We start from the raw sequence: 144,179 nt of genomic DNA, 5'->3' as shown, positions 1-144,179 counted from the left end.
AATATGGGCATTGAAGAAACTGCATATGGAGTTAACTTTCGTGGTGGCAAAAGTTAGCCACTGGACAACAAAGTATCCTCGAATCAACTGCTGACAAACAGGACAGACAGGACAGGAAACCAAGGACTACCAATTCTTGCCAAAACAAGTGTGGTTGTGGCTTTAACAAAAGGCATCTTCTGAAGCAAGGACAATATGGCACCATCCCTGAAGTGAGTGGCCTTTGCAATCTGTAAAAGGTACCGTGCCCTTTTCTTTGAAGGCAGCTGAACAGGGAGTGGGCCAATGGCTTCTGATTCGCAATGGAACAGCAGATGAAACAGTTATTCTTGAAGAATAACTAAGCTCACTCCTCTCAATAGTAGACTGGCATTTAATAGAGGGATGTGGAGAAAAACGGGATGCCGAGATTAAGCCACATATACACAGCCAAGAAAAATGGACAGCTGAATCGAAAAAAAAACATCAATAATTTCCAGAATTTAAAATCCTGAATCATGACATGACACTAATGGAATTCAGGTGTTTCTGGTACATGGACTGCTCTCACCAAATGTGAGGTAAAACTGTTGATCTTGTATACATCCTAGCTCACAAATGAGTCTGTCAGATACGCTAAGCCTATAGGATTAAGATGATGCCCCAACACTGCAGATAAACCTCAGGTGACTGTCCAGGCAGCTGGCTGTTTCTGTCAACTCACTTTTTTTTTTGGAAGCTGCTTGCATGTACTTCCTGTTTTTATTTTTTATTAGGTCGTATTATTTCCTTCTTGGGTCTCTGAGGGAGTTCAAGATCAGTTAATTATAATTATCTTTGTTAAGGATTTCAGAAAAACTCACTAAGACCTGTAAGTGTATAAATTTGAAAGACATTATAAGACAGTTCTGTTAGTAATAAAAGTTAGGATAGAAAGTGAATCAGGTACATTTTAGACTTACCAAAATAGGATAAATAATGGAATTATGTTCTGTCCAATGCAAATGGACTAGACATTGTTTAGGTATTTATTGTTTGTATATATGGTATATATAGTTATTGTACTTTTGTATATAGTTTTTCTTATATTAGTTATAAATTTTTTCCTTTTTTTCTTTTTATTAAAATAAAAAAGGGGAAATATAGTGATATTTTATTTGTATTGAAATGTGATTTTATTTGTATGTTAATAAAGTTGTCTTGAGGTCAGAGCAAGCCAGAGTGGAAGCTGGGTGGTAGTGGTACACACCTTTAATCCCAGCACTTGGGAGGCAAAGCTAGGTAGATCTCTGTTTGTTCAAGGACACAGCCAGCATGGCAGACACACACCTTTAATCTCAATACCAACCATAAAAGACCTGGAGGTCTGTACAAACCGACAGTGACGAGGAGGAGGTCTTATGGCTAGGTTTACAACCAATGAGAAAACAGAACAAAAAGTCTATAAAAAAGACAGGACACACAGAGGTAGGTCGCTTTCAGAGAGGAAGGATAGCAGAAGCAGTGAAGGGTAAGGTTTTCCGCTCTTGTTCTGACATCATGGTTTTTAACTCTGCAATTGGCTCTGTGTTTCTTATTTAACAAGACAGTTATATCTACAAAGTACCTTAAATGAGAGTATATATATATATATATATATATATATATATATATATATATACACAAAATCAACTCTAAATTTGTATAAATAAACTAAAATCCATAGCAATGTAAAACATTTCAAAGTTGTTGCTCATTACAAGTAGATTCAATAATCTACACTTTCATTCTATCATATCTATATCCTAGGTTTCTATATCACATCCTCCTTTTTTCTTTTAGAAAGAGATTGACTATGACCAATAACAATTTTTAACCAATAGTCTAAACAAAAACAAACATCCATAATCTCATTTTGGGGAATGTGGGCATAGTTTTCTAGGCAACTTTCTGCTGATTAAGGACACTGTATTCTTATGGGGCTCCTGAGCAAATTAAAAATTATGGTCAAGTCCTGACTGGTATAGTCTGTGAGGCTGCATTGTCTGAGCCAGTTGCCTTGAAACTGTTCTGGATGTTGGATCATTTGGGCCATGATGTCATTGGAGACCTTTCAGGGGATCCTGGCTGGTCAAACCATATTATCCTGGATGCAATCCAAGGTTCTCACCTTCTATGGAAACAAAAAGCAGAACCTCATTTCCAAAGCAACATATCCTTAGACATAAATTTTTAAATCAAGATATCTTTAAAATATACATATTGATTTAACTCAGTAGCTTTTATGATCAAATGTCTCTCTGTAGTTAAAAATCCCAAAGACAATATAATACAGACTCTCTTTGTGATTTCCAATGTTATGTGGAAATTTCTTTATTTTTTATTACTGTCTCTTTAAAAACTTCATTGTTTAAAACTATACTCATTTTCCTCTCTCTTCCAAGCCTATGTACATTTTTACACACACTGTAAAACAATTATTGTCTTATTCCATCTGAAGTTTCCTTGGTCCTACCCAGTACATAGCCACTCAGACCCAAGTACAAACACAGAGGCTTATATTAATTAAAACTGCTCAGCCATTATCTCAGGCCTATCACTGACTAGCTTCTACACTTAAACTCAGCCCATTTCTACTAATCTATATATCATCACATTTTCCATGGCTTTAACTGTGTGCCATTACATGCTGCTCCCTGGACAGCAGGCTGGCATCTCCTGACCCAGCCTTCTCCTCCCAGAATTCTCCTCATCTCCTAGTCACACCTATACTTCCTGCCTGGCCAATCAGAGCAACACATATTCACAGCATACAAAACAACCCACAGCACACTTTTATGCTGCAGAGGCCTATAAACTGCTTATTTAACTGAATTCTGTCATCTTGCAGTCAATCTTTTTCTATTCCCACTCCCCCAACTCTTATAAGCCTTTATTAACACCACTTTTCTGTCCCCTCCTCCAATGGGATCAACATCTTGGCTTTCATATTAATGACAACATATGCCATTTGGGTCTCTGTATCTAGCTTAAAATTTTCTATTTTAGATACTGATCATATAACCCATTTATAGCTATCGAATGCTTTAGCTTCATTTCCTATATAACTTGATCCAAAAGGTGAAATCCATACCTAAAACTAAAGTTTATAAAGTTGCTCCTAATCTCAAAACTGAAGAGGTCTTAGTTCCTGGAGGAACCTAAGTCTACTGCTTGCTGAATGGACATTGCCTCAATCCTCCCTCAATATCTTCATTTATAGTCACATACAAAGGTTATCCCCAGCCTTAAACAAAGAAGTTTCTCATTGAAATGACTGTAGATAAATTCAAAGTCGTATCTGTACAAGATTCTGAGAATGAAGGATGACTGAGGGTTGAACTATAGAAACGACACTCCTAACAACCCTTAAGTACACTGGAAAATTTGTAGAAGGGGCAGAAAGAATTTAAGAGCCAGAAAAGAATGAAGTGGTTACAAAATGACATCCACGCATGATATAGCCATGGCAACCACCAGTTCATAGCAATGTATGTACTGCATGGAAGTGATGCCCTATTAACAATCATCTAGGAAAGGGAACAGATATACTGGGCCTTACCACATACTGATGATCTGTTGTCAACCAACAGATCCTGGGAGAGAGGGAGGTATGGTATTCAGTTGTGAGCCAATTAGACTATAACTGCTATTTCTAAACCCCAAATCACATAGAGAGCCTCAGCCTGGTCTCTGACCACTGCCCAGCAGAAACACTAACCACAATGAACCCATTGGTAACAATAGCTAAATTTGTAAGTGCAGGGTATATTATCCTAAGTGCTACCCATGTGTAGACAATGCAAGCTTAATATATAGAGTGACTTAGTATAATGTAGCCATAGACTCTGTTTTTCATTTGGTCATCAAATTATTAATTATCAGAAAATATTTAAATGTGCCACATTGTGAAATTGTGTTAAGTTGTTAAAGGTAGAGTGCTCTTGTAAACAAGGCATGAAAATATCTACATCCACACAAAATTATTCTCAAATAGGAAAAACAATAATAAATTAAACAATTATATACTCAATGATTTGTAAATTTTAAATAAATTTAAACAAGTAAATAGTAGCATTGTGACAAAGAAAGTGTTAGAGAATAAAGGTATGACTTATAAAAATTAAATAAAAGTTTAAAAGTACAGAAAAGAGTATATAAAATTTTAAATTAGGTGTAAGCCAAAAAAAATACTTTATATCACATAAATGCTCTTCTGAAACAATGTCAAGCTTATAAAGAACATATAGAAAGAATGCAAATGGAGCTTATAGACCTCACCCCCTTCTCTAAAACTTCAGGGATTATTGTGCAAGAGAAGGCAGAAAGAGTATAAGAGCCGTAAGCAGTGGATGACTAGAAGGAAACTATCTTGTGAACACAGCAGGACAAATGCACATATGAACTCACAGTGGTTATGACAGCATGCACAAGAGCTGTGCAAGCCCAAGCTGAAAAAAAATCCCTCGTCTGCAGAAGAGAGTTGGGCATAAAACTCCACCTCTAGCTGAGGAGCTATTGGCAAGTCTTTGCTGCTGGGAGAAGAAAAGTGAATTTTCTCTAAAAGTATAGACCCTGGTAAGTCCACTCCACTGCAGTGGGAGGGCACACAACCACAAAGGTTTAGACAGGATGAACTGGCCTGGAGAGTGCTGGTAAAAAGATACACAGTTGGGTGAGAATTGAAGGAGGGTGGATGTGGGGAGATGTGGGGGAGAGAGGGTGAATACAATCAAAACACATGCAAAATTCCCTAAAAACTTAAAAAGGGCGGCATTTGTGCCTTTTCTTCAGAGTTCCCAATTGTTCGTTTGCTGCCATTTGACAATTTCTCCTCTTTTCTTTCTTTCCCCTTTCCAAGCCTCTCTTCTCTCCCTCTCCATTTCCCTCCCCCTTTCTCTTCCTCTTCCTCTGTTTATCCTTTCCCCTTATGTTCAAAGAATCTCCAGTGATTATCTCAGATTTCTTTTTGTGACTTTCCCTTGTTTTAGATAACTTCCACTTGGTCTATCTGACCCTGCTGTCCACTTCTGCTGACACCTCAGGACATAGCCTTGACACTACAGCATCTGCATTTAATGCCCTCTATCTCAATACTCCACAGGGTGCAGCCACCAAAGGAAGGGGAAGAAAAGAGAGGGAGAATATTAAAGAGTGTTTGGATTTTAAGGGCAGACATCGACATTGAAATGAAGGATTAACTTCTGCATTGTTTATCCCGTGGGTTGTGGAACTTCATTTCCAATGTGAGGAACACAAGTAGTTCTGGAATATTGTCCAGATCCTTCTCATCTAGTCATAGAAAGACTAAGGATTGGAAATAAGAAATTCTGCTTCTTTTGTTCTGCCCCAGAAAATACCTAAGTCCGCAACAGCTATTGCTCTTGTATAAAATGCTTCTGATAGTTCCTGGAATGGGTCAGATTGTACATCAAACCTTTCTCCTTTGGTTTGCTTTTGAATTTTAGCTCCATCAACTAATATATTTCATGATCTTCACTAGTGTGCTGCAGCTCATGTCCACCCCCCTTGTACCTGGTCCTAAAAAGCAGTGAGAATCATCTGTGCATTCAGAGCCTGCCCTAGAGAAGTTCTGAAGAAATGGTTACATGATAAACAGAATAATTTAAAAGCCTTTCTATTTCCCTTCCACAAAATAGTTTTTCTTTTCTTGTTTTTAAACTTTATTTTATAATTTAATTTATTTTACATATCAGCCATGGATTCCCCTGTCCTCCCTTCTCCAACCCTGTCCTGCCCTCCCCTGAGCCCACCTCCCTTTCCCATCTCTTCCAGGGCAAGGACTCCCCTGGGAATTCAGCTCAGCCTGGAGGATTCAAGTGGAGGCAGGTCAAGTCCCCTTCTCCCTTCACCCAGGCTGAAAGTGTCCCTGCATAGGCCCCAGGCTCCAAATAGCCAGCTCATGCACTAAGGACAGGTTCCGGTCCCACTGCCTGGATGCCTCCCAAACAGTTCAAGCTAATCAACTGTCTCATTTATCCAGGGAGCCTGATCCAATTGGGGGCTCCCCAGCTATTGGTTCATAGTTCATGTGTTTCCACTAGTTTGGCTATTTGTCCCTGTGCTTTTTCCAATCATGGTCTCAACAACTCTTGCTCACAAAATCCCTCCTCTTTCTTGCTGATTGGACTCCTGGAGCTCCACCTAGGGCCTGGCTGAGGATCTCTGCATCCACTTCCATCAGTCACTGGATGAGAGTTCTACGTTAGAGTATTTGGCCATTTGATCACCAGAGTAGGTCAGCTCCGGCTTTCTTGTGACCATTACAAGTAGTCTATTGTGGAGATATCTTTGTGGATTTCTGGGGAGCTCCCAGGGACTTTGCTTCTTCCTATTTCCATGGGCGTCTTCATTTATCATCGTCTCTCTTTCTTTGTTTTCTCTCTCTCTGTTCTTGATCCAGCTGGGATCTCCTTGCTCCCCTAAGCTCTCTTTCCCTCGACCTTTGCCCTTCATTACCCCCCTCAGGACAGTTTGCTCATGTTAGATCTCATCCATTTCTCTGTTGTTGGGCAATCTCTGTGTCTTTCTTAGTGTCTTCTTTTCTAGGTAGCCTCCCTGGGGTTGTGAGTTGCAGGCTAGTCATCCTTTGTTTTATATCTAGTATTCACCTATGAGTTAGTACATGCCATATTTGTTTTTCTGAGTCTGGGTTACCTCACTCAGGATGATTTTTTTTTTCTAGATCCATCAATTTTCCTACAAACCTCATGATGTCATTGTTTTTCTCTGCTGAGTAGTACTCCATTGTGTATATGTGCCATATTTTCTTTATCCATTCTTCAGTTGAAGGGCATCTAGGTTGTTTCCAGGTTCTGGCTATTACAAATAATGCTTCTATGAACATAGCTGAGCATGTGCCCTTGTGGTATGATTGAGCATTCCTTGGGAATATGCCCAAGAGTGGTATAGCTGGGTCTTGAAGGAGACTGATTCCCAATTTTTTAAGAAAGTGCCATATTGATTTCCAAAGTGGCTGTTTTAAGCTTGCATTCCCAACAGTGAAGGAGAGTTCCCCTTGCTCCACATCCTCTCCTGCATAAGCTCTCTTCAGTGTTTTTGATCTGAGCCATTCTGACAGATATAAAGTGGTATCTCAGAGTCATTTTTATTTGCATTTCCCTGATAATTAGGGATGTTGAGCAATTCCTTAAATGTCTTTCAGCCATTTGAGCTTCCTCTGTTGAGAATTCTCTGTTTAGTTCTATAGTCCATTTCTTAATTGGACTGTTGGGCATTTTAATGTCTAATTTCCTGAGTTCTTTATATATTCTGGATATCATCCCTCTGTCAGATGTGGGGTTGGTGAAGATCTTTTTCCATTCTGTAGGCTGTCTGTTTATCTTGTTGACCGTGTCCTTTGCTCTACAAAAGCTTTTCAGTTTCAAGAGGTCCCATTGATTGATTGCTTCTCTCAGTGTTTGTGCTGTTGGTGTTATATTTAGGAAGTGATCTCCTGTGTCATTGTGTTCAACACTACTTCCTACTTTCTCTTCTATCAGGTTCAGAATAACTGGATTTATGTTGAAGTCTTTGATCCACTTGGACTTAAGTTTTGTGCACAGTGATAGATATGGATCTATTTGCAGCCTTCTACATGTTGACATCCCATTATACCAGCACCATTTGTTGAAGATGCTTTCTTTTTTTCCATTGTACAGTTTTGGCTTCTTTGTCAAAAATTTGATTTTATTTGATTCCATTGTTCCACATGTCATTTTTTATGCCAGTACCAAGCTGTTTTTACATTTAATATTAAATAGTATATAGTATTTATGGACTTTTTAATATAATATTTTTGCACTGGTAACCTCCTTTGGAGCACTTAAAATTAGATTTTAAGTTTTTAAGCAAAACTTGATGTTTTAAGCACAGGAGTGTACAAATTAATGTGTAAAGAAGATAAATGTTTAAAATGCTCTCACACTTTGGAAATAAGGAACAAGGGAAGGACCATTGCCATGCTCAGCAACCCAACACACCAGGTGGCCTGGGAAGCAATGACCTACCTGCTCCCCTATAAAACTGCCAGCTTCAAAGTCTGGCCTTCATGCAGGGAATGGACATAGGACCACAGTCTACTCCTTAGAATATATGGCTCCATGCCTGCTTCTAAAGAATAACTCTTGCCTTATTTTAGTCTCCATGTGAGCCTTTTTAGGTCATGGTACAGCATTTACAACCTTCACTAACATCCAAATATTACAGAAAGCACACTGATATTTATTTTATACACAAATGATTATGAACATTCTTTATATCCACATTCTGCATATGAGAACCCCCACCCACCCAGGGACATCTTAGCTGCACCTTATTAATAATGGAGATTCCGTATTCATACTGCTGTGGTTTGAATCCAAATCTGCCACTTTACAAGTCTTTATGGTACTTGAGGTCATCCTGGAAATTTCAAGGTCTCCTCTTCAAGTCTAGGAATGTAGAAACTGAGAATTGGCACGGTTGCAGGTTGAGTCCATCAATCTCTGCCATTTTGCAATGCTAAATTGCTGGCTGAGGACCTTGTTTGTGGCTTAGACCCCTTACTCTTTGTCATATAATTTTTGTATCATTTTCCTAATGCTGAACTATAATTCTGATAGGCTAGTATTTCATAATGAGCATAGATGAAATTAATGTGCCTCCCCTAGAATCATACCTCAGGAAAATTTGTTATAATGAAGGATGGTATAAGTGTGCTATTATGAAAAATATACGTGGTTATTATGAATACCTCAAAATGACTTCCCAAAATTTTATCATTGTATTATAATGGATGTTCAATTCCTATTTCTGATATTCCTGTAGTCTATTCCTTAAATACCACATTAATATAGTATTAAGTGTAATAATGTTAAACTTAAGAAAAATAACTACAATTATAAGACGTATTGTTGGGAACTTTATTTCCATCAGCATTTCCCATATAACCTTATTCCCTTTATCTTAGTCTTTTTCCTATTAATATCACAAAATACCTAATTCAGGGTATTTTATAATGGAAACAAGTTTAAGTTAGCTTAAAGTCTTGCAGCTGAGGTTCCAAGGTCAGGTAGCCATATGATTTTAGTCTCTGGTAAAATACTTATCATTAATGACAACGTATAAGAGGAAGCAAATATAGAAGACATCTCACAGGAGTAAGGGCACCCAAAGGGTTCAGAGGTCAGCTATTCTTGGTTTTAATGATGTCTTGTTCTTGGAGGATGAACTGTATTAATACCATCTGAGGGCAATGCTTCAAATGATCTAATCATTTTTCTTTTTTCGACATTTTATTTTATAAAGAAAAAATTTTTGTTCATTTTACGTACCAATCGATGACCCCCCTCTTCCCTCCTCCCATGCCTCCAGCCTCCCCCTCCCAACCCACCCCCCACATTCCCTCCTACAAGAAGGTAAGGCCTCCCATGGGGAGGCACATTTAGTAGAGGGAGATCCAAGCCCCTCCCCCTACCTCAAGGCTATGCCAGGTGTCTCATCATAGGTAGTGAGCTCCAAAATCTATGCTCATGCACCAGGGGGGCCCTAAGCAGATCAAGCTACACAACTATCTCACTATGCAGAGGGACTGAACTCATGAAATTTAGAACAACAGCTGTGGATCCTGCATGGGACTGGACTAATCACTTTTCTTGAGTTGCCAACTATCAATGATTCCATCACTCTTCAACATTTCCAGTTGAGGATCCAGTTTCCTACACATGGACCTCTGAGGAACACACTCATACATAGTAAAACCATTGTATTATCTTTACACCTTTACACACACACATACAGACACACACACACACACACACACACACACACACACACACACACACACACACAGGATACTGTAGTGGGTAGTCATCCCAGCTTTGATCTGGAGGTTCCAACCCCCACTGAGACTTACTATCATGCCTACAAGGCAGGGCAAAGGGAGGACCCTGAAGACCCAGGCCAGATGCGCCTGCTCTCTTGGTTCCTGAACCCTGGAAGCTGGAGATAGACAGAGCAGAGTTTTCCAGAGAACACTGCTGGACTGTGCTATACCTATCCCAGACCCTGTAAACTATCCCTTCACTTGTAAGTTACCCCACAACATAAACATCCCTTTTAACTATGTGGAGTAGCCTTAATAATTTCACCAATATGATACCTCAACAGCTTTCCCTATAATTGAGTTAGAAATGACAGCGATTTACAATCTGTTACTTCAGGAAATCACTATTTCTACGTGATTTTATTTGTATTATATTGACTTAACCTTAACAATAATCTGAGTACTTTTCAACTTAGACATCAGTGTAAAAGTTAAATTAACTTTTGAAGTATTAGGCAATGAACTCATTTATCATTGATTTGACTTTAATTAACACTATTTCACTTGTTCACTTATTTGGGATATTCTTTTTGTCCCCTGTCAGAGGCTTTGAAAGGGTGTAAAATGCATTAATTGGTTTTTACTAATTCGTTATACTGGTTGCAGAACACAGTAGTAAATTTGAAAATTATAGGCATCTAATACCTATATTTGAAAAAGATGTGATACTCTAGAGAATATTGATACCTAGATGATAATTGAAAACTGCAGGGAGAGTGTACCATAATGGGACATGTAATGATTTCTTTTAATAAATTTTGGAAATGAGATAAACAAATTCTTTAAAGGAAATATCTAACCTTGAGATCACATTAAATTTTAGCTAGTGGAAGAGTGTAAGTAAGGAGTTATGAATGGTAGAAAGAAATATAGAAATGGTAGAAGGAGAGAAATAAAGGACACTTAGCAAACCTGGAGTGGAGAGGGCAAGGAAATAGTTTGAACTGAAGTTCATGAAGTACTCAGGTAACTTACAGGAGATTTAGGAACTATTCAGCCATATGATATACTTTCCCCATTTGTTAAAGATCAGTCTTCACTCTAGAGGGACAATGGTTTGGAAGGGATGATTAGCACATAAGAGGGACGACTCATGTAAAACCTCTGCCCTAAGAGAAGAGAGCGGAGCCTCTGAGAAACTGTAGGCAAGAGTGATGTGGCTCACTTACCAGTGTCAGAAAATGCTGGCAATAAAAGAAAGTACATGTGAGAGAAATGTGCAAGTTTTCAGATTGTTTTAACTGTATGGAAGGAGCCACCATTTTTGCTGGTTGGAGACAGACACAAACCATTGGGAAATGATTATGTCCTATACCAGAAGAGTTGTATTATGAATTTTTAAGTTTTAATTTATTAACATTCTTCATTTATTTTATATACTGGCCAGTTTCCTTCCCCTCCTCTTCTTCTATTTCCTCCCCCTGACTGCCATCTACCCCCATCTACTCCTTCTTTGTCTTCATTCAGAAAGTGGCGGGCATTATTATTTATGAAACTGGACTAGGCCCTCTGGATATGGAAGATGGTTGTTTGGCTCGAATTGTTTGGGAGGTACCCATCCATGCAGGGGGATCGGAATCTGTTCCTAGTGCATGGGCAGGATTCTGTGAATCCGATGCCTGTAGAGTGACTACTTGCACAGCCTTGGTGCAGTGGGAAGGGACTTGGACCTGCCTAGGCTCAGTGTGCTGGGCTCTGCTGACTCCCCATGGGAGACCATGATTTGGGACATGTGGGGATGCTGGGTGGCTTGGGAAAGAGGGCTGGGGGTGGGAGGAGGGAAGAGGGGACATCTGTGGATAGTATGTGGAGTGAGTAGAAAATTTCTTAATAAAGAAAAATGAAAAAAAGAAAGTATTTTAAATGTGCAGATAAAGAGTTTTGAGTAAATTTCTATACTTAGAATATACATTTCAGAAAAGAATACAAAGAAAAATTTTAATTATCACAGTTTAGAATTTCTCAAAATGTTCCTTGGGATAGTTATATCAGAGGATCTGCATTTCTCCCAAGTCATCATGTGTGAGTTTTCAGGCTTTGCAATCTCTACAATCATCTAGGTGATGTGTAGTGAGGAACTGCTCATTGTATGTTTTGTTTTAACTTGAATTAGCTCTTATACTTTCCAGAATAAACTTAAACAAGTCACTGACTTTGGGTTCCTGTGTTTTCTTACTATTTTGTAAAATGGGAATAATAATACCTGTCTTGACAAATAGATAAGTCAATAGGAGTGTATACCAAGCAAGCTAATTTAAATAAAGCTTTGAGAAATCTTAGTAGCATTTAGTAAATACCCCTGTCCCTCAGAAAAAGTTATTGTAGTCATTATAACCTATAATAAGTTATTTAAAATACAAATCTATGGAATTTTCTGAAAAACCTTATGATTTGAATGCAAACATCAATCTACAAAACAACATGTATATGAGTTTGGTTGTTTTTTGGATTGTAGGTAGATAATTTATTAGAAATGAGTATTTCTGAGAATGATAATCCTGGACATTAGCAAACTATTAAATCAAAATCATTTGGAAATTTATTTATTTAAATAAATTTTCCAGATTCTGGTGATGCCATACTACCACCCGGCTTGAAAATTACTTCATTATGCAAACAAAGTCTTATGCATGGTGTTCTGAGAGGTGTCTTTGCCAGCAAAATGTGTAGTCTTATTTATATAAGAAAGATTATTTTTGAAGGGCAGTTGGCCAGTCAGTGGGTACAATGGTTATGAAGTGAACACATGTATGTTAGTCACCTATATGTTAATGAGAGAGATGCTTGTCAGTTCAAGGAAAATACCTACAGGAATAAGTCAATCCTGCCCATGGTTTCCATCAACAGATAAACACAAGTATTCCATGATTAATCAGGCATGAAATAAAAAGAATCTGATCACTAGATGTCTCTAGTTCCGTTTTTTATGTGACCCAGCAAAAGCTTACAAAAATGAGAAAAAGTTTCTAACATGTTACATTTAAAGTAATGTTGAAAATTTCTTATAGCAGAGTTATTTTTAAAATAGCTTTTATAAATACAACTTTCCAGAAAAATATTTTTCAGCTATTCATGGATTAATTAAAATCAATGTGCTGGATGGTTACCATGCAAGGACTCAGAGGGTCCTTTTTCCTTGGATATTGATACACAGCTATATGTCTGGACATTATCCATAATCCAATTGTTAATGTCAATTCTATTTTATGCTTTTGTTTATTCATGTCTTTATTTTTTCATACTTTACAAAAGTATACATTGGGAAAAAATCTCTCAAATTTTGTAAAATACAAGTAGTATAGATTAGTTAAATTTGGTAACATGGTTCTCTAAACACTGTTCTTTATTAGGCTAACAAAGCTTTTAGTGGTTTTGTATGTCCAAAAATAGATTAATATCTGGTATTTATCTCTTCATAAAAGTAAGTATCTGTTTTTGTAAAACAGAAGACTGTGCTTTGTATTTTGATCATCACTTAAAGTAAAGAAAATATTGCCAGGCTGTGTAAACATCAATACTCATGAAATATTGTTCCTTAAAAATGTTAGCAACATTTACATATAGATTAAACTTAAAATTTATGGAATGTGATTTTCTCTCTTTCTGATGGCTTAATGCCACCATATTTTATGAGTGAAGTTTCCATACAAATTTCTCTTTATTTTACCATGCAACCAAAGCCATGGGAGATACTATATTTGGCAGATACCATAATGTTAAATTGAAAATTGAATTTCAGATGGCAGAAAAGTGTGTGGTGATGTGTGACTCAGGCCTGCAAACCAGAACAAGATAGAACTAATGCATGTGGACTGTGTTTCATGTCAGCTTTATATCAGCACCAACCTTGCTAGTTGTCTGCAGGGAGAAAACTAATTTGCTTTTCTGGTACCTGTCACACACACACACACACACACACACACACACACACACACACACACACACACACATTTGATCTGCTTGTGAGTCAAAAAGAAACCACAGCTTCTCTTTTCAATTGACTTCTCTTCTCCACATTTTATATCCAGTGGTTCTACAATTGAAAGTTTGGATATAGCATGAATGTTAAAATGTCTTATTAATAAAAATCCCACAGTTAGATATTGGGGTAAGTGCTGAAAGATCAGAGAGACAAAGGAAAAAGCCACTTCCACGTCTCACCTCGCCAACTCCATGAATTCTCTGATTGAATGTCTCTGAAGCTCTCCAGCTGAAAAGCCTCTAGTTCCCGTCTCATGCCTTATATACCTTTCTCCACCCTGCCATCACTTCCTGGCATTAAAGACATTTTTGCTTCCTAAATGAGATCTCAAGTGTTAGAAATAAGGTGTAAGTCACCATTGCCTGGATCTGTTTCTCTTCTAGACTGAGTCAATCTCATTCCAAGGTGGCTTTGAACTCACAGTGAACCAGACAGATCTCTGCCTCTCTAGTGCTAGGATTAAAGGTGTGTGTCACTACTGCCTAGTTTCTATGTTTAATCTAGTGGCTTGTTCTATCTTCTGATCTTCAGGCAAATTTTATTAGGGTACACAATATATCACCACATTTGGAAATGAAACTTCATTTTTATTAACTGTAGCCCTTTAATATAAGACCACGTGATTTAATATGGCTAGTTTAATGATCATGAACACTTCAAGTAGTAAGTATCTGTAACAAGACATTCATGGAAACCTTCTTACAGTCTACTCACTCTTTGGTATTGGCCTATCTGCTGAACTCTACATATGATAATCTCATCTGTTGAGCAAAGTTTAAAATAGACAGCAAAATGGATATTTTCAAATGTTAGGATGGTTAAAATAGATCAGAAGATCTTTTCTGAACATCTGTGTCTTGTTGTTTATATGGTGGTCTCATAGTGAGAGGAAGAAGTAGGTAAAGATGACTTTAATATGGCTAAAAATCTTCAGTACAAAACCTGTCAAATATTCTAAAAGCAAAATTCTCCTAATGGTCAATAGAAGAAGATGAGAATGAGAATAAGTGGGTCAAAAAGAATTCCAATTGACTGGCATGCTATGAACAGAGATGTAGTGGGTAGCCATCCCAGCCTTGGCCTGGAAGTTCCAACCCCCATTGAGGCATGGGTAATGGTCATGCCCACAAGGCAGGGCTGAGAGAGGATGCTCAAGACCCAGGATCTAGAGGAGAGGCTTTTCTTGGTTCTGGGACCCTGGACGCTGGAGGTAGACAGAGGAGAGTTCTCCAGGGAACACCACTGGACTGCACCATACCTTTCCCAGACCCTGCAACCTATCCCTTCATTTGTAAGCTACCCCACAAAATAAACTTCCCTTTTAACTACGTGGAGTGGCCTTAATAATTTCACCAATACTGGACTGCTGGGGCTTAGTGGGACCTGGAGAAAAGCTCCCCAACTACACAGAATATATATAAATTCACTACAAATTTGATTGCTATTTCTCAAAATAGAAAATAAGTAGTCCACTAAAGCAGATTCATGTTTACAAGTGATTTCAGACTTTCTAGGGAAAAGCTCTGAACACCGAATGGAATCAGTAAGGTGTGTGAATATATAAATGTGGTGGTATTGTGTTCCCCAAAATATTGTGCACCCTAATAAATTTATCTGGGGTCAGAAAACAGACAGCTACTAGATACAGAAGCTAGAAAATGGTGGCACTCATGCCTTTAATCCTAGCATTCCAGAGACAGAAATCCCTGTGGATCTCTGTGATTTCAAGGCCATATTGGAAACAGCCAGGCATGGTGACACACACCTTTAATCCCAAGAAGTGAGCCTTTAATCCCAGGGAGTGATGGGAGAAAGTAGAAAGATATATAAGGCTTGTGAAGACCAGAAACTAGCAGAATTTGCCTGGTGAAGCTTTTAGGCTTTGGAGCAACAGTTCAGCTGAGATTCATTCTGGATGAGGACTCAGAGGCTTTCAGTCTGAAGAAACAGGATCATCTGAGGAACTGGCAAAGTGAGGAAGCTGTGGCTTGTTCTGACTCTCTGATCTTCCAGCATTCATTCCAATACCTGGCCTGAGTTTGATTTTATTACTAAGACTCTTTAAGATTTCTGCTACACACACACACACACACACACACACACACACACACACACACACACACAGAGGAAGATCAATAATAATTAAAGAAATGGTCATGAATTTGAGGTGGAGTCAGGGGCCCACAAAAGAAGTTGTAGAGGAGAGTGTGATAAAAAAAATGATTGAATGTAATGATCATGTATGAAATTCCTTTAAAAAAATCAATAAATAGAACAAAAAATATGTAAAAATAAAAAAGCATGACAGAGGTTGGGCTCATTGGCTCAATGGGTAACAGGTTCTGACTATTTTAATCCTGTTGCTGAAATCTACGTGGTGGGAGGAAATAACTAACATGTTTTTCTCAGACCTCCACAGGTGAGCTGTGGCATGAACATGGGCACATACAGAATCATGTGTACACACACACACACACACACACACACACACACACACACACACATTCTCTTTCTCTTTTCTGGGATTAGACTCTCAGCCTTGCTCTCTGAATGGGAACCCTAGGTGTACACACATGAATGTAAGAACCACTGGCTCCTATTTACCAACTTCACTGAGAGGTACAAATAGAATATAAGTATGAAAGCTACTCAGTCATGACTTTCCACTTTGATCTATTAACATATCAAAGGATGTAAATCCTTTCCCCATCATTTCATTACTCTTGTATCCAAAGATTTTTTTTTTTTCTATATCTAAACACAACTGCTTGAACTTTTCCTCTGGAGCTGAGACAGTGAGGAAACACAGCTATGACCAGCACAAAAGTAACTGTATTTTAAACCATAGTAAATTCTTCTTGTTAATAGAAAAGTAAAACTTAGGAACAAATAGGTTAAAAGACAACACCAACTTAGGGAACTCCACGAAGGGCCTCAGGCTTCACAGCAGCAAAGAACACTCACAAAGCCAGGCACTCAGTCTTTGCAGCCTGACTCGGGGGATCACCAACCCCACAAAATAAGTGTGCAATGACAACTGCAAGGGTGACTATTGTGCATTACTAGTTTCAAGCCAAAAGCCACAGCTCCAGCATCATATTGTTATCTTCAGGTCCACATGTGTTTTCAAAACTGTCCGATACGACTCTCTTTCAACTCAGTGCTAAGTACAGATGCAGTTTGTGTATTTTTTTTTCACTCATCAAAACCAGGAAGTTAAATTTGTTTTGTAGACATTTTTTTCACCCATGCAGAAAAATGAATCTAATTTAGAAAGGGAAGTATGTTACTCTGCATCATAAATCTCACTTGCTGATTGGTTCATTCTTTTTTTTTTCCATTTTTCTTTATTAAGAAATTTTCTAATCACTCCACATGCTATCCACAGACCCCCCTCCCTCCTCCCACCTCAGCCCTCTTTCCCAAGTCATCTTGCATCCCCACATTCCCCCAAATCAAGGTCTCCCATGGGGGTTCAGCAGAGCCCAGAACACTGAGCCTAGGCAGGTCCAAGCCCCTTTCTACTGCACAAAGGCCCATGCAAGATGTCATATCACAGGCACCAGATTCCAGAAGCCTGCCCATAGACTAGGGACAGATTCCCAATTCCCCTGCCTCAGTTCCCCCCAAACAGTTCACGCCAAACAACCATCTTCCTTGTCCAGAGGGCCTAGTCCAGTCCCATGGGGGCTCCACAGCCACCAGTCCATAGTTCATGGGATTCCACTAGTGTGGCCGGTCATCTCTGAATGTCCTCCCATCATGATCTTCATGTCCCTTGCCTGCAGTATCTCTTCTCTCTCTCATCAATTGGATTCCCAGAGCTCAGCCTGGTGCCTGCATCTGCCTCCATCTGTCACTGGAGAAAAGGCGCTATGATGACAGCTAGGTTATTTGCCAGGCTGGTCACCAGAGAAGACCAGTCCAGGCACCCTCGGTACCACTGCCAGAAGAGCAAGGTGGGGTCAACCTTGTGGATTCTTGAGAACTCCCCAGCACCCTGCCTCTTCCTATTCCCATGATGTCCTCATCTATCATAATATCTTCCTCTCTGCCCTACCACTCTGTCCCTGCTCCAGCTTGACCCTCCAATTTCCCTATGTTCTCATCCCCCACACCTCGCCCTCTGCCACCCCCCACACCCAGTCCACTCATGTAGATCTCATCCACTTCTCCTTCACAGGGTCATCCATGTGTCCCTCCTAGGGTCTTTTCCTGTTAGCTAGCCTCTCTGGAGTTATGGGTTGCAGTCTGGCCATCCCTTCCCTTCCATTTAATATCCACTTATGAGTGAGTACATACTATGTTTGTCCTTCTGAGTCTGTGTTACCTCACTCAAGATGACATTTTCTAGATCCATCCATTTGCCTTCAAATTTCATGATACCATTGTTTTTTACTGCTGACTAGTACTTCATTGTGTATATGTGCCACATTTTCTTTATCCATTCTTCAGTTGAGGGGCATCTAGGTTCTTTCCAGGTTCTTGCTATTATGAATAATGCTGATATGAACATAGTTGAGCATGTGTCCTTGTGGTAAGATTGAGCATTCCTTGTATATATGTCCAAGAGTAGTATAACTGGGTCTTGAGGGAAACTTATTTCCAATTTTCTGAGAAACTGCCATACTGATTTCCAGAGTAGCTGTACAAGTTTGCGTTCCCACCAACAGAGGAGGAGTGTTCCCCTTGCTCCACATCCTCTCCAACATAAGCTGCCTTCAGTGTTTTTGATCTTAGTCATTCTGACAGGTGTAAGATGGTATCTGGGAGATGTTTTGACTTGCATTTCCCTAATGACTAAAGATGTTAAGCAATTTCTTAAATGCCTTTCAGCCATTTGAGATTCTTCTGTTGAGAATTCTCTGTTAAGCTCTGTATCCCATTTTTTAATTGGATTGTTCAGTATTTTGATGTCTAGCTTTGTGAGTTCTCTATATATTTTGGAGATCAACCCTCTGTCAGATATGGGGTTGGTAAAGATCTTTTCCAATTCTGTACGCATTTATCAATGGTCACACTCAGTGTCTGTGCTGCTGGTGTTATATTTAGGAAGTGGTCTCCTGTGCCAATTTGTTCCAGACTACTTCTTACTTTCTCTTCTATCAAGTTCAGTATAACTGGATTTATGTGGAGGTCGTTGATCCACTTGGACTTAAGTTTTGTGCATGGTGACAGATATGGATCTATTTGCAATCTTCTGCATGTTGACATCCAGTTATGCCAGCACCATTTGGTGAAGATGCTTTTTTTTTCCCTTGGTACAGTTTTGGCTTCTTTGTTGTAAATCATATGTTCACAGGTCTGTGGATGAATGTCAGGGTCTTCAATTCAATTCCATTGGTCCACATTTTTTTTTTTTTATTTTAAAGACAGGGTTTCTCTGTGTAGCTTTGTGCCTTTCCAGGAACTCACTTGGTAGACCAGGCTGGCCTTGAATTCACAGAGATTCATCTGCCTCTGCCTCCTAAGTGCTAGGATTAAAGACAAGCACCACCACTTCCCAGCCCCACATGTCAGTTTTGATGCCAGTACAAAGCTGATTTTTATTACTATAGCTATATAGTAGAGCTTGAAGTCAGGGATCAGGATGCCTCCAGAGTTTGCTTTATTAAACAGGATTCTTTCAGCTATCCTAGGTTTTTTTGTTTTTCCATATAAAGTTAAGTATTTTTCTTTCCAAGTCTGTGAAGAATTTTGTTGGGATTTTGATGGGGATTGCTTTGAATCTGTAGATTGCTTTTGGTAAGATTGCCATTTTTACTATGTTGATTCTACCTATCCATGAGCATGGGAGATCTTTCCATTTTCTGATATCTTCTTCAATTTCTTCCTTCAGAGACTTAAAGTTCTTATCATACAAGTCTTTCACTTGCTTAGTTTGAGTTACCCCCAGGTATTTTATATTATTTTTGGCTATTATAAATGGTGATATTTCTTTGATTTCTTTCTCAGCCCCTTTTTCACTTGTATATAGGAGGGCTACTGATTTTTTTGTTAATCTTGTATCCTGCCACCTTACTGAAGGAGTTCATCAGCTGAAGGAGTTCCCTGGTAGAATTTTTGGGGTCACTTATGTATACTATCATATCATCTGCAAATAATGAAAGTTTGACTTCTTCCTTTCCAATTTGTATCCCCTTGATCTCCTTTTGTTGTCTTGTTGCTCTGGCTAGAACTTCAAGTACTGTAAAGTGTGGGGAGAGTGAACAGCCTTTTCTTGTTCCTGTTTTTAGTGGAATCATTTTTAGTTTCTCTCCATTTAATTTGATGTTGGCTCTTGGCTTGCTGTAACTTGACTTTATTATGTTTAGTTATGTTACCTTGTATTCCTGATATCTCTAGAACCTTTATCATGAAGGGGTGTTGGATTTTTGTCAAAGGCTTATTCAGCACCCAATGAGATGTTCATGTGTTTTTTTTTTTCTTTCAGTTTGTTTATATGGTGTATTACACTGACAGATTTTTCATATGTTGAACCATCCTTGCATTTCTGGGATGAAGATGAAGCCTACTTGGTCATGGTGGATAATTTCTTTGATGTGTTCCTGGATTTGGTTAGCCAGCATTTTATTGAGTATTTTTGCATCGATGTTCATGAGGGAGATTGGTCTGTAATTCTCTTTCTTTGTTGCATCTTTGTGTGTTTTGGGTATCAGGGTAACTGTAGCCTCATAAAACAAATTTGGTAATGATCCTTCTGTTTCTATGGTGTGGAAAAATTTAAAGAGTATTGATATTAGCTCTTCTTTGAAAATCTGGTAGAATTCTGTGCTGAAACCATCTGGTTCTGGGCTTCTTTTGGATGGGAGACTTTTATTGACAGTTTCTATTTTTAGGTGTTATTGGTCTATTTAAATAGTTTATCTGGTCTTGATTTAACTTTGGTTGGGCTATCTATCCAGAAAAATCATCCATTTTTTTCAGATTTTCCAATTTTGTAGAGTAGAGGTTTTTGAAGTATGACCTGATGGTTCTCTGTATTTCCTTATTGTCTGTTTTTATGTTCCTCTTTTCATTTCTGTTTTTTTTTAATATTGATGCTCTCTCTCTGATTTTTGGTTAATTTGGAAAACAGCTTATCTATCTTGTTGAGTTTCTCAAAGAACAAACTCTTTGTTTCATTGATTCTTTGTATTGTTTTTTTTGTTTCTATTTTGTTGATTTCAGCCCTCAATTTGATTAATTCTTGGCATCTGTTTCTCCTGGGTGAGTTTGCTTCTTCTTGTCTAGAGATATCAGTTGTGCTGTTAAGTCACTAGTGTGACATTTCTCCAACTTCTTTATGTGTGCATTTAGAGCTATGAATTTTCTTCTCAGCTCTGCTTTCATGGTGTACCATAAGTTTGGGTATGTAGTACATTCGTTTTCATTGAATTCTAGGAAATCTTTAATTTATTTCTTTATTTCTTCCTTGACCCATTGGTGATTCAATTGGGCATTATCCATTTTCCATGAGATTATAGGCTTTTTGTAATTTTTGTTGTTATTGAAGGCTAACTTCAAGCCATAGTTGTCTGATAAGACACAGGAGGTTGTTTCAATTTTTTTTTGTATCTGTTGAGATTTGCTTTGTGACAAAGCAGTTCCATGGAGTGCTGAAAAGAAGGTATATTCTTTTGTGTTAGGTTGGAATATTCTGTAGATAGCTATTAAATCTATTTGAGTCATAATGTCTGTTATTTCCCTTATTTCTCTGTTAAGTTTCTGTCAGGCAGTCCTGTCCATTGGTGAGAGTGGGATGTTGAAGTCTCCCACTACTAGTGTATGGGGTTTGATGTGCAATTTAAGCTTTAGTAATATTTCTTTTATGAATGTTGGTGCCCTTGTATTTGGGGCATAAATATTCAGGATAGAGATTTCATCTTGTCGGATTTTCCCTGTGATAAATATGTAGTGTCCGTCCCAATCTCTTTCAATTGATTTTAGTTTTAAGTCTATTTCATTAAATATTAGGATAGCTACACCAGCTTGATTCTTAAATCCATTTGGTTGGAATGTCTTTTCCCAGCTTTTTATTTTGAGATGGTATCTGTCTTTGAAGTTGAGGCGTGTTTCTTGTATGCAGCAAATGGATGGATATTGTTTTTATATCCATTCTGTTAGCCTGTGTCTTTTATAGGTGAATTTAGACCATTGATATTGATGGATATTAATGACAAGTTATTGTTAATTCCTGCTATTTTTTGGTGGTAGTGTTGTGTGTTTCTCTTCTTTCATATTTGTTAGTATGGACCTGTGTTTTTATGGGTGTATCTAACTTCCTTAGGTTGGATTTTTCCTTCAAGTGCTTTATGTAGGGCTGGATTTGTGGAGAAATATTGTTTAAATCTGGTTTTACCATAGGATATTTTGTTTATTCCAATTTTGCTGGGTATAATAGTCTGGGTTGGCATCCATGGTCTCTTAGTATCTGCATAACATCTGTCCAGGACCTTCTGGCTTTTAGAGTCTTCATTGAGAAGTCAGGTGTTATTCTTATGGGTCTGCCTTTATATGTTACTTGGCCTTTTTCCTTTGCAGCTATTAATATTTTTTCTGTATTCTGTAGGTTTAGTGGTTTGATTATTATGTGGCAAGGGTACTTTTCTTTTTGGATCCAGTCTATTTGGTGTTATGTAACCTTCTTGTATTTTTATAGGCATTTCCTATAAAAGGTGGTAGTCTGTCCTGTGTGCAAGAGTTCTGCCTGACAACTGGCCTGAAACTGGAACTGCAATGGGTGGGTGTATAGGGGTGCAGTGTTGTGCCCCTGGGCCCAAATCCTAGGGGCTAGGGAGCTACGATATGAGGATAAAGACTCACTTCTTAGGCCAGTTGGGTGCTGGCAGGCTCTGCTGGTTCATTCTTTCAATGACATTATTTCAAGTCAACTACCATAGGCTACCATAGTTTCTTCAAGAATGTAGCAGTTAATTGACTAGACACACTCAATCCCATGCAAAGGAATTTTTGAAAATGAACTATGATGCTATGGAAGAATGCAAAACATGTTGGAAACTTTAAATAAAGATTGCTAGTTTATATAGTGTTATTTCAGTTTAGGTGATCAGAGAAAATGACTGCAACATGAATTGAAGAGCTGAATGGTGGGGATAAATGGATCATGCGTGTATTTGGAGAATATTAGGAAACTAAAGGTTACTGGTGAATATTTATACAATCAGTCTCCAGTTATTCCTCTGTATCAGATGTTTCTGTGACTGCTCTCTACTCTATAACTCCTTGCCTCTTGTGAGGTATGGATTCATAGTTTAGAATATTTACTATGCCACTCATTTTATTTTTCTGTTATAATTATTTCTGTACTTGTTCTTTGTGGCTATTTTCTTCTTCTAAATCACAGGAAACAATTGGTCCTAGTAGTACTACCAATTCCACATGTTGGTACTTTTCTTCCCCATATTTTCTATTAATTGCCAAGACCCAAGAAATTAGTTATATATCCATAATAATTGAAAATAGGATCTCAATTGAATGCTTCCACACCAATAATTGCAGTAACATTTTCACAGTTTCTAAAAGATGAATGTATGGAACAATGCAGTATGTGCAGATAGTATAAGAATATTTGGCCATTAAAAGAAAAGTAGTTTTAATATGTGCCCCATTATGGGTTAACCCTGAAAATACTATGAGAGAAAATTACTTTGAAAATAAAACATATGGGATTCAAAAGGCCAGACATTTATGATTTCACTTATATAAAGCAAAATTCACAGAAGCAGAAAATTGTGTTAAGATTGCCAGGGTTCTGAAAGAAGGCAAGGAGATAAGTTTAATGAGTCCATGGTTTGTGCTTGGGAAGATGGAACCATTTTGCAATTTGACACTACTGGTAGTTACATACTACTGTCACTGCACTTCCCACCACAGAATTATGTTCATGAAATGGTCCTAGTGGTAGCATATTTGAAACACAGAATGCATTTTTAATGAAGGAAAAAGTACTCAGAGTGAAGGTTTCTTTGTCCTTTCTGTCCCCAGAACTTTGCACTGTGGTGGTACAAAACGTAAGTGCGTAACATGCAGTTTTTTCATGACTGAGTTAGTTTTAAATCCAATGCCAGTCTATAGTTCATCCCTGTTGTTAACCACTGCATGACCACTACCTAAGTGCACAGTGTAGGCTCTTATGCAGTTTCAGGGGGATTGGAAACAGTAGCACACAACTCAGTCATAACTCCATCAGATTATAACTCAATACTGTTTATATACAGAGAGAGTTTACTTCTAATTATTCTACTTATTACTACTTCAAATATTTCTGAGATTTATATTGAGGGTCTCATTCTGTTGTAATATCTCCAACACTCTGGTAATATGTACTAATTACTAGGTCATCCACACCATGGGATGGAAGAAAAATGATAATTTTATATGAGACTATCTTATGAGAGGAGATTATTGCTGTGATAGATCCCTGACTAGAAATTCACTACTACTTTCTGTAGTTAGCACCTCTTGCTTTTACCAAAACCCACCAGATTTTTTTGTTAGTTTTCTTAAATTTTAGGGTTTGTTCCAATTAGTGATGCTAAGAATATTTATTAAAACACAAGGAGGTGACAATTTGTGTCTGAGAGAGGATACTGTTTCCTCGAAATGCATTTCTTAGCTTCAATCCTTGTATTTGTTCCCTAACCTCAAGAGGCCTGTATGGGGACATTTCAGCTTTTGAAGTCTTATTTCTTTCTGACCCTGCCTACATACTTTCCATAACTATACATGGCCTGTTACCACTTAATACACAATTTTGTATATACAATTTTGTTTGGGTGTTAGAAAGTAATTATCCATGGTTGGTTTTTGTTTTTTTTGTTGTTTTTTTTTTTTTTTTTTTATAAAATATGACATAGAAGTAGAAACAGAAAAACATGGTTTTGCACAGAAATAAAGGAGAATAAGTAACACAGAGACACATTCTGAATTGACCTCCAAGGAAAAGGCATTTGGTCATCACTAAAGAAATCTACAAGAGACTTTATATCTCAAGGAAATCAAAACATCCAGAAAAGCCCCCAAAGAAGCAAGTGTCCTCCTCTCTGCTTCTTCATTCTAGGAGCTGAGATAAATGATGGTATAGTGGTCCAGACTGGCAGGGTCAGTTCCTGCTATTTACCTATCAACATCATTTCACCTGTCAGCATCATCCTTACTCTTTACCTCTGACCTCACTTTACTGAGACAAATAAAAAAAGGCAGCATCAGACACTGAACCTAGTTTACAGTGTACTAGTTACAGTGTTCTGTTTATTTTAGCAAAAATAAACATCATATTTATTATCCTTACCATGTTAGAATGTCATGCCCTAGTGCTATGTAGTGCAGCTTGAGTGTTATGACACAACATCTCACTTCTATAGGATTTACAACAATTTTGAATTATTTTCTCTTTTGACCCTGCTTCAAATGTTTCAATAGTATTTTCATAGTAAGAAGTCTTTTCTTGTTGTTCTATTTGCCTTAAAATTGTTTAGCCCTTTAGTAGTTCTAAGTAATCTCAGACAAATGACTAAATCTTTGAATTTCACTATTTTCATTTGATAACTGTATAACAATAAATATTGACCTCCCCATATTATTGCTATCATGAGGTTCCTTTTAGGAGACAAGTGTTGAAATAGATATTAATCCATAATTAATATCCTTTATAAATTTGTTTTTTAAAATTGTAGCCTCATTTTATTTATGAACTGCTTGTATCAAATTTCTGCCTGGCATAGTTAAAATTGATTTATGTAGCTACAGTGGAAAACATCAATTGCTCACTCCATTCCTGCTTGTCTACAAAACTCAGTCTCCAAGCTATTATTTTAATAGCTGATTTGTAATTTTGCTAATTTCTGTATTGCAATATTTTATTTGTTTACTCATAAGTCTTAATGATCTTTAAATAGTGCATCATAACTTTGAATAGATACTTACATCAATGTATTAGCTATATTTGCAAACCCATCTTCTCAAGATATTCTAATGGTTTCTTATGCCAAATTTCTACCTTAAAGAGAAAACTAGAGAAAGCAAAAGGAGGTCTTTCTGCATTCCCCTTCTGCAACCAAGGCCTTACTGGGTAGTTTGCCACTGCTCAGAGCTCAAGCTGCCTCAGAACAAAACTTGCAGACAACACCCTAGGAAAAGGATTGCAGTGCAAATGTCTGGTTTTGTGAGACAGTGCATAGGGGGATTTAAGTTACTCAATGGCCATATGGGCTCTGGAAAATTTAGAAAACTCTTTCTTACTAAAGTTTGCCAAGATTAGAGAAAGTAACTTGGTGACTTTCTAATCATTTCTGCTGAAAACAAGGATTGCTTTGACAATAACATGACTTCTCTTTGTTTGCAGCCTGTGCCTATGACTGTAATAGTGATGTGATTGGACTTGGATTTCTGCAACTGTCAAAATGAATGAAATGAAGTGTGAATCCCATTGTTTTTTATTCTGCTGCATTTGGGTTTGTTTTCTAAAGTAATTGCTTGCAGGAGTAGTGCTTCTTTTGTTTTTCTGAAGCAAATAATGGAAGGCTTGCAATGAATCAATGCTCTGTTCTTATCTAGAATTCCAAAGCAAGCAGCTCTGAAGATGACTGGAGATGTTCAAGAATAAGTGGGGATTTCTTACAAAGAAAAATGGACAGGACTTTTTAGTTACTGCAGAAAGTGATCAAGAGAAAGAGGGCAATGATGTAAAGTGAGAATCAATATGGACAAAGCCAATGTAGTGGACATTTACTGAAGATTAATACTTTAAAAATATGTTTATGATTTAATGTCAATGAAAGTAAATCTTTTTGTTTGGTTCAATACTTTGCCAGTTCCTTCATTAAACATACATGGCACAAAGTTAGGGCTTGCCTTTCTGCATGTCTTCTAGGGACATTTCTGTCCCTAGACAGATTGCCATTTTATTCTTGTTTTCTATGCATTATGAACTTCCACTGTTTAGTTGCTGAAAACTTTCCCTTGGGATTTTGTTTGGTGTGGTTATTATTATTATTATTATTATTATTATTATCATTATTATTATTTTGCTGCCACCACCAGCTGGTGCAAGTTTTATTGAGACAATGTACAAACAGGCCATGGAAATAAGGGCTTTGATGCTGGGACCAGTAACATAAAATGGAATACAAAAATAAAAAGGCACTAATCTGTTAAGAAAAGACACTCAATGTATTCTAAGAATAAAAGTCATTTAATACTGTTAATTTTATAGCACAAAATAAAACAAGCTATGATCCCCAAAAATAATTTTAAAAGCTTACACAGAAAATATTATTTGTAATTTAAATCATTCTCAGAAAACACTCAGAGTGTCATTAAACCCTAGTCCACATTTCAGCCAGTTCTGTGGGCTGTTACTCACTACCTTCTCTTCAGTGTTTCATGTTAGCAACCAACCCTCCCAGGTAGAATATGATACAGGAAGAGTTAAAGGCCTTTCCTCCCAGTCAGATCAATCAGAGGCTTCCTTTAGAGAGTAATTTAAATGCTATCTGAGATGATCCAGCTACACACACACTCTCGTTCATTAACACACATTACCACCATCTCACTATGCTTTCCTATCATGCATGAAAGCCACAAAATTGCACACTTATACACATTCACATCACAAACACACCAAACATGTGCACACAAAAACACATACTCACTCAATAACACTTGATTACACACACAACTGCACTAACTCAGTCATACATATTCATCATACTCATGCTCACACACCTATACATATTTACATGCTATCATACAAACAAAATGTGCTCACTCTCCCACTCATATTTACATACCCATTTAATATACAGTCACACACATCTAGTTACAAAGTGACACAAACCCAAACTCTCACATGCTTTCAAATTCTCCCTCAAACACCAACACACATTCAAACCTAAAAACCACAAAATCACACTGTCATGTATGCTCACACACCTGCACTATGGTCTCATACACATTAGCAATGATAGTCTCATCTATTCATCTTCAATCCCAGTCAAACTGGCACTTTACTTCACTCTCAAAGTCACACTCATTCACATAACACAATCATACACTCATGCTCATGCACACTACTGTGGTGATATTGTATCCCCCAATATATTGTGCAATCTAATAAACTTACCTGGGGTCAGAGAACAGAACAGCCACTAGACAGACATAGAGGTCAGAAAATGGTGGCACACACAGCTTTAATTCTAGCATTCTGGAGCCAGAGATTCATCTGGATCTCTGTGAGTTTAAATCCACACTGGAAACATCCAGGCATGGTGACACACGCCTTTAATCCCAGGAAGTAATGGCAGCAGCAGAAAGGTATTTAAGGTGTGAGGACCAGGAACTAGAGTCTGTTAAGCTTTTGGCTTTTAGCAGCAGTTCAGCTGAGATCCATTCAGATGAGGACTCAGAGGCTTCAAGTTTGAGGAAACAAGATCAGCTGAGAAGTTGCAAGGGTGAGGTTGGATATGGTTTGTTCTGTTTCTCTGATCTTTCAGCGTTCACCCCAATACCTGGCTCGATGTTTGTTTTTTATTAATAAGACACTTTAAGATTTGTGCCACCTACTACTCACATGCTTTCATGCCCAACACTTTATCACTCACATCCTCTCACACAGCACTGCAGTTATATAATATTATACTTTTATAATACTATTTGCACATGCCCACATACTCTACCCCTTACACACATGATAACACACCCTCAGTCATGTAGTTATATAAAGACACATATACATTCACACATACATGTTCTCTCTCACATACCAAATTTACCCATTCATACTCACACAGTCTCATGGACTCACATTGACATGCTTTTAAACGGTCAGTCACACACCCGTACACTTTCATACTCACAAAACCCCTCAAGCACTCCTAAAATCACATACACATTCACACACACACACACACACACACACACACACACACACACACAAATGCTTGTAAACATGCTTACCAAAATTCACATATTCATGCTTATACCCTTACCTCCACACACATAAACTACACATTCATACTACATTCACAAATGAACACTTATGAATAAGTTTACTCACATTCACATGCACACATACACAAATACATGTCTTTTTAATTTTATTCTTTTTTATTCATCTATTTATTTTACATCCCAGCCACAGCCTATCCCCCAATCCTCCCCTTCCAAGCCCTTTCTCCATTCCCCGCTTCCATCTTCCAATTCTCTCCTTTTCTATCTCCATCCTGGAAAGGGCAAGTCTCCTGCAAGTATCAATAAAACATTGAGTATCAAGTTGCAGTAAGACTAATCACCTCCCCATGTATTAAGGCTGGGCAAGGTGACCCAGTACAAGAAGTAGGGTCCTAGAATCCAGTAAAAGTGTTGGAGATAGCCCCTGTTGCCCACTGTTAGGAGTCCCACAAGAAGACCAAGCTACACAACAGTCACATATTATCAGAGTACCTATGTCAGTTCCATGCAGACTCTGGTTTTTGGTTCAGTCTCTGTGAGCCCCTATGAGCCCAGGTTAGTTGATTGTGTAAGCCTTCCCATGGTGTCATTGATCCCTCTGACTCCTACAATCCTTTCTCCTTCTCCTCTGCAGGATTCCCAAACTCTGCCTAATGTTTGGCTATGGGTCTCTGCATCTGCCTCCATCAGTTGCAATTGGGCTAGGTACCAATATGGTCACAGGAAGTGGCCAGTTCAGGCTACTTATCCACTATTGGTAGGAGTCTAATCTGGGGTTCTCCCCATAGACTCCTGAGAGATTCCCCTGAACTAGGCTTCCATCCAGCTCCCCCAAAGCACCCCTCAACAGTTTACCTTAGCACTCTCTTGCTCCATGTCCCCCCCACAACCTGATCACTCATGTTCACATCCCTACCTGCCCTTAGTCCACTCAGGAAATCCCTTCTGTTTCCCCTTCTCAAAGACATCTGGGTGTATCCCTATGAACTTTCTTTCTGGGGTCTGTAGATTATAGCATAGTTATCATTTATTTTACAGTTAATATCTACTTATGAGTGAATAAATATGTGTTTGTCTTTATTGGTCTGGGTTACCTCACACAATTGTTTTTCTAGTTCCCTCCATTTGCCTTCAAAATTTCTGGTGTCCTTGTTTTTAACAGCTTAAACGTACTACATTTTCTTTATCCACTCCTCTATAGAGGAATATCTAGGTCATTTTCAGGTTCTAACTATTACAAATAAAGTTGCTATGAGCATAGTTGATCAAGTGTTCTTGTGTATGATTGAGCATCCTTTGGGCATATGCCCAAGAGCAGTATAGCTGAGTCTTGTGGTAGGTTGATTCCCAGTTTTCTGAGAAGCCAACACTGATTTTCAAAGTGGCTCTACAAGTTTGTACTTCCACCAACAATGGAGGAGTGTTCCCCTTGCTCCACATCCTTTCCAGGATGAGCTGTCAAAAATATGTGTCTTTAGCAATATGATTAAACTATGTTTTATTCTTCAACAACCTTGGTATCAGGTTTCCAGTTCTAAATGAAAAATGTTGTATCATTAAAATACAAATATCAACATTTTGGCATATTTTGACATTTAAATTCTTCTGTATGTAATAATATTTAAAATCTATTATTATTAAAGATTTTCTAAATATGAATGCCAGTTATTTGAAAATATATCAAGGATTTCCCTTTAATATCAGAAATTACTTTGATAGATGTTTCATCATAGTCTGCCCTAACACAGGTGTAGTTTTTCTGTCCCACCAGCTTTTTACCAATTAACTGCTCAGAAAACTTATTATTAATTATAAATGATCAGCCAATAGCTCAGGCTTGTTACTAGCTAACTCTTACATTTATATTATTCCCATATTGCTTATCTATGTTTTGCCACATAGCTTGGTATCTTTTCTCAGTATGGCATGCACATCTTGTTTTTCTCTGCATCTTCTAACAATTCTTCTGACTCTGCCCTTCTTCCTAGCATTATTTGTTTTGCTCTCCCCCAACCTTATCCCTTCAAGCTATTGGCCAGTCAACATCTTTATTAAACCAATCAGAGTAACATGTATTTACACAATGTAAAGGAATATTCCACAGCCATGTGTTTTTATTTAATGTGACAGTGTTAAATGCAATGGTTGTCTTGCATGTTTATATCTGTATGAATGTGTATGTTTACCCATGTGCTCTGAAACAATGACATAAAATCTTCTATAGGAGCTGTATAACTGTTTCTATAAGTTCATAGCTATATTGCTAGATGACTTCAGAAAAATAATGTTTTTTCTTTACCAAAAATAAAATGGCCAACCTTAACTCATAATGCTATAAAGATAGGCAAACAGAAAACTTCCACCAAAGTTGCATAACTTTAGTGCAACTATGAAAGGAAATAATTTTGTAAAGTGCTACCTCATGAACACTGAATAGTTCCATATCTTAATCAATTTGTGAGATGAACACTAGGTTAAAATGTATGGATGACATACTATAAGTCAATGAATAAGATTACTTCAGGGTAAGTGACTAGAGAGTATTTGCATACACATATAAAAATATATGAATTTTCAGAGTCACTGAAGTTTAATTGTGTGTACACATCTGCTGTGGATATCGCTCTATGTAAATAAAGTTGATTGGCCAGTGCCAGGCAGGAAGTACAGGCGGGACAAGAGAAAAGAAAATTCTGGGAAGTAGAAGGCTGGAGAGACACCGCCAGCCGCCGCCATGAAAAGCAACATGTAAAGACACTGGTAAGCCATAAGCCATGTGACAAAGAATAGACTAACAGAAATGGGTTAATTTAAGAGAAAAGAAGTAGATAACAAACAGCCTGCCACGGCCATACAGTTTCTAAACAATGTAAGTTTCTGTGTACTTTCTTGGTTGGGTCTGAGTGACTGTGGGACTGGCGGGTAAGAGAGATTTGTCCAAACTGGGAAAGATAGGAAAACTCTAACTACAAATGGCGCCCAACGTGGGGCAAGAGTTTCCACCTAAAACCTGAGAAAAAAGATTCTAAAACAGAGCTAAAAACAACTTCCTAATTGTCTCTCTCAAGTTAGCAGCAGCCTGCCGGTTTTAGCTACTATGGCGGGTTTCTGGCGTGTGCATCTCATCTACAGTGTGGTGGGAATAAAAAAATCTACAAGCAACACTTTACTCTGCTACATGGTGGATTTAGCCTTTGCTAGTTAAAAAAAAGGGGGGGGGTTTCTGGGCTATGCGCTACTTTGATAGAACTGCTTCTGATAGTTGATGGTACACATGGCTCCAGACCCAGAACTGGCAGTAAACTGTACCACCACCATGTTGGGAAGCTGAGGTGGGTAGAGCCAGCAGCCACAGCAGTGTTTCAGTCTTACAAAGATGGATATTACACAGAGAATCTGGTTTGTCTTGTCTTTGCGTTTTTTAACTACAGAAAAAGATTTGATTGTAAAAGCTGTTGAGTTAAACAAATATGTAAATTTTAAAGGTAACTTGAGTTCAAAATTTGGATATAAGGATATGTTGCTTTAAAAAAGAGTCTCTGCTTTTGTTTCCACAAAAAGCCAGAGGCCTTGGATTTGTTACATATTAAGATACATCAGGTTTGATCAGCCAAGACCACCTGAAAGGTCTCCAATGACACCATGGCCCAGATGATCCAACATCCAAAATGCTTTCAAGGCAACTGACTCAGAGGTTCACCCTAATGGACTACTCCATAATCCTAAAATTTTCTTTATGTCCCCATAAGAAACAGCACCCCCCTCCAACAGGAAGTAGTAAGAGAAACTACGCCCACATTCCCAAAATTATCAAGCTGACTTTGGAGATGGAATTGGCTCACTCCTTCTCTAAACCCAGACATATTACTAAAAACAAGGTTAAGAGATTCTTATGTCCCAAATCAAAAGAGCCCTCTGGTGTGGGACAGAAAAAAACCAATATTTTTCTTTAAAACAGTTTGATTATAAATGAGATCTCTTTCTAAAGAAGAAAGGGGGATATGATACAGATATAATAGGATGAAAGGGTAGATTAAGGAACTTCTAAAAAGCAACAACTTGTTTAAAATGATTTTCATTGGTATAGATTTTAGTCTATTGATACAAACTTAAAGTTAATTTTATTATACTGTGTGCATATTTCTACTCATGTTTAAGGTATTATGTTTGTATAGCTCATTTTAAATTGTAATAAATAATTAAAAATAGATTAATAATTAGTCATCTATGATAATCATACTCTTAGCCATGTTACTTAAGTCTTCTATATATACATAGAGATATTTCAGATAGATAGGTAATCTTCAAATACTTCAAAGACCTACAGAATATGGCATTTAAAATATTTTTAAAATTTAGACTTTGTGAACAGTGAGGAATGTCTGCTCCTGGCAGCACCGATTTACTTCAGAGAGGAGGATGAGCATTGAAGACACTTTTATTTTCACCTTGGCAAAAATAGCCATTTGGACAAGAAACTGTTCTTGCCTGGACTGCTTGATCGGACTGTACATGCAGGACCCATAGAAAGGTGACCACTAAACTTTGCTTGACAAAATGGTCCTTCAGGTTTCTGCTTCGCAGAGGAAACTGCCAGACATTCTACAGGACACTGAGAGAAGTGACCAAGAGACTCTAGCCCTGTGGGCTGAAGACAAATGCCCCAACTTTACAAAGGAACATTAGGTGACTGTCCAGGCTGCCAGCTGTCTCTGTCTACTCTTGCAAGACTCCTAAAAAATGCTTACATCCTTCTCCCGGTTCTCAGGTAATATTATATCCTTCTGAGGTCTTTGATGTGGTTAAAGACTAGATAGTTATAATTTCCTCAGTTATGATAAAAGATACATTAAATATAAAACCTTAGACTCATAAATATAAGATAGATAAGATATCTTCTTTAATATTGTAACTATAATTCTTGCTTGATAATTGTTTTGTTATATGTAATTGTACTATGTAAAAGTTAAAACCTTCCTTTAAAAAAAAAAAAGAAAAGGGGTATAGTGATATTTTATTTGTATTGAAATGTGATTTTATTTGTATGTCAATAAAATTGCCTTGAGGTCAGAGCAAGCCAGAGCAGAAGCCGAGCAGTAGTGGGGCATGCCTTTAATCCCAGCACTTGGGAGGCAGAGCTAGGCAGATCTCTGTGTGTTCAAGGACACAGCCAGCATGGCAGACACACGCCTTTAATCTCAATACCAACCATAGATGACCTGGAGGTCTGTACAAACAGGCAGTGACAAGGAGATCATGTGGCTGGGTTTACAACCAATGAGAAAACAGAACAGAAAGTCTTTAAATAGACAGGACACACAGAAGTAGGTCTCTTGCGGAGAGGAGGAACCGCAGAAGCAGTGAAGGGTAAGGTTTTCCGCTTTTGCTCTGACCTCCTGGTTTTTAACTCTGCAATTGGTTCTGTGTTTCTTATTTAACAAGCAGGATACATCTACAAAGGGGAAGTGCTGTGGATATTGCTCTATGTAAATAAAGTTTGATTGGCCAGTGGCCAGGCAGGAAGTATATGCGGGACAAGAGAAAAGAAAATTCTGGGAAGTAGAAGGCTGGAGAGACACTGCCAGCCGCCGCCATAAAAAGCAACATGTAAAGACACTGGTAAGCCACAAGCCATGTGACAAAGTATAGACTAACAGAAATGGGTTAATTTAAGAGAAAAGAAGTAGATAACAAACAGCCTGCCTCGGCCATACAGTTTCTAAACAATGTAAGTTTCTGTGTACTTTCTTGGTTGGGTCTGAGCGACTGTGGGACTGGCGGGTAAGAGAGATTTGTCCTAACTGGGACAGACAGGAAAACTCTAACTACATACATCCATATGATCATATATAAATATAAATAGTCATGGAGGAGAAGTTAATGTACACACTCATATGATACATGTACAGAACCATTTTAAGGAGACCCCAGGAAATCCAATCAGCTTGAATCCTATATTCCATGAGACGTCAGAGAAAATAGTTGAAGTCTGAGTGGAATGAAAGAGAAGCATCTGGAAAGCCATCAATGAGCACCTCATCTTTTATGATGTGTAGTAAATATATCTGCAAGACATTCTTGGGAAATGTTTAGTATATGCCAAGAAGTAGGACTCCTAAATAAAACAATAAATATATGTAATACCTAATTTACCACAGTGCAAGATTTTTTTTTCTTTTTTCTTAAGGAATTTTATATTCATTTTACATATACCACAGATACCCCTCTCTTCTCTACATCTGTCCCTCCATCCTTCCTCACCCAACCCACCCCCCATTCCCTCCTCTAAAAAGGAATGGCCTCTATGGTGGGACACCTTGCACAGCTTTGATGCAGGGAGAGGGGCTTTGACCTGCCTCTATTGAATGTACCAGGTTCTGCTGACTCCTCATGAGAGGCTTGTTCTTTTCCTATAGCTGTTTCAGAGCTAAGGTATGTCCAAGAGCTCTAATGTAGACAAACCTGCTTCATTCATTCTTAACAACAGTCAGACCTACCAGTATATTTGCTTCTTGAGAGTGTGAAGGACTTTAGATATCTTTAAGCACACAAGAACACAGGAAAATCAAGATTTATACCTGGTCAAACAGATGAAGTGTGAGGAAGGCAAGTACAAGTGGCATAGATGTAGAAAATAGAATTTGAAAGCCATTGTCTCCACAAAGGAATATAAAACAATGACATAGCACTGGCATGCATTCCCAAAGCCCTGGGTTTGATTCCCAGCACTTCAGAAAGCCAACATTCCCATTATTCTTATAACATAAGTGAGTTTAGGGCAAATGCTAACTGATCTCTGAAAAATGGTTCATTCTTTGCTAACTTATCTGTAGCCTTCTTATTTGCTTACCCTTGTATTTCCTCTGGTATCTGTTATTGAAATGATATAAATGTTCATGGAGTGGGGGAATGAAAGATTTCTCCAAAGGCATGTGATAGAGGTAATGAAAATTAACATCAGGTTTTCACCTGCAACTTGAGATTTCCACTTTGAAAAGATGTGTGACAAGTACAGACTACAGCATATTATTTCTTGTTACATCATGTTTTAGTCTATTTCTGGGAGGAGCTTTCCACCTTCAAATCTACCTGTATCTCTGATAGAGTTATAGGAAAAGAAAATAGTATCAAGAAAAACCACACATCTGTTTAACTGTTTTCAGCAGGCTTCTGATTCAGGGGAAACACAGAGCAGCAGCCTTGCCCCTAATTCATGTCAAAGCAGCCTTTTGCTTGCTCAACAAAATATTTAAAGCTTTTAAAATAGTTTATCTAAAATTTAGTACAAGCTATTTAGTTTAATTTAAAATATAACTTCCATCACAATTGAGATGATCTGGCATGCTTCAAATTGAATTTCTGATCACCCTTGGGTGACCATATATTCTCCAGCATTCCATAATCTTCTTTGATTATACATAAGCTGCTAGATTCGATTCTTTATCATTAGCTCTAGACCCTTGATATTGCAATGACCAGAAGAAAGTAACTGATAGGAACCCCATCAAATGAGGTATCAAATCAGAATCACATTAATAACTTTTTCAAAAATTTTTCCCATTTTTCAGTGTATAGAAATGATAGTTTTTCAGAAATACAAGCCTTCACAAAGGGAAAATAAGATAAAATATTGCTTAAATGCATTATAAAAATGATTCATTCTTTGCTAACTTATCTGTAGACTTCTTGTTTGCTTTACTTTGTATTTCCCCTGGTATCTGTTATTGAAATGATAAAAATGTTCATGGAGTGGGAGAATGAAAGATTACTCTAAAGGCATATGACAGGGGTAATGAAAATTAACATCAGGTTTTCACCTGCAACTTGAGATTTCCACTTTGAAAAAATGTGTGACAAGTACAGAAATGTGCATTATCAGTCTTTTCTTCCCCTGTGTTGAGATAAATAAAGCTGTTTTATGAACTGAAGGAGAGTATCAATATGCCTCTGGCATCTTATATCACCTGCTGTCTTCTGTTTCTGCCTCATGGGGGAGAAAGTACTGCTTGTTATATAGTTCTTCATATCTTACAGAGAACAGAATATGTTCTTTACACTAATGATAGCTAAGCACAAGAACAACCAGAAACAGTGGAGGTATTAACAAAAAAACATGCCCCCAAGAGTCCTGAGTATTTAACAAGTTTCTTAGTGGAAATGCAAAGTAATAGGAGGCTCTCTGATCACAAGCTAATGTACATAATTAATTCATGGGATGTTGCTGTTCTTTCTGTCTTACTTTTAATGAAAAACTCACTGTGGATTCTATTTTAAGGTTTTCCAATCCAAACTACAGCATCTGTACCTCCTTGAGAATGTATTGAGTTTTTCAGTTGGAAATTTGTGATTTTGTATGAGGAAAATAATGGTTAATGAAGATGACTTTGTGTTTTAGTCACACTCATGACTAAAAATCTGCAAAGAAAGCAGGACAGAAATATCAAGTAGACCCCTAAAAGACTGCTATGATTGATAGAAAAATAGTCAGTTATAGGAGGAAAAACTATGTTTCCATGCTCAGAATATGGGCAGGATTCTTTACCTGGAAAGGACATACTAAAACTTATTTACCAAGATAAAAGCTCTACCTATAGGGAGACTTCTCAACCTGCAGTAGACCTATTGTTTTTGGATGTGTGGTTCCATGTCATACACATCCATAAAACAAGATTTTTCTCCATACATTTAAATTAATCAAAAGTTCAGAGAATACTTTTGCTCCTAGAGAACATGACAATGACCTTCAAAAGTAACAAAAACAATTGTAGACTTCCATCATCATGTCATTAACATGTCATCATGTTCTAAGGTCCTTAAACATGTTCCTACTTTTCAAAGACTGACTGAATATTGTATTCCATATTATTTCATAGTTCTCTTTTCAATTTGTTTTTTGTTACTTGCATTTGTTTTTTGGTTACATGTTTTCAGAACAAACAACCTTAATTATGCCAGACTACATCTTTTTCAATATTTGGTGAGAATTTGAATCCAGATCTGTCTTCCTTGCAAGATAGGGACTTCCTTCTCACTCTCAACACTATCAGTGATAAAGTCCTTTAGTCAATGCCAATGTTCTGTAGATTATTGATTTGAAGAATAATACCGACTTAAGACATGTTTATTCATTTATTTTCTGCTTAAAAACAATATGTTCAGTTCATTTTGTATTTTAAGTGTGAAAAAAATATCAATCACTTTGACTGTTTTCTCTTTATTTATAATATCAGCACCTCTCAAAGTGCTTGTTGAAAGCTTGGAAACAGATTTCTTCTTTCCTGGGTTAAGTGATCCAAACAGCACAAGTAAGTTCAAGATATAATTATTCCCTCTCAAGTCATGAGAGTAGAGCTAGCTCTCACACCCAGTTAGTTGTGCAGTAGACAGGGATTCTGCCAGGGTGGCTAAGAACACTGGGTTCATTTTCTTCCCAAAGATCATTTTCCTCCCAGAATTAAAATCACTGATCCCAGTTGACCAGCAAATACCTGCTGTTCATTGATAACACCTTCAGATTCTCACTCTGTCTCCTTCCTCTGCTGTAAAAACAGCAGTCAGATTTTGTTTCAGATTGTGTTTACTCTTTAACAACATGCTTGAAGGACAGACTCAGTTTTCCATTTCTCTGTATTTGAATGAACTCTTCTGATGATTTTACCTGTTCATAGACAAAGTATATTTGTTTACTATGTAAGATGTGTATTGTTGTGTTTACTGAGCTGTGTAGAAAAAAATGTGGTCATCACTCTTTTTATTTGAGATATATAGACATAGAATAGCTAATCTGAATAATTTATTTGGAGGAACAGTCAGACAAGGTGGGTTAGGTTGAGACAGTCACAGGACCTTTGGTAGTCTTTCAAAGAGTATTTTTCATACATCCATAAATTCTGACTGATTCAATTAGAAGCTCCCTGAATTATTGATCAGACTCTTAAAATCTCTGAAGTGACTTGATGCCTCAGCCATGTAGAAAGAGCTTAATTAGAGTGGTGTAATCAAAATAACACTGGCTAGATAATTAACTAGGTAATGACCTTCAGTAGTAAGTCACTTGATCACACTAAGCCTTACTGTTTTAGTCACAAATAAAATAACTTTTTCCACCCTACCTCTTGGTTATTGCAATACTTAAATGAGATAATATATTATTTTTTCTAATGGGTTACATGTATAACTATTATTCACTGTATATACCTTTTATTTTCACCACAACTTGTGGAAACACAGTGGGATACTATAAAATTAGAGCATATTGGTTATGTAACTTTGGTATTTATTTTATGAATGAATTGTCTCATTTTAGTTCATCTTAGCTAATTACCATGTAAAAGCAAGTGTATCATTTAAAAGCAGAAGTCTTTATAATTTTAGTTTCATGAATGCCAAAGGGTTTTGTGGATAGAGCAGTTACTTCAGGGGGTTTGATAGTGAGTCCTTTATGAACCTAAAGCATGCTGTCTTTTCCTCCTTTATGACAAGAAAAGAAATGGAATCTTTTCAGTTTGTGCATAATAAATATTTAGATTATGTGAGAGAAAAACTACAGATTTATTGTGGTCTTCATTTTGAATATCTTTAAAAGTGCTGAATTGCAGTGATAGTACACACTGAGTTTGTAGGTGATACTAAGGACACCATTCATTTCTAAGACAAAAAGCTTTTTATATGATAAACTCATCATGAAGTCAAAGTACTCACCTATCTCATTAAAATATATTTCAACAGAGTCATTTCTTTGGGTTCAACCATGAGTATAGTTATCATAGAAATGTGTGATGTATAGTGTCTGCTAGTGAATGTTACAACAGAGGAGCCCAGGCCTATAAAATATCCTTCACTAGAATGTGGTAGAAGTATTATAGCTTTGAGAACAGGAATTTTATTTATATTTTTTTAAATGAGCAGTCACAGAGGAGTAGCCTAAAACCCTGAGTTCATTCACTTCAACACCAAAGATGTTAATGATGGTTGAGACTGAGGAGAAAAGATAATCAAACTTAAACTCTGGGACCCAAAGCTCTTTCCTGCTCCAAGAGAAATAGCCTAAATGTAATTCAAATTCATTAAAATAAGTAAAGATGAACAGGAAAAGTCAGATCTATTTCAATGATTTTCCATCTACCTCCATTTTTATATTAAAACCTAGGCACAGCTGATCTCCAGGGAGTGGAGGGACTAAAGGCAAGGAAAGCAAGGTGGGAGGGGGTGAAACTATTGACTAAATGAGCAGCATGGAGGTGTGTATTCTAAAAAGGTTGACAGGAGCAATGTAAACAGATTGAGGTAGTCATGACCATATGAAGCCAAGACAGCTCTGTAACAAGCTTTCTTATTAGTCTGTCTTTGGACCACTAGCCTGCAAATAATGACCCAGAGACTTACTATTAATTATGAAAGCTTTACCTTAGCTTAGCATTTTCCCCAGCTAGCTCTTATACCTTAGTTAACTTGTATTTTTTTTTAAATATATGTTCTGCCATCTGGCTTGGTTACCTCTTCTTAGCATGGCACTTGCTTTAACTCTGCTGCTGAAATCACACACTTAGTTTCCCCCTACCAGTTTTTCTCTCTCTTCCTGGAAGTCTCATCTACTCTTTCCTGTCTAGCTTGAGAATCACCTAGTCTACATGTCTTCATTGATGTCTGCTTTTTTTTTCCCTGAAAACACACAAAATTTTAAAGGTAACATATATATCTGTATTAACACAAGTATAGAATATATAGTGCGCACAGGTCAGCTAAAGACAATTTTTTGTTTTATGTTTAAGGATGTAAAAGGTATCAGTAAGCTTTATAAGTCTTTTTAGATTGTATAACTAAACTGTAATGAAGACTCTAGCCAACAAGATTTATCATGTCTCATCCAGTCTCAAAACTGTTCTCATATAAAGGGATCAGGTTATATGTAACCTGTTTTGCAGTTTTTCTAATTTTTTCTTCATGTCTGTAGCCAGGATTTTTTGGATGTCTTCCTCAGTCAAATATGGTCCTTATCAATTTTTGAAGAAATCCATACCAATGTAGTGGTATTTGCTCTGCCCATGACCTTGGCCTTTTGGGCCAAAAGGAGACAGTGTTTCCTGCCCTTGTAAGTGACCTCTTAAAAGGATAGGCAGAAGGGTCACATAACTCTCTTCCCTGCTTCTGCCTGAGCGGTGTATTCACCCTACAAGCCCCCACATTGAACATGGTCTAAACATTTCCAGGCACTGTAGAGGAAATTCCTTTCTAGCACAATTAAATAATCCAGTATGTAATGAAGAATGATATTGCATTGGATGATAGAACAACTTTGATAGTTTGATCAAAAATTCCCCCCAAAACCATAAAATCAATATTTTGGGAGAATCCCATAAATGAACAAAGACCAAAGCTTAAAGTGTGAATTAATAACATTGTCCTTGAAGGGCTAGTAGACATAGGTATGGATGTAACTATAATAACACCAAAATCACAGCATCCAAATTGGCCTCTTCAAAAAGTAAATGTCCAGTTTCTAGGGATTGGAACTCTATCTCAGTTAAAACAAAGTTTGAGATGGGTTGAATGCATAGGGCCAGAAGGAAAAAGGGAAAGGCTGAAACCATATTTAGCAAATTTAGCAGTGACTCTTTAGGGCTGAGATCTGTTATTGCTGGGGACTGCATATAAGATGGCTGACTTGCTGCCAGAAGAAAATGGAGAAAAGGGAACCTGAGATTGTGGACCATCAACCTCTGTGAATTCCCTTTTGGATCTTCTGCTTAGCATGCCTCTAGAGGGCCAAAACAGAAATGTCTACATGTCCTAAGGTCATGCTTTATGGCATGCACATGTCATGTCCTCCTCCATATACATATTTCTTGTAATACTAGTCTTTTTCTTCTACCTGACCTTCATGTTCTATGTTCCCAGATCAATGGTGATTTCTGTGATACAGGAAAGGAGTGAAGTAAATTTCACAGGAAGTTACACAGAGATAATCATTCAGGCTGTGGGTAAGGCAGTTATGCAGTTCATGGGAAAGAACCTGCAGCCTAGGGAAGCTTTTTAGGCTTGGATAAACTGTACCGAATATGTGGTCAACTATAGCGCATGGTATGATTGTGTATCAACACACTAGACTTAAATTGGCCATGATGAATAATTCAGCTTCTGAGGATATTCCAAGGACATTGTGTAAAACTTGAGTCTCTAAAGGGATGGAGTAACATATAGATGGGATGACAAACTAAATGTGTGGGAACCTAGAATAGGAGGAAAATGGTGGCCTCCACCAAAAGAGGGAGATGGCAACTTTAATTCAGATATTTTTTATTCCACCTGAAGGAGTGTGGAGATAATGTGACAATTGATGGAGTGATTGCTACAAGCTTTATTGGGTTCCTAGATTAAAAGAAGCTGCCAGAAAAGGTGAGCTTCCTTTCATAGAATCTCAGAAAATTAGATTAAGTCTTCTTTGGAATTGTTGGATACAGAAGGACAGAATTTTCTGACTTGCAGGGACAGATTTCTTGTCTGAGGTCATTGTAGCCCACCAGTCATGGGGCTTAGTGTTTGCAGAGGACTGAGGAGGAACTTAGGTGGCTGTAGGGGTCTTGAGGTTGGAGCAGGCTGCATGAGAAGGAAATGACTGTCTGGTACATTGACAACTGTTCTTATTTTTACCTTTTTTGAGAAATTGCATGTTGCTAGCCTTTGGGTCAAGTGCTCAAAAGATTATATAATCATTAATAATAAAAATAGATTATGCTTGCTTTGGTGTTAAGTCTGTGATAGTTCTTGTGTTTATTAAGAGATAATGAAAAATATTGGTGATTCTCTAAGAATAACCTTTGGAATCATGAGAACATTTTGTATTGGGTGATTTCCCCTTTTCTTTCTGTTCCCTCTTTACTTATGATAATAAAAGACTGAGGTTACCAGAGCAAAAGCAAAAGCCAAAGAAGCTATATCAAAAGCTAAGAGAAGTAAGAGAAGCTAAGAGAAGCTAGGGAAGCAAAAGAAACTTAGCAACTGCAGAAACCTGGAGTGACCTGTCATCTTGCATGAACATTGTCTCTAAGTCATTATTGCACCTTCCAGAAAATGGTGAGGCTGGTCCATGGCATGTTATAGCAATGGAATACCCAGATTAAAATTCCTCTCATCTCAAGGAGTGGAACATTGACCAATATTTCTTTGGTCCATATTCTGGTACCAATATTATAAGATACTGGAAATAATATAAGATACTATAAAATATCTGTGAATAATATTATGAGATACTACAAAAAATAACCACCAACCATTCAGGCTGTATATACCCAGAGCACAACTGCTGTTAAACTCTCAGAAGTACCAACAGCCTTACCTTTAAAATGGCTATTGGATAAACCTGTCTGGATTGGACAATGGCTTATGACACAGGAGAAACTACAAGCTTTAGAACAGTTGGTTCAGGAGCAGTTAAGTGCTCAACACATTGAAGAATCTACCAATCCTTGGAATTCTCCTGTATTTGTTATTAAAAAGAAATCTGGTAAATGGAGGATGCTGTCAGATCTAAGAGCCATAAATGAAGTACTTCAGCCTCTGGGCTCCTTACTGAATGAGATGCCCTTGCCTTCTCTGTTACCTAAGGAATGACCTATTATAGTTATTGACTTAAAAGACTATTTCTTTATCATACTTCTATAAGAAAAGGATAGAGAAAATTTTTTCTTCTTAGTACCTACTTGTAATAATTCTCAGCCAGTCAAGAGATATCAATGGAAGATTCTTTCTCAGGAAATGTTAAATAGTCCTAGCTGTACCAATACTTTGTGCAAAAGAAATGTTGGGAATAATTCATGCAAAATTTTCACAATCTATAATCCACCATTATATGGATGATGTATTTTTAGTTGATCCAAAGTTAGACACCTTGGAAAACATATTTGAAGAAGTAAAGAAAGTTTTGTCTCAGTGTGGATTACAAATTGCTCCTGAAAGAATTCAAAGAGGAAATTGTATTAATTACTTAGTATATAAGATAAATTTCCAAAAAAATTAGAGCCCAAAAGGTGTTTTTTTTTTTTTCTTCTCAAGACAGGGTTTCTCTTTATAGCTTTGTGCCTTTCCTAGATCTTGCTCTGTAGACCAGGCTGGCCTTGAACTCACAAAGATCCACCTGCCTCTGCCTTCCAAGTGCTGGGATTAAAGGCATGTGCCACAACCACCCAGCTAAGGTACAACACTTAATTATTTTCAAAAATTGTTAGGAAGCATTTCCAAATTATAGATCATCATTGGAATCCCTAAATATGGACTAGTAAATTTGCCCAATACCCTAAAAGGGGACAAGGACTTAAATAGTCCACGAGAATTATAAGCTGTAGCTGACAAGGAATTGGCTCTAATAGAAGAGAAAATATGAGAGGCACATGTGGATCATGTGAATTCAGAACTTAACTGCATTCTGGTCATACTCCTCTACAGACTCTCTCCCACAGGGATTTTGGTGCAGAGGGAAGATACTATATTGAAATGGATATTTCTACCATGTAAACTGAATAAGAACTTAAAGACTTATGTAGAAAAGATCTCTGATTTGAATCTAAATGGAATATTAAGACTTTATTAGTTCACAAAAATGTACCCAGCAGAAGTTGTAATACCTCTAACTAATGAAGAAATTTCCTCTTTATGAAAAGATAATGGATACTGGCAAAGAGCCTACAGTAAGTAAATTTTTTGGAGATATTAACAATTGCTATCCCAAAAGTAAGAGAATAGAATTCATAAAAAGAACCAAATGGGTCCTTCCTCACATTGTACAGCAAAAACGAATCTCTAAAGTCTTCACATTGTATACTGATGCAAATATACCAGGAAAGGCAGGATATAAATCAAAGACTTAAGTAAAGTGGTTCGAAGCCTCTACAATTCTATACAAAAGGCAGAACTGTATGCCAATCTTATGGTACTAATGGACTTCATGGATCCACTGAATGTAGTTTCTAACTCTCAATATGCAGAGAGAGTTGTTTTACATATTGAAATTGCTGAATTTATTTCTGATAATACAGAATTAACTTCACAATTTTTGTCAATACAGGAAATCATGAGAAATATGGAACATCCTGTGCTGTAGTTAGAGTTTTCCTGCCTGGCCCAGTCAGGACAAATCTCTCTTACCCGCCAGTCCCACAGTCACTTAGATCCAACCAAGTAAACACACAGAAACTTACATTGCTTACAAAATGTATGGCCATGGCAGGCTTCTTGTTATCTACTTTTTCTATCTTAAATTAACCCATTTCTGGCTTACCGGTGTCTTTACATGTTGCTTCTCATGGCAGCAGCTGGCAGTTTCTGTTCCCAGCCTTCCTGTTCCCAGCCTTCTCCTCTTCCTTGTCCCACATACCCTATCAATCCTGCCTGGCTACTGGCCAATCAGCACTTTATTTATTTTAACCAATTAGAGCAACACATTTGACATACAGAACATTCCACAGCACTGTAAGTATAAAACACATCAGATCCCATACAGGTTGCCAGGTCCTCTAGCACAAGATAATGATGAGATTAATCAGTTATTATTAGGTATTCTGGTAGAAGCCTCAGAATTTCACATAAAAACACCATGTAAGTAGCAAAGGTTTGAAAAAGGACTTTCCATCACTTGACAACAAGCCAAAAATTTGCAAAAAAAAAAGTCCTAACTCCATTATCTGCAGGAAATAATTTTAAAGGTATGCAAATAAATGAAATTTGGCAGATAGTTGTGTTTTACTTTTCAGAATCTGGAAGATTAAAATATGTACACCATACCACTGACACCTACTCGTGAATCACATGGGCAACTCCTATGAGTTCTGAAGAGGCTGACTCTGTGATTACATACCTATTAAAATGTATGGCCATCATGGGAATACATGTACAAATTAAGACTGACAATGCTCCAGCATATGTCTAAAAAAATTAGACAGTTTTTTTTTGCTTATTATAATATAATGCATGTTACAGGTATACCACAAAATCCTACAGGCCAAGCAGTGATAGAAAGATTCACTCAAACTTTAAAGGATATGCTAAATAAATAGAAAGAGGTGACAATTACTCCTAAATATAGACAACATAATGCTTTATTAACATTGAATTTTTTCAATGCTGATGAGAAAGAAACAACAGCTGCAGAGATACTTTAAACAACAGAAAGAACTTCTGAGCTAACCCAATGGGTTTACTTCAAAGATGTGTTCACTTCAGAATGGAAGCCAAGATACATTCTATGTTGGGGAAGGGGTTTTGCTTTTGCTTCTGCAGGAGAAAAAAAAAGCTATGGAAACAAACAAAATTAATAAAAATGTGCTTCAAACAGGAGCAACCCCTTGATGAGGAGAAGTAATAGCTCATCTACCAATATGACAACTCTACAAGTTGTAAGAAAACTTAACAAACAAGGGATGGGGCAGGGTTATGTTTTTTGTCTTTACAGGATAATAGGAATACCCATCTTCAAGCAATCATAAAGCCTTGAACACCCAGATAACTACAGCAGAAGAGAAGAATTGATTGGTACCAATATACTATACAGGGTATTATCTCACTTCCTAGCATCAATATCTCTTTAGCTCTAGAATAGTTGTGATCCTGATTCAATTTTAAATCAAGCTTACTTTGGAGTTGGAGTGTGGCTATATCCTTCTCTAAACCCAAGCATGTTGCTAAAAGAAATGTTAAGAGCCAATTGATGTGAAATAGAAGACAACCATTAATCTAAGGACCATTGTTATCTAGATTCTGTTTCTCACCATACTTTTCCTTGATTTCTCAGAAATCATGTCATGTCATCTTAAGATTCAAACTTTTTGTTTTGATATTAATCATGTTCAAGTTTTCCATAGGGAAAATAAATCTGCCCAATAGTAACCTCTGAACTCTCCAGAAAGAAGATGGGGCCCCACAACACGAACAACTCTACTCAGATCAGAAAGATGTCATTGTACCTAAGAACATTACTCAATGATCAGATTTGGACTGAAAACTCTTCAGGACAGTCCTAAGATGAGATAGTCCATCATACCACACTTCCAGATAGAATATCAGACAATCTTATCCATTACTCTGAGACTGGCTGCAGACTCTATGGCTATCCACATTGAGACCTAACTATCTAATCTTTCTTTCAGGATTCCACAGAGATACCATTGCATCCTAAACAGCAGGAAGCCATTCTCACACCTCCCAAAGTCTTCATTTTTCTCAGGTTGTGGATGGATGGTTATAGGTTTTGGGGTTGAACAATAAAATTTACACCTAGTATTCTGTAGAAAAGAAGAAGGGGAATGGATAGGTATAGTATATTTTGTTAGATTATTGAAAAACTAGTAAACAGTTTTAGCAAAGTATCAGCCTTGGATAATTTGCCCTGATATGGATTTTTTGGTATAAATGTAAACTGTTCTTATATTCCTATTTAAGATAATTTGTATATTGATACAAATACAAAACTATATTTGCTGTATTGTACATATATTTCTACTCTGTTTGAAATATTTTGTATATTGATACATATTAAGGATATTTTGTCATATTACATATTGCACTATACATTTCTATCTCTGTTTAAGACATTTTGTGTATTGTCATGATTTTGAGGTCATTGTCCTTATACAGTATACCTGACTGAAGACTATTTATCTTGTTAATGTGAAGTCTTAGTTCTTAGGTTATTTAGGTAGATAAGATTTACTGAACTATAGTCACCTGTGCTTCTCATTTCTATAGTTATTTTAGTTAGGTTCTCCATATTTACAGAAACATAAGGAAGTATAGGCGGGACAAGAGAGAAGAGAATTCAGAAAAGTAGAAGGCTAAAAGGGGAGACCTGCCAGCTGCCGCCATGACAAGCAAGATGTAAGTTACCAGTAAGCCATGGGCCATGTGACAAAGTATAGATTAATAGAAATGGGTTAATTTAAGATAATAGAAGTAGACAGCAAGAAGACTGAGCCATTAGGCCAAACAGTTTAAATAATATAAACATCTGTGTGTTTACTTTATAAGTGGGCTACTGGACTGCCAGAGTTTGGTGGGACCTGGAGAAAAGCTCTCCAGCTACATATGTCAGATGGGTAAGTAATATTCAAATATTACATAGACCTAGAGAATATGGCATTTAAATGTTTTGGTAACTTATAATTCTATTGATGTGAGATATGATTGCTCTTGGCAGCACCAATTTAATTTAAAGAGGAAGATGGGCATCTAAGACACTCCATATGGATTTTATCTTCTTTTTGGCCATACTGCATATCATTCTGTATAAATAAAATGCTGATTGGCCAGTAGCCAGGCAGGAAGTATAGGCGGGACAAGCAAAGAAGAGAATTCTGGGAAGTGGAAGGCAGAGAGAGAGAGAGAGAGAGAGAGAGAGAGAGAGAGAGAGAGAGAGAGAGACATACATGGCCAGCCAGTGCCATGACAAGAAAGAAATAAGTTACTGGTAAGCCATGAGCCACGTGGCAAAGTATAGATTAATAGAACTGGGTTAATTTAAGATAGAAGAAGTAGATAACAAGAAACCTGCCATGGCCATACAGTTTGTAAACAATGTAAGTTTCTCTGTGTTTACTTGGTTGGTCTATGGGCCTGGCAGATGAGAAAGATTTGTCCTGACTGTGGGCCAAGAAGGAAAGCTCTAACTACAAATGGTGCCCAATGTGTTGGTAAAGTTTCCACCTAAAACCTGAGAAAAAAAAAGATTCTAAAATGGAGCTAAAAACAGCTTCCAAATTGTCTCTCTCAAGTTAGCAGCAGCCTGCCAGTTTGAGCTACTATGGAGGGTTCCTGGCTTGTGTGTCTGACCTGCAGTGTGGCGGGAATGAGGAGTCTACAAGCAGCACTTTACTCTGCTGCGTGGTAGGTTTAGCCTTTGCTAGTTAAAAAAAAAAAGTTTCTGGGCTATGAACTGCTTTGATAGAACTGCTTCTGATAGTTGATGGTACACATGGCTCCAGACCCAGAGCTGATGGTAAACTGTACAACTGCCATGTTGAGAAGCTGAGGTGGGCTGAGCCAGAAGCCACTGTGGTGTTTTAGTCTTACAAATATGGATATTACACAGAGAATCTGGTTTGTGTTGTCTTTGGGATTTTGAACTACAGAAAAAGATTTGATTGTAAAAGCTGCTAAATTAGATGAATATGTAAATTTTAAAGGTAACTTGACTTCAAAATTTGGATATAAGGATATGTTGCTATGGAAAAGAATCTCTGCTTTTGTTTTCACAGAAAGCCAGAGGCTGTGGATTTGTTCTAGATTAAGATACATCAGGTTTGTTCAGCCAAGACCACCTGAAAGGTCTCTGATAACACCATGGCCTAGATAATCCAACATCCATAATGGCTTCAAGGCAACTAGCTCAGAGGTTCACCCTCATGGACTACTCCATAATCCTAAAATTTTCTTTATGTCCCTATAAGATACAGCACCCCCTTCCAGCAGGAAGTAGTAAGAGAATCTATGCCTAATTTCCCAAAATTATCAAGCTGGCTTTGGAGATGAAATTGGCTCACTTCTTCTCTAAACCCAGACATACTGCTAAAAGAGAAGGTTAAGAGATTTTTATGTCCCAAATCAGAAGAGCCCTCTGATTTTTATTTAAAGCAGGTTGATTATACATGTGATCTCTTTCTAAAGAAGAAAAGGGGATATGATATAGATATAATAGGATGAAAGGGTAGATTAAAGAACTTACTTCTAAAGAGCAACAACTTGTTTAAAATGATTTACATTGGTATAGATTTTAGTCTATTGATACAAACTTGAAGTTAATTTTGTTATACTGAGTGTATATTTCTACTTGTGTTTAAGGCATTATGTTTGTATAGCTCATTTTAAATTATAATGGATAATTAAAAATAGATTAATAATTATTCATCTATGATAATCATACTCGTAGCCATGTTAGTTAAGTCTTCTAGGTATACACAGAGATATTTCAGATAGATAGGTAATCTTCAAATACTTCAAAGACCTACAGAATATGGCATTTAAAATATTTTTAAAATTTAGACTTTCTGGACAATGAGACATGTCTGCTCCTGGCAACACCGATTTACTTCAGAGAGGAAGATGGGCATTGACGACACTCCATATCTTATCTTCACCTTGACAAAAATAGCCATTGGGCATGAAACTGTTCTTGCCTGGACTGCTTGATCGACTGGACATGCAGGACCCATAGAAAGGTGACCACTAAACTTTGCCTGACAAAAAGGTCCTTCAGGTTTCTGCTCCACAGAGGAAATTGTCAGACATTCTACAGGACACTGAGTAAATTGACTGAGTTACTCTAGCCCTGTGGGCTGAAGACAAATGCTCCAACTTTACAAAGGAACATTAAGTGACTGTCCAGGCTGCCAGCTGTCTGTCTACCCTGCAAGACTGCCAAAAGTTGCTTACATCCTTCTCCCAGTTCTCAGGTAATATATCCTTCTGAGGTCTTTGATGTGGTTGAAGACTAGATAGTTATAATTTTCTCAGTTATGATAAAAGATAAGTTAGATATAAAACCTTAAACTCACAAATATAAGATAGATAGGATATCTTCTTTAATATTGTAACTGTAATTCTTGCTTGATAATTGTTTTGTTATCTGTAATTTTACTATGTGAAAGTTAACCTTCCTTTTTAACAAAAAAGAAAAGGGGAAGTGCTGTGGATATCATTCTGTATAAATAAAATGCTGATTGGCCAGGAGCCAGGCAGGAAGTATAGGCGGGACAAGCAAAGAAGAGAATTCTGGGAAGTGGAAGGCAGAGAGAGACACAGCCAGCCACTGCCATGACAAGAAAGAAATAAGTTACTGGTAAGCCATGAGCCACGTGGCAAAGTATAGATTAATAGAACTGGGTTAATTTAAGATAGAAGAAGTAGATAACAAGAAGCCTGCCATGGCCATATAGTTTGTAAACAATGTAAGTTTCTGTGTGTTTACTTGGTTGGGTCTGAGCGACTATGGGACTGGCAGATGAGAGAGATTTGTCCTGACTGTGGGCCAGGCAGGAAAACTCTAACTACACACTGGTTCTAGCAGAATTATGATGGGATCATACTTCCTGGCAAATAAATTTGATCCAGAAGGCCAATAATTTTTTTCAGAAATGCAAAAAGGTCCTCTGTAGACTACAAGCACTGAGTATACTGCAGTTTCTTTTCCTGCTTTCTCAGGCCCTAAGTGGATTTGCATGCTGACACTGGGCACAAAATGTAGCAAGCTGTCTTGTCAGATTATCGTTGGATCATCAGTTCACAAATAATAACCCAGAGACTTATTATTTATGAAAGCCTTGCTTTAGTGTAGGCTTTTCCCAACTAGCTCTTATAACATAATTAAGCCATATTTTAAAAATCTATATTCTACCACATGGCTCAGAAACCTCTTCTTAATACAGTACATCTGACTTTCTCTGAGTCTGCTAGCAAAATTTGCACACCTAGATTCTTCCTCCAAGTTACTCTATCTCAGCCTGAAAGTCCCACCTATACTCTCCTGCCTAATGACTGGCCATTGAATTCTTTATTAAGTCAATCAGAAGGTGCCTTAGGCAGAGACACATCTTTACTCTGTAAACATATATTCCACAATAGAGTTCATATTTCTGAGATAGCTCTTTAGATGATCCTTAAAATGCATGGAAGATAAAGCCACATGAGTCAGGGACAGAGGCAGCATTGTGATACCCTGAAGGTCACTGTCCTATAGCACCACTAGCAGCTTAGAAGACAAGACAACACTTGTACAAACATAGAGATGCTACTATGTGAGTATGAGAAAAAAACATAGATTAGGAAGTGTTAGAAGACATTGGTGTTATAGCTAAACCAAAACAATCATGTAGTGGTATTTGCTCAGCCCATGACTTGGGGCTATAAGGACCATAGGAGGCAGTGCTTCTTGCCCCTCATATGTGACCTCTTGAAAAGAAAAGGAGAGGTGTCAGGAGGCCCCTTACCCTTTGATGATGGTTCCTGTCATGTACAGACTGCCAGGTGGATTCCCTCCAGGTCAAAAGAGAGGACGAGTTTAGCTCTTTACTTGGTTCTGTATCCATGAGTATATCTCCTCGATTTATATCCTAACAAATTCCCTAATACTCCTTAAGCAGACTCCTGTGGATTTCTCACTTTATCTGGGGCAAAGTTTTCATTTTCACAGGGTTATGCTTAAGTTGTTATAAAGTTGGGAAGGAAACAATAAAACTTTGACCCAGAATTCTTTTTTAGAAAAGAAAAAAGGGAGATGGATGGGTATAGTATATTAAGATAGATTATTGTATATACTAGTAAACTATTTAGCAAACTGTCAGCCTTAGATAATTTGCATTGATATAGATTCTTGTATATAGATACAAATGTAAATTATTTTTCTACTCCTACATAAGATAACTTGTGTGTTGATACAAATCCAAAACAATAATTCAAAACATATTGTACACATAATCTTACTCCTATTTGAAATATTTTATATATTGATACAAATGTAAAATTATATTTGTCATAATGTATGAATGTTCTACCTGTTTGTGATGTTTTGAATATTGATAGATATTAAGGATATTATTATCATACTGTACTATACATTTCTACCTCTATTTAAGATATTTTGTGTATTGTCACAATTTTGAGGTCATTGTCTTTATGCTGTACATCTGTCCACAGACTGTTTACCTTTGTGAAACTTTAGTCCTTAGGTTATTTAGGTAGATAAGACTTACAGATTAATAGGCACCCATGCTTGCCATATTTATAGTTATGTTAGTTTTCCAGAAACACATATCAGATGGATAGATAACCTTCAAACATTTTATAGGCATCAAGAATATGGCATTTAAATGTTTTGATAACTTAAAATTCTAATGATGTGACACATAATTGCTCCTGGAAACATCCATCTACTCCAGAGAAAATGTTAGGATTCAAAGACACTCAGTATGGAAGTTTGTTGTCTTCTTGGCACAAAATGTCCTGTTGGGCAAAGAACTGCACTTGCCATGACTACTGATATCATGAATGTTGTCTTTTCTGGACAAACAGAACAGAAGAAAAAGTGACTACTAAACCTTGCCAAGACAGGGTTCGATGGTCTTTCAAAATTCTTGCTTCTGAAAATGGTCTGTCAGATATTGTGGTGATATTGTGTTCCTCAATATATTGAAAATGCTAATAAACTTATCTGGGATCAGAGAACAGAACAGCCACTAGATATAGAGGCCAGAAAATTCTTGACTGTAACCTTTTATTATTTTAGACAAAAAAGGGCCAGGTCCAAGCTGCAAACAATTACTGTTCTTTTCTCTGATCCCAGATAAGTTTATTAGTGTTCACAATATATTGGGGAAAACAATATCACCACAAGGCATTCTAGGCCTGTAGCCAAAATGGATGCCTCAACAGTGCTACGAATCTTTAGGTGATTGTCCAGGCTGCCAGCTGTCTCTGTCTACTCTCACAACTTTTGGAAATTGCTTGTTAGTTCTCCCTGTTTTCTCAGGTAATATTATTTTCCTGCTTAGATCTTTGATGGTGTTGAAGACTATATAGTTAGTGACAATCTTTTTGTATCTTAGCTAAGAACATATTTGGTACTAGAGTTAGATTCTTCAAGATAGGACAGCTATTGGAGTAATCTCAGTAATTTGCCATTTACCTATGTTTTGGATATTTCTGGACATTTAGTATGTGTTTCTTGTTTGATGTTGTTCTTGTTGGTTGTAGTTCCATTTTTGTTTATTAGCTTTTTTTGTCCTGGACCATACTTGATAATCATTCTTATTGTATATAGTTTGTATATTAGGTTTAGAACCTTCTCATTTAGACAAAAAGGGGAAACACAGTGGTATTTGCTCTGCCCATGACCTTGGGCTATATGGCACAAAGGAGGCAGTGCTTCTTGCTGTCATATGTGACCTCTTGAAAGGAAAAGGAGTGGGGTTACAAGGCCTCTTCTCCTTCCTTCCTGGTTCCTGGCCTGAGCTGACTGCCAGGTAGATTCACTCAAGGTCAGAAGAGAAGATGACTTCAGTGGTTTATTCATTTCTGTATTTGTGAGTGTATTTCCTCAATTTATATTCTAATAAGTTAGCTAATATTCCTTAAGCAGACTCCCATGTATTTTTTACTTTACAAACATACTTCTCTAATCACCATATTTAGTTAACACTCTGGGAAGTCCAATAGAGAGGCCAAGAATAAGGAAAATGATACAGAATTTGTACCTGAAGAAGAGTTGCCATCATAAGCATAAGAAAGAATAAAAGAAAAAAAAACCATAAACAGCTATAAAGAACTGCAACAGCTGCTATTAATTCAACAATGGCCAAATTGTGTTTAACACTTGATAGAAGATAATAAAGTTCAGATTTCATAGAGTATTATATATAAATGAATGTAATGCAATAAAAACTACTGTAGCTGGGAAGATGCAAGAGTATAACTGTTTCCTGCTGTAAATAATATAATAGATTAGAAAAAAACAAAAATAAATTTCATTATAAACAGATGACCAGATCTTTGAAGCATCTGTTGAAATAATTTTGAGGCTTTAAAGAAAATATTATAATAATAAACTAATACACAGGGAACCTCAGAGGAAAAAAACAGCCAATTAATTGAATTCTTGAATTCCCCAAAAATGTATAATTTCTTAAAGGAACAAAGGAAGTAACACCACTGGTGAATAATAAAAGATGTAAAACAATAAAATAGGAGAAACTCAAGCAAAGCAAAGCAAACAATACCAAAGAGACAAACAAACAAAAAACAAAGGCTCACCTAGGTCAGTAGTAAAGGAACTTGGAACCAAGCCTGACAAACTGCATTAATCCCAAAGATCTACATTGCTGCAGAAGAGATCCAACATGGGCAAGTTGTCCTCTGACCTCCTGTAAGTGTGACAATACTCACAGACACATTGATCAATCAATATAATTGAAACTGTGCAAGATTACCATCGAATCGATCAGTTCATACTGTGAAAGACAATAGACATTTTACAAATTATGATGTAATATTACGTAATGTAATGTGTAAAATAAGTGGGAATTCAGGATGTTGGGGAGAATCATCAGATTAGAAAAAGTTTTGAAATGGTTGGAAAAAATTGCCTCAAATTGGTGGGAACTTCAACTAAGTATTGTACATCCACTTAGTCAAAAGGATTAGAACAAATACAAACAAAATTTGTATAGGCACATTGTAAAATTACTAATGAAATTAATGATTGTAGATGAATTTCTAAATGATCTTATTACAAAACACAAAGCTGAATATAGGGGTGAGAGCCTTAGGAAGATCAGGGAAATAGGGAAAGCCACCAGCCAACCTTTCCTCACCAACTCTCCAGCTTCCAAATTCGAGTTACTTCCTGTCTACCCATGTCTATATGCCTTGCTCTTCTGCCATTTGATTTGCTCTCTCCATTAACCTACAAAACTCTGTCACTTCCTTTCTGTCTGTACATACCTCCAATCCTCTATGGTTAACTAGTTTTGCAATTTAAGGCATGTGCCACCACACCTGTCTCAGTGTGGCCTTGAACCCACAGAGATACTGCCTGCCAAGTGACAGTATTAAGGGTTTGTACTACCATTGCCTGACTTCTTTTTTTACTTAAAATGGCTTGGTATTCCCTCTGATCTCCAAGTAAGCTTTATTTATTAAAGCACAAATAAAACATCACCACAAATGATAGAATAAAAAATAGAAATAACAAGAAAAATATAAATAAATGTGTTTTGACCTTTCAGTGAAAAAAATAAACAAAAATGACACAAACATAAAACACACCATAAATGTGCACTGGAGACATCCACCAAATACTTTAATAGTAACACTTACATTACACCAAACTTTTCTGAAAATAAAGGGGAAATATCTCCCCACTTCCCTAATGAAGATAGCATAGTCCACCAACAAATCCAGAGAGAAAATGTTCATAATAAGGAAATTCATTGTCAAGTATCTTTTATGATTTTAGTTATAATTTTAAAAATAATTCTAATAGATTTTTAAAAAGTATAAATCAGTTTCTTTTTTAAAAAAACAAAGAATTTTCATCATTTGAACAAAATTAAAATTGTACGATCACTTGACTATATGTATCAAAGAGTAAAGTTAATATAAGGATGGAGAAAGGAGATGTTCATGGGCAAATTATGAACAAATGTAGCAAAGTATTAAAGGTGTAATCTATTTAGTAGTTTCATGGCTTCCCACTCAATAGTTGTTTCAAATTCTGCTGTTTCAGATTATTTTTTGCAATAAATTGTCAGGAAAAGAGCACTGTAAGAATTTGGAGATATGCTTTTTTTAGAACTACTTTATAGTTACAAATGTAAATTAATTGTATTGCTAAGTCAAAAGGTCAAATAATAAATAAGAATTTATAAACTGATAGACTTTTTCCCATAAACATTTGTTTTAGATATTACTGATACCTCATGAACTGGGTTACATGCTATTTCCATTTTAATATTTATAGAACACTGCTTCCTAAGAGACATTATAATTAATAAATAGTATGTATTGGGATAAACCTATGGCAAAAAATCTTCTGATATCTGGAATTTTATGTGTATCACAAAATAAAAAGGGAAAATGTCTTTTCCATTTGTTTTAAATTCAGAATGGCTATATTCCATTATTATAACATTTTTATGTTCTTTAAAAGATATGAGGGAATATGTCAATAAAAAAGTGAGAAAATTTTTACTCACTGTCTTAAATGTATGTTGTTTAATTTTAATAAAAATGAAATATCATAGTATAAAACTATACATTTTAGAGAATTAATGCTCAGACTTCTAAGGACTTTTATGAATTGTATCATTTAATTCTAACTAAAATCATATAATATTTTCAGTAAAAGTTCTACTGAAAAAGAGCTTTAGAAAAGTCATATGACCTCCTACCTCATCTAACATCCACTGAGTCTGTTGTGTAATTAGAATTTAAAACTGTTTGTTAACAGTTTACAATGCAATCAAAACATTCCATGTTGGAGGAAGCTCTTCAAACATGAAGGTAAACAGAGCTTAAAATAGCTTCAGGAAGTCCCTAAAACTTAACAGATTTACTAGGCCCTTTCTTTGCCACAGAAAGCAATAAATGACTAGAGTTTGCCTCAGATGCTTCTGAGTCAAACTGCAAAGACTCTCAGACGAGACCAGCTCTCTGAAAGAAGTAGAAACCAGGTGAGATGCCTGGAAGAGGTTCAGACCAACTGAGGTACCTGGAAAGGACTCTCTCCAACTTCCCATAGACTGTGCAGTGTGTTCCAAGTTCCTACCTTTGTGACCTATCATCCATGCTGGGATGGACTTTAGTCATGCAGCTCTTTTGAGTCATATCTTCTCCTATTATAACTTCTCTCTCATATTCCTATAAGTAATCCTAACAAAAGTCACTGGTTCACCAGGTTGAGCTTTGGTGGTGTCAATACTTTCTTATGTCATGTGTTCCTTACTTGTTGTGAGTAGATGTGTGTGTTTTATCCCCCAGGAAAAGGTTTTTCTTTTTTTTCAAACAATGAATCTGTATAGTTTTACTTAACATGACATCAGATTTCAATCTACCTGTGACTAAAAACAATGTTGGAGGTTTAGAATATTCTAGAATTATTAGGACCACATTCTGCATTTGGATTTTAGTTTTCCTTTGTTTTGTTATCTCCCATAGTAACACACTCAGCCACATAACCAACTTTTCCGTAATCCAGATGAATTATCAGGGGTGGGCTAATAGCAAAATTTACCATATTTATCAGCATGTCAGTTCAGTGTCTCAAAGATATGAGAAATTTACCTAAGGCCCTTATCCATGCAAATGTTTGAGGTGGATTTTTCCTAAGATAAATGTGATCAGGACTCCCAGGTTGTGGCTCAGGTAACCAGTGTGGATGGATGCTCAGGCTGCTTTAGGGATGAATCACTGTGAGGCCATCAAGATTGAGATCAAGTAATCAGTGACACCTCTGTATAGAACTGTCCGTCTCCATAATAGTGGCACGGTTTGTCATGCCCTGTGACATACTACCTATTGAATTATCAGTTATACAAGAGATAAGAATTTGTTTTCAGCTTTGTGCTTCATCTTACATTCTAGATCAAGATGGCTTCTGTAATAAATAGGTTTATTGCCTTTATAGATGTTTGAGATGAATTTTAGGGTCCAAGACAATTATGGACTTCAGCAGCTAATGGAAGCAAACTTTGGAATTTGATTTCTCACTGTGAGGTAACAAGTAACTCACATATGTTAACTGTATGTTTTATAGAGCTAAAACCCAATGACTGTCTGTTAGTTTAAGGAATGTGTTGGTTACTAAGATATCAAAATTGAACTGATAATCTCTTTAATGACTGATTTATAAAAATTGAATTTACTAATCAATAATCAGAAATTTGCCTTTGTTTCCCAAAAATTTGTGAATGACATTGCATTCTTAGACCATTTCTCCACTATAAGTGTTTTCTCAACTTTATTCGGTGGTAATATAGACATGAAATATTACACCCTTGTTTCTAATAAATAAGAAAATGGTTTGAGAATTGATATAAAAACTTAAGTTTGCATAACTTTCTAATTAGGGAAGAACGCAGGTCTCACAACTGAATTCTAGGCTCATTTATTCTATGTAAAACTTCACCTCTTATATGTAGAACCCTGACTTGATATAAGGAAGTTGCTATCCTTTTCAAAACACATTCCTTTCACCATAAGTCATTAACAGTAAAGCATATGATTTCTTTGAAAGATTACTTCTCATATATTTTGACATAACTTACTTTCATGATGAAAGGCTGGGGAAATTCTGCCTTGCTGTGTTCTCAGAATTATAATTGGGATAAGTTCTAGAGATTTCCTGTAGTATGGGTATAGATTGAATGAATTCTTCCAAATTTATTGTACCAGATATCTGAACCTCTGAATTTAAGTAATAGAAACTTTAAGAGGCTTGGAACACTGGAAGTCAGTCATAGTAGGGGTAGGTAAACCCCATAGGTGGGATTAATACTGATCTCAGTGGTCAAGGTAGTTTTTCTGTGACTTAAGTTTTAATGTTAGTGCAGTTGCTCTTGCTTTGTTTGTTTCTTGTTTCGATATGGCTTTTTTTTTCCTCAGACCTCCCTGCCACTGGGGAGCCATCTATCATAAAGCCTTTGCCAGAGATGAGCATTTGCATATGCTTGTATGCTCCTGAACCTCCTGGTATGTGAGCTAAGTACATTTATTTGTTGTTTATAGAACACAGCACAACATCACACCACAGACTAAAGCTAGATCAATCCTCATTTCTGTTAGTGTTGGACTGACTCATAGAGTAGGCTAAGCATTCTTAGTTAACAGTATATTAGTTAACAGTTACATTGACAGTGTAAATGTCTGATTCACTTATAATAGTGACCTGAAGTAAATGAAGCCTCATAGCATGTATGTTCTGTGAAGACCTCTTCAATGTCTTCCCTTGACTGGTAGGACACTAGAAAATCTGGAACAGAGGCTGTATGGATATGTGTGTTATGTATCTATGAGAAAAAGAACTACATGAATTGAATAACTACAAATTACTGCATACACATGCATGTGCACACATACAGAGAAAGAGATATAGACAGAGACAGAGAGACAGAAACAGAGACAGAGAATATAGTCTCTTTCATCAACACCAAAGACCATAAAAATTTCTGAACATAATTTGGAATGAGTATGGCTATGACCATCTACACTATAGTTTCCATTTATATATTTTCAAGTTGCCTTTTATTTAACTTGTTTTATATTTCAGGTTAAGGGTCATTGAGTTAATTTTTATAGAACATATGAGATGGTGTTTTTTCAGAGATGTTTATGGTGGCTTTCAATCTCTCTATAGTTTAAACTTTCTCTAGTTAATTAAAAATTTATCTTGGAGCTCTTGTGATATTGTCTGTAATATTTCTTCACAACTTCTCTTTGCTTTTTTTGAATGTGTCAATATGCTCTTCAATAATGTTTATTTATATTTATTATTGTATTTTTATCTTTGTAAAACTTCATTTTATTTGTAACATTCTTTCTTGAAGATTCTCAGTGCTTCTTCATACATGGTATATTTTCCTTAGTTGATTTTTAAAACTTCTTACTTATCTATACAAATAGTTCTATTTTTTTTCTCCTGTGATTGCAGTTTCAGATATACTGAATATTTTTATTTTACCTCAAAAAATCCTGTTCTTCTGTCAGGATTTTATAAAGGGAGGAGTAATTATTACTTTCATTGTGATCTTTTGGAAAATAGTTAACTGATGAATAACCAAGTAAAGCTCCAACTTTGACAGTGTTAGGGAAATAAAAATGTTGCTTGATCATGATTGAATATTTGGCCATAGCTCATGGCATATTTTAAGAGTTTGAGGAAACTGTAGGATTCGGGGCTTTGTTATAGGAAATAGGTCTATGGGGGCCTCACTTTGAAGATTATACCTATTTTATTTTTGGGTTTTTTTTGTTTGTTTTTTCCTTTTCTTTACTTTCTGTTTCCCCTGTTCCTGAGGCAAACATCCCTCTCTACAATATGCTCCAATTGTTCTGCTCAAGGACATAAGGACTAGTAACCATGGACTGAATTCACTCAAACCATGAATTAAAACAAACATTTCCTATGTTAAATTGTTTCTGCCAAGTATTTTGTCTGAGTAATGAGGATACTAATTAATGTAATATTGTGTTCCCTAAAAAAATTTACCTGAAGATTAGAGGATGGAACAAGCCTGTAGATTAAACATACAGGGTAGGCAATGTTGGCACACATCTTTAACTCTAGCACTCAGGAGGCAGAGATCTGTCTGTATCTCTGTGAGTTCAAAGCCACCCTGGACTACATGAGATTGACTCAGTCTAGGAGAGAAACAAAGCCAGGCAGTTGTGGCACACACCTTTGCTGTGGAATGTCATTCTGTATGTTGTGAATGTGTGTTAATAAATAAAATGCTGATTTGCCAGTAGCCAGGCAGGAAGTATAGATGGGGTAAGCAGACAAGGAGAATTCTGGGAAGAGGAAGGTTGAGTCAGGAGTCGCCAGCCAGACACAAAGTAGACAAGAAGACAAGTTAGAACTGAGAAAAGGTACCAAGCCATGTGGCTAAACATAGATTAAAATTATGGGTTAAATGTAAGAGCAAGTCAGTAATAAGCCTGAGGTAATGGCCAAACAGTTGTAATTAATATAAGCCTCTGTGTGTTTACTTGGGTATGAACAGCTCCAGTATCCCAGGTGGGACACAGAAAAACTTCCAACTATATATCTCTAATCCCAGGACTTGGGATGGGCATATTTCATCCCAGAGAGTAATGGCTGGGTGGAGAAAGATATATAAGGTGTGAAGAGACCGGAGCTAAAGACTGTTTGGCAGAAGTGTTTCTCTCAGCTAGAGGCTTTTTTAGCTAGAGACTTTATGGCTGAGGAAGCTCATTTGGCTGTAGTTTTTCAGCTGAGGACACAAAGGCAAACAGAAGATTTGTGGAGTTGGTGAGGTGAGATGTGGCTGTGGCTTTTTCCTTTGTCTCTGACCTTTCAGCATTTACCCCAATATCTGGTATTGGGTTTTTATTATAAGACCATCTACCAGTAATACAACAAATTAACACACACACACACACACACACACACACACACACACACACACACACCAAAAATGGCATAAACTGAAGTGAAGCTTAGTTTTTTTTTAGAAAGAAATGAGGGAGTAATTTTTTTAAAGATTTTCATAAGAAAGAATGTAATTAAAAAATAGAAAAAGTTCAGCAAAAAGTTGCCATAATTATTTCTGAAAAATTTAAAATTTTATACTTCATATTTCTCAATGGAAAAAATACAGTAAATATTTTATACATTCACATTTCTTCCTATTGCATGATAATGTCATTGTTCCATGAATGGGTAGTATGTGTAGCAGTGTCTTATTAATTTCAGCCCCATTCATAGAATTAGCCCCATCTATGAAACCTGTTTCTTTTTTCTTTATTTTCTTTCTTTTATTTTTATTATAAATTTCTTGTTGGTATTACAGTTTGGGTAACTAGTGTTTCATAATCATCTTAGCTGCATCTTCCACACTGTATTCTTTTGGGGCTTTTACAAAATAATGTTGACAGATGTAAATTTTGAATAGTTTATAAATGTATGTAGAATATCTGAAATCTGATCTGCTTTTTTCATTTAACTGTTTTTGACTATACTCTTGCAATTAGTAATTCCTTCACAGTTTAATTTTTACTTGATGAAATGTTATTTAACATTCTTATATTCTGACATTTAGTAATAAAATAGTTTCTTATTGTGATTTGAACTTCTGCTTATGAAGATATCTCTTTATTCATATTTGGTCAAAATTTTGAATATATTCAAAATCTTTTTTTTGAAGCAAATTTTAAGGAAGAAAACACCAACACACTTATAATTATCAGGCTAATTTATAAACAATTTTGTCATGTCAAACATATGAATAATTGTTTAATCTTTTTCTTTTACTTTTCTATTGGCTCGTGGATTAAATTGTTAAGAGGCAACAAGAAGACCACTTCCCTTCCACATGCTGTCAATGTGATTTATTGTAAGGAAACACATACATATACCTACTTATATTCTAGTAATCAGGGAAAGGAATTTGGCAACTTATCCATTTGATATTTTTTTGATGACTACTAGAAAGACTACTGAGATTTTTTCCCCCTTAATATTTCTTTTGGTAATTTAAGTAATTTAAAAATACTTTATTTACTTTATTTATTCCTCAAAATTTTTGTATGCATATACAGTGTTTACTATAATACCCATCCTAATTTTTTTCTATTTCTGCCTATAATCTCAATCCACCGAGTCATTTTCAATCTTTGCAATCATAGACAATACTCTATGTTTTTCTGTGTTTAATTCTGTTAATGGTTTATATAATTGTTGAACTATTCTTGTATTTTAAGAAAAGATTCGCTAAGATCTTTCAATAATTCAATCACAACACATTTTCTTTGAATGACACTAAACAGGGACTAATAGCCTCTAAGAGTAATTGAGGATTATGCATTCATCCCTGGAGAGTGCCAAAGAATATCATGAAAGTAAGGTCAGAATGATGATTATTAGAGCTTGCAGACAGGGTGAAAATCTATTAAATGATATTTATCTGGTATGAAAACCATAGTAATAATGGTAGCAGAACAGTTATCACTCTCATCTCTGAGCCTACATAAAACTGGGCTTGGCAACAGTCAATTAAGGGTTAGATAGGGACTTGAGGACTCCTCCCTCTCCTTATTGAATTATTTATTGCTTTTGGATTCTATAGGCGGGACAATAATTTCTTCAGTTGTGTACCCATTGATAAGCTCCAACAAATATTTCCAAAATGATGGTCACACAGATACTCTTGATTAAATTCAATGAGTCACAAAGAATATCGAAAAAACAAACCATGAACAGGATGAGGCAGTAAAAAGTTATATTGTCTTGTTGCTTCTAAATTCTAATGCTCAAAAAGTTCTCCATTATCCTCCCCTGAGGATTCAGCTCAGGCTGGTAGATTCAGTCCATGCAGGTCCAATCCTCTTCTCCCAGGCTGAGCAAAGTGTCCCTGCATAAGCTCCAGGTTCCAAACAGCCAGCTCATGCACCAAGGAAGCCCTCTGGATAAGTGAGGCAGTTGAATATCTTGAACTGTTTGGGAGTCACCCAGGCAGTGGGACCCAGACCTGTCCTTAGAGTTTGGAATTTTAATCTAACAAAATTTAGTACTTTTCAGAGAATAACACATTTCAGAGAAATAATAAGAACCAAGAAAGTGTTATAGAAAAAAAAAGCAGATAACTTGTATAAATACTTTTTCAATCAGTAAATAAGGAATTGCCACTGTCAACAACAGAACAAAAATTGACACATACTTAAATATTTGGCAATATGAAAATGGTCTTGAGATTTAAGTTATTATATCTTAGTTTGCATAGAGTTAGACTTTCTCACTGTATGCTGTCTAGGGTGACATTAGAATAGATTATTTAATAGAGGAAGTGATAGGTAAATACACATAGGCTAGGACATGAATCAGGAGATAACCAAGTACAATCAGGAATGTTTCTGAAGCATGCTAGTCAGATTTCTGTCCTCAGGACAAAATACCAGAAAAAAAGCAACATCAAAGAAAGATAGATTGATTTTGCCTTATGGTTTGAAAGTTGTCAGATTATGGTTTTATGATTTTCAGTTTCATGGTTTTTGGTTTATGATCTCTTTGATCCACTATTGTGGGCTTGTGGTAAGGCAGAAGAAAGTGATGTAATCTACATGTATGAGCTCTGCTCACACTGATAAGGAGACCCAGGATATAGAGATAGAAGTGGAGTTGCAAATAGAAGTGAATTTGGAGGTGAATATGTGTGTGAGCATGTGTGGGGATGTAGAGGGGCATTGGTGGGAAGCACAGGAGAGGTTGAGAGAGATTGAGAGAGAAAGTAAGAATGATTCTACAGAGATACTCTGCAATGATTCATTTCCTACAGGCAGTCTCCATTTACTTACAGACCATTCAGATACAAACTCATCAGTCCATTAAGCTTCTGGTGAGTCTGGCAGACTTGTGATAAACCACCTTTAAATAGTGGTGCAGAAGCCTTCAATATGTTCAGGTTTTTTTTTTCTTTTTTTTGGGGGGGGGCGGTGTTTCATATACAAATGACAGAAGGGGAAATAAGCTTATGATCTCATGGGTAGGTTGAATAAATACTTTTTAAATCAGTGAATAAGGAATCACTACTGACAAGATTCTTATAGAACAAAAATTGTACATACTTAAATCTTTGGCACTATGAGGATGGCGTTGAGATTTAAGTCATTAAATCTTATTTTGCATAAAATTTCTTGACTCTATTTCACCATATGTCTGATTTCTGCTTCAAAAACTCACATAAGACTAAGAATATTTGCTAAGTTCTTGTGAATTTATCTCATACTTTAACATGCCTAGCTTCATATAAGGATTTGAATCATTGTTGTACTGAAAGATTTTTGATGCATTGGATGTATACATTTATAGCTTTTCAGTTGTCTTATGAATTTATTCCCAGAACATCCCTGAAGCCAAGCTTTAGCAGCAGAATTAAAGAAGTTCAGAGATGCTGATGATTTGACCAAAGTTACACATGCACACTCTCTGTAACATGCAGCTTGAATTACAGTGAAAGATCTAACAGTGTTGGGAGTAGAATTATCTGGAAAACTCTTGAATTATACATGCTCTATTTAACCATCCTGAATTAATATCACCTGCTTATCTCAGGAACAAATAAAATTTATAATGTGCAGAAAACTTCCTGGCCATTCTTGCTTCAATCCAGTTGAATTTCTTTACATTCCTACTAGACTGGGTAATAGACCTGTCCAAGGACACAGACTTAGAAAATAATAGAGCTAGGTCTCAGACTTAGAAGAACCCAGCATGCAAATATAGACACAATCACAAGCATGGTATACCCTTACTAGCAAAAATCATTGGCTAGTTGTAGATTTGCCAAGCATAATCCTGAGTTATGTGGTGAACAGAATTGCTGGGCTCTGGGCTCAGCAGTCAGAAAGGGCTTCTGTGTGATCAAAGTGCAAAAACAAAAACACTGTAGATCTTATCAGCAGCAATGTAAAGTCAACTTTGTTTGTAATAGCCAGAACCTGGAAACAACCTAGATGCCCTTCAACTGAAGAATGGATAAAGAAAATAGGGTACATATACACAATGGAGTACTACTCAGCAGAGAAAAACAATGGCATCGTGAGGTTTGCAGGCAAATGGATGGATCTAGAGAAACATCATCCTGAGTATGGACCTTGGTTTTATAGGATGCTTCATTTTTTTCCTCTCCATTTTCTCCAGTGCATTTCCTTCCAAATCTGTCTTCTAGGAAAAATATTTCTTGTTTAAATTCATTATTTTGAAGGTTTGCTATTAACCATTCTGAACTTCTTGTATTTGCCTTCTGTAAGCATTTTGGTTTATCTTTTCATATGCTGTTTTAATCTGTACATTTTTCCTCCTTTTTATTTATTATATTTGTGTTTTAATTTTACACATCAGCCATGGGTTCCCCCTGTCCTCCCCCCCACCTTCCCCCCAGCCCCTCCCCTCCATTCCCATCTCCTCCAGGGCCAAGACTCCCCTGGGGACTCATTTAAACCTGGTGGATTCAGTACAGGCAGGTCCAGTCCCCTCCTTCCAGGCTGAGCAAAGTGTCCCTGTGTAAGCCCGAGATTCCAAACAGCCAGCTCATGCACTAAGGACAGATCCTGGTCCCACAACCTGGGTGCCTCCTAAACAGTTCAAGCCACTCAATTGTCTCATTTATGCAGAGAGCCTGATCCAGTTGGGGCCTCCACAGCTTTTGGATCATAATTCATGTGTTTCCATTAGTTTGGCTATTTGTACCTGTGCATTTCCAATCTTGGTCTCAACAATTCACACTCTTACACTCCCTCCTCTTTCTCGACAATTGAAGTCCTGAAGCTCTACCTGGGTCCTGGCCTGTATCCATTAAGGCTTAATGCTGTTAGTAGATGTCATTAGCATTTTCTTGGAAAACACTTTTTATGTTCTATGGATGTCTAACTGGGAACTGCTGATAGAGATGGAACTAATTCTTCATATTTATGTGCTAAGTCTCAGTTTGTTCATCTCAAATAACTAAATAGCACCTTTTATTCTTTGCTGTTTCTTTAGCATTTCCTTGGTAGTTGCTGGCTATTAACAGCTACAGGTTGCTGCAATGATAGATAGTTTTATGTCAACTTGGGACAAGCTGTAATCATCTGCGAGAAGGTAACCTTAGTTGAGAAAACACCTCCATAAGATCATTCTGTGGGCAAGCCTATACTGCATTTTCTTAACTAGTGATTTATCTTGGAGGGCCCAGCCCAATGAAGATCATGCCACCCTGGTCCAGTACTTCTCTATTCTACACATAAAAACAAGCTGAGCAAAGCATGAGGAGCAAGCCAGTAGGAACAAGCCAGTAAGCAGTATTCTTCTGTGGCATCTGCATCAGCTTTGACTCCAGGTTCCTGCCATGTTTGGGTTTCAGTCTGACTTCCTTTGATGATGAACATAATGTGGAAGTATAAGTCAAAAAACCCTTCCTACCCAAACTGCTTTTGGTCATGGTGTTACATTGCAGCAATAATAACCCTAACTAAGACAGATTTCTAGAATGTTGCAATTTGGGCAAATGTCTGTTATGTTATAACACAACTGGAAAGTGTTCAACTGACTTCTATCAGCTCATATCAACTAGATATTAAAATTCCTGCAGGCATCAGAATTCCAGTAACCTCTGATGTTGTTTGTGGGCTGTTTGTCTTTCTTATAGATGGTCTGTGATGTCACAATCAGGGTACTACACAGTAAAATAAAATGTAGTTATAAGAATTGTTATGAGAGTTCTTCTGTGGTCGCTTTGAAATAGACTGACTTACACATCAGAGTCCCAGACAAGATGGTGTAGTTTCATAAATTTTAACTAAGTTTTTAAGAGCTTAAAAGATATTTAGAGGTCGTTAAAAATAAAGTGGCTATATTTCCCTATAAAACCATGTGGTGTTAGATATCTTAAGAAATTCAAATACTCTAAATTATTTAATGTTCTTTGTTTGACTTCATTCATTCAGAACCATAATAATATGGTCATGGCTTATATATACCAGGCCTTTTGCTGGTTTGAGGAAAAGGCAAACTGTGATTAAGAGGAACATTTTCCCTAAAAATATTCAGATTATTTACAGACATATTTTATAGAATTATGATATAATTTGTTTAGGATATTTTTGGTATAGATAGAGAGAATAAGAAAACAATATATTCAAGACCACATCTGGAGAAAAATGACAGGATGGTCTTAAACTAGTCTTTTAGCCACCAAACAAAGTATTTTGAAGTATATATGTGTGTTTGGCAAAGGTAAATAATTTTCATATCCCAGGTGCAGTTAAGGAGTAAGAATATAGTGTTACTGCATACTTTGTAGATCTAAATAAACACAAATATTCTAGAATTATTTATGTGAGAAAAATAATATTATAGAGATATTCTGCCTTCTGCAAATATAGTCATGACTTGCAATATATTCATTGAATGTATTTTTATATTGAAATAAAACATAGAATTCCAAAGTTAATTTTTCTCCCATTTTAAACAAATTGATTTTCCCTTTCTCAGCAAACTTGTTTACATAAATTTTAAACAAATAATTATCTGGAGGAGAATGAACAACTATCTTGTTCCAATAAAACTTAAGAAGGTTGATGCAGATTTATTCATCATGTCTTAGAGTAAAGTAGAAAATAAAATACTATCTTCTATCCCTGTCCACAATACTTTCTATTAGCAGCCAGTTACCCCAATATCCTGATGAACTGGGATTCCTTTGATTTCTCAAGCATGGTTTTGTTTGGAAATAAATTACAGAGTCAAGCAATTATCTTTCTCTTTACCAAACTTCTCTGAACCCAAAGTTTTAAAAAACATTCAGAGAAAGCAAGGTGTACCAATACATTCCAGGAAAAGATTTAACCAAGAAAAGAGTTTTGAAACAAGAGTAATTATCTCTATTCATTTTGACTATAATTAGATTTTTCTACTAGCACAGACACTTTCTTGTGTTCTTAAGCTTATGTAATAATACATTAGGAATAAGTGGAATTTGAATTCAATTCCTATAGAGAGGAATAAGTAGAATTTTAAATAAAAATATAATTAAATTAAGATAAAGCACACTGACATATTTCACAGAGTTTTTGTGACTCAGAACATCTGTTGTCCTGTTAATGGGTCACAGAATTGGTCAAGTGTTCAAAAAATAAAAAGTAAATTAAAAAGAACAACACACAGCAACTCTACTTTCAGGCTTTAGAAGTAAAGCTCTTTTTAGAGTGTAGAACACTCTAATTTCTTCCTCAAATAGGAGTATCCCTAGAGAACTGAAGCACTAATTTAATGGTGGAATAATACCAACAGAGTCACTTTAAATAGAAACAAAATCACAGAACAAACAACATCAACAACAAACTTGTTTGTATAAATCAGATAAGATGAAATTCAAAATGTCTGAAGAAGTGAAGAGAAAGAAAAAACAAAATTCAGATTTAGTGATGACCCCTGAAAAAGAGTTGAGAGGGCAGAGAAATGGCTCAGTGTTTAAGAGGACTGGCTGTTCTTGCAGAGGTCTGCTGTGGAATAATCCTTCTGTACACTGTGAATATATGTTACTCTCATTGGTCAATAAAATGCTAATAGGCCAGTAGCTGATCAGGACGTTAGATAGGAAAGCAAAACTGAGTATGACAGAAAGAAGGAGGGCAGAGTCAGTGGAGACACCAGCCATGTGCAGAGAGCGCAGGGAGATGAACACGCCATGATAATAAAGGTAACATCACCTGGCCATACCAACCGCTGGACCAGGGTGGCATGATCTTCAGTGGGCTGGGCCTTCCAAGATAAATCACTAGTTAAGAAAATGCTGTATAGGCTTGCCCACAGAATGATCTTATGGAGGTGTTTTCTCAACTGAGGTTACCTTCTCGCAGATGATTACAGCTTGTCCTAAGTTGACATAAAACCATCTTTATGTTATAAATAAGGAACATGGGTTAACTTAAGTGTAAGAGCTAGTTAGTAATAAGTCTGAGCTATCAGCCAGGCATTTACAATTAATATAAGCCTCTGTGTTGTAATTTGGAAGCAGCTTCTGGGAGCGGGAGCAGGAGGTCAGGACAGGAAAACTTCCAACTACAGAGGTCCTGGATTCAATTCCTAGCACCCACATGCTGGCCCAAAACCTTCTGTAACTCTAGGTCTGATTTCTTCAGTCACAAGGCACTCGTGGTGTACAGACATTCATGCAAGCTAATCACCTGTACATGTAAAATAAAACTAAATTTCATGAAAAAGAAGACTTTGGATAAAAGGAAATAAAGACAAATTAAGCAGGGTTGAGGGTAGCTCCATTGAAAAATTGTTTGTTTGCTCAGCATCTTGAAGCCCTAAGTTGTACCCCAATCTCAATATAACCAGATACAGTAATACACACCTAAAATTCAGGAGATAGAGGTAGGAGGACCAATAGTTCAAGGTTGTCATTGTCCACGCCAAGTTCATAGACAAGATGGAATCTATGAGACTGTCTTTAAAACCGGAAAGGAAAGAGGAGAAAGGAAGGAGAATGTTTATATATGAAAGTATAAACATTGAGAGAAATGTATGGTTTTTTAGGTTGGCAAGAAGTAAGTTTGGGCCAGTCACTTTTATTGTAATAAAGAAACAAGCTTATTTTTCACAGATAATTGAAAGTTTAGAATCTTTTTTCTTCATGAAGTCTGGTAGAATTCTTTTTCAAAGTTCAGGAACGTTAGTGTTTGTGTTATAAAAAGATTAATTTTTCAATACATGCAAAGGTGAGAGCCTGTGCATAGAAGTGGGTGTGATATCCAAGAAAATATCACTCCATGTCTTTCATCATAATATTGAATGATACCACAAATTAGAAAGTTATTTAAGCATGGTAATATAGGATTGTGATATGATTAGATGCCACGCTTATCTCCCTCCCTACAAATAGGACATTTCACAGTGCTAAGGATACTGGTCTATAAAGGGACTAAGGAAACACAGTCTTGTGAAAGAAATCTTTCTTTGATCCTTGGGTGCCATTGCACTCAGGAAACTGCAGCAACAACCAGAGCGCAATCCAAGCAGAGAAAATACTCCAGGGTCTGAGCAGGTGAAGACAAACAATAGGCTTTATTGGAGTGGCCTTTGAGGCAGATAAATGTATAAATACAAAGCTGATAAAAAGAAGTTTGCTGCAGCTATTAAATGGATCAATATCAACCCACTAGCTCTAGTCTTTGTATGATAAGTCTCATTATAAATCATGACCTGTACTTTTTACCAATACGTCATCAGAAGTCCAGCTTTAAGTGAACTTGTAGGGTTTACTCTTATATGTTGCTAATGTACTTGCCATTTTAAGCAAATTTGTTATTTCACACAAGGGTGTTTTAGCTTCATAGAGTTTGAAGATATTTGTATTTGAAGAATCCTGTTCAGCTTAAATCCATTGATAGTTTTTTTTTTTCTTAATTGGAGGAAACCGTATCAGAAATCCATAAACACCTTACAATGAACTTGCATGTGTTTCTTTATGAAAAAGAGCTTTTAAAACTAATTTTCACATTTATGTCAATATTTCATTCATATCCACCTACTGGGCATCTTGTAGAACAGGATCAATAAATATACAGATTTAAAAAGTCTCTCATGGAAATATAAATGTTTTAATAATATTTTATTCTAATGAACTTTGAAAAAACATAAAACAATAGAAATGGAAATTTCTACAAAAAGTAATTCGATTCATTCCTTTCTCAGAAGTTATTTTGTCTTCTGGTATCTTTCATCTGTATAGGGAGCAGTTGTCTAATTCATTTGTTGAGAGAAAAAAACATTTTTGTGTAAATAAAATTGGCTGGGAGAGCCAATTTCTTTGATAAGTTTCAAACAACAGTTTTGAAGCCACAGTTGTTTTACTTTCTCTGAGCTTTGAAGAAGTTTAGGGTGAAGATCTTTTCAACAGGAAGGAATACACGCTTAACCCCTAACACTGGGAAGCTTCAAGAAAAGAACTGAAATCCTAAGCATATTAGGCATACACAATAGAGACAAAAGGAAAGATGGATAATCATAAAGTAACACCAGAGACAGTCAAGGCTCCATTTTCAAAAATGAACATTATCATCTAGTCACAGAGGACAATGGAACAAAATAAAACAAACAAATGAACAAATCATAAAATGAAAAGCCAGGGCCACATGAATTTAACAGATAAATAGATGCAACAAAACCAAAGTAAAAGTAATGCAAGTAAAAATAATTCATTGTATAGTGATAAAGTAGTCAAGTTATCAACAGCATAAAAGAAATGTGAATGTATGTGTGCCCAATAACAGATCCCTTGACACATGTTTTTAAACCCAGGACAGTGTTCCATAAGTAGTAGAGAAAACAGATAAACAAACAAACAAAAACAAAACAATAAAGCCCTAATGTTCTAACATTGATTGAAATGCCTTGAACATATCCAGGAAGATTCTGGGATTTTGTATTCATCCTGGAAAACACTGATTTTCCCTCCCCATACTCATCACTGAATTACCTATAGCTTTCATCTATAGATGAAGGACTGTAAAATTATTCCCATCATGTTGACATGTCAGCTGAAGGTGTTGTTGGCCATTCTTGTTTAGGCAGCCATATTGTAGGATCCCTGTCATGTCTAGAAGATACTGTCTCTTGATTGGTTCTCTGATCCTCTGGCTATTACAGTCTTTATACCTCTTCTGTGGTTTTAGGTGAAGGGGCTGAATTGTAGATGAGAGGAGATGTCTATTGTGTACAAAGGTGGTTTCTTTCAGATACATTCCCATGAGTGGCATAGAAGGTATACTTTAAGGTATTTTTTGTTTAAAAAAATTCTATATTTATTTCCATAGTAGTTGTGTAAGAATTTCCTTTTATCTGTATCCTTGTTGGCATTTGTTGTTGTTTGCCATTTTAATACCAATTTTCAAACAGAAAAATAGAATCTCAAGGAATTTTAATTGACATTTTATAATTTCAAACATCTATATCATCAAATATGGTCAATTCTGCACTACAACATCTCCCTCCAACTCCTCCAGAAGCATCTCAAGTATATCCTTCTTCCAACATCATGTCCTCTGTATCATTTTTAAGCCCATATGTTCTCTCCCTCTCCACCTGATCTGCCATTACCCTCCAGCCCCCTGGCCGCTCTAGTCTACCAAAAAATATATCCTGTGTCCCCTTCTCAGGGAGATATGTGTCCCCCTTCCCCAGATGGCTATCTACTTCATTAAGGTATCTGATAAGAGTGAAAGATAATCTAGAATCTATACCCTTCTTCTATACCTAACTTCTCTGGATCTACAGATTGTAGCTTGATTATTATTTATTTAACAGATAATATCCACACTTAAGCAAATACATGCTATGGATATTGCTCTGTGTAAATAAAGTTCTGATTGGCCAGTGGCCAGGCAGGAAGTATAGGCGGGACAAGAGAGTAGAATTCTGGGAAGTAGAAGACTGGAGAGAGACACCGCCAGCCGCTGCCATGGAAAGCAACATGTAAAGACACTGGTAAGCCACAAGCCATGTGGCAAAGTATAGACTAACAGAAATGGGTTAATTTAAGATAGAAAAGGTAGATAACAAGCAGCCTGCCATGGCCATACATTTTGTAAACAATGTAAGTTTCTGTGTGCTTTCTTGGTTGGGTCTGAGCGACTATGGGACTGGCGGGTAAGAGAGATTTCTCCTGACTGGGCCAGGCAGGAAACTCTAACTACAAATGGCATCCAACGTGTTGGCAAGAATTTCCACCTAAAACCTGAGAAAAAAAGATTCTAAAACGGAGCTAAAAACAGCTTCCTAGTTGTCTTTCTCAAGGTAGCGGCAGCCTGCTGGTTTGAGCTACTATGGCAGTTCCTGGAGTGTTCATCTGACCTGCAGTGTGGCGGGAATGAGGAGTCTACAAGTGACACTTTACTCTGCTGCATGGTGGATTTAGCCTTTGCTAGTTTAAACAAACAAACAAACAAACAAAAAAAGGTTTCTGGGCTATGCACTGCTTTGATAGAACTGCTTCTGATAGTTGATGGTACACATGGCTCCAGACCCAGAGCTGGCAGTAAACTGTACCACCGCCATGTTGGGAAGCTGAGGTGGGCAGAGCCAGTAGCCAGAGCGGTGTTTCAGTCTTGCAAAAATGGATATTACACAGAGAATCTGGTTTATGTTGTCTTTGGGATTTTTAACTGCAGAAAAAGATTTGATCATAAAAGCTGCTGAGTTAAACAAATATGTAAATTTTAAAGGTACCTTGACTTCAAAATTTTGATATAAGTATATGTTGCTTTGGAAAAGAGGCTCTGCTTTTGTTTCCACAGAAAGCCAGAGGCTATGGATTTGTTCCATATTAAGATACATCAGGTTTGATCAGCCAAGACCACCTGAAAGGTCTCCAATGACACCATGGCACAGATGATCCGACATCCAGAATGGTTTCAAGGCAACTGGCTCAGAGGTTCACCCTAATACACTACTCCATAATCCTAAAATTTTCTTTGTGTCCCCATAAGATATAGCGGCCCCATCCAGCAGGAAGTAGTAAGAAAAACTACACCCACATTCCCAAAATTATCAATCTGGCTTTGGAGAAGGAATTGGCTCACTCCTTCTCTAAACCCAGACATATTGCTAAAAGAAAAGGTTAAGAGTTTCTTGTGTCCCAAATCAGAAGAGCCCTCTGATGTGGGACAGAGAAAAACCAATATTTTTCTTTAAAGTAGATTGATTATAAACACGATCTCTTTCTAAAGAAGAAAAGGGGATATGATATAGATATAATAGGATAAAAGGGTAGTTTAAGGAACTTACTTCTAAAGAGCAACAACTTGTTTGAAATGTTTTACATTGGTATAGACTTTAGTCTATTGATACAAACTTAAAGTTAATTTTGTTATACTGTGTGCATATTTCTACTCATGTTTAAGGTATTATGTTTGTATAGCTCATTTAAATTGTAATGGATAATTAAAAATAGATTAATAATTAGTCATCTATGATAATCATACTCGTAGCCATGTTAGTTAAGTCTTCTAGGTATACATAGAGATATTTCAGACAGATAAGTAATCTTCAAATACTTCAAAGACCTACAGAATATGGCATTTTTTACTTTTAAAATTTAGACTTTCTGGACAATGAGACATGTCTGCTCCTGGCAGCACCAATTTACTTCACAGAGGAGAATGGGCATTGAAGACACTTCATATCTTATCTTTACCTTGGCAAAAATAGCCATTTGGGTAAGAAACTGTTCTTGCCTGGACTGCTTGATCAACTGGACATGCAAGACCCATAGATAGGTGACCACTGAACTTTGTTTGACAAAATGGTCCTTCAGGTTCCTGCTTTGCAAAGGAAACTGCCAGACATTCTACAGGACACTGAGAGAAGTGACCAAGAGACTCTATCCCTGTGGGCTAAAAACAGATGCCCCAACTTTACAAAGGAACATAAGGTGACTGTCCAGGCTGCCAGCTGTCTCTGTCTACTCTTGCAAGACTCCTGAAAAATGTTTACATCCTTCTCCCGGTTCTCAGGTAATATTATATCCTTCTGAGGTCTTTGATGTGGTTGAAGACTAGATAGTTATAATTTCCTCAATTATGATAAAAGATAAGTTAGATATAAAACCTTAGACTCACAAATATAAGATAGATAGGATATCTTCTTTAATATAATAACTGTAATTCTTGCTTGATAATTGTTTTGTTATACATAATTGTACTATGTAAAAGTTAAAACCTTCCTTAAAAAAAAAGAAAAGGGGAAGTGCTGAGGATAGTGCTCTGTATAAATAAAGTTCTGACTGGCCAGTGGCCAGGCAGGAAGTATAGGCGGGACAAGAGAGTAGAGAATTCTGGGAAGTAGAAGACTGGAGAGAGACACCGCCAGCCGCTGCCATGGAAAGCAACATGTAAAGACACTGGTAAGCCACAAGCCATGTGGCAAAGTATAGACTAACAGAAATGGGTTAATTTAAGATAGAAAAAGTAGATAACAAGCAGCCTGTCATGGCCATACAGTTTGTAAACAATGTTTCTGTGTGCTTTCTTGGTTGGGTCTGAGCGACTATGGGACTGGCAGGTAAGAGAGATTTCTCCTGACTGGGCCAGGCAGGAAACTCTAACTACAAATACATCTTTTAAAATGTAGTTTTGATGTACATTTTCCTGATTGCTAAGAAAGTTTAACACTTCATCATACATTTATTGACTATTTTACACCATCTTTAGAGAAATGACATTTAATTCATTTGCATATTTATTGATTATGTTGCTTAATTGTGTGGTGTTACATGTTTTAGTTATTTATGTATTCTAGATAGCAGTGCTCCCTGAGATATCTAGTTAGTATAGACTTTGTCCTTTAGTACAGCCTGACTTTTTACATGGTCAATTGTTTCCTGTGCAGTAGCTTTTTAATTTTATACAACCCCAGTATCAATTCTTGATTTATTTTCTAAGCTCTTTGAGTTGTTCTCTGAAGATCTTATATATTTAAGTTCATTTATTTTCCTTTAAAGTTCTTTTTTTTAATTTTTTTCTTTATTATTATGTGTTTTAAATTTTATACACCAGCCATGGGTTCCCCTGTCCTCCCCGCTCCCTCCCCAACCCCCACCTCCCCCCCAGCCCCTCCCCTCCATTCCCTGTCCTCCAGGATCAAGGCACCCCTGGGGATTCATTTAAACCTGCTGGATTCAGTACAGGCAGTTCCTGTCATCTCCTTCCAGACTGAGCAAAGTGTCCCTGTGTAACCCCAAGGTTTCAAACAGCCAGCTCATGCACTAAGGACAGATCCTGGTCCCACTGACTGGGTGCCTCCCAAACAGTTCAAGCTATTCAATTGTCTCACTTATCCAGAGGGCCTGATCCAGCTGGGGGCTCCACAGCCTTTGGTTCATAATTCATGTGCTTCCATTCATTTGGCTATTTGTCCCTGTGCTTTTTGCAATCTTGGGTTCAACAATTCACACTCTTGCAGACCCTCCTCTTTCTTGACAGTTGGATACCTGGAGCTCTACCTGGGGCCTGGCTGAGGATCTCTGCATCCACTTCCATCAGTTATTGGATGAGAGTTCCAAGACGACTGCTAGGGTGTTTGTCCATCTGATCACCAGATTAGGTCAGATCAGGCTTTCTCTCAAGCATTGCCAGCAGACTACAGAGGCTATATCATTGTGGATTTCTGGGGACCTCTCCAGCACTCTGCCTATTCCTGTTCTCATGTGGTCTTCATTTATCATGGTCTGTTATTCCTAATTCTCCCTTTTTGTTCTTGATCCAGCTGTGATCTCCTTCTTCCCTAAGCTTTCTTTCCCTCAAATCTTGCCCTTCATTACTCCCACTGTCATCCAGGTTGTTCAAGTAGATCTCTTCCATTTCTCTGTCATTGGGTGATCCTTGGGTCTTTCCTAGGGTCCCATTTTCTGGGTAGCTTCCCTGAAGTTGTGAAGCAGTTTAGTCATCTTTGTTTTACATCTAGTATCCTCCTATGAGTGAGTACATAACGTGTTTGTCCTTCTGAGTCTGGGTTACCTCACTCAGGATGATTTTTTCTAGATCCATCCATTTGCCTGCAAACCTCATGATGTCATTGCTTTTCTCTGCTGAGTAGTACTCCATTGTGTATATGTACCCTATTTTCTTTATCCATTCTTCAGTTGAAGGGCATCTAGGTTGTTTCCAGGTTCTGGCTATTACAAACAAAGTTGATTACGAACATAGCTGAGCAAATGCCCTTGTGGTATGATTGAGCATTCCTTGGGTATATGCCCAAGAGTGCTATAGCTGGGTCTTTGGGTAGATGGATTCCCAATTTTCTAAGGAAGCGCCACATTGATCTCCAAAGTGGCTGTACAAGCTTGCATTCCCACCAGCAGTGGAAGAGAGTTCCCCTTGCTCCACATTCTCTCCAGCATAAGCTGTCTTCTGTGCTTTTGATCTTAGCCATTCTGACAGGTGTAAGGTGGTATCACAGAGTCATTTTGATTTGCATTTCTCAGATAATTAGGGATGTTGAGCAATTCCTTAAATGTCTTTCAGCCATTTGAACTTCCTCTGTGGAGAATTCTGTTTAGTTCTATAGCCCATTTCTTAATTGGACTGTTGGGCATTTTGATGTCTAGTTTCTTGAGTTCTTTATATATTCTGGATATCAGCCCTCTGTCAGATGTGGGGTTGTTCTCAGAATTTAGAACTTCATTAAAATATTTGACCTATTTCGAACTGAGCTTTGTACAGAATGATAGATATCTAGTTTCATTCTTCTATAAGTGTAGAAATAGATTTACCAACAAAATTTATTGAAAGTTATGCCTTGTTCAGCCTTGATACAGGGAGGTAGAGGCTTGGACCTGCCTCATCTGAATCTACCAGGCTTTCCTGATTCCCCAAGGGAGGCCTTATCCTTTGTGGGGAGATGATGGGGGTGGGTTGGGCAGTGGAAAAGGGGAGGCTGGGGTGAGTGGGAGGAGGGATGAGAGGGGGATCTGTGGTTGGTATGCAAATTGAATAAATTTTTTTAAATAAAAATACTAAAAATTATATACATGTATATGTGTGTATTGCCTGAATGTTTGTACAATATATGAGCAGTACAGAAGACAGCAGCAGATGCCCTGGAACTGGTGTTACAGACCGCAGTTAGCTACCATATGGATGCTAGAATCTAATATGAGGCCTCTGAAAGAGAGGAAGAGCAGGCAGTGCTGTTAACCACTGTGACATCTTTTTAGCCCGCAAGTATATTTTTTAAGATATGTTTTTGCCCTCTTATTAAAAAAAATAACAACAACAACAAAAAAAACAAAAAAAAAAAACCCACCAGTTAACTGTAGTGTTGCAAACTGGGTTCACATCTGGGTCTTCTATTCCACCAGACCACTAATCTGTTTTTGTATCACTGCTACTACTGTCCTCATTAATGTGGCTTTGTAGTCTAATGTGAAGTCTGGGTTATGACACTTCTAGTATCATTAGGGTTAATTAGAATTGCTTTAGCTTTTGGCTTTTTATATTGATAACATTTAGGATTAGAATTACAATGACTCTTTAATTATTTTTGGTAATAATACCAGTTTCATCTTTATTTGCCAATCAATAAACATGGAAGATCTTTGAGTATTCTAACATTTTCTTCAGTTTATTCTTTATTTTCTTAAGGTTTTCATTGTAGAGGTCTTTCTTCATGTAGGCTGAATTTGTTCCTAGGTATTCCTTATTTGAAGCTATTGTGAATAAGATCTATTTTGTAACTTCTTTTCTACAAATGTGTCTTGTTTAAACATTCTACTCATTTATCCTTTTCCTTCCTTCCCCCTTGAGATCCTGTAATTTGTACTTGATTTCTTTATTATGCTCCACAAGCCTTGTAGGATTTTTTCATGTCACCTTTATTGTTAATAATTTCAAATTACCTGTTTTGTAGTTTGTTGATGTTCTCTTTGCTGTTTTTTGCAGTTTGATCAACTTTTTCTCAAAATTTTTGTAGTATCTTTAATATTTTTTATTTTATTCTTTAACTCTTGGTTTTTTATTATTATTTTCTTCTTTAGTAAATTTTTCTTTGTGCCTTTTTCTTGATTTCATTGAGTTATCTTCTCCTATAGCTTGATAAATTTAAGGACTTTAAATTCTTTTTGCAGAATGATCAGACATTCATCTGCTTATTTATTGTTACCAGTCATTTGGATATTACTTTGCTTTCTTTTTTCTTAACTGCCTGTTTCTGTGGCTCCTGGTTCTCATCTGCACAATTGGACTACCAACTGTGCCTTGCCATATTGTACTGCGTGAGTTCAGTAGCTTGTCAGTGTAGCTGCTGTGGAGCATTGTTCCCGAGTCTGCTCAGATCCAGGAGCAGAAGCTGTTGCTGGCTCCAGGGACTGTGTTCATGTAATGGTTCTCAATTTGAAAATTTATTCATAATTCTACATCCCAGGTGTGCTGTGGTGATGCAGATTCTGAGAAATATATAGTGGTATGGATTCTCCCTCAGCTGAGTGCCATGTTGTCAAAACTGAGGTAATCCTCAGTGACAAAGGGTCCAGAGGTCATGGTAGTTTGGGTAGGATACCCAGTGCTTATGGCTACTTATAGTCTACCATGAAAGCGTGGATGTCAGGAGGGAAACCTGGAGGCAGAAACTGAAGTAAGTCCATAGACTGTGCTCATTGACTTGCTTAGTTCACTTTTTTATACAACCTAGGACCATGTGCCCTGGAGCAGAAGCACCACCCACTGCTGCAATCATTAATAAAGTGCTACAGATTTGCCTGCTGGCCACTCTGATGGAGGCCCTCTTTTTCAGTTGAGATTCCCTCTTCCCATATGAATCTGGCCTATGTGAAGTTGTCAAAAACCTAACCAGCACATAGTTCTATTTTACTTTGGAGCTCTCCAAAGCTTTATTCAGCTGTGGATAGTTGTTTAAACACTGTTTCTTAGATGGTAACAAGGAGAGGAAGATTCATTCTCCTCTCTGCCCTCTTGATGACATCACCCTCTTCTTGGAATTTTTTCAACATAGTTACTTTGAATTCTTTGCCAGGCAAATTTCAGATCTCCATTTCTTTAACTGCTGTGTACTAGAAATTTGCATGTTACTATATCTACTTTTTTCCTGAATTTTTCTCATAAATATTCAACATAGGTGACAAATATTTCTGCACTCCCAAATCTAGTTTTCAGTGAGTTATCATAAGGCTCAGAAGCATAGATATGCATTCCAAAGTCTTTATCTCAAAATTTAAAAATGTAAATTATCTACTTTTGGTAGCTATTGTCTGAACTGCTTATCACACATGATCAATGCTTGCTTGTCTTCATATTTCTTCTCTTTTTACATTCCTCCCTTGTGGATAATTAAAAACATGTGATAGACAGGTATCTATGAAGTTTTCGTGGTTCTTATACAAGTTGTGCTTAACATATTCTCTTTTAGAGTTACCATGAGTGAACATGAAGTAATGTTAAAAAGAATTAACAATGGGTCCATTACTCATTGCCAGCATTTAAAAATTAATGCAGGAAAACCCTGAACTAAGTATTGGTATTTTTACATATTCCTTCTTCAGGTTGATTTTCTTAATGACTGAATTTCTAATGTAAACTAGTTGTGAACTGGCTTGTGAGGATGAGTCAAATGTTCTCATCATATTCAGAAGCAAAATTGGGGAACATGGCACATTTAATTTCACTTCCTTCACAATGCAATTGGCCTTCTCCACACAGATAGCTCATTAGCAGGTGAATGTCTTTATAAGTCCAATGCTTTTTCACAGGATCAAAGGAATGCAGTGTTCCTTCACATAGACATTGCAAGCCATTTTTCAATTTCCTTGGAATTCTGCTTTTTGTTTCAAAAACTGTTAAATAAAACAAAAACCTGTGTATTTTGGAGGCAAAACTCTCTCTCTCTCTCTCTCTCTCTCTCTCTCTCTCTCTCTCTCTCTCCTTCCCTCCCTCCCTTCCTCTTTTTTCAGATTCAGCCTTTACCCAGCTTTAGCAAGGACTCCTGTGCTAATATTCTTTCATATTTAGCTTCTTAAAATACTGCTTTCTTTTTACTTATTAAGTGGAGAGAAAGGGCCCAGTATAATTATCATCACTGGTATGAGGAAACTGATTTCTGAGGCCATGAGACCTGAGTGTCTTCCAGGCTGGATGAAAACTTACAGATATTATTGTTGAGAATGATCCCACATTGTGTCATGGGATAAATCAGCCTTCTTTCCCTTGCATTCACTTCTTAGATCCTATTATGATGGAAATAGACTTCGAATGAGCTCCATCTGGGCCCAAGCCTGAAAAGCTATTTCATAACCACTTTTAATCTGACTATTTAAAGGTATAACCTCAAGATAAGTTTCTCAATCAATCTCCTATATAGAAATAGAAATTATTTAAAAGAAAAGAACAGTTATTTCCATATTCCTCTTGCCACATGGAATCAGGAAATCATGCTTCTTTCTCTTGGATATTTAATAAAGAGCATGTATGCCACTATAATTAGGGATATGCTCTTACCTTTTTAGTCTGACTAAAAAGTTATCCAAACGTTACACATTCATGACTAACAATCAAATGTTCAAATAATATGCTTAACAGAATGTTAAAATAGCTTTAATGCAGTCGCAATTCATTTCCATTTTAATATATATTAAAAGAATCTTTAATGGTGGCTACATTTAACGTATGCACCATGGAAAATGAAAGTGCACAGTAATACAATTCAAAAATCTATTGCTTCCTGCTAGTTTGATAGGACAGCTTAAAAGAGCAAAAACTTACACAGCAGAGACAATGAGAAGTGCTTTTCCTGAATATACTGACTATATCATTAGCCTCTAGTAAAACACTTTTTTCTTTTCCTACCAGTAGCTATTACTTCTCTGTTTATATGAATGTAAATTATCACTATGGAATCAATTTTGTTTGTTTACTTTCATGTTCAATTGCAAACTAGCTAAGACCATGAGCACATTGGTTCATTTTGTTAGTGTCTTACAATTTTATTGACCTAGTGATAATGATGATGATGGTTGTTATTAGTAAAGAAAAATATGAATCCTCCTAGACCTCAGGTTTACCTCTGAAGCATCCACAATGTAACTCTTTCCTTTCCAAGTCCCAAACTTTTCTCTCACTGGGCATGAGTGAATAATATAATGCACCAAAGAACAGTAAAAATAGGTACATTGATAAAAAAAAATTGCCAATTCCATTTGTCCACTTATCTAGTTGCTTTTTACTAGAATTTTGTAACTATGTCTAGTTTATCTACATAATATAAATATATTTTATAAATATCACTTAAACATCTTCATCTTGGCAGCTTATTTATAGATTCTTACTGCATTGTAAAACACTCTGGCTAATGAGCTTTTAAATAAAGAAAAAACTAAACGAAGATATTATCTTACCTTTCATTAAGAAATCACCATGATTTCTTATCATGCACTGATAATTAAAACCTAGTACAGAATATTCATGATAGTTATCATTTCCCCATTACCTTTCCCTCTGGACCTGTGAAAGCCTATTGCTATCCAAAGCTTAATTATTGAAATATTTCCATTAACAGTGCATTTCTTTAATTCTAAATGCATGAACTCTGTAACTATTCATGAATCATTTCCCATATGCCCAAGATACAACCCAAAAAGAACTACCCTGCTTCATTCTGTCAGACTTCATTTTAGTAATTACCCACTGTGCAGATAAAATAAGAGGAGCAGTGAAGCTTTCTCTGTGGATAAAAGCTGCAAGAGTTTTGATAACAGTTATTTTTGTCTAGTCTCCTTGAAGGAGTCTGTAATTCTGAATGGAATGTCTAGCATGTGGCAGAATAAAGTTCCAAAGGCTGCTTATGGTAGTAAATAACAGTACACTGATATATTTAAATCACAGTCCCATGTTTTAAGTTGTTTATGGGGGTTTTGGGTGGACCTTCTGTTACTTAATGAAAACTGTTTCCAGGATGAACAAAACTGAGCACCTTCCAAACAGGAAATGGGGGCATGTGAACAGATAATATAAAAATGAGAAAGAAAGGGGATTTTTAAATGCAGCAAGAGAGGAGAGTAGTGCTTGTTAACTGGAAAATTAGATAGAAATGAAACATTAGAATTCAGAAGAACATCCAGAACCAAGTAAATATTGCTATGAAAATCTGCATAAACACAAAAGAGCACAGTTTATCTCTCTGCAGCTCTGAGTCAAAAATTCTGTTTAAATTTGAGTTAGCTCAGTTTTGCTTGCTGCCAGATGTATAAAAAGCCATGACATTCCTGGTAAGGGTATAATTGAAGTGGTTTACTAGGTAGATTATGAGAAGCTGGTCACTGGAAACACTGGAGATTTTTTTCTATTATAAGAAGGCATTCTTTTTCCTTTTTTTAAACAGGGGAATTAATATGTCATAGCAAATGACAATTATTCTAATAATGGTACAATCAAAGTTATTCAGGGGTCAAGCTTGCTTTTGCTGTGCATCACAAATGAAGTGATGTTCTAAAGATTTCATTCTTTGCTATTTTCTGTTTCATTAATATTTTTATGACACCTGAAATTGTGACAAAAATTGCCTGTCTTGACTGGTTACATGATATACATATATCTATTGTCTGACAGGATTAGAATAACATGAATTGGGAGATACAGATTTTTAGATTCTATTTTTAGAATATAGCATCTTCTGTAGTTTCTTCCTTAAAAAGGAATTAAGTTTTCCTAATGATAAAAAATATCTGTTGAGAGCAGAGGGAATGCTGATGTCTTTGTTGGTCTATCTGACTGTCTATGTCATGCCTGAACCAGGCAATTAGTGCAGGAGGCATGGAGAACATGAAACACTACACTAATTATTAAGGCCCAATGTACATATATGTAGTTCTGGGACAGTGTGGGGAGAGTGCTTTTGGAGGTTGTTCCCACCTCTGCCTTCCAATCATTCCAAGATTTGTCTGTTGAGATACACCAAGGCTCTGCACTCAAAAACAGATAGGATACAGAGAGAAAGAAGTTAGGAGGGTCAAGGCTGTTGCTATTGTGGAGAATCAACTTTAAAATGAAATATAGATTAAGTAAAAAATCCCTAGCCAGGAGCACTCAGTCATTCCTTATAGCCATGTGAATGGATATACTTACTTTCTCTGCATTATTCTGTTTGCATAGCTGATTTCGAAACAACAACAACAATTATATACCCAAGAGTTATGCTAGATTTTAGGATTAGAGAAGAAGGGCAAATCAGTAGGCAGATAAGTCTCTTCACATACTCAACCACTAGCTCCTCCTGGGAGTTGGCATATATTATTATGCTTCTCTATCTCATTTCGCTTAAATAAATGAAAACAGAAATACCTTTTGGCAACACAATATATTCTATGTTAAGTAATTGAAATAAATATATTCTAAAGCATAATCAATAATAAATTTTGGCAAAAATTAAAATAGTTTCAATAGATATATGTTAAACAACAGACTAATCTCTAGTCTATAAAACTGGATTATATTCTTTTTATATGATTACTCGTGATATATTTTACATTAAAACTCAGTGTAAATTTTCCATACTGTACAACTGGTTGTACCTGTAGGATTTTCCTCTGGTAAAGGGCATCTGAGTTGAAAGGGCTCCATTGGTGGTAATCTTATTTGGTGTCTTGATCAAAAGGATACTCTTGCCTACTATCTGGGTGCTTTCAACTCATCTGTGTTCATGTAAGGCCTCATCCACTAACCCAATGAAGGATCTTGTCCTTAGTCAGGAGTTCAGTTGGTCAGACTATGGGGAAAGCAGGTTTATTTACTTTATTTTATTTTTGCATTTATTATTATTATATTTGTATTTTAATTTTACACATCAGCCATGGGTTCCTCTGCCCCCCCCCCCCCGCCCCCACCCTCAACTTCCCTCCAGCCCCTCCCCTCTATTCCCATGTCCTCCAGGGCCAAGACTCCCCTGGGGATTCATTTAAACCTGGTGGATTCAGGACAGGCAGGTCCTGTCACCTCCTTGCAGGCTGAGCAAAGTGTCCCTGTGTAAGCAAAAGGTTCCAAACAGCCAGCTCATGCACTAAGGACAGGTCCTGGTCCCACAGCCTGGGTGCCTCCCAAACAGTTCAAGCTATTCAATTGTCTCACTTATCCAGAGGGCCTGATCCAGCTGGGGGCTCCACAGCCTTTGGTTCATAATTCATGTGCTTCCATTCGTTTGGCTATTTGTCCCTGTGCTTTTCCAATCTTGGTCTCAACAATTCACGCTCTTACAATCCCTCCTCTTTCTTGACAATTAAACACCTGGAGCTCTATCTGGGGCCTGGCTGAGGATCTCTGCATTCACTTCCATCAGTTATTGGATGAGAGTTCAGGTTTAAATTCATCATGTGCCTTTCCTTTTCTCAAAGATGTGGCATCAAATGCCAAGAACTTTAAAGTGGAGAACATACACAGGCATAGATCTCAGAATAAAAATGGACAATGGCAAAAAAGAAGGTAGAGATAAGCAAAAGAAATAGGGAAATTGAAATTATTCTTTTTCATGAGCCAGTAGTGAATGGGTTCAGAAGCAGAGTTTCTAAGTACTGCTAAGCTATCAACTCCTTGCCTTACTATTTATACATCTTAATTGTTATTTTTAAGTCAGTTTACAAAGCAATAGGTTTTTGTGGGTTTCCATTTCATTTCTCCATTTTCATATTTTCCCCCTTCTCTACTGTGTCCTGTTGCACCAAAAAATCTTGTACTTTGTCGATTTTTCTACCATCCTTGCTTAAAGCCTCATTTTGTTCCTGTCATGCATGCTCCTCTCTAGTTTCTTAGCCTTTACACATTTTACTCCCATCCAGATATGTATATTTAAAAGTTGAAGGCTTGGATCTACATGTGAGAAAAAAAATGTAATTCCTGAGACCTGATTACTTTGCTTCATATAATGTTGTTTTCCATTTTTATCCATTTTCCTACAAACTTCATGATTGCATTGTTTCTTTGTGGCTGAATGTAATTCAGTTTTAAGTATGTGCCATCTTTTCATATCCATTAACTTGTTGATTGATATCTACCCTAATTTGTTTGAATGTGTTAGTGGTCATATGTTGTGGGAGAGTTTGATGGCATTCTGATGTTTCCAAGGCTGACTATAAAGTTTGCTTTGAATCAGAGGTTGGAGCTAGCAACTAGCCGACCAAAATTAGCCATGGAGGTTTTGGGGGACCCAGGACAGCTAGAGAGACACACAAAGTAATAGGGCAGGACTTGGAGAGAATCTTGGCCTTTTTTTGTTTGAGGAACAAGAGAGAGAGAGGTCATTTCTTGCTTCTTTGCCACTTCTGTTATTCAGTTTGTTACCCCGACATCTGGCTCCCAAGTTTGTATTGATAAAGAATAATTAGATAAATGCTTTAATTACATGTATTTTTTCTTTTAAGAACTACTTGCTCAGACCACTGACTAGCTTACTACTAGGTAGTGTGTGTGTGTGTGTGTGTGCATTTGTGTATGTGTATGTGTTCATTTTTTTTGCTGTTCATTATACATTCTAGAGATCAATTAATTGTCTTAGATATTGCTTACATAGATTTTCTCTCATAATTTAGCTTTTGGTTTAGTTTCTGATAGTTTATTTTGTTATTTAGAAATTTCATAATTTCATGTAATCCCATTTGTCAGCTTGGGTCTATTTTTTGTTTTCTTAGAGTACTATTTAAAAAAGTTATGGCCTATACATAAGTCTTGAAATGTTTTCCATTGTCAGTAATGATGCTCCTGATTTTAAAATAGGGTCTTAATTTAGTTTTTTTTCCCCTCAGGGGGAATGACTGCAAGTACATATCCAGTTTTTCCTACATCATTGGATTAAAAGCTTGACTTTTCCAAGAGCATGTTTTTGTCCTCTTTGCCCATGAAATATGTACCTTTGTGCCTGTCATTCCTTTATCATAGCTGCAGTTGGGCAGTATGATACCTCTAGCTCTCTTCATTCTATTAATGGTAGTTTGAATGTTAATGGTCTTTTCCGTTTCCATTAAAATATAAAACTATTTTCTAATTCTGAATGTTTTTCATTTGAAATCTGAAAAAGACTGCATTCAATCTACTGATGATGGTTTTTTGGTAATACAACCTCTTTAGCAATATTAATTTTCTGAATCAGGAGCATTGAATTCTGTTGGATGTCTACTGTTTCCTTCCATTTCCTTTCCCAATGTCTTAAAGTTTCATAATTGAAGTCCTCCACTTTGTTCATTAGCTGTGATCCTAAATAATTTTAAAATAATGTAAATTTAATATTTACTGACATATATCTCAAAAAGTTGACTGTTAATATTAACAATGGCTACTGATTTGTATTTTCATTGGGTAACCTGCTACTTTACTGATAGATTTTTATCATATCCAGAAGTCAACAAAAACCAGATTATCATGAAATACTTGGAAATGTTATCTTACCACAATCTGCGAAATACAGAAGAAATTAGCAAGTGCACATATCCTGCCAAAAGTAAAGCTAGAAGACATAAGCAACTTAAATACACTCAAAACAAGAAAATGACTGAAGTAGTAATTAAGTCTCCCTACAAATATCAAAGTTCCATGCTAGATAAATTTGCTGCTAAGTTCTATAAGGAACATCTTATACAAACACTAATATGGAAAAGTCTGAAAAACTTGAGACCATTTCTCAAATATCTGGCATGAGACAATGGTGTCCATTCTCTTCATTTTTATTAATTATAGATCTTGAAGTCTTAGCTAGAGTAATAATGGTGATAATAGGCCAAAGCAGGGTATAATGAGTAAAATAAATGGAAAAGGAAGACCTTAACTATCTGCATATGACCTGATTCCATACATGTATGCAGATTAAGTGTTCCTAACATCAGATTCCATCAAAGAATAATGGAATAGTTACTCCATCCACTCCAACCAATGTGTACTTCACTTCATATATGTCACAATGCCTGACATACAACAAGCTCCAAAGGAATGAAACAAATTAAAGCCATCTGATGGCTTTAGATGTGTTCAGTTCCACATTTTTGTAGGCTAATTCTAATTAAGTATTCTGATTTATTTGATGCTTTCCTATTTTAGATTTCAGGACACATCGAACCTGTGAACTTCAATTTGTTTTTCTTTTTTTCTTTCCCTTTCTTCCGTGTGTGTGTGTGTGTGTGTGTGTGTGTGTGTCTGTGTCTGTGTCTGTGTCTGTGTGTGTGTAGGGAGAGAGTTCTGTGTGTGTGTATGTAGATATGTGAAGTCTAAGGACGATGCCAGTGTCCTGCCCTAGCTCCTTTTGCCTTTTTCCTTACATCGATTTTTTTCACAAAACATGCCGCTGAACTAGCAACCAACAAACTCTCATGAACTTCCCTTAATACGTTATGCTTAAAGGTGTGAGCAAGGCCCAAACCAGTATTTTATAAGGGTTCTAGGTATTCAAATTCATGTGTGTTCTGTGATTCATGTCCCCATTTCCATTTTTATTCTTACTATGAACAAACTTTAGCGATAAGTCAATGGTTTTTGCCATGACTCTCATTCATAATGCTACTTTAAGTGAAGTAAATTTCAATGTATATTGGCTAGATAGATATTAATTTCCCTATTAACTCCTACATGCTGTAGTTAGAGTTTTCCTTCCTGGCCCAGTCAGGACAAATCTCTCTTATCCGCCAGTCCCACAGTCGCTCAGACCCATCCAAGAAAGCACACAGAAACTTACATTGTTTGGAAACTGTATGGCCGTGGCAGGCTTCTTGTTATCTACTTCTTCTATCTTAAATTAACCCATTTCTGTTAGTCTATACTTTGCCACATGGCTTGTGGCTTACCAGTGTCTTTACATGTTGCTTTTCATGGCAGTGGCTGGCAGTGTCTCTCCCTCTGCCTTCCTGTTCCCAGAATTCTCTTCTCTCTTATCCCGCCTATACTTCCTGCCTGGCCACTGGCTAATCAGATCTTTATTTACACAGCGTGATATCCACAGCACTTCCCCTTTTCTTTTTTTTCTGTAGTAGTCTCTCTTTGCTGCAAATAAAAGTTTCCTTGATGAGGGATGAAGATTCCACCTCTCCTTCTCTAAACCTAAGCACATTGTTAAAAGAAAAGGTTAAGAGATTCTTGTGTCCCAAATCAGAAGAGCCCTTTGGTATGGGACAGAGGAAAACTCTAGCTACAAATGGTGCCCAACATGTTGGCAAGAATTTCCATCTAAAACCTGAGAAAAAAGATTCTAAAACAGAGCTAAAAACAGCTTCCTATTTGTCTCTCTCAAGTTAGCTGCAGCCTGCCTGTTTGAGCTACTATGGCAGGTTCCTGGTATGTGCATCTGACCTGCAGTGTGGCGAGAATGAGGAGTCTACAAGCAGCACTTTACTCTGCTGCATGGTGGATTTAGCCTTTGCTAGTTAAAAAAAAAAAAAAAGTTTCTGAGCTATGTACTGCTTTGATAGAACTGCTTCTAGACCCAGAGCTGGCAGTAAACTGTACCACCCCCATGTTGGGAAGCTGAGGTGGGCGGAGCCAGCAGCCACAGAGGCGTTTTAACTACAGAAAAACATTTGATCATAAAAATTGTTGAGTTAAACAAATATGTAAAGTTTAAAGGTCCCTTAACTTCAAAATTTGGATATAAGGATAAGTTGCTTTGGAAAAGAATGTCTGCTTTTGTTTCCACAGAAAGTCAGAGGCTATGGATTTGTTCCAGTTTAAGATACATCAGGTTTGATCAGCCAAGACCACCTGAAAGGTCTCTGATGACAAAATGGCCCAGATGATCCGACATCCAGATGGTTTCAAGGCAACTGGCTCAGAGGTTTACCCTCATGGACTACTCCATAATCCTAAAATTTTCTGTATGTCCCCATAAGATACAGTGCCCCCCCTCCAGCAGGAAGTAGTAAAAATTACGCCCAAATTCCCAAATATATCAAGCTGGCTATGGAGGTAGAATTGGCTCACTCCTTCTCTAAACCCAAGCACATTGTTAAAATAAAAGGTTAAGAGATTCTTGTGTCCCAAATCAGAAGAGCCCTTTGGTGTGGGACAGAGGAAAACTCTAGCTACAACATGCTTTATGTAATTTTCATCCATATGAGAATATGGTAGGAAAGTTAATGGAATAAGTAATAGGAGAAAAATTGTCCTACAATTATGCTAATCAATGAGACTAGTACTGCAGTTATCGTTTTTAAAGGTTTTTTTTTTTTTTTGCTTAAAAAAATAAATGCAAAATTTCTGTTCCTGAACAGAAAAATCTTCCTTAGCTGCCAGAGTGTTAAACTCTTTCATGCACTATAAAATGCCTGATTTGTGATACAGGAGCCAGGGGCACAACAATCTAATTATGTCCTTGGTTTCTATTCAAGATTGACTTATTTTTACAATGTATTATTGAGTTTTTTAAACTGCTAAATTGAAAATTTATTAAGACAAACTATATTTTGTTTTCCCCAGAATCACAGTTATAAAGAAGAGTACTTAAGCCTATAAAACATTGAATAAGAGTCATAGCTTGAGTATCTACTTACATCCCCAGGGGAGTCTTGGCCCTGGAGGACATGGGAATAGAGGGGAGGGGTTGAGGGGAAGGTGGGGGTGGGTGCGGGAGGGGCGAGGACAGGGGAACCCATGGCTGGTGCATAAAATTAAAACACAAATATAATAAAAAAAAAGAGTTTCTACTTAAAACAAATGTAATTTTATTTAAAATTAGGAAAACTACTCAAATTAACAAAATAAATCATACATGGAAAGGTCTCATTTTAATAAGAAAATTCTATCTTAATATGAAAATGTGGGGAATGCTGGAAAATAGACTGTTGCCATTATGACATGATGATATTCTTCCCTAGCCCCAGCTTTTAAACAGTAAGGTATTTTAACATTGTTTGCCTTTTGTATCAGTCACGATTCTGTTGCTGTGGTAAAATGTAAAGACAAGGAAAAAACACACACAGCAACAGCAAGAACAAAACACTGCATCAGTAGTTTATTTTATTCTGTGGTTCCAGAGGAGTAGAGTCCTCATGGAAAGGAAGCCATGGCATGGCAACATGAACAAGGAGTTAGTTACATATCATCCACTCATAGCTGTAAGAGAAAGACAGAGAACAAGAGGTGGAATGATGCTGGAAACCCTCAAACCTCACTCCAGTCATGCACTTCCTCTACCAAAGATACACCTCCTAAAAGTTCCAGAACCTTATCAAACAGCACTACCCATAAATGAGTTTATGTAAGACATGTCTTATTCTAACCATTACCTTCAGTGGAAGCATTGATTTCTTAGCCTCCATTTGATTCCAATTTTAAATTGTTATTTATATTATATGAAATTTATCACTGGTGATATGGGCACATATTCATGACTCAAATCAATAACAGTAATTCAAAATTTGATAGTAATATTTTCTTACATGAAATGTATTCATATTTTCATTTTAATTCTTCTTTGGCTATTATTTCTTAGTATAAATCCCTTCAATGATAGGCATATCTTAACAAATTAATCCCTTAATGATATCATACTCATATTTTTAGTTAGAATCTTATAGTTAACATTTAACACTGCTACATAGCAGAGATAGTGAGGTCATGTGTCAACTAAATTAGGGCAAGGAGAGACCAGCCATTCTTCAATATAACTGTAGGACTCACCAGGTACCCAGAAATATTTAGAAATTGCACAGAACAGCAAAAGTTGGACCCAAAAGAAAACTGGCTTATTTGTCAATGCACTTTATTCATCTGGGAAATAATCACTGATGCTTTTGATTTAGAAGTGAAAAGAACTTTCTGGAACATTGAAAAACAAAGTAAATGAGAATTTTTAAATGTTAATTATATATATATATATATATATATATATATATATATAGCTATATATCATCTCTATATATTGCTGTGTATAAGTAATGCTATATATATGTATGTTTTATATCTTAATATATAACCATATATACACACATATATATAACTATATATACATATATATATATATACACCATAGATGTATCACCATCAACTAAAGCATCAATAATATTGAATCTCAGTGTTAAGTTTCAGGGAAACTCTTCAGAGTATACAAAAAGTAATAATATCTATAAAACTCTTCAATATAGTATAGATTTTGTGTTATTTTTGAGTATGAAATTAGCAAAATTAACTTGGTTCAGAATGCAGGAATGAGGACTAACATCTTTCCATATAACAGAAATTATGAGTCTTTCTTTGTACAATTATTTCAAGCACTGGGGATATTCATGTGATAATTATGAACAGAGTATGACTTTGTTTTTCTTTTTTTGTATTTTTGTTATTAAGAAATTTTCCAATAATGGTCTTGATATCTCTTGTTCATAGAATTCCTCCTCTCTCTCATCAACTGGAGTCCTGTGGGAGGAGGGAGGACAGGGGAATCTGTGGTTGATATATAAAATTAATAGAAAATCTCTTAATAAAAAAATAAAGTTAAAAAAAGAAATTTTCTATTTATTTTACATACAAACCACAGATTCCCCTCTCCTCTATCCTTTTGCCCCACAACTTATTCCCCATTACCATCTCCTCCAAGGCAAGGTCTCACATGGGGAGTCAGCAGAGCCTGGTACATTCAGTTTTAGACAGGTCCAAGCCCCACCCCCTGTACCAATGCTGCACGAGGTGTCCCACCATAGGCACTGGTCTCTAGACAGCCCACTCATGCTCCAGGGATGGATCTCACTCTCACTGCCTGGGAACTCCTAACTGGGTAAGCTGAACAACCTTCTCGCCTGTCCAGAGGACCTAGTCCAGTCCCATGAGAGCTCCACAGCTATTGGTCCACAATTCATGAATTAACACTAATTTGGCCATCTGTCTCTGTACGTTTTCCCATCATGATTTTGATGTTTCTTCCTCATAGTATGCCTCTTCTCTCTTATCAATTGGACTCCTGGAGCTAGACCTGGCACTCAGCTGATCATGAGTGAGGTAATCCAGACTCAGAAGGATAAACAAGCTATGTACTCACTCATAAGTGGATACTAGATGTAAAGCAAAGGATAATGAGACTACAACCCACAGCTTCAGAGAAGCTAACTAACAAGGAGGACCCTAAGAGGGATGCATAGATTGTCCAGCAAATAAGGAATAGATGAGACCTACAAGATAAAACTTGGGGTTGAGGAAGGATAATGGAGGACAAAGGATGGGGAATGAGAACATAAGGGAATAGGACAGAGTGGGAGAGCAAGGAAAGAGATACCATGATAAATGAAGACATCATGGGAATAGGGAGAAGCAGAGTGCTAGGGAAGTTCTCAGGAATCCTCAAGGATGACCCCACCTTAAACTACAAACAAATAGTCAAGAGGGTGCCTGAACTGGCCTACACCGGTAATCAGATTAGTAAATACCCTAACTGTCATCACAGAACCTTCATCCAATAACTGTAGAAGCAGACACAGAGATCCACGACTTAATTTTACTTACATTTATTAAAAAATATTTTGTTGGTGAGGAAGAGAACTGCATGCCCTGTATTAAACACTTTTATTTCTTAGATGTGATGCTCCCTACCAGGAATACAGTTATGTCGGGAAATTTTCATTAATTTGATAACTAACTCTTTACATTTTTAATAGGAACAGCATTCTTGAACTAAATTTAATAAGTGAAATGGGGAGAACAGAGAACTGAATTAGTTCACTGTTATAGGAAATCTACATGATCTTAGAATCAAAAATGAAATGTTTCCTTCTAGAAATACATATAGGCAGACACCACAGATGTGAGACCTGGAAGTTTGCCTTTTCTTTAGCCAATCACTTTTGTGCCATCATTTTTGGTGTCTTCATCTTCGTGATAATTTAATTGCTTAGTATTATCATATACCATGTTAAATGACATATTCATTTATATAACCATTAAAATAACACAATGATTGAAGGACTCTAGTAAGTAAGCATATTCTCATCCCAAACTTTCAAAGCTAGTTTCCTAAGTTTAGTTTATTTGTGAAGTGTGAAGATGTTAGCAGATAAAGTTTGTCTATGATCTACCACATATTAGTTACTGTGGTCAGTATAAAGCTGTTGCTCTTTGTTTACATCCAGATGTTAGGACACACTTTTCTTGAAAGGTTTTGGATTTCAAAAGTCACCAGTCATCTGACATATTGATTGAAGGCATGCACACTAGATCTTGGTACATTTGAGAGGCAGTGGAAACTTTGGGAATTAGGGACTAGTTAGTTACAGGATGTGTTCCTGGTTACTGGGTGTGTTCTCTTAAAGCTTTCCCTCTACCTCTTTATTACCCAGCTGGCCTCAGAAAGGTGAGTGACCATCTCTGCCATGTGCTCCTAGCACCCTGCTGTTTTACATTACAATAACATGCACAGGAGTTATGTGCATGACTGTTGTAAACTCTGAAACTAGTTGCAAATAAATCTCTATTTCTGACAATTGCTTGCCACAGATATTGTGCAACAGATAGAAAAATGAGCATTAAACTCAATAATTCAATATCTTCATAAAATCAACTGACATGACACCTGTGCTCATTTCTTACTTTTCTGTTCTGTAGTACTGATACTGATACAAGTTTCTATTCTTATAATATTAACTGAATGCTTTGATAACTATAGAAGTTTAGAAACTTTGGAATCAGATAGTGTAAGTCTTCCAATGTGTGTCTCTTTCAAGCCTATTGGTTTTAATCTAGGTTCTTCACACTTTCATATAGACTTTGAAATACTTGTCACTCTCTGGAAAAAAAACACAGTGAAGATTTGTGAGATTGAGTTGAATTTGAGATCAAATAGAGAGACTTGACATGTAATCACTGGAATTCTTCAGTTGCATTAACTTGGATAACCTTTCAACTAATGCTTATCTGCTTCAGATTCTTTCCACATGTTTTTATTTTTACAAAGTATATAATCCTTGCACGTCTCCTACAATAAATATTCCTGACTATTTTATGTTTGATAAGTCAATGCAACATCCCAATTCTTATTATTTGTCTATAGAGTTAAGTTCGTATTGATTGATGACATCATTCCCTTTGACTTTACTGAATTTTCTTACACTGTATTTTATATCTTCATTTTGTCTCTGTTCATAAACAAATGAAAACTCCAAGTTTTGCTACTATGTATTGTGTCACTTGTAGCCACTTTCATATGCCTAATGTAAGAGTTTGAAGAAATTTATTTCTATATCAAATTTGTAATTTTTTTTAAAAAATAGGAGTTTATGTTTACTGTCAAATGCCATTTTACTTATTTTTTCTATTACAATTATTTTCTTATTTCTCTCTCTCTCTCTCTCTCTCTCTCTCTCTCTCTCTGTGTGTGTGTGTGTGTGTGTGTGTGTGTGTGTGTGTGTGTTGGTGTGTTCATATCACAGTGCATGTGCTTCAGTTAATAATAATGTCTTTTACTTACATTGATGATCTGAGTTAGGTCCTAAGAACTCACATGGTGAAATAAAAGAATAAATTCTACAAGTTACCCTTTGACCTTCAAATGTGAGCTGTGACACATGCCCTTGACAATTAAAAATGAATATTAAAATTGTTTGTTTGAAAGCATATTTTACTTGGCATGTTTTTATTACTTATTCATTTTTGATATTATAATATAATAACATAATATCCCTTTCCCTTTCTTTTTTTTTTTATTTAGAGATTTTCTATTCATTTTACATATCAACCACAGATTCCTCTGTCCTCCCCTCCTCTGGCACTACTAGAAGATACAATCTCACAGCAAAGAACCTGTTCCTCTGGCTCTTATAGTCCTACCTAAGCCCTATGCTGCAATGTTCCTGAGCTGTAGTTCAGAGATTGCTTTGTAGATGCATCAATGGGACTGGACTCTGCACCTCTGCAGTTTTATTAGTTGTGGCTTTCTATAGTGGTCTCTGTCTTTTACAAATAGAAGGTTCCTTTTGAGCAGTGGTGACTACAGTTATCTGTAGGTATAAATTGTGCTGGCTAAGTGGTGATTGTAGGTCCTCTCCTAAGATTCCAAAACTTCACTATCCCTGGATAGTTGGCAAAGTCTACAGTATCAAGCATGATCAATTGTCTCTTGTTGAGTGGTTATTAAATCCAATGAGAGAGCTGCTGGTTTAGTAAAGTGTGGTTGTAGGTACTCCTCCAATATCCATGACTCTCTAGTCCTAGGTAGTTGGCTGAGTTTCCAATATCACACATGATTTTCAGTTTGTTGAGCCAGTATTAAGTCCATTTAGAGACTTGCTGGCTACTGCCAAATTACATGTGCCACTCCTGCACCCTTTTGTTTACCGTGCTATGCTGCCTGATGCTGTGGTTCATAGGTATGGTCACTGGATAATATTCTTGGTTGCTTTCCTTTTGGTACCATGAAAGATGATCCTTAGGGAGAATGCATTCATGTTAGTTCTTTCTCAGTGGTCCCTGTCTCTTACAAATATGGTGTCTTGAGCAATAGGGACTTACCTTCTGCCCGTGGAGGATATGAGCAATCAAGGGAAATAACAATTATCTGTAATGTTCTGGGAATCTCGTAGACAGCTCTGACCAACTCAAATAATGGCTTTTAATTCTTCTTTTTATGGATTTTTATCTGCCATGCAGGGTAATTCCTGGTAATATATAATATGTTAAGACAATGACATCAATATTTGTCAGTAAAACATTGGTTCATAGCTTTAGTTTGTTTATACTTCTGATTCATTTTTGTAGAGGATATTCTCTCTGCCCAAGACCTTGGGCTAGCTGGCCCAATAGAGGTGCTGTGGGATGTTCTATATGTCAAATGTGTTGCTGTGATTGGTTAAAATAAATAAAATGCTGATTGGCCAGTAGCCAGGCAGGAAGAATAGGGTAGGCGGGACAAGGAAGAGGAGAAGGCTGGGAACAGGAAGGCCGAGGAGAGAGATACTGTCAGCTGCAGCCATGACAAGATGTAAGGTACTGGTAAGCCACAAGCCATGTGGCAAAGTATAGATTTATAGAAATGCGTTAATTTAAGATAGAAGAAGTAGATAACAAGTAGTCTGCCACGGCCGTACAGTTTGTAAACAATATAAGTCTCTGTGTGCTTTCTTGGTTGTGTCTGAGCAACTGTGGGACTGGCAGGTAAGAGAGATTTGTCCTGACTATGGGCCAGGCAGGAAAAATCTAACTACATAGAGGCAGTATTTTTTGCCTGCCTATGTAACCTCTTAAAAGGGACAGGTGAGGGAGTCAAAAGCTCTCTCTTGGACGTGGAAGGCTTCCTGGCACATGGCTTGGTGACCTTGTCTGGAGTTTTCCCCATCTTTCCCTAGGAGACTAAGAGGCAACAGCATTGCTTCATTTTGTATCAATGAGTCTGTTTTCCCCCTGGAATCCCATAATAAATTTATAAAGAGAGAGAGAGAGAGAGAGAGAGAGAGAGAGAGAGAGAGAGAGAGACCATTGAGGCTCTCATTACACATTCTGCATTTTAACATGGAAATTGTTTATCTGTAAAGACGAATATGTAGAACTATTTATGTTTTAGTCCACTCTAAACCAAGACTACTGAGAAATAAGAGCCAAGACTACTAAAAAATAAGAGTCCAAATAAATTTTAATATAAATCACATTTCAGAGAAAAACAAATACACTTTTTAGATCATTAGAAGTAGATAAAAGGAAGATTATTGTAAGATCTAAATAATCCCATTTTAATGTTTTCCTATATGTCCAGAATGTTGTTGTTTATTAGGGCAGGGACCCTGACATGAACAGTTATATTTTCAATGGTTCTTATATGAGAGATGGACATACAACAGTGCCATTACAAAGACATGTCACCTTCAGATGGCTTGTTAGCTGGAAAGTGTATAAGGAGAAGGACAAAACAGTAAATCGAAAGTGTGTATACTAGCTATTTTTTGTTTCTATTGGTCTTAAAGTTTCAGAATATATTATATTCATGCATAGCTATGCAAAATTAACAGCAGTTCCTACCTAATGAACTTATTACCAGCACTAATCATATTGATCTGTAAAAGGAGCTTGTGACTATGTTTATGCATTATTCCTATTTATTAAATAAGAAGCAGTGTTGTTAAGTTAGAGAAATTCTTTGGATCAAAAGACTGAAAGGAGGTTTTCTGGTGTTGAGCATGTAAATGTTTTCATGACTGTTACTAAAAACAACAATTATAACTTTTAATCAAGTACATAATGCTTATATTAGATACAGCAACCCTTCATTTTGTTTAACAGATCTTATATTAGATACAGCAACCCTTCATTTTGTTCACCAGATCATACTTGTATTCTTCAAATAGGAATAATATTATCTTTTAACTTGTCATATTTGGACACAAATATGTTTTAATTTACTTCAAGTACGTATCTGTATAATAAGACTTCTCTAGAGAATGTTGATTCTAATTGAGATAATCTTCTTAAAATCTTAAAAATTATGGTAATGTTTGTATTATTGGCAAAAACACAGTATACTGGTCATTTCTTCTTTCCTCTCATTATACTACAGTATTTTACAAGTGTTCACATGTAGTATGAGGAAAGACACAATTTTGGGTAGTGATAAAAACAACATCTTTAAAAAGTGGGCAATCCATATCAGTATGGGGATTTCTAAAATCTTAAAATTTAAAAAGAAAAAGTCATAGTTTTAAAAACCTAGTTGTGCTTTACAACTGAGAGTACAATGAAGTACTAAATTTCTGTGTTCACTTTAATTCTTACAGTTCTGCCTCTTTCTTAAATTTAAAGTTATATTCTATAATAAAAACTGGCCCTATAGTAGTATTAATGTGGATGAAATGCCCTCAAAAACAATACTGATCATAATCCCTTCTATTTAATTTTCCCTTTCCATGGGATTTGGTTGGAAAGAAATTTAATTTTTCCTGAAGACAGATGTATTAATATTTAATAAAAACGAAGTCCAATGACAGTGTTAGTAAAAAATAAGATATGTACATAAAGCCTTTTCATATTTGAATAAGATGACTGAATCAGGTGGCTAGATTTGAAATATGATATGTGAAAACATAAAAATCCCAGCAGAAGAAAATGTCTGCTTATTGAGCAAAGTCACTGAGTAGATATGTGTTATAAAAACAACCTTCATATGTATTTTCAGAAAGAAGTTTCTTTCTGATGTAGGTAGAATACTGATGCCTATTACCAATGATTTATGATATCAAAAACTGGAAGACTAGGAGTTAACTACCCATTTGGTATATATTCTTTTCTTTATTCTCTTGCTTTCTAAATTTTTCAATAAGCTATTTGCCTCATCGTTCATTCTGTTTTTTAAATATGTTTATTTTATTTTTTCATATGGATATTTGTGTTTTAATTTTACATATCAGCCATGGGTTCCCTATCCTACCCCCTCCCGCCCTTGCCCCCACCTTCCCCTCAGCTCCTCCCCCCATTCCCCTTTCCTCCAGGGACAATACTCCCCTGGGGATTCATTTAAACCTGGTGGATTCAGTACAGGCAGGTCCAGTCTCCTCCTTCCAGGCTGAGCAAAGTATCCCTGCATAAGCCCCAGGTTCTAAACAGCCAGCTCATGCACTAAGGACATGTCTTGGTCCCACTGCCTGAGTGCCTCCCAATCAGTTCTAGCTATTAAATTGTCTCACTTATCCAGAGGGCCTGATCCAGCTGGGGGCTTCATAGCTTTTGGTTCATAATTCATTTGTTTCCTTTAGTTTGGCTATTAGTCCCTGTACTTTTCCAATCTTGGTCTCAACAATTCACACTCTTACAGTCCCTCCTCTTTCTCAGCAACTGGACTCCTGGAGCTCCACCTGGGGCCTGGCTGAGGATCTCTGCATCCACTTCCATCAGTTATTGGATGAGAGTTCTAGCATGACAGTTAGGGTGTTTGGCCATCTGATCACCAGACTAGTTCAGATCATGCTTTTTCTTGGCCATTGCCAGTATTCTACAGTGGATGTATCATTGTGGATTTCTGGGGATCTCTCCAGCACTTTGCTTCTTCCTGTTCTCAAGTGGTCTTCATTTATCATGGTCTGTTATTCCTTGTTCTCCCTTTCTGTTCTTTATCCAGCTGGGATCTCCTGTTCCCCTAAGCTTTGATATCACTGGTTAGCTATGCCCTGCTGGGTAGAACCTCAGAGAGTGCTAATATTTTAACCAATCAGAGCGACACATTTGACATACAGAACATCCCACAGCACTCCCCCCCCCTTTTCTTAATGCAAGGTTTTAACTTTTATATAGTAAAATTTCAGAAAATAAAACAATTATCAAGCAAGAATTACAGTTACAATATTAAAGAAGATATCCTATCTATCTTATATTTGTGAGTCTAAGGTTTTATATCTAACTTATCTTTTATCATAACTGAGGAAATTATAACTATCTAGTCTTCAACCACATCAAAGACCTCAGAAGGATATATTATTACCGGAGAACCTGGAGAAGGATGCAAGCAACTTTGAGGAGTCATGCAGGGTAGACAGAGATAGCTGGCAGCCTGGACAGTCACCTAATATTCCTTTGTAAAGTCGGGGCATTTGTCTTTAGTCCATAAGGTTAGAGTCTCCAACTCTCCAAAGCCAGCTGGGAATTTGGGCATAGTTTCTCTTACTACTTCCTGCTGGAGGGGGGCGCTGTATCTTATGGGGACAAAAAGAAAATTTTAGGATTATGGAGTAGTCTGTGAGGGTAAACCTCTGAGCCAGTTGCCTTGAAACCATTTTGGATGTTGGATCATCTGAGCCATGGTCTCATCGGAGACCTTTCAAGTGGTCTTGGCTGATCAAACCTGATGTATCTTAATCTGGAACAAATCCACAGCCTCTGGCTTTCTGTGGAAACAAAAACAGAGATTCTTTTCCAAAGCAACATATTCTTAGATCTAAATTTTGAAGTCAAGGTACCTTTAAAATTTACATATTTGTTTAACTCAACAGCCTTTATGATCAAATCTTTTTCTGCAGTTAAAAATCCCAAAGACAAGACAAACCAGATTCTCTGGGTAATATCCATCTTTGTAAGACTGAAACTCCACTGTGGCTGCTGGCTCTGCCCACCTAAGCTTCCCAAAGTGGTGGTGGTACAGTTTACGGCCACCTCTGGGTCTGGAGCCATGTGTACCATCAACTATCAGAACCAGTTCTATCAAAGCAGTGCATAGCCCAGAAACCTTTTTTATTTTTATTTTTTGTTTGTTTGTTTGTTTAAACTAGCAAAGGCTAAATCCACCATGCAGCAGAGTAAAGTGCCACTTGTAGATTCCTCATTCCCGCCACACTGTAGGTCAGATGCACATGCCAGGAACCCGCCAGGAACCCGCCATAGTAGCTGAAACTGGCTGGCAGGCTGCTGCTAACTTGAGAGAGACAACTAGGAAGCTGTTTTTAGCTCTGTTTTAGAATCTTTTTTTGTCAGGTTTTAGGTGGAAACTCTTGCCAACACATTGGGTGCCATTTGTAGTTGGAGAGCTTCTCTCCAGGTGCCACTAAGGCCCCCGGTCCCATAACCCACATATAAAATAATAATATGGACACTTATATTATTTAAACTGCTTGGCCATTAGCTCAGGCCTACCATTGTCTAGCTCTCACTCTTATATTTAGCCCATTTCTATTAATCTATACTTTGCCACGTGGCTTGTGGCTTACCAGTACCTTACATCTCATCATGGCTGTGGCTGGCAGTCTATCCCCTCAGCCTTCCTGTTCCCAGCCTTCTCCTCTTCCTTGTCCCACCTAGATTATCCTTCCTTCCTAGCTACTGGCCAATCAGTACTTTATTTATTTTAACCAGTCAGAGCAACACATTAGACATACAGAACATCCCACAGCACTTGATAAACTTTTTTTTCTCCCCAAGACAGGGTTTCTATATGTAGCTTTGTGCCTTTCCTGGAACTCACTTGGTAGCCCAGGCTAGCCTTGAACTCACAGAGATCTGCCTGGCTTTGCCCCCCAAGTACTGGGATTAAAGGTGTGCACCACCACCACCTGGACACTTGATAAACTTTTACTTGCTCCTCAAATTTTGTTTCAGTGACAATGCTCAGTAAAGCACCTTCTTCACATTCTCTACACAGCCTCATCAATTCATAGACTTCTGTAGATACCATGGTATGAAAGACAAACGCATAGGCACTGAAGGTAAAATCATCCAGGTGCCATTCTGTAGCTTCCAGTTGCCAGCTTCATAGCATTCTGTGCTGTATGTAATCTCTTTGTCCTTCATATTCCACAAATAAAAAATGAGGATAATATTATAGGATGCACAAAAAAATGAGGATAATACCAAGATTTTATGTGAAGATTTAATACATAAAAGTGTCTAGAACAATAACATTTTGAGCCTTTGCAAATACCACAGATTTTATTAATACTGTTTTTATGTTTATTATACTTTAAAGTTTCAAAAACAAAGGTGATTGCTATGTTACTGAATTTTTCTTAATTGCCCAAGTATCCTTGGTACATAGAGTTCTCACTAAAAGTTTGTCAAATGGATTATATATCTAGTAGTCATGATGTAAGTATTCATATATAAAATAACCACCAATATCATTAAAAACCTACTATGTGACAAGGATGACCCCAACTTCACTGCATGGATGAAAATTGAACAACATAAATTAAGTAATGTCTCCCATTCATACAAAAATGCTAAACAGTCTCTTAATAATTTCTCATATATCCAAATTCACTTATCAATGACACAAAATGTACTTTTGATATCATTGGTTGGCTATGATCCCTGGGTAGATCATAATTTGGGGCTTGGGCTTCTGTCTTAGTGATGTACATCCTTTGCGGGGTCTTCTAAAATGAGTCTTATTAGAAGAAATAAAGGGTATTTAAATAGAATTTTGCTTTATTGTATAATGAGTATCATGGCTATAAATGTAAAATGTGAATGTAAATACTTTTATGACAATAATATTCTACCAAGCTTGACATATGATTCTACTAAAAGAAAAACAGGCATCAAACAGGCTACCTTGGGATCCTAAAATCTTACTACCTAGGAAGCAGGGAATCTAAATAAGCTCTTTCAGACAAGTAGAATTGAAACACAAAACAGATTACCACTGAAGGCTTCTTTGGTTGAAGACCTCTACTGACAATAAACTTGACTGTGGTCCTATAAAGTAGGAAAATATTCATTAGTTGCAAGAATTTGTAGGAAGACATTCTGAGTGATGTAAATAGCTTGACTAATGCCATGCAGAGACAGCTAAGCAGAGCTTTCCTATGAGAGTTAAAGGCTGTAAGAATCTCAGACCAAAGATTTACAGTAGAGCTAATAGCATTGGACCATCACAACCATGTTCAATGAAGACATTCATCTTTATTCCTAGAGAGCTTTCTTTTTTTTTTTTTTTAATCATTTTTAATTTTTGAGCTGAGGATCAAACCCAGGGACTTGTGCTTGCTAGGCAAGAGCTCTACCACTGAGCTAAATCCGCAACCCTAGAGAACTTTCTTGCCACAGTGTTTTTAATTATTCCCCTCATTATCATGGCACATAATTGACAAAAGTAACTTAAAGAAGTGTCAAAAACCAGCTCTATCTTTTAAAGGTTTCCTATGAGGAGGAGAGAGGGATAAGAAACTTTTAGATAGAAATATAGTGGACAGGGGAAAGACAGAAACACAGAATAGCTTTGGGAGGATCTGGATAAAAACTCAACTGCTCCCTCTGCCTCTTCAAAAGGGCATTTTGTAACAATGCTATGGGGAGGAGCAAAAGACCTCTCCCTTGCTAGATCAAAACATACTGCACAGTCAAGTTTACCTTTCAAACACCTGATAACCACACCCATGGTTATCATCCCCTTATGCAGTTCTGATGGGTAAAACAAGCTCAGATAAGTTTTCACTAGGAAACTCTGTGGGTCTCTACAACGAAGATAAAATATACCCATTCTCAAAGATACACAGTCTATCACCTCAGGGAAGATGTGGAAGCATGTCACACAGACTCCACATCCAGAAAGCAAAGAATGATGAGTGAACATTATTAGCTCAATTATTTTTCTTTTTGTTCAGTCTGAACGTTATGATGGCTCTTCCCACCACAATTACCCTAATGCTGTAGATATCTCTCTGTGTAAATAAAGTTCTGATTGGCCAGTGGCCAGGCAGGAAGTATAGGCAGGACAAGAGAGAAGAGAATTCTGGGAAGTAGAAGGCTGGAGAGACACCACCAGCTGCCGCCAGGAGAAGCAACATGAAAAGACACTGGTAAGCCACATGCCATGTGGCAAAGTATAGATTAATAGAAATGGGTTAATTTAAGATAGAAGAACTAGATAACAAAAAGCCTGCCACGGCCATACAGTTTGTAAACAATATAAGTTTCTGTGTGCTTTCTTGGTTGGGTCTGAGCAACTGTGGGACTGGCGGGTAAGAGAGATTTGTCCTAACTGGGCCAGGCAGGAAAACTCTAACTACACCCTAATAGTGAAATACTTCACAGACATGCACAGATATCTGTCCACAGGGCAATTCTACATTCTGTCATGTTGTAATAGGCATCAACAATCACAGATGAATCTAAATTGATTGCTTGCAGGAGAACCTCATATTCAAACAGACTCTGAATCTGCTCCTTTTGCAAACACTTACTTTTAACATAAGAGTGTCTCCTAATACATTTTAGGTTGATGTTGTTAACAAATAATCTCATGTTTTCACCTTATTGTCAGAGATTCTGAAACCTGATTGTTTTGTTTCTAGTCTTACCTGGCCGCCTACACTACACCATTGAAGATGGAGACAATAATCTTTCAGAATCCTCAGTGACAATTAAATAGGCATCATAGGTATCAAAATGGTATTAACCTATGTACAGATTTACTGGGAATTTCTGAAGCCACATAGTATTGAAAATGTTCTCTCTCTTGTTCATAGAATCCCTCCTCTCTCTCATAGATTGGACTCCTGGAGCTCCTCCTGGGGCTCAGCCATGGATCTTTGCATCTGCTTCCATCAATCACTGAATGAGTGTTCTATGATGACATTTAGGGTGCTGACACATCTGATCACCAAAGTAGGTCAGCTCAGGCACCCTCTCAAGCACTGCCAGTCTATGGTGGAGTCATCTTTGTGGATTCCTGGGGACCTCCCCAGCACTCTGCTTCTCCCTGTTCCCATGGTGTCTTCATTATCATGGTATCTCTTTCCTTGTTCTTCCTCTCTTCCTGATCCAGCTTGAGTCTCCCACTTTCCTAAGTTCTCTTTTCCCTTTCCCTGCCCTCCATTATCCTCCCTCATCCCAAGTTTGCTCATGTAGATCTCATCCATTTCTCCATCGATGGGCGATCCCTGTGTCTTTCCTAGGGTCCTCCTTAGTAGCTAGCCTCCCTGGAGCTGGTGATTCTATGAGCAAAGGATATTAAGACCATGACTGGAAAAAGTGCAGAGACAACTAGCCAAACTAGTGGAAACACATGAACTGTGGACCAATAGCTGAGGAGCCCCTATGGTACTGGACTAGGCCCTCTGGGTAAGCAAGACAGTTGTTTAACTTGAACTGTTTAGAAGGCCCCCAGGCAGTGGGACTGGGACCTGTCCCTAGTGCATGAGCTGGCTTTTTGGAACCTAGTGCCTATGGCGAGATACTTTGCAAGGCCTTGGTAAAGGGAGGATGGCCTTGGACCTCCCTCAACTGAATGTACCAGGCTCTGCTGACTCCCCATGAGAGACCTTGTCTTGGAGGAGGTGGGAATGGGGGATGGGTTGGGGAGTAATACTGGGAGTAGAGGAGGGAGGACGGGGAATTTGTGGTTGATATGTAAAATGAATAGAAAATCTCTTAATAAAAAAAAAAAAAAGATGTCGGTATTTAGCTGCAGGACTCCCCAGATAATGCATATTAAAAAGCTAATATCCTTGTGTGATTTGTATGCAAAGATGAAGAAGAATAAAAGAATTAGAGTTGAAAAAAAAAGAGAAATTTTTCTTCCTTTGTAAGCTTCCATATAGGAGTAAGAGTAAAATCCCCAAATCCTCTTTTCCTATCTGTTACTCTCCAGAGAAGAAACAGAGTTAACCTGTGACATTTCAAGCCATAGACCTGTGCATTTCTCTGCAATTCATCATGTGAGTTGTAGTGGAGAGATGACCATTAGTAAATGATTAATTCTTCCCATATTTTCTATATCATAAAATCAGCAGTGACCCATTTTCAGTTGAATATGCTGTATCCAGATTCATAATTCTTTCTCTCTTCTGGCACATTTTCAGGTTGAGTGTAGAGTTAGCATGTGAGGGTATCAAAGTTTGAATTAAACCTCAAGTACCTTCTCTTTTCCTTAATGTAAGATGCATAGGATGGGGTGTAGGTCCTTTCCACAGTGTATCTGCCGAATTCAGAAGTCAAATAAACAAAAAGAAATTAAAGGGCAGTATCAGATATACCAAATTTATAGCAATTTGGATATCTCCAAAACAATCACATTCTTTTAAATATGAATTTCTAGTCAATGTTTAATTTGTATCCTAAATAGATGTGGAAATTAAAGGATTGCTATATTTTAGAAGAGAAGTTCATGGACTAAACTTCACTCTTAACTAGAAAATTTTCTTCTCTGATCTTCAAAATTGGTTGGTTAAAAGACTTTAATCTTTAGAGAATTTGGTCTTTGAGCTTCTTGTTCATGTAAAAATTCAACATTTATTTGTACTCTGCTGATTCAATGAGCTAATTAAGTGGTGGCCTTTGAGTTTGATTTAAGGCAACATGCAAATAAAACATGAACTATAGGCTAAACAGGGTGTTACCTTTACTGTTGCACAACAAAAATATATTCCCAAGAAGGAACTGCCAAGGTGGTCAGTGTGTGGTTGTGTTATTCATAGAAACAGAATTTAATTTCAGTTTATGGAGGTGGGAACAATGATAAACCTACAGACTCAGTGACACTCATGTAAAAGAGAGGAGACTTACACAAATTGTCTCCATTGCTTCACTGATGATGGCTGCATAGTTAGGCTAATAGAGAAGTCAGTCACTTAGTGAAGAAAGCATTATAGAGGCAGGGTACCTACAGGAAAAAGACCTTATGTAAGATGAAACTACATGGAAAAAAAGATGTTCAATTTGGCTCATGTTTGGGGGAGGTGAATTATTTAGTTTTGATGATCATATCCATCTAAGGCCCAGTGCTGCATCACATGTCAATGACATTACATGCATAGAGTGGAAAGCAGAAGATGTGTGAAAGCCTAGGTGCAAGAGAATCCAAGGAGAGTTGCCAGCTTGCTTAATAACAACCTATTCATGTGAGAACCAGTTTCCTTCATATAAGCAAGTACTAACAAAGACATTGGTCATCAATTTTCAATACAATTTTTCATGGGAAAAGAATCTTATTCAAACCACAGCACAGAAATTCACAAAAGCTTAATGTTTTATAAACCATGAACATTCTTTATTACTCTGAAAGCACAGGAGAAAGAGTGCCCAAAATATCAAATCTCATGTTCTTTAGTCTTCCAAATGATATTTCCAAAGCAATACATAAATCAATAAATCAGTATTCTCAACCTGTCTTTCCTGTGTATGTGTATGATGTGTGTATATATATTTCTTGTATGTGTATGATGGACTCAAGTATATTGCACGTGTACACAGGGATACTGGTGTGTATTTGTATGCATGTACATGTGTGTGTGTGTGTGTGTGTGTGTGTGTGTGTGTGTGTGTGTGTGTGTGTGTGTTTAGGCATGAGGTTGATATCTGAAATCTTCCTTTATTTCCACCCGGACTTCTTCATCAAGGCTAGAGTTTGCTCTGAGCTTCTTGAGGTTGAAGTTACAGCTGAGCTACCACTAATCCTCAGCATTTATATGTTTCTGGGGATCTGAACTCTAGTCCTTTAGCTTATACAGCAAATGCTTTAACCACTGAGTCACCTTTCCATCTTCCTGTTATTTCTTTTTGTTGTTCCTAAAGATTGGTATGTTAGAAGTAAGACATAAATATAAGTACTATTTTGATACTATTACAGATTACATATTATTATGAGTTCTGGAAAATGATACTATCCAATAAATCTGATGAGAAGACAAGTTTTTATTTCAATATCCTAGCCCTGAAAATTAAGCCTGATTGAAAAATGAGCTGTTCTTATATGCATTAGAGGTATCAAATCTCAAGAATTCATATATCAATAAATAGCTAATAACAGGCATTGTAGATGCCATTAAGTAATCATAACAGTTATTCTTCCTTAATAGGACTAGAGTACTTTACGTACTACCGCTGAGTAAATCATTGCACTTGATGGTTTCTTGTTTCACTCTAAAAAGCAGTGACTGTAAATAATGTAAGCTGTTAGCTGTCAAACAACTCATATCATTAGTAGAAGAGATATTTATAGAGCTGAGGCCTAAGCAAACCTAATATGGCATAAAAAAAAGATAAGGAGAAGACAGCTAAAGCATGAGTAGAAATATTAGCTGAGAAAGGTCAACTAATACAATAGGTAGAATATAATTCTCTTGATCTTGTATAAACAGTTTTCCAAAGAACTAAACAGAATTCTGGTTCATTGATATTTGCTTGGAAATTCTGGTCAAAAGATATGCCCTGTGCTTCAGTATTATAAATTCTAGTTCAGTTTTTTCTCTGATATATGTCTGTTTATGCCCAAATAAGAATAATTTATTTTGCCTGTATTAATACAGCTATTTAATAAAAAACAACATTGACACAAAAACAAACATGTTCATCAATGAAATTGAATTTGAAGATTCAGAAATAAGTTCACATACTTATGGACATCTGATTTTTGAGAAAGAGTCCCAAAACACACACTGAAACAAAAGACATCATCTTCAACAAACAGTGCTGGTCAAAGTCAATGGTTTTATTAGAATCCACATAGATCCACATCTATCAGAGTGCAGGAAACTAAACTCCAAGTGGATCAAAGTCTCAACATAAAGCCAGTTAGACTGAATCTAATAGAAAAGAAAGTGCTGAAGAGTCTTGAACTCATTGATATGGGGGGGAAATGTACTTAAGAGAACACAAATTGCATGGGCACTAGTAACAATTAACAAATAACTCATGTAACTGAAAAGCTTCTACATGGCAAAGTATACCATTATAAGAAAAAAACAACAGCCTACAGAATGAGAAAAGATATACTTTATACAAACTATGCTTCTGAAAGAGGGTTAATATAAAAATATATTTAAAAAAACTTTTAAAAAAGACATCAAGAAAACAAATAACCCAATTACAAATTGAGTGCAGATCAAAATTGACAGTTCTCAAAAGAGGAAGCCCAAATTGCTGAGAAATATTCAAAGAAATATTTAACATTAGGGAAATGCAACTCAAAACTACTTTGAGATTTTATCCTATACCACTCAAAAGAGCCAAGATGAGTCATACAAATGATAGCTGAACCTGACACAGATTTGGTGCTAATGGGAACACTCATTCATTAATGATGGAAGTGCAAACTCATATAGCCCACAATGGAAATTAGTATGATGGTTACTCAGGAAGCTGTCAATCCATCTACCTCAAGTTCCAGCTCTACAACTTTTGGGCATATACACAAATGATGTTTCACTCAACTACAGAGACACTTGCTCAACATTTTTATTGCTGCTATATTTATAACATCTACAAATTATAAATAGACTAGATGTCTGTCAACACATGAATGGATAAATAAAATGTAATGCATTTACAGCCAAGTAATTAACATTATTACTTAGCTATTAAAAAATAAATTCTCAGATAAATGGATAAATAAATTCACCCTGAGTGAGAAAAACAAAACCCAGAAAGACTTATATGTATATTCACTTATATGTGGATACTAGTTCTTAAGTTATTGAAAAGCAAGTTGTGATTTATATAACCACAAAGAGATTAGTTATAAAGTAAAGGAGTAGGAAGAACAGATAGATCTCCCTAGGAAGAGGAAATGAAATAAATATTTAAAAATATACAAGGGTTGGGGAACAGTTATAGGAGGAACAAATGTGGACAGGAAGGTAAGAGGGAAGTAAAAGAAGGAAGATGGGGACAGACAGCTAAAACTAAGGGACAGTTGAGGCATCTTATATGAACCTAATACAGTAGAGACTTCCTAAATTACATATACACATTAAGACAATCTAAGTGAAATAGCTAAATAATGGGGAATACTGAGCCCTAACTAGATATTTCACGTCACTGAAGGAAAATTCTAGTGCTGGGATGGATTACATATAATCTAGTTATTGGCCAAAGACTCCCAATAAAAAGAGTCAAACAATTGAGGCAATTGCCAAGGCAATTGGATGCCCTGTACAAACTGATAGTAAGGCTCTATTGCTGAAGATAACAGCTACATAGATCATTGATCATGAAGAAGAGCTGATGCCTACCTAGAGCATTCAAGGGTATGAACTGATATTACTGGTACTAGTAAACACTGTACAATATCAAAGGAGAAATGTAAGCACCAACTTAGCTACAAAGTCTTTGATCTACAATGATGACATGTCTACAAGTATGCTGGTTCAATAGTGACACAAACTTATGGGTGTAACCAAACAATATCTGATTTGATTTGCAGCCTATTCAGTGAGATAGAACCTACCACTGCCACTGCTCAAGTTGCCAGGAGTATGATACCAGATAGGTCAGAGTCCTAGGGAAAAATCAAACACTACTATTGTGGTAAAAGAAAATAGCCATAAATTGCCTTCAACTGATACTGTGATAGCTCATATATCAGTGTCTTGTTCAACCATCATCAGGAAAGCTTCTTCCTGAAGTATATGGGAACAAATACAATGACCCACTTCTGGGCAAGGTGCAAAGACTGAGAGACTTTGGAAAACATGGTCCTAAATGGAATGTCTCAATTGAATAACTCCCCTCAATGCTCAGAGAACTCCGCAGAAGTGAAGGTGGAAAGATTGTAAGAATCATTAGAGGTGGTCAACACCAAGGAAACTAGGGCTTTTAAATATGCCAGGACTAGTGTACATATGAACTCTCACAGAGCCTCTGGCAGTATATACAGGGCCTGCACATGTCTGTGCCAGATGGGACCCAAGTACTTAGAGTAGAAGTCTATACAAGGCTTTATTCCTAGTCTAGAAGCTATCTCCAACTGGAAAATGTGTTTAGATTATGAGATTCCTGTGCATATGAACATGAAACTATGTCTATATGTGTTTCTAGTAGCCTTTCTTTGATTTTTTTTCTGTTTATTTGTTTGTTTTGTCCTACTACAGTTTGTTTGTTTTTGTTTTATTTTTAATTATTATGTAGATGCCAGTTTGTCTTCCAAGGAGAAACAGGGTCTGTATTTGGATGGGAGCCACGTAGGGAGGATCTCACAGGAGTATGAGGAGGGTGTTTTATAACATTTTCCATTTTTAGTAAAAGAAATAAACATGACAAAAATGGTCAGGTTTATGGAATCAGAGTCTAATATAACACTGGTCACTAATAAGAAGGGACTGAGATGGCAGCCAAAAGGCTATGAATCAAGAGAAGTAGTTGAACTCCATCCATGTATTCTACTTCTGGAGGTTCCCTTCCATGTCTACTGGATTTTCTAATCTACTATGAACTGTCTTTTGCTCCTTGATATTTCTTAAGTAACAGATTAATTTTCAAATGTTGCCTTCTGCTGTCATATTTTTAGTACTTTTGTAAAATGCAAAATATTCTCACATAAAGAAATCTGAGTGGTACAAATATAATTCTCATATCTTAATGTTTGCTTCAGGAAAAATTTTTGTTCATGGAGTAGTTAATTTAAACAATGTCAGCTTACAAGAAAGAAAATAAAGTTTATTACAAATTTAAAATACCAGTTATTCTATATGTACGATCAGTACTTGAAATGATAATTGGGGATGGAAGCTCTTGGGAGATTTGATGCTCCAAACCCTGTTACTCACATTCCAAGGCTTAGCCTATTAGCTATAGCCAACCATGAACATGGGGCCCAAACTCTCTCTCTGCAAACTTGAGTAAATTTTCCCTGGCAAGGGACTTCTATTTGTATCCTGACAACCAAGAAGAACATGGGATGGAATTTTTTCCATCATGATGGTTAAAGGATATCACAGATTACATTTGTTTCTAATGATAACTCAGGTGCTATGGTGTGGCAGACAGAGATGGCTCTGTCACGGCACACAAATCAACCATTTGCTCTTTTTTGGGGGGCGGGGTTAATTCCATGCCTGACAGCACAGATTATTTTTTTTCTTTATTATTATGTGTTTTAAATTTTATACATCAGCCATGGGTTCCCGTCTTCCCCCTTCCCGCCCCAACCCCCACCTTCCCCCCCAGCCCCTCCCCTCCATTCCCATGTCCTCCAGGATCAAGGCAACCCTGGGGATTCATTTAAACCTGGTGGATTCAGTACAGGAAGGTCCTATCACCTCCTTCCAGACTGAGCAAAGTGTCCCTGTGTAAGCCTAAGGTTTCAAACAGCCAGTTCTTGCACTAAGGACAGATCCTGGTCCCACAGACGGGGTGCCTCCCAAGCAGATCAAGCTATTCAATTGTCTCACTTATACAGAGGGCCTGATCCACCTGGGGGCTCCACAGCCTTTGGCTCATAATTCATGTGCTTCCATTCGTTTGGCTATTTGGTCCCCAAAAATCCACAATGATACATCCTCTATAGACTGCTGGCAATGGTTGAGAGAAAGCCTGATCTGACCTAGTCTGGTGATCAAATGGCTAAACACCCTAACTGTCGTGCTGGAACTCTCATCCAATAACTGATGGAAGTGGATGCAGAGATCCTCAGCCAGGCCCCAGGTGGAGCTCCAGGTGTCCAACTGTCGAGAAAGAGGAGGGTCTGCAAGAGCGTGAATTGTTGAATCCAAGATTGCAAAAAGCACAGGGACAAACAACCATTTGCTCTTAATTAGCTTAGGAAAATCAGTTTTTCTTATGAAAATAATTTTGGGAGAGAACACGTCTTTATTTTTTAGCATAGAAGAAGCTAAAATTCCAGAGCTAGTAGACACTGACATTTACAGATTTGTTCAAGTCATGTTAATCGTGGTAAAAGTTGCATTTACTAATATATCCTTCACATCAGTGTTCTCTCTCTCTCTCTCTCTCTCTCTCTCTCTCTCTCTCTCTCTTGTAGAGTTCTCTGTTGTAAAAATTTACTTTGTGTTGATCTTTAAGCAACCATTTCTATAAATTGCAATGCATTCTCTTTTATTATATGTACAAATAGTTGATGAAACCAAAATATCTATGATATAAATCATTGTTTCAGTTGATGTATAATTCTGATAGTAATATTAGCCTAAACTAGTTTAATAGTACAAATCATGAAACTAGTTCTATGCTTCATTTCTGTTGGCAGAAAATTGTTATGTCTTCCATTGAAACTTATTTTCTAAGATAATTTTTCTCCAGTCCTGCTGTAGAGCTTTTAAAATTATTTGAAGAAACAGCCTACTGCTCCATTCTTCATGAGATATGAAAGGATGAAGTTTTAACATTTTTGTCTGAGTTCTTGGCCACTTTTTAATGTAAGCCTTTGGGTTACATTTTATTTCTAAAGTAAACTCCACAGAAACTTTTAAAAACTTCTGAGATGCATTCAGATTTAGGGTAGAGAAAAATCTTTACATTTCATAGGCATTTGAGGTATTTTCTTTCAGAATGAAGGATAGTGATTTGAAAACACACCTTCACCATTATTAATAATGCTGAATTCATCTGACTCTCTGGAACAGTATTAACATCTAGGCATATAATAACAAAGAAACCTGTAGGGTTCTGTCTTTCAAGGACCCCCATTTGTAGAAGTAAAGGCATTCTTCAAAGTTCCCTCCCTCTGCTGAGCTCCTGATGGAGTAGGCAGGAAATGTCAGGCTCTACACTTCAGTCTTTATTTTGATAGTAAAAGTCTAGTATTTCCTCTCTCACATTTGATTTTAGATCTGTTTTCAATGCTGTTATGGTGAAATTGGAATAGTTTTTAATGTTTTCTAATAATTTTGTCCATGGATTTGATTTTGAGTCCTTGCTGAATTGGATACACTATTGGTAATGTGAGGGTGCATACATTTTCATGTGTTTGTCCAATGTTCCTTGTGAACTGGAGGTTTCACTGAATGAGAGGTTACTATGACTACTTACTATGAATGAGCTAAGACTGAGGTAATAACATGCCCCTGGATGAACAAATAGTGATAGGATCTGAACACAAACTCTGACCTTCGTGCTTCATTTATTCATATTGTCCCCTAGAATCCATCCATTCCATTGCCACACCTCTTATGACTTAGGTCCTAGATCTCTGACTAAGGGCAACAAGGGAATGAAAGAAAAAAAAAAAGATACACAGATGTACAGGCACTGAGATTGGAATTGGGTGGATTCATGAACTACTACACTACCACTGTAGCCTGGAACATGAGCATGTATTTTAGGCACAGCACAAGAGAAGGTGTGAGATGGTCTTGGGAGGAAGTCTCAGGAGGTGAGCAATCTCAATTTGTAAACATCCAAGGGGAGGAAGCTGTAGTTGCTAATCTTTGCACATGCTGATCATATTTTTCATAGACACTCATAATCCAACTTGTGAGGAAAGCTTTGCCATTCCTCTTGACCCTGACGCATGTGATTCAAGAGGGTAGACACTGGAGGAGTGTAGGGGTGAATAGGATCAAAATATAATATAGTAAATTCTCAAAGACTTAATACAAATATTTTTAAAATATTCTAGTAAGCTATTAAAATATTGTATCATAGACAAATCAACATGACCTTGAACTTATCACTGTAATGGAAGATAGAACTTTAAACAAACAATTTCAATTCAATGAAGTTATACTAGTGATCATCTATTACCACAGACACAGCGTCCTTGTAGAGAAAGACCAGAGAGAACTGCATACACATATGGAATACTAGCCGAGCATAGAATAAAAGGCTGAATACATGCAAAGCAGAGTGAGACCACATAAAAACCCAGACTCACAGACACCTCTTAGAGTCTTGGCTTCCAGAATTAGGATCAAATAGTTAGAGAGAGGAAAGAAGGAAGTAAATGACAAGAAAAGAGAAGCTATTCATTGGAATGATGTTTGGAATGTGTTTTAAAAATACAAGGTAAGAGGAAAACTAGGGATGATAAAATATCTCAGAAAGAAACACCACAACTTCATGGTGACTAATTCTAATACAACTCCCTTGCAGCCATCACTACTGTTCTGATGTTCTTTGATACATTCAAAGCCAAATTTCTTTGTGTAGTTCAAACTCTAGATGTGGCACTCAGAGTAAACTTTTTTTTTCCTTTCCTAAGTGATGTACAAGAGATTTCCATACTCAATAGATTTGACTCATGCTTGCTCCACCAACAATGTGAATGAACCCATTTCAGGATCTCAAAAACTGAAGTGACAAATGTCTACACTCCCTGTGTTGAGCATGGAGAATTTTTGAAGTTATCTCCTTGCATGCCCTGTCTTCTGTACAGAAAGACACTACTACATAAGACATGTTCCTCTTCTGTCTAAGAATCATTAACTTCAAGTTTATTTTCATGGTACTTTTCATCATATGCTCTGGTGGATTATACTGACTTATTTAATATACAAAAATGTGGATATTAAATCATTGTGTCAGATACCTAAGGAACCCCATAGTTCCCACTTTCTTGAGCTCCTTTTTATTTTCACTGTGAAATTTTGACAATAGTAGATACTTCTCAGGATGATTGTAAGAACTTTGTGAGCCAATTAACCAAAATATACACACATCATCAAATAGATGCTGATTGATTCAGCAGATATCCAACATGTCTCTTGAGAGAATAATCATGTACTCTGCAACTGTGAGACAGAGAACATGTGCCCTGATGATTGGGGCATTTTTTGAATTTACAGGGCAGTTAAAGCTGCTATGAACCAGAATGTCTTGTCCGCTTTAGAGTATGGACAAACCAACTAGTATTATCATGAAGAAAAAAGCCTTGCTTCTTGTTCCATACTGAAATCATCACCCTGTAACTAAGAGCTTGAAATCATCACCCTGTAACTAAGAGCTAGAACCTCAAATTCAACAATATTCTTTTATTCACAATATAAGTTATATATTGACTGTCTGAACAATACTTTCTTTAATGCAATGAAGGCCTGACCATGGTTTCAAATTACAAGTGGAGGTTGCAGATACACTGCACCTTGACAAACACATACACACACACACACACACATACACACACACACACACACAGAGAGAGAGAGAGAGAGAGAGAGAGAGAGAGAGAGAGAGAGAGAGTCACGTGTAGAAAGATTTTTTGAGTACACACAATGCAACCTAGAGGAAAATCCATTCTTTTTTTAAAGAACTCTTTCCTCACTTCCTTTCCCTAGGGACACAGTGAATAATGTGTGAGTGTTCAGGAGTAATTGAAAATAATGGCAGTGTCAACCTTAGGATAAGCAATAAATCTTAGTTTATTTATGACTTAGAAGTTTTATTAATGTTTGATCAAAAGAATGCTTCTGACTTATAACTAAAATATGCTAAAGCAATTTTTTAGCACCACAAATGGAGAAAAGTGTGTAAAATAGATTCAATAATTTCTACCCAGGAGGCACAAAATAACCTTTTATAAGATGCAGACAAACTGCATATTGCTCAAAACCATGTGGGTTTTCCATAGTACTCTTTTATTTTTAAGTATTTATATATCCTGGATGCCTAATACCTGAGGTAGTGCCACCCACTTTCTTCAGTGGGTAAATTAAGTAAACATACAAATCCATTCATTAACCAAAAAACCAAGACTAATGACGTTCTCTACTAAGTGCAGAAGAAGCACAAAAACTCTTGATGCATTGGGAACAAAAGAAGTGGCATCAGTTGCCAAGATTTCTATTTAATTATACTGCTCTGGAATTCACTTAAGTATTTGCCTTAAAGTGACACTGATAACTTCTGTGGGCATACAAGACTGAGACCAACTTTTTCAAGTTACCAGCACTGCTGAGCATTCAAATTCTTGGCACCTAATAGATTTACAACATCTCTTGAGTTAAGAAGGCAAAGAACATTTCTCACATTTACATGTCAGGATCTCATCAGACAGAACATTCGACAGCATCCTGGGTACCCTGCATTGGCATGCAGTTGTCTGATTAACAGGAGTAATAAAGAACCAAAAATACCCATATATATATATATACATATATATACAAAGACTAGGGTTTGATCTCTATGAATCACACACTCTCCCTGAAAGATGAAAGAATTAGGTATTGCTGACCTGCTACAAAAATAACAAGCCAGAAAATGCTGAAGAGAAAGAAAATAGTTCTCAAATATGTGAGTACCATGCCAGCTGGGCAGATTGTTACAGTAAAAATTCCTAGGACACATTCTCTAAGAATTTTGCTTCAGGATGCCTCAGTTATAGCAGCATAGAAATGAAGGCCTTTATTTACCATTTTTTTTCTAATTATTTCCCCCAATAATAAGATGAAAACTGACACATCTGCCTGAAGAACCAGGTAGTGTCCACCAAGGGAGGGAATCTTGAATTTTAGATAAAGAAAATTTTATTAACTTTAAGTTGCATATAAAGATATAAAAACTGAAGAAAAGCAGATACAAAAGTACTATGAAAAAAAAAAACATACAATGCCTAAGTACATTTGGGGTTTATATTGATTTTATGTTGGAGGATACTTCCAAGACTGCTGAAGTATCAGTTGTTTAATTTTACTCCACAGTCAAAACTATGTGCCTAAATCAAGCTTCTTTTTAATATATGAATCTTGGTTCATGTATAGCCAAAGTAATGAAAATCTAGGCAACAAAATCCCACTCATTAGCATCCTTTGTCTAATACTTTTTAAATATGTGTAGTACTTTTATACGTGATGTATAAAGAAGGTTGAAAGTACTCTTAAGCACAAAAGGCAATTAATAAATAGAAATGGGAATCCTGTTTCTTCTCCAGGACTCTATTGTGAAAAAGATATTTGGAAGGAAGAGTGGAAAATCTGAATTAAGTGGTCTAAAGTATATAAGAGAGGAAATCATTAAAACATTATTCTTCTCTGTGGAACACTGTATGTTGTTCCACCCACTAAGGTGAATGGTAGTGGAATAGGACTGAGTTGTGGACCAAGGACAAGGGAACTAGAAGACTCAGGAATCTTTTTCCCACCATATGTCTGTCATCATATAAGGTGACCTCAATTAGTAAAGCATGGTCAGGTACACATCTCTGCATAAGCATTAAGGGTGACCAATCCATTTAAGACACACTCTTCTAATCTGTCTCATACACTTGTTACCCCTATGTATCACCGAATGCTTCAAATGAAGCTTCAAGGCAACTTCTACCATAGCTATCCCTCCTGAATATGTTTGAACATCACAGACTCAAGTTTAGCTCACTGCCAGGTCCTGAATGTAGTTATTTCTTGTATGCCTAAGCCACTGTTCTTGATAACTCTTCATCAGGCATATGACTTCTTTCTTCTTAAAATCAAACTGTTTTCATGTCAACTACAGTGATGCTAACCCAAACACTCTTCTATCATTTGCAATGACCCAATTTAAAAAAAAAAAAATCCTAGACAAAATGCTAAGCATGCCATTACTTCTCTACATTAGATAATCTTTAGTAAGATAAAATGCAACCTATTTCAGGTGTGCATTTAAAATCACAATGTTTTGTTGTTTCATCTTTAATGTCACAAAGCTGATAAGCAAATGACTTGGACTTGGGGCTGAACTCTACAGGTACCAGTGTCAACATATATTAATTCTCAACCTTCTTAAGGCTGTGACCCTTTTAATACAGTTTCTCATGTTGTGACCCCCAAACCATAAAAATATTTCATTGTTCCTAACTGTAATTCTACTACTGTTATGAATCACAATGTAAATATTGGCATTTTCCAATGGTCTTAGGTAACCTCTGTAAAAGTTGCTTCAACCACCGCCAGTTGAGAATCACTGACTTAGAACCACAGATCCTAGCATCATCCTTCATTATTAGCACCTTCCTTCACACGAATACTTGAGTGCTTACTACATTGGAGTACAGACTCCAGCTTGAAAAATGGTTGCCTGCTCATAGATCTGCTTTCACTGCCCTTTCCCTGTGCCTCATCAGCTCTCTCTAGCACCAGGAGAAAGAAGCCCATCTGACATGCATCCATTGAACTCAGAATAACCAGCATGACCAAGGCTTCTGATCCAGCTGTGATGTAGCAGATTTTACTGCAGTGTCTTGATTCAAAGTAAAAGCAAACAGTTATTGAATCTGAAGGAATAAAAAGAATATGAAAAAAGGTTGATATATAAAAAGATAAAATGTAAGGAAAGGATTTGTGGTTGGTATGTAAAATGAATAGAAAATTTCTTAATAATAAATATGAAATAAAAATAAAATTAATAGTAGAAAAGAGGTTTTATTTTTAAAAATAATTTATTTATTTTTATTTTATGTGCATTCATGGTTTGCCTATATGTATGTCTGATGTGAGTGTGCCAGATCCCCTGGAACTGGAGTTATAAAAAGTCATGAGCTGCCATGTGGGTGCCAGGAATTGAACCCAGGTCCTCTGGAAGAACAGCTCCCTTTCATATTTTCTTCCCAGATGAACCAGTTTTCTTCAAAGTTTTCTTAGTTATTTTCAAAGAGGCTAATAAAATTGATGAATTTCATATTAGAATTGAGTGAAAACAGTACATTTTGCATGGGCGGGGTGCAGAATATAGTATGAACCTATACCTATATATGTGTTTCCCTCTTTTAAGCCCTTAGGTCCATTTCTATGTAACTGAATTTTTTCATTTAAAATTATCACTGAAAACCATACAAGTTATTTTGTTTTCACAGCTACAGAACATTACTTTTTAAAGACATCATAATGTGCTATGTTCGGATCCCATGACTTTTAAATGTACAATAAATACCCAACTGAATATTTCTATCTGATTATCAGCATTGTGCTTATGTCTAACAAAGCCTATATTCAGAACTGCTCAATCAAAGATTGTTCAATTTTAAGTATGAAAGCTATCACCAATTTTCCTCCATAAAGATTATCCTGAGCCAGGCGGTTGTGGCACATGCCCAGCACTCGGGAGGCAGAGCCAGGCAGATCTCTGTGAGTTAGAGGCCAGCCTGGGCTACCAAGTGAGCTCCAGGAAAAGGCGCAAAGCTACACAGGGAAAGTCTGTCTCGAAAAAAAAAAAAGTGATTATCCTGGTTGGGAAGTCCACTGACTAATTTGGCCTTTAGAAGGTTTCAGCAGTGTTGTGGATGAATACTGCAGAGTAGGCACAAAAGAGGAGGCTCGAGGTTTTTACAAAGGGAACGTTGCCACACTGGCTGAATTCAGCTGGTGACTAACCACATCTCTGACTCAGTTCTAGAAACTCAGAGGGGTTTGCAACTCCACTTGCATCATCTTGCAGTGAAAATAGAGTAAATGAAACAATGTGTCATCTCTAAAATTGACCAGCCTCAATAATATAAAAAATTACAGAACATCACTTGATGAAAATTTGGTGAAGGAAGCATTAACAATAACAAAACAAAACAAAAAGTTTAGAAATTTTTTAAAAGCATCTAAAGAAAGTGCTATTTAATTTGACAGTAGATGGCATCACATAGAAAACCAAATGATGGAAAAGGACAGAAGCAGTGGATTTGTCTCTATGTTAAACGTTTAAAAATAGTGTTTGTCCCAGTTTCCACAAGAGTGTGTTTCTTCTGCTAATTCACAGGTTAGCAGGTTAGTGGAAAGAGCCATAAATAACAGGAACCATCTGGATGGATGGGATACAAATGTAATTTTCTCTACAACATACAAAATACATAAATGCCTTGAAGCCTTTCTCTCTCTCTCTCTCTCCCTTCTTCTTTTCCCTTTTCTGTTAAGAAGTTACTATTCTGGATCAGTCACTTCCATTGCTTTGGAAATGAGGTAAGGCAAAACTTTATGGTGGAAAAATAAAGTCATAAAAAGTTGTTCAGCTGATGATGGCCAGGAATAGAGAGACAGGAGGGCCCTACCAGCAAGATGCCTGTAGTGGATAGCCATCCCAGCATTGGCCTGGAAGTTCCAACCTCCATTGAGGCTTCAGTAATGATCACGCCCACAAGGCGGGGCAGAGGAGGGAGCGGAAGACCGAGGAGCAGGAGGAGGTCGCTTTCTTGGTTCCGGGGGACGCAGGAAGAGACCGAGCAGAGTTCTCCAGCGAACACCGCAGGACTGCCCTATACCTTTGCCAGACCCTGCAACCTACCCCTTCATTTGTAAGTTACCCCACAAAATAAACCTCCCTTTTAACTACGTGGAGTGGCCTTAATAATTTCACCAATAGATGCCACTCAAAGGCATGCTGTGAGGGAATTGTTTCCTCCAGTGAGGCATCACCTCCTATAAATCCCAATGTCTTCCAAATATTACAGCCAGCTGAGAACCAAGCAGTACCTGTCCACTGGGTATATTTTGTGTTTAAACCATAATATAAGGGCATTAACTTACATCTTTCTGCATAATAATGTTACTTGGAATATTAGACAAGTTTCTGACTCACAATAGTCTCTTCCATGAAAGTCTCTCTCTGAGCATAAGTTGATTTATCAGACTATGTAAAATTCATTTGTAGGAGTGCTTTCTGTGTTCAAATTGCAATCTTTTCTTTCATGTACATGTAAGTGCTATTAATATGTATAGTGCTTTCTTAGTTTATGACTTATTCTTCTACATTTATAATGGCTTATATTTTGAACAGAAATTTTTATTTCAGTGAACTATATTTTGATTTTCATTATCAGAGCTCAAATTTACATCTTAAAACAGTAACAAAACAAAACAAAAATTTTAATTTTACCTACAAAACTAGTGATGATGAATTCATCTTTTTATAAGTTAATCAATTTTACTCTTAACTATTATGTCCATTTTTTATGCTAACCTTTCTCACAATTAATTTCAAAGCACCTTTTTATTGAGTCATGGGACCATTTCTGTTTATCATTATCAGTTTCTGAAACTGGTCTTGTGTTCATGTCTTTCTTCAGATCCTTTAACTTAGCATCTTATCCATTTATTGATTACCATACATTTAAAATAATCTTTAGTTTCTGATATGGAAGTACTTTGCAAAGGTGGTCTGGGCTATCAGAGTTGGTATCCCTCTTCATTTGGGTTTTATTCACTTTCAATAAAGCTGGAACAAAACAAACACTGACTAAAATTCTGACCCATATTATATTAAATCAATGATGCATATTCACTAGCCTTACTTCTTCCTAGCACAGACATCCAATAAAGAACACTTGTCCACAATGCATTTGTGTGCAGTTCTTCTTTTTCTTTGTACTATTTCACTTTTGCCTGTAGAGATCTTACATGTCTTAGTTTAAAATATGTTTCAATTGAAATAGAATTATATCACTTCCCTCTCCCTTTCCTCACTCCAGCCCTCACAACTACCTTCTTTCAAACCCCTCCCATGCCTCCTCAACTCAAGTTGATAGTCTCTTCTTTGATTACTATTGCTACACATTGTTAAGAAAATAATTAATAACTGTATGTAATCCCACCATAGTTGTTTTTCTACCTTTGATGATTCATTCTGCCTCACAATGTTTCAGATTGAGTAGAATAGCTTTTTATTTTCAATGTGTTAAATTTCTCCCCACTTCAAGGTCTTCTGCATAGGTTGTTGGCCTTTCCTGAATGATTTTCTCCAGTTTCTATCACATGGTTAACTATTACTTATTTAAACATTTTAACCCTCAATGTGGGTATCTCCTTCTTGGGAGACTCTTTCATGATTCTCAATTCTAAATATTTGTCATTCATCCAAACTATATCCTCTCTCAAGACATCAAGGGAACACTAAGAAACCAGGTGCTAGAGAAGTTCTCAGGAATCCACAAGGATGACCTCATCTTACCAGCAATAGTGGAGAAGGTGTCTGAACTGGTCTACTCAGGTAATCAGATGGTGTCATCATATAGATTCCCTCCAGTAACTTGTGGATGCAAATGCAAAGATCCACAGCCTAATACCAGGCTGTAACTAGGAGTCCAGTTGAAGAAAGAGAAGAGGGATTCTATGAGTAAGGGGCATCAAGATCATGATAGGAAAACACACAGAGACAACCAAACCAAACTAGTGAGAACTCAGGAACTGTGAATCAATAGTTGTGGAGGCTCCATGGGACTGGACTAGGCCCTCTGTGTGGGTGAGACAATTGTTTAGCTTAACCTGCTTAAAGGGCTCCTGGCAGTGGGATCAGGATCCATGCCTGCTGCATGAGCGGGCTTTTTTGGAGCCCAGTGCTTATGGTGGGGCACCTTCCACAGCTTGGTTCAGGGGGAGGAGCTCAGACCTGCCTCAAATGAATGTACCAGGCTCTGCTGGCTCCCCATGAGAGTCCTTCCTTTAGAGGAGGTGGGAATAGGGGATGGGTTGAGGGGAAAGCTGGTGGGTGGGAGGAGAGAGGAAAAGGGCACCTGTGGTTGGTATGTAAAATGAACAGAAAATTTCTTAATAAAAATAAAACTATATGCTCTCTTAATCTCCTAATACAAAATTTACAAATAGTAGTTATGTTTCTGTATGGTTGTCTTCCAGTTCTTCAAAAAAGTCTAATATGAGTTAGAGTAGTCAAACAATTCCCATATACTCATCACTCAGTTTCAGAAGATGCAAGTTTGTGACAAAATTTATCTTCTCTATAACTCTACCCATCTTTTACTCATTTGGATTATTTTTTAAGCATTATAGGAATTTAACCATGAATCCTTCAATTATGGGATTATTTCTTTTTTAAATGATCATTTTCATGCCTAAAAAGTATAGTATTTTCATATTTTATATACTGCCATTTTATATTGCCACACAATACCTATTGCTTATTTCTGTTTGTTTTCCCATGCTCTCATAAAGTAATTATGCATTGCAAATACTTAATGTGAATCTTAAATACAAATTTACTCATTTATTTGACTTATCATTTGTTAATTGAAAAATTCCAAGGTAATTGAACTCATTTGTTTGTTTGTTTTAAAATTCAGCTTGCCATTTTTTTTTTTTTTGTACTTTACAGTTGTGATATTTAACATAGTGCTCCTTCTTTGTGGCTTCTAAGTTTCTGCAGTGACCAATCCTTTTTTGTAACATTGTAGACTGGACTGAATTATTTTTCCCCTGCTATGTGACTATGAAATTTGGAAAAGCTTCTTTTTAATCAATGACATTATTTTCGGTGAGGAAAGGAGCTATTAATTGGTAAACAATGGTAAACATGTCAACATTTACAATGGTCACCCTTAAATTTTAAAGTGTTGGTCAAGAAAATAACAAATACACATTTCAACTGTAATGTTTTCAACCATGTACTCTGATCACTTGGCTAACACACAGCAGTGTGGTGACCTGTAAATTTAAAGGGAGTACAACCCATGAAAAGGAATTTGTGAGGTGAGAAGTCAGTATGTGGTTTATAGTTTAATATGCTCAGTTAACTCTAATGGGGATTTTTTTCTTTCCTTGGCAAGCACAAATAATCTTCATGATTGAGATAAGAGTAAACTTTATGAGTCTTTATTGCTTTTTGTTTACTTTCTCTTGTTTGATCTATATGCTGTCAACTAGACACAAATATCATATTTTCCACTCTCTTCTTAAATATAAGAAGATTATTATTTCTGTCTTTCTCCACTCAGTATGCAAAGACAGGACCAAGTACAAAAATATGCTCATGCCTGCCTGCTCTGCTGCTGTAGGTCCATTCCATAATAATTTGATGAATCGTGTAAGCAGAAGTCATTTGTCAAAAATACATTTATTGGAATCAGAATTACTTTATGTGTTTGCATTGCTGGGTTGGTTTGCAGGCTCTCACTAAATAATTCATCAAATCCTGATTTGCTAGAAATATAACACAAAAGAAACCCATAATAAAATTAAATAAAAGTCTTCTATCTTATAAAAGTACTTCAAGGATATATAATTATATATCATTGTCATACTGTAAATACAATTATGCTGAATTCAGTACTTGAATATGTACAGATGTGTTTTAAAATACACATCATAAATAGTGGTTATATGTTGTTGCAACTATGTTTCAAAATAGTACATATTTTCTTTCTGTTGCCCACATTACTTTCTGGTTCCTCCTCTGCCAATGAGGAGAACAGCATGAAATTACTTTTCATAAAAATGAAAACTTTATCCCTCTTCTGAGGTCCTAACTGAAGCTGAGCACCCAGACCCCTTAGCTACTGGGGCTAAGATGCTTCTTTATCTGCATTTTATTTGTATTTTAGTAAAATCTACTGAAATATGCCTCTGGCTGACCTTTGAGATGAAAATTCTACTCTACCTGGAAAGTACGAAAGGAAGACCAAAAGTTCTTTTAAAGGTCGACACAGTGTGTGCTATCAAAACGGGACGGCAAGGCTCCCTGTTAGCAGACGCGTTACACAGGCGACAAGACTGATAGTGGGCACATCACATCATGAAATCGCTTTGTGAGTCTCCTTCCAGCCACCTTTATGAGAACTGTCTTTGACTTACTAAAAGGTTCTAACTTCATATTTTCAAACCTGAAATTTATATAAGTATTATATATTATCGTTGCTTTTGACTATTTAGTGACTAATCAGATATGTCTGGTACTAACATCTAAGCAGGGGTTTTATGATTTCTAAGACTTTATTTACCATGTGTGTTGCTGTGTCTGTGAAAATGTCCATGCAGATATGTGTACAGAGATGCCAGAAAGAACCTGCCATAGAACTGAAGTCATATTTCTGTGTGGCAACCCCAAGTTGTTATGTGAGTGCTGGGATTTGAACCCTAGTACTCATGAATTTGACCATTCAGCCACTTCAGCTCTGTGAGCCACACCTCTCATCTGTGGTGCAGTTGTCTACATCCTTGCCTTGTATTTCTGTTAATGTACTTTCAGGTCATGCATTCTATGCAATTCACACAACTAGAAATGTGAATCTGAAGTGTCTTATTTTGTTGTATAATAACTATTGGCATTTGTTATGTAATGATCACCATGATTTAGTTTGTTGTGATAGCACTATGCATTCTTCTGCATTCTGTTATATTTACTCTCTTAAGTGTTTATCTTCAAAATATCATTTCAGTGTTTATTGAGTTAAGCTGACTTTGATCAGGATTTACATCTCTTCACTGCTTAATAACTTTAACGGGTCCTGGTGAGTTTATTTCCTTATCATTCAATCAGTTTCTAATTAATTATCTGCATATTTCATTTAGATGTTGTAGATGTAACCGGCTTGTTAAATAAGAAACACAGAACCAATTGCAGAGTAAAAAACCACAAGGTCAGAGCAAGAGCGGAAAACCTTACCCTTCACTGCTTCTGCTGTCCTTCCTCTCTGCAAGAGACCTACTTCTGTGTGTCCTGTCTTTTTTATAGACTTTCTGTTCTGTTTTCTCATTGGTTGTAAACCCAGCCACATGACCTCCTCGTCACTGCCTGTTTGTACAGGCCTCCAGGTCTTCTATGGTTGCTATTAAGATTAAAGGTGTGTGTCTGCCATGCTGGCTGTGTCCTTGAACACACAGAGATCTACCTAGCTCTGCCTTCCAAGTGCTGGGATTAAAGGCCTGCACCACTACCGCAAAGTTTCTGCTCTGGCTTGCTCTGACCTCAAGGCAACTTTATTAACATACAAATAAAATCACATTTCAATACAAATAAAATATCACTATAAGATGTCTTTCCTGTGGATGTCATGTTTGTTTCTTAGACTCTCACCTTCATGTCAACTTAAAGACACATTTTCTCTTTTTTTCGGTAGTATTCAGTATTGTTTCAATATCTTTTGTTCCCAATATTACTAAGGCATTAACAGAAAATAACTGTCCATTCCTGGGAACAATGTAACGTACCTAGATTCACAGCACTTGAGAAGGAGCAACTGTGGCATTGCAAATTCAATGCCTGTTCTAGTTATAGAATAAGACCATGTCTCAGTGACAGAGAAAACAATAACTACCACAAAAAAATAAAAATAAAAAAGCATATAAAAACCTTAGGGTTTCCAGTGTAATGTTTAGATAGATCTGAATCTGTTTCACAAACTATACATCTCTCTAATAAAACAGCTTCTTGATTTATTGTTTTTATGTAGACAGTATAGATTTTAAAACTTGTTTTACAAAGATTCCAAACATGAAGTGTTTTAAGGTTTTCTTTATAGAGTTTTCTCACATGCCTGGTTGGGATTATTGTGAAGGGTTTCATTTTTAAGTGACTGTCAGTGGTATTATTTCCTCAGTGTCTTAGCATGTTTGTCATTGGTTTATAAGAAGACAATTTTCATGTTACTTTTCTATTCTGCTACTTTATTGAAAATATTAATTGGCACTGCCAGTCCCCACATCAAGTACTGAAGATGTTATGTACAGAATCAAATTATTTGTAAATAAAGAAATTATGATTTTTCTTTTCTTAATTGCATCTTTCCCCTCTCATTTTATTGTTTTAGCTAAGAATGCAAGCACTATATAAGATAATAGAGGAGAAAATGAATATCTTTGCTATGTTCTGAGCTTAGTGGAAATGCTTTGGTTTTGTTGTTGTTATTGTTGTTGCTAAATTTGGGAGGATTATGATGGCTACAGTTTTAACATCTATAGTATTGATTATGTTCAGATATGTTTCCACCACTGCCAGTTTCTTCAAATCTTTTATCATGACAGAATATTGAATTTTGTCAAAGGCCTGTTAAGATGATTTCATGATTTCTGTCCTTGACTACCTACATATGATGTATGCAATTTATTGATTTCTGTGTGTTGAAGCTTTATGGCATCTTTACAATGAAGCCAAATTTGGCCATAAGGAAAGAACTTTCTATAAGAAATAATATTAATTCATTTATAATTCCATATATTATATTTCACCACATTCATTCTCTTTCCCCAACTCCTCCCAGATCCTCCCCAACCACATTTTTTATCCACCCAAACTTGTGGCCTCATTTCTTTCCTAAATCCATTTGGTCCTATTAGTGAGGGCTACATAGTCACCAGTGGGTGGTCATCTACGGGAATATATTAGACCTACCACGAACCTCACCTTTAAAGAAATCTAATTCTCTCTCTGGTTCTGTCTTACCTCACTGAGGATGACTTCTTTCGAGTTCCATCTCTTGGCCTGGAAGTTTCATGACAACTTATTTTATAAATCCGAGTAATACACCATTGTGTAAATGTACAACATTTTCTTTATGTGTTCTTCTGTTGAGGGACAATTAGGTTGTTTCCAGTTTCTGGCTACTATGAATACAGTTGTAATGAACTTGACAAATTCTCCTTGTAGTAAGATAGATTGACATTTAGATATGTGCCCAAGGAGTTGGGGATTTAGCTCAGTGGTAGAGTGCTTGCCTAGCAAGCGCAAGGCCCTGGGTTCAGTCCTTAGCTCTGGAAAAAAAATAGATATGTGCCTAAGAGTGGTATAGTTGGATCTTGGGGTAGATTGATCCCCAACTTTCTGCATACCAAGTATATTGATTTCCATTTTGGCTGTACAAATTTCCACTCCAACCAGCAATGGACGCACGTTTGCCTTGTTCCACAGCCTTGCCAGCATGAGCTGTCACTTATCTTTCTAATCTTAGCCATTCTGACAGGTGCAAGATGGAATCTCAAAGTGGTTTTGATTTGCATTTTCCTGATGGCTAAGGATATTGAACATTTCTTTAAGTGTTTCTCAGCCACTTGACATTCCTCTATGGAGACTTCTCTCTTTAGAGCTTATACTATGATACAACTCTTAAAAGATTTTATTAATAAAAAAGAAACCCAGAGCCAGATATTGGGGTGAAAGCTGAAAGAGCAGAGAAACAGAACAAGCCTCAGCCAACTTCATCTTGCCAACTCCTCGGCTGATCCTTATTTCATGAATCCTCAGACTGAAAGCCTCTGAGTCCTCACCCCTGAGGGTCTCAGTTGAACTGATGCTTAGTTCCTGTCTCCTCACACCTTATACACCATTTTTCACCCAGCCATGTCACTTCCTGGGATTAAAGATGTGTGTGCTTTCCAAGCAAAGGCATAAGATCTCAAGTGCTGGGATTAAAGGAGTGTGTCATCACTGTCTGACTCTGTTCCCAGTGTGGCCTTGAAATCACAGAGATCTAGAAGAATCTTTGCATCCCAATTGATAGGATTAAGGGTGTGTGCCGCCACCACTTTCTGGCCTCTATTTCTAATCTAGTGGTTGGTTATGTCCTCTGATCCCCAGACAAGTTTTATTGGGCTGCACAATATATCACCACATTTAGGGTACCATAGATCACCACACTGTATGTTATTTTTAATTAGATTATTTGGGTTTTTGATATCTAGTTTCTTGAGTTCTTTATACATTTTAGATATTAGTCCTCTATTGGATGTGGAGTTGGTAAAAATCTTTCCCATTCTGTAGGCTGCCTCTATGTCCAATTGACAGTGTCCTTTGCCTTACAGACACTTTTCAGTTTCATGAGGTCCTGTTTGCTAATTGTTGGGCCTGTGATATTAGTGTTCCATTCAGTTGCCCAAAGCTATTTTCTCCTCTACTAGGTTAGGTATATCTTGTTTTATGTTGAGGTCTTTTGCTAAGACCAAGAGTTACTCTCTTCAAACTGACAGTGTAACTCCATTGCTGAAGACAACTCATTGAACATGGAGAAGTCAAGCTGGTGCCTACATGGAGCCTTCACTGATACATTCTAGTCTTTTTGGTACAAGATGGTAATCTGAAGGCTACCAAAGGAGAAATGTGTACACTAACCCAGCAAAACCTACCTTGGACCTACAATCTATCCTACTTGCACAATATGCTAGTGTAATGGTGGCATAAAACCTATGGAGGTAGCCAACCAATGTCTGATTTTACTTAAGGCCCACTCACTAAGAAGGAACCAGTACCAGACAATACTTGGATAACCAAGAACAAGAGATAGATAGCTGAGAGGCCTAGGGTAAAACAAAACACTACTGGTCTTAAACAAAACAAAATAAAACAAAACAATCATCAAAATGGTTCTTAAAGACATTCTTCTATATTCATAGATCAGTGCCTTATCCAGTTATTATCAGAGAGGCTTTCTCCAACAGCAGATGGGAACACAGAGATCCACAGTCAGACATTACAGGGAGAAAAATTCTAAATGGAAGGTTGCCATCAAACACCTTCACTAGAGCTCTGTGTTCCCATGGAAGAGGAGGTAGAAAGATTTTAAGAGATAGAGGGGATGAAGGACACAAGAAGAACAAGGCCATGAATCTCAACTAAAAATGGCAGATATGAGCTCACAGAAACTGAAGCAGCTATCACAGATGCTACATAAGACTACACCAGGTCTTATTCATATATATTAAAGGCATTAGCTTAGTATTTTTATGGGACTCCTGACTGTTAGGACCATTGTCCTCTGACTCTTGTGCTCTTACTTGGAACTCTTTTTCTCCTGCTTGTTTGCCTTGCCAACTTCATTATGATCATATTTGTTATATATTATTTTATTTTATGTTGTCATGCTTGGTTGTTATTTTTAGAGGTATGTTCTTTTCCAAAGAGAGACAAAAGAAGAAGAGGATCGGGGTAGGGAAGAATTGAGAGGAGTAGAGGTAGAGGAAACTATAATCTGGATATGCTGCATCAGAAAATAATCTATTTTCACTAAAAGAAAAAAATAATAATAAACCTAACCCTTTTATCAAGGCAACTATTGATTACCAAAAATTCTGTCATAGGGGTAAGACTTCATGACCACTTGCAATTTCCATGATAGAATTCTGTCTGTCTGTGTTCATGCAGATTTTTCCCATGCTGTCACAACCACTGTTGAGTTCATATGTAGAGCTACTTCATGTGTGTATAAAACACTGTTTCATTGTAATAGTCTACTGCTCCCGTCTTTTATAATCTCAGTCCCCTATTCTACAATGATTCCTGAGCTTTGGGAGGGATGGATGTCATAACAGTGTCCCATTTAGAGCAGATAACTCTACAATCTCTTACTGTCTGCACCTTGACCAGTTATGGGTCTTTGAGTTAATTACCATGTACTTCAAATAGGGTCTCAAATGAGAGTTGAGAGATGAATGATCTTTTCAATGTGTTCTTAAATTAGTTTTGCCAGTACTTTAATGAGACTTTTGCATTTAAAATCATAAAGAAGATTTTCACATCTTAAATATGACTTTAATTCTTCTTGTGGGATAATTGTACTTCAGTGTTTAATAGATCTCTATTGTGCTTTTGTCACTTTTTCCTATTGGTTTGTAGAGTGTTTTCACCATGATGGGAAATTTGGCCTTTTAATTATAATATGAACTTGATATTTGTTTTCATTGTTACCATTCTGATTTTCATTTATTTGTAGTAATTTAATACACAGTATTAATTAAATATTAGGACTGCATTGTTTTCTAAATATGTGACAAAGCTCAAAGTCTAAGCCACTTTGATAAATCTGAAAATAACAAAAATTAAAAATGTTCCTTATGGTTGCTTTACAATCCTATATTTAAAAATTGAACTTTCATATATATGTATGAATATGTATAATGTATTGTGTGACATATATATAATATATAACATACTTTATAAATATATATTATTTTAATACTCAAAAAAGTTTCATTCTTAAATCCTGGCCATTGTCATTCACTAGTTCTTATTTATAAAACATAAAATATATTCATAACTTTTCTGAACATCTCCATCTTGAATGTGTACCAGAGATTTTAATCTTTCATTTGATAATATGAAGAAATTCCATATCCATTGAAATATTAAATTCACGATGAGCTGATAAATTTCATAATTAACTAAGTTCTGATGATAATGTAGATTTTACTTTTTAAACACAGACTAATTTTATTACATATGTATATATATACATATATATTACATAATATAAACATATATTTCCTACAAAGAGAGAATTCTGCCAGGGACAAGTCATAAAAAGTTATTTAACCCTTTCTCCTCTTCAACATACTTTTCTATCAGCATAAGATTAAAAAAATACAGCCAAGGGCATTGGTGGCACATGCCTTTAATCCCAGCACTTGGGAGGCAGAGCCAGGTGGATTTCTGTGAGTTTGAGGCCAGCCTGGTCTCCAAAGAGAGTTCCAGGAAAGGCGCAAAGCTACACAGAGAAACCCTGTCTAGAAAAACCAAAAAAGAAAACAAAGCAAAAAAACACAGTCAAAAGTTATAATAAAATCAAAAGGCAAATATAATTCTCAAGAAGATAAAGTATGCATACCAGGGATGATGGTATACCCCTAAAAACCACAGCAGTTTGGAAGTAGAGGCAGAACATCACTTCAGCTTTGCAGCCGGGTGGTCTACACAGTTAGTTCCAGGACAATGGGGTCTACATACATAGGGAGAACCTGTCTATACACACACACACACACACACACACACACACACACACACACACACACATACATACATAAACACAAACACACATTTCAATATCTAATAAATAAAGGAGTACAAAAGTCAGAAATTATTGTATGATTCTGAAGAAGATAGGCTAGGAAGGAGTCAGAGAGAAGGAAGTGGTTCTCGGTGGTTGAAACATGTATAGATAGGTAATCCTTTGTTTATATGTTTGTTAATTTTTTGAGACTGTATTTTAGTTACATCATTCTCCATTCTTTTCCTCCATTCAAACCCTCCAATATACCCCTCCCTTCTCTCCTTGAAGTTCATGACCTTTTTATCCATTAATTATTGTTGCATGAATATATGCTTGAACATACATATGTATTCTTAAATATAATCCATTGAAGCTGGTTATGGAGGCACATGCCTTTAGTTCCAAAACTCAGGAGGCAGAGGCAGAAGTTATCTCTGTGAGTTGATGACCAGCCAGGTCTACAAAGTGAGTTCCTGTACAGCCAGAGCTCTGTTACACAGAGAAGCCCTGTCTCAAAAATCCAATTAAATACATTAATATCATACATGTGTATATATGATATTGAATATATATTGAATTCATATAATTTTTGGATGAAATTTACTTGTATGTATGATTCCAGGGCTGATTGTTTGGCACTGGGCAGCCAATTCTTGTGCTATTTTGAGGGAAAAGCTACCTTTCCTGCTCCCAGCTTTACTCAGTTGCCTGTAGCTTTTTGTGAAGAGTCACAGTCTCATGGAGTTTTCCTCATTCCATTTTGCATGTTCTTCATGTCCGCCTTGGTCACCTAATGTTTGGTAAGTTACGTTGGTGAGAATTTTTAGGTAAAGTTTCTGATGTTACTGAGAAACAAACTTTCTCAGCAAACTTCCTGATCCTCTGGCTCTTACAATATTTCCACCTCTTCTCCCACAATGTTCACTGAGCCTTAGGTGAGGAAATGTTTTGTAGATATGTTCTTTATTGGTATTGGGCTCCACAATTCTATATATTAATTGGTTGTGTTTTTCCTGTAGTGGTCTTTGAAATAGATGTCTGCTTTTTTCTTTTGTTTTGTTTGTTTGCCTGCTTGTTTTCTTATGAGGGATGAAGACTTCACTTATCTCTGGGTAAAAGGACAAACATTGGGGTTGGGGATTTAGCTCAGTGGTAGAGTACTTGCCTAGCAAGCGCAAGGCCCTGGATTTGGTCCTCAGCTCTGGGGAACAAAAGACAAACATTTATAGATTGTTATTAGGGAGACTATGTAGGTTTAGTAAATTGGGGGTTTTAGATTCTCCTCTAATAACCATTATTTACTAGCAATATGTAGTTAGCTAGGGTTCCAGAACAAGGTATGGGATTTCTCTAGATTCTAATTGTATTGTGGGTTTTAATTTTAACCATTACTGAACCTGTAAGGTTATTGTGCCCTACTGGTTATTAATGTGGTTCATAGGCATCACAGCTGGGGTAAGAATGTTGGTTTCCTCTTTCCTTTAGAAGCTCATATGTGCCTTCTGATGCCAGGAAGTCTAGTTCTCAGATTGAGGACAGTCACATCAACTCCAGCTCAGGGGACTCAGAGCCCTGGTTCTGAAGTTCATGACAATCAATAGACTATATGTTTTGGGAGTCTTTAGATGATAACCCTGGCCAACAATTGAAAGGAGTATTCCTCATGTCTGGTACTGAGGTTTTTGTTAGGTATTCTTTAGCTTTGGGAGGAAATACTGTCCACCAAGATGAGAAAAGTTTATTAAAGCTGTATATGTGCATTATAGTTTTTAGGATATTAGTAAATACTATACTTCCTTATTTCAGCCATACATATTGATATTTTTATCTACACCCCTTCCTCTCCTATATTTATCTCCCTCCTGTTTCCCTAATGAGCCCCCCATTTTCCCATTTCTTCTATCAGACCAAATGTAGCCTTGTATTCCTTTTTAGTCCCCTCCGAAATTCTTATATATTAGCCTCTCTCCCACACTCTTACTAAGGAGCACTCCATTTTCCTCATTTCCTCCATCAAATCACTTGTATCCTCTTATTCTCAAAAATAAGATGTCTTAAAACCAAAGTGAGGAGAAAAAAAGAAGGGAAAAAATCATCCAGATATGGCAAAATCCTGTGTTTATGCGGGAAGAAGTGTACTTAAGTCTTTAACAAATCTTCTACTGCAGAGTGAAGAGAAGTAAATTTGGAAAAAGAGACTGGTCAAGAAAACCTTTTACCCAAATGTCCAGATGGTGAGGAACCATTACTTTTTCAAAGAGGTTAGAGATAATATAGTCTCTATCTCAGAAAAACTTGTTTTGTAGTCAACTTGATTGAAATCGAGGAATTACAAATAATTTAGGTTATTAATTCTTCTGTAGGAAGCCAACATGTCTATGCTTTTGGAGAATCTCTATTGTCTCTATCTATTTTGTATGTACTTGGTGGATGGTAGAGATGGTGCTATTGCAAATAAAGGCGTCTATCCCAGAGGCTGGGAAAAGCCATCTTTATGTATTCAACAATCAATGGCTGTGGAACTTTACTCTGATTTTGTGCTTTATACACCAAAAAATACCACTCAAAACTCTATAATGTTACTTTCATTCCACAGAGACAAATGGGAGAAATCAAAGTCTACATTTGATAAAACCCCAGGACCTTGTTCTGTTGTCTGGATGGAAATAAAAGTGCTGTCTTCAGGAGGGCAAAAGGAGGACTATGCTATACCCATTTTGTTTACAGAGCATTTTTATGAACCTTCCTGGAAGACATTTAGCATTAAAATAAATCTATAATGTAAATTTAATTTGCTAAAAAGCTTATGTATAAATAACCAAACCGCATTATAATCAGTATTTTAAGCTACTATAATTATGCGATGCTAGCCTGATGACGAGGGCAGAGATTTGAAACCAAATGCCTGTGACTTTCTGCACTGCTCCTAACCACATATCTTCCATCTGAGTATGCAGTTTATTTTTTAGTGTTTTCCTTACCTATAAGGGGAAAGAGACAATTTATTATTGATGTCTTGAAGACTCTGACTTTCAAAGTTCAGAGTTGACATTTTAATTTAGCACCTGAACATCCATATTCATTTATTTCCACTTGCTATGACTAGAGTGACCTCTTGGGGAAACAGGATTTTCAGGAGATATGCTTTTTGATTGACAGATAACAACAGGAGATCTTGTAGAATAAATAAGCTAGAGATTTCACCTCTGCCTCTGCCAGTGAAGGTGGAAGACATATTTTGGATACTCTCGTGTTCACAGATGGTATAAATGAGTAAGACTGGTGAAGTGTTTATGTTCATGGTGAGATAATATATGTTATTTAAAAGTGACCTGATAAGAAATACTAATTATGCATATTTGATAGAGTAGGAGGGCCAGCATTCTAACATTGTTCATATAAAAATCACTTAGGTAGTATCTTTCTAACATCACTATCTTGCTTCTCTTGGGCCTTTTGGAGACAGGAAAAAAAATAAGGGAAACAATTGGATAATACATTTTCCTTAAGTACTGATAGCAGCATCTGTTAAATAAGGAGCTAGTATCCACCCTTCCCTGGTAGTTAGCATAAAGCCACATGTGCACTGCAGAAACAATTTATCAGTAGCTTATGGAAGGAAGGGTAGGCAATGAGGACACTATAGTCTTGTTCTGATGATGACTTTTTGCCTCCAAATATAAAGTCTTAGGTTCAGAGGCTGAAGACCAGGACAGTGGTTCTCATCAAGATTGCAAGTTCTTGCCACTCTGAAGCAATGTTCCAGTAAATTGTTTTTTATATACCTTTCTCTTTTCTCCTTTTTTTGTTTTGAAATGTACATACCATAAAACAAGACATTCAAAAACAACTGCACACGTTGGAGAATCAGAACCCTCCCACACATAACTAAATGAAAGTGTATTCTTGGAAAGGAACTGAAAATGTATAAAACATTTCAGGAAATCTCTTGGAATAGAGATAGCCACAGCAATAAGACCACAGGACAATAACAACAACAAAAAAGCAAGAGTAGTGGGGAGGGAAACAAATGCCAAGAAAAGGGAGAGATTAACAGCAAGACTTTACACATCAACATTCCCAGTTTTTTATTTAAAACATTTCAAGGCACACAAAAACACATGGAAGCAGAAGACAAGGGAAAGTAGGATATAAACCAAAACTGAAAAGACACAGAAAACTTTAATAATGTTCACAGCTTTTGTATGTTTGCTTGCTTGATTGAGACAGGATCTCACTATGTACCACTGGCTATCCTTGAACTCACTATGTAGACCAGACTAGGCTAGACTTTAGAGATCTGCTTCCCTCTGTCTCCTAAATGCTAGGATTAAATGTATGCACCATTATACCTAGCTTTGGAAATGTTCAAAGCCTTTGTTGTTGTTGTTTTGTTTGGTTTGGTTTTGTTTGGTTTTTTTGAGACAGGCTTTCTCTGTGTAGCTTTGCGCCTTTCCTGGAACTCACTTGGTAGCCCAGGCTGGCCTTGAACTCACAGGGATCTGCCTGGCTCTGCCTCCCGAGTGCTGGGATTAAAGGCGTGTGCCACCACCACCTGGCTAAAGCTTTTAAAAGTAAAAAAAAAAAATGGAAATATTAATGAAATAGAAATATCATCAATTTAACATATATACATAAAATAATAATATATGTGTACACAGTTAATAAGGATACAGAAATCATATATGTATGGACACATATGTAAACATACAAGTGATATATAGATATAGATATAGATATAGATATAGATATAGATATAGATATAGATATTGAAAAGCATAAAGTAGGGAAAATTCAAATGTAACAACTAAAATTCACCTCTAATCAGTAAGGAGAAAAACTAATAACCATTAATGCAAGGTAAACCTCTGTGAATTCAAGGCCAGCCTGTTCTACATTGCAGATTACAGTCCAATCAGGGCTACATAATTAGATGTGGTAATATTGTATTTGTGCTCTGACAAACAAAGCTTGCCTGGGGATTAGAGAACAAAGCCAGCCACTATATTAAACATAGAGGTCAGGCAGTGGTAGCACATGCTTTTAATCCTAGCATTCAGGAGGCAGAGAGTCTTCTGGATCTCTGTGAGTTCAAGTTCACACTGGGAACAGTGCCAGGCATCATGGAACAGGCCTTTAACCCCAGCACTGGTTAATCATAGATTCGTGGAGGCCTGTACAGACAGACAGGAAGTGATGGAGGAGGGTGGAGAGAGGAAATAAGATGGGAGGCCACAGAAAGGTATATGAGGCATGAACATACAGGAAGTAGCTCTCTTGGTCTGAGGATTTCCTATGTATAAGAACTTGTGGCTGGCTTTTTCTATTCCTCTGATCTTTCAGCTTTCACCCCAATATCTGGCTATGTTTTTTTTTTTTTTAATTAATAAGGCCTTCTAAGATTTGTGTTAAATCTGGTGACCCATCATTATCATTTGTGGCACAAATTCAGGAAAAAGGCACTTGCCTGGGGCTCAGGCACAAGCTGCATGTGGCTGGAGTCTCCACCCCATATGGGCCAGAGTCTATGGTTTATTTTCTCCTGATGGGTTGTGAGCTCTCTCTGGATCCGCATCTCAGACTGCTATTACGCTAGGTTGCTGCCTTGAAACTCACTCAGGCTTCTACTGTTCTATGCAGACAGCAGAACTGGTGACTCAATTAAGATTTCTTAAAGGGAGAAATTATTTAAAAGAAAGTTTTTTTTTCCCACAATAAAAAATGAGAAACATTTTTACAATGGAAGGAATTTGGTCTCTGTTTGATAACACAGTGGGAGGTTAGAAGTGGAACAATTAAAGGAGAGAATAATTAATATTGATGGGATTTATGTAATATTAATTATGAGTATAATTTGTTTGGTCATTTTTTCTTTATAATTTAAAATTTTGGTTAATATGTGTGCCAAGATAAAAGTTTTAGAAAATCTTGTTAAAACAGATCATAGAGATTTTCAGACCCAGAGAGAAGAATTTAAAGGTGAACCTATCTCAGCATTTCATTATATGGTTACAGGGAAACAGCCTAGGTTTTCATACATCCAACCTTAATCTACCCAGTAACCTTACAGGAACTGCCAAATGCTCAAGGCTGTGTTTGAATGGATTGAACTCCTGTGCAAATGTAGATTTCAGGCTATTCAAGGAAGGTATAGTCTCATATGGTATGCATTCTCTGTTTCTAAAGCCAATGTTAAACTCATGGTCAACTTGTAATTGAATTATCTCTCAAGACTGGAAAGATTTGATTACAGCTATTTTAGACGATGGAACCCAGTTACAATGGAGGACCTGGTGGAAAGAGGCATCTAAGACAATTGAACAAAAATGTAGGGCTAGAGGTATTGAAATTTGCCAAGATCAATTTCTTGGAGAAGGCAATTATGCTGATATACAAAGACAATCTTTATATGATGACCACACCCTAATTTTATTCCACATGGAAACCTTGAGTGCTTGGGACAGAATTGAAGAAGTAGGAAAGAAAACTGAGTCATTTACAAAAGTTATACAGGGCCCAAAAGAAACCTTCACAGATTTCTTACAAAGGTTGTCTTCAGCAGTAAATACAATGATACCAAATTCAGAAGCTAGACAAATAATAATTGAATCTTTGGCTTTTGAAAATGCTAATGCACAATGCAAAAGGACAATTAGGCCATTAAAGGTAAGATCATTACTGTTGGAGAAATGAATCCCAGATACAATTAATACTGATTTTCATGACTATGATTATACTTGGATAGGAGAGGTGATTTCCAGAGGTTTAAACAAAAATAATAATGTCAGATGCTTTAACTGCAGTAAACAAAGTCACATAAAAATGGACTATAAATAGTGTATTCCTAGAAACAATGTTTTTTCAAGGAACAATGGCAACAGGATGCCCCTCCCTTCTGGATTATGTGGAAGGTGTGGTAGAGGCAAATATTGGACTAACAAATGTAGATCAACAAGGGATAGACAAGGTAATCCTTTGCCCTAGCCATTGGGAAACTCCCTCAGGGGCCTCCTGCAGGCCCCCATGAAAAATTCAGTTGTCCTTTTCTGATATCATAGAAGAAACTCCTTCTCAGAACAATTAAATAACCAAATGCCTTTTGTAAAAAACCACAGTGTCAGGGTGATAGAACAAATATAAGAGAGAGAACAAAAAATTAGGAGAAATCATAAAGTGAATTCTTTGGCAAACTTCTATAAATGAACAAAGACCAAAATTAAAATTACAAATAATTTTATCTCTTATCCAGAGGGCCTGATCCAGCTGGGGGTTCCATAGCCTTTGGTTCATCATTCATGTGCTTCCATTTGATTGGCTATTTGTCCCTGTGCTTTTTGCAATCTTGGATTCAACAATTCACGCTCTTGCAGTCCCTCCTCCTTCTCCACAGTTGGACACCTGGGGCTCCACCTGGGGCCTGGCCGAGGATCTCTACATCCACTTCCATCAGTTATTGGATAAAAGTTCCAAGACAACTGTTAGAGTGTTTAGTCATCTGATCACCAGACTAAGTCAGATCAGGCCCTCCCTCAACCACTGCCAGCAGTCTACAGAGGGTATATCACTGTGGATTTCTGGGGACCTCTGGAGCACTCTGCCTATTCTTGTTCTCATGTGGTCTTCATTTATCATGGTCTATTATTCCTCATTCTCCCTTTCTGTTCCTGATCCAGCTGGGATCTCCTGCTCCCCTAAGCTTTCTTTCCCTCAAATCTTGCCCTTCATTACTCCCACTGTCATCTAGGTTGTTCATGTAGATTTCATCCATTTCTCTCTCATTGGGTGATCCCTGGGTCTTTCCTAGGGTCCCATTTTTTATGTAGCCTCCCTGGAGTTGTGTAGCAGTCTAGTCATCTTTGTTCTACATCTAGTATCCTTCTATGAGTGAGTACATCAGGCCTCTGGATAAGTGAGAAAAATGAATAGCTTGATCTGTTTGGGAGGCTACCAGTCTGTGGGGCCGGGACCTGTCCTTGGTGCATGAGCTGGCTGTTTGGGACCTTGGGCTTACACAGGGACACATGCTCAGCCTGGAAGGAGGGGACTGGACCTGCCTGTACTGAATCCACCAGGTTTAAATGAGTCCCCAGGGGTGTCTTGGTCCTGGAGGACATGGGAACAGAGTGGAGGGACTGGGAGAAAGGTGAGGGTTGGTGCAGGAGGGGAGAGGACAGGGGAACCCATGGCTGATGTATAAAATTAAAACACATAATAAATAAAATAAAATAAAAGATAAAAACATGTCTAGCCTTGCAAATAAATACATAAAATAAAATAGATATGAATGAAAAAAATTGCAAATAAATGATGTTCTCAGTGAAGGTCTTGTAGACAAAGGTACAGATAAGACAATAATTGCACCAGAATCAAGGCATCCAAATGACCATTTCATGACATAAATTTTAAACTGTTAGCAATTGGAACATTATCTCAAGTGAAATAGAGGGCAAGATAGGTCAAATGTACATGGCAAGACGGACAGAGAGGAAAATTAAAGCCACATGTGTCAAATATAGCTATGATTTTATGGGGCTGTGACTTATTACAACAATGAAATACACAGATTAATATTCCTCCAACCTCAGAAACAAACCATAAACTAATATATGTTTCTGAGAAAAATATTAGAAGGCATTATAAAGAATAGTAACTGGTCATTCAGATTGTACAAGAGCAGGGCATAACAGCTGCTGATCTTTCAAAGGCACCAACAGCTCTACCTTTAAAATGGTTAACAGACTATCCTGTATGGGTTCAGCCATTTAACAGTCAGTCTTTAACAACAGAGAAACTACAAGCCTTAAAAAAGCTGATGAAAGACCAGTTAAATACTCAGCATGTTGAAGAATCAACCAGCCCTTGGAATTCTCCTGTATTTGATATTAAAAAGAAATGTGGTAAGTGGATAATGGTAACAGATCTAAGAAATATTAAGAAGGTAATTCAGTCAATGAACTCTCTACAATCTGGAATTTCTTTGCCTACTCTGTTATCTAAAGGATGATTACTTATAGTTATTGATTTAGAAGACTGTTTCTTCTCAATACTCCTACAATAAAAAAAAAAGACAGAAAAAAATTTGCCTTCAAGGTATCTATTTATAATAATTACAACCAGTCAAGAGATACCAATGAAAGGTTCTCCCACAGGTAATGTTATATTTTACATTTAGCCCAACCCTGTGCCAATATTTTGTATGACAGCCTTTGGAAGTACTATATAAACAATTTTCTAAATCTATAATTTATCATTACATGGACTATATTTTACTAGCTGGTTTAAATGTAGATAGTTGAGAAAGAATGTGTGGAGAAGTAAAGAAAATTTTGCCTCATTAGGGATTACAAATTGCTCCCTAAAATATACAAAAAGGAGATTCTGTCAATTATTAAGGATATAAAATAGATCTATAAAAATTAGACCTCAAATGATACAAAATTGCAGACTCTTAATGACTTTCAAAAATTATTTGGAGATATTTCCTATCTATAGACCACTATTGGAGTAAAAATGATGAACTGAGTAATTTGTTCAAAACCTTAGAGTGTAACAAGGACTTAAATAGTCCAAGAGAAATATCAGCTGAAGGTGAGAGAGAATTGGCTTTGGTGGAAAAGAAAATACACATGTGGATCATATGGCTCCAACACTTGATTGCATTTTGATTATTTTACCCTCTTAGCATTTTCCTTCAAAAATGTTAATGCAGAGGGAATATATTAATTAAAATGGATATTTCTACCAAATTAACAGAGTAAAAATTAAAACTTACAGGGAAAAAGATCTCTGAGTTGATTTTAAAAGGAAATTTCAGATTTTGCCAATTAGCAGGAATAGACCAAGCACAAGTTGTAGTACCTTTAACTAGGGATGAAATTGACAAATTAGGGCCAGAAAGTGAACCTTGGCAAAGCGCTTGCAGTAATTTTGGGGGAGAGATTAACAGCAAATATCGCAAAACAATAAACTTAAACTTATAAAGAGAGCTACCTGGTTCCTCCCTCACATTGTACAGGAAACACCAATATCTGTATGCTCTACATTTTACACAGACAGAAACAAACAAGGAAAGGAAGATTACAAATCAGACAATTTAAGTAAAGTGGTTCCAAGTCGTTATAATTCAGTTTAAAAAATCAGAATTGTATGCTATTCTTATGGTATTAATAGATTTTTTAGAACTTCTCAACAGAGTTACTTACTCTCAGTATGCTGAAAGAGTGGTCTTACATACTGAAACTGACTGCTTTATCCCTGAGGAGTCAGAACTAACAGTTATTTATTCAGTTACAAGAAATAATCAGAAATAGGAATCATCCCTCATATGTAACTGACATCCAATCTCATATGGGTCTTTTAGGACCTCTAGCACAAAATAATGATTAGATAAACTATTGATAGGAAAAATGCTGGAGGCACAGAATTATATAAAAAAATCATATCAATAGTAAAGGTTTAAAAAAGGATTTTTCCATAACCTGGCAACAAGTCAAGGAAATTATAAGGAAATGTCCTACTTGTTCCTTTTACCATCGAATTCCACTACCAGCAGGATGTAACATAAAGTGTACTCAGAAGAGTAAAATCTGGCAGATAGATGTGTTTCATTTTGTGGAATTTGGAAAACTGAAATATGTATACCACACCATTGATACCTATTCAAGATTTCAGTGGACATCTGCTCTGAATCCTGAAAAATAAAAACTGATTCTATAATTATGCATTTGCTAGAAGTTATGGTCAGCAAGGGTGTACCTGTACAAATTAAAACTGACAATGCTCCAGGATATATCTCTGGTAAAATGAATCAGTTTTTTGTTTACTACAATATAAAGCATAATATAGGTGTAGCACAAAATCCTACAGGCCAAGCAGTCATAGAAAAATCAAATTGAACACTAAAGGACATATTAAATAAACAGAAAGGGGTAACAACCCCCCCAGAAATAGATTACATAATGATCTATTAATTTTCAATTTTCTCAGTGCTAATGAAAAAGGAATACAGCTGCAGAGAGACATTAGGTAATAGAGAAACTACAAAATTAAATCAACCTATGTACTTTAAAGATGCACTAACCTCAGAATGGAAACCAGGTATGTGTTATGTTGGGGATGAGATTTTGCTTTTGTTCTACAGGAGAAGAAAAGCTATGGATACAATCAAAATTGATAAAGGTTCAATTTGGACAAGGGAGACCTCTTGATTAGATGCGGATATAGTTCATCAACCAGCATAACCAGACAATTTAAATAACTTATACCACTAACAAATGCTTCTCATTTAAAGAGATATAACTTGCCAAATGGGAATCTCACCAAAGTTAGACTTGGGGAAGGGCTTTTTTTTTTTGTCTTTGAGGAGAATGAAGGCTAAGGGATCTGAAGAACACTAGAAAAATGAGAGATCTGAAGAAAAAGGACAAAGTATCCAGAAAAGTTTTCCCAAGAAAAAGAATAAATTCGTCTCTTAGAATATCACATATAAAATTTTATAAGTCTTTCTAAATGTTTGTTTCTGCTGTTCTCTACAGACATATAATGCAATTGGTCTTTATACAGTCCCAGTTCAATTAAAAATTAAGGCTGTCTTTGAAGTTGGAGCATGGCTCTCTCCTTCTCTACACCCAAGCGTACTTGTTAAAAGA

The sequence above is a fragment of the Onychomys torridus genome, chromosome 1 (assembly GCF_903995425.1).
Source record: "Onychomys torridus chromosome 1, mOncTor1.1, whole genome shotgun sequence".
In the NCBI taxonomy this organism is placed as follows: domain Eukaryota; kingdom Metazoa; phylum Chordata; class Mammalia; order Rodentia; family Cricetidae; genus Onychomys; species Onychomys torridus.
The sequence above is the reverse complement of the archived record's forward strand: the minus strand, read 5'-3'. Positions refer to the sequence as shown.